This window comes from Ursus arctos, unplaced genomic scaffold (assembly GCF_023065955.2).
Source record: "Ursus arctos isolate Adak ecotype North America unplaced genomic scaffold, UrsArc2.0 scaffold_18, whole genome shotgun sequence".
Classification (NCBI taxonomy): Eukaryota; Metazoa; Chordata; class Mammalia; order Carnivora; family Ursidae; genus Ursus; species Ursus arctos.
Window position 1 is genome coordinate 8,497,077 of NW_026622852.1, and position 144,179 is coordinate 8,641,255.

The window sequence follows — 144,179 nt, forward strand, 5'->3', positions numbered from 1 at the left end:
TAAGCAAAACTCCTATGATTTTTTTCCCTGGGCCAAGGCTGTATCCACATACACCTGGATAAAAGTGGGAAAAAATATGCCAATCACCCAGATGGCTCTAAGTGTTTGATATCTGTCATCATGCGGGCCAAACACCTGGATGATTGCATGTATTTTCACTTTTTAGCCAGATGTTCTGAAATTATTGAGGTATGGCTTAGATAAAAAGTAGATGCTTTTACTCCAAAAGGCAGAATTGGGTACAGTAAGAGGTAGAAAAAGAAGATGAGAAATTTTTGAGTTGCCTATTCCTTTGTCAAACACTTTCCCTCATATTTTTTTATATTTAATCTTCATAAAAAGACCATTAGGCATTATCCCCAAATTACAGATTAGGAAACTGAAGCAAAGAAATTTAAATGATTTGCCAATGTCACATTTCTAAGAAATAATAAAACTGGGACTTGAAGTTTTATTATGGGGAGAACTATTAGAAATGAATGCAATTAAGTTGTAGGTAATGAAATTAAAAGCTAAAAAAAAGAGTTGCTGCATAAATAAGATAATATAAACATCCATCTAGATACCGAAATAGAAGCATTTCTGTATTTGTTCATCTTTAGGACTTTTTAACCCAAGCCTGTAATAGGTGTCCATGGAAAGAGTAAGAAAAACCAGACCAGGAGAATGGCACAGTGTTGCAGAGGTATCTTGGTTATGCCACACTTTCTCTGGCTCTGACCAGACAGTGAAATTGAACACAACTGTCTCATTAATTGTTTCACCTCCCTGGGGTTAGGAAATTTGGATGATTTCGTAGAAATAATATAGTTCATCATATAAATGTATGTGAAATAGCATGCAAATATATGAATGATGATGATTTACTGGGGGAAGATTCTGAAGATTGGATTTTATAACTCCTTATAAATAACCCGGGGGTAAACTTCCCTCTGTACACAGCAAAAGCAAGTTGGCCCATCCCAAGGTTCTCAACAATGTCTTGATCTTTGGGGAAACAATGAATCAGATTCTTTCCCCTTTATATGCCAAGGAACATAAATTCCCGAGCCCACATGGAAAGGAAATCATATGCACCTCTTACAAGACTCTGTTCTTCTATAAGGTAGAAATGATGACTCATAGCCAAAGGCTACTAGTTCTGATCAGAGAGACACTGCAAAGAGCAGAGCTGATTAACCTTTTAGAGAATTGTCAAGGGCAAAGCAATTCCCCATTTTCCCAGACAGTAAGCATAGGAGAGGAGAATACTGTAAGCATTGAAGAAAAGAATATTTTGGGTCTTGAAGATAATCATGCAAATACATGAAGAAAGATTTAGTCACAAGTTTACAATACCCCAGTTGCTGACCTGCTGGTTAGAGCACTGGGAAAAACATTCATTTTCTAAATAAATATAGGGATGAGAATTTACAGGGTAAGGAAATGGGGGTGAAGGAGGACAGATGAGTGTATAAATATTAGTTCCAAAATATGAGTGAATGGGTTAGAGATAATGCACCCTCTGGAAATAGCAAATGTTGTAAGTTTTCAGAGAAAGAAATAAATCATAAGAGAATTTGGAATGCTTTTTATGGGCTGAAGTAGAAGGAAATGAAATATCTTCAATAAGATTCTTGAGAGAAATTTTGTATAACTGTATTATTTAAATATTAGGGAAAAAATCAAGATCAGCCAAAATTCAACAGGGAATAATCTCTTTGGAAAACTTAACATATACATATCTACAAATATGTAAAAGACAATGAAAGACTATGGAGACAAATTATGTGTCTATACACTCAGACCCTTTCTGACCTAGCCCCACCCAGGGGTAGATGCTAAAAATGTTCAACACTTAAACTCAGCCCTGCCTTGAGTTCAATCCAAGTCTGAGCATTATTTTAGAGATCCCGTCCTCCTTAATCAGTAGTGTCTGGAATTTTTCTTGCTGCCAATATGAGTATCTGATATGCCTGCCTGGGGTTGTCCGAAGCTAGAAATAAAAATGGCTAAAATGTACTAAGCATGGAGCTTCTGCCAGTTTTCTTTCTAAATACTTTTTATATAGTATCATCTTTAAATTTCAAATAACCCTCTAAGATAGGTATTGCAATCTCTTTTTCTGTCAAGTGAGGATAGTTTCCAAGAGGTTAAGTGATGTGCTCCAGGACGATCAACTAGTAAGTCATGGAACTAGGGAACAAAGGGTATGATAGTCAGCACTTCAGAGGACCACCATACCATTCCACATGTTTCCCACCCAGCATACACCCATAGTTTTAAAAGTATAAACTCAACTAATACCCCCAAAGGGTTTGAAACTCAACCTTTCCTGGATCTCCTTCCAACAGCATCTGTATATTTGTCGTTCTATCTTTTAAGACATAAGGGGTTACAAAAATCAGCCCAATCCACACACTTACCATCTATCTGAACATACCTGTCCTGCTCCAGTCTCAAGCATGGTCCCCTCAGAGGTAGAGCCAATTGGATCATCCCAGAGTTCCCTAAACCCCTTGGCACTGTTAATTGGAATTTTGTCATCATGCACCAAGCCCAACCATATAAAGGTATTTCTTCTTCCTCCCATGAGCCCTACCACATCTTGATAAGTAATTCTTCATCCTCCAATGAACACAATTTATAGCCAAGTTGGTCTCGGGCTGAGAACACAAAGTTTCTGTCATGTTCATATGACAGCTAAAATAGCAAAGTGCTTATTTCATTCCTCATATCCATGACATGACGCACCCCCATCAACTAAAGAAAACACTCAGCCATCAGGATGGTCTTGTTTCTTTCTAGATCGAGACCCTCAAACCCCACATTCCCCTCTCTGTGAAGTTTCCAGGTTTCAGAGCAAAACCATTAGAAGCAAAGAAGATGATATACTTTAGAAGATTGTGTTGCAGAAAACAGAGGCAGCTCAACCTTTTTTACTTCAAAAAACCTAAAGCTAAAATCAAAAAAATTTCACTGATATCAAGGAAGACTGGCTACAGAATGGACAAAAAGGTCCTAGGAGAGCTGAATTATAAATGCAATCCAAACTTTTCTAAACTTTTGGTTGTTTACACATGAACCACGTTAGCCTTGCTGATTATTTATCTATCTAGTTATTTTTTTTCAAAAACTTTATTAAAAAATAACATTCATACAGAAAAGTACACATCCATAAATTTATCACTTAATAAATTTTTACAAAGTGAATATCCTTGTATAACTAGCACCTAGATCAAGAAACAGACCACTCCAGACCCACAGAAGGCTCTTCATGTAATTTTTGTCACTTACCTCCACTCTGCCCAAGGGTAACATCTCTCCTGTGACTTCTTAAACGGAGATTTGTTTTGCCTGTCCTAAACTTTACATATACAGAATCATGCAGTATGAACTACTTGGAGAGTAGTTTTTTTTAATCACTCAACATTACATTTTTGAGAATCATCCATGCTGTTATAGATCATTGTACTTCCATAATCCATATGAATGTCATCATCTATTTATGCATTCTATTATACATGGATGTTTGAGTTGATTTTTCCTTATTATGAGTATACTTGATGCCCAATTTATGTACGTGCCTTTTGATGGACATACGTATTATATTGTTCTGTGTTCCCCAGTAAAATATGCTCACATTAGTAGTTATCAAATTTCTTCACATTGGTTTGGATTATGTGTCCAATGTGATAAGATGATTTTGTTTTGCATCTCAGTTCTGAACTCCATAGTGCTGGCAACCCTTTTCAGTTTCCATTATCTGCAAATTTTAAAATAAATTTCTTCATTCTTCTGACAAATCATTTTGGAACATTAAATATTTTTAAGTCTGGTATAATATATTATATTAGGCTGTTCATCTCCAGCCCTAGGAAGAATGTGGGAAGTACTAAAATTTGTTATTGTTGCTAAGAGGCCAGAGACTTTTTTAACAACTCTCCCAAAATTTAGTTCTCTGCTTTAACCTTGCCATTTCCACCTCATATTTATAGTATTTTTCAGTTAACTTAGACTGTTTCTTCTAGAAAAAAAGTAATTACAGTATTTTATAGTGAATTTATTTTATGTATTACCCCTCCTGGTTAATTTTACATTTGAGAAAATTTCTGTACACGGAACTCTCCACAGGAGTACATCAGTAGAAGTTTCAGACACTATAATTTGAGTTAAGTAGATATTGTGGTATAGCAGAAACTTCCCAGACACCTCAAATACGTGAAGCTGGCATGCATGTTACATTTATAATTGAACTGGTCTGGTCCATTCAGTACTAGTTTTAAAAAAAAACTTAATTGAGCATTATTTCATCTTTATGATAAATAATTTTTAAATTTGAAAAGTTTTCATAATTCTTTTAGCCAGGGCTGGATGGGGCCAGAGGCTGGAGGAACAGAAAAGAAAACAGATTTTTTTGATCCTATGTCTTCCCCACACTCTGAAGGTTAACTCCTTGCTCTGAGTATCAGATTCCTCTCTACCATATTTCCATTCCCCATTTTAGTTTGGATGGGAAAGTCTAACACAAACTAGAACTTCACTCCTAATGGAGAAGTCTTCCTGTCTTCTTCAATTACTATCTTCATATATGTAATGATAATTAGGTCAAGTTTCTTCCACAGACAAATATGTTGCTAAGTTATGCAATGGAAGATGGTTACTAGATTTGTCCCCATGATATAAAAAGATAAACTGATGGAATGAAGTAATCAAGTCAGCCATTAATAAGTCTTTAAAAAAATTTGGTTAGCTTGTGGTCTATTTAATGAGGTCTTAATACCTGATGGTATAAAGGTCTTATCTAGAGGTAGCTTTCCACATTTTCTCTCTCCTGTGCCCATAGTTTATCAGTCTTATAATTCCTTTCCTATGAGCCCAGTTCCTTGGAATCTTCCATATAGCTCTTTAGGTAGCTCCTGATAATTCACTGAAGTAGATACATGAAATGAAATCTCTTTGCTATTCTTAATCCAGGAACTCTAAACCCAAGTGATAAAATTAGTCTTGGCACCCAAAATGGCATAACTGAATATTTTTATTCTCTTTATGTTTTTGGGTCTGAGAGAAGAACATAATAGAATCAGGTAGTAGGAGTGTGAGGCTATAGAAAACAAAGGAGATATTATAGGTAGGGAGGAAGTGGGGGAGCTGGGGACCTATTAGTGATCAGAGTAAGGAGCCATGGTGTGTTAAAGAAGTCATTAACATCCGCATTCTAAACAGCAGCTGAGTATACACTGGAACAGATAAGATTAGATACCTTGGAAATGACCTAGGACAACCATAGTTGAGAGAAAATAATTAAGCCAGTATTTGAAAACAGAATTAAAATGATTAAATTGATTTAATTGATTGTACTCCAGGATTTTTTTCTCCCTTTAGTGCCTTTTTTAATTACTGTATTTCAAATTTCTAGGTTGAAAAATACCTAATTAAGTCCATTTTTTAAATGAAAAAAAAAATCGTATTTTTAAAAAATAAGATATGTAGCCCAGTTCAATAAATTTAGGTGACAAAATAGAACATTAGAGAAATAAGAAACTTTCTAGAGGACCTATCCTAAAAAAAAGCATTCCAAATAATTTATATATACAATCCACTCCCAGAGAGGTGGAATATAGTACTCCACACTAAGTGTGGGCCATGCTTAGGGACTTCTTCCAAAGAGAACAGTGTAAGGGTCGGGTCGAGGGGCAAAACTTACCGTGGAGAATCCCGACCAACACTACCTCAGTCAGGTGATGAAGGTCAGCCTCAACAGTAATAAGTCATATTGATAGCAGATACCCTTGATAGAATGTGATGAGAATAGCACTTTACCGCAATGGTCTGCCTCCCTAAAACCCATAACCCAGCTAGCTGTAATCATGAGAAAAACTCAGATACATTCTAATTGAGGGACATTTCACAAAATACCTGATCAGTACTCTTCAAAACCTCAACTCGAGGTCATCAAAAACAAAGAGAGCCTGAGAAACTGTCCCAGACAGGAAGAGCGTAAGATGACATAACAGGTAAACACAACCTAGTCTCCTGGATGGGGTCTTGGGGCAGAAAAAGAACATTAGGTAAAAACTAAGGAAATCTGAATAAAGTATGAACTTTAGTTAAAAATAATATATCAATATCAGTTCAACTGGAAGCATACTACACTATTGTAAGATGTTAATAATACTGGAAACTGGGTACAGAGTATATGGGGACTTTCCGTACTATCTTCAAAAAGTTTATGTAAATCTAAAGCTATTTTGAAATAAATGTTTGCTGGCGTGCCTGGGTGGCTCAGTCAGTTAAGCGTCCGACTCTTGATTTCAGCTCAGGTCATGATCTCAGGGTTGTGAGATCGAGTCCTGCTTCAGGCTCGGCACTCAGCACAGAGTCTGCTTGAGATTCTCTCTCCCTCTCCCCCTGCACAAACCACCTCCTGCTTGTGCACCCATTCTCTCTCAAATAAATAAAGTCTTTAAAAAATAAAATAAAATAATTAAATAAGTGTTTGCTTTAAAAAACAAACAAACAGCAGCCCCCTTTTTTGGAGATGGAAACATCAGAGCAGTATATGGGGATTGTGGTACTGGAGGTACGAATCCCGGGAGCAGCTCACCACAGACTCTTGTGGGCCTTCTTCTCTGGAACTCTTTAAAGATGGGTGGAGCCATCTTGTCTCCAGGAATTGTGGAGGTCTACTACAGTGTAGTAGATGGGTAGATTGGAATCAATAAATTCTGGTCCCCTCTGGCTCCCATGTTTTATGAGTCTATTATTTATTTATAACATTGGATATCAGGTACCTATGGGTAAACCTAATTTCCATTTTTATTAACATTTTCACAGAGGCTGAATTTCTTTCAGACTTGGGCTGAATCTTATGTTTGCATGACAGTAGTATAAAAAAAACATTATTCCTATTTAAGTATAACAAATACTTTACTTTCTCTAATAATACGAGGAGACAGGCTTGTCTGGCATGAGTTTCTTTCCAAATAATTTCATAATGACTGCTTGTAGCCCTTAGTTATCTTCCAGATGCTGGCAAATTCATACTAAAACTTACACAAAGTTCTCAAGGCTCTTCTCTGACATACACAGAGGTGCCAATATGATGGTAGAATCCTACACGTTTGCTGTTATATAAATATGCCCCCTCAATATTATCTGAGGCCTAGTGTTTATCTACACTTACCTCTGGTATAACATTTCTTTGTTTAAGTTTCTAAACAACATTAGAAAAGTGGAAGGGAAATCACATATCTCTTTTGGAACCATAAATAAAAGACTAAAACTAGGCTATAAAAACACCAAGATGGACTCTTTTTTTTAAAGTATCTGGGACTGCATACATTTTCTTCTCCAGCGCAACCTCTATACTTATTCATGACTCAAAAACGTGTGTGTGTGTGTGTGTGTGTGTGTGTGTGTGTGTGTGTGTCTTTAAACAAAATCATAATTAGCTTGCATTATCTATACTTCATTCAAGCAAAAGCCCTAAGTCCTTTCAGGCACACTGCTCCTGGGGAAGGTCATGTTTCAAGCCTTCATTCTAGTGGAGAACACGCCTTGAGTGCTTAACAGCTTCAGTTAGTCAGATCAGTATAATTTGCACAAGGAGTGAGTAGATGAACCATGTAAGGATTTGGCTGAGGTGGACGGGAGGTCCCCATGGTCACCATATTTCTTCTTCTGTTTTCTCTGCCCACTGTTAAATTTTCTTTCTTAGTGGACTAGCCAGGCTGCGTTGCAACGCTGTAAAGGAATCCCTTCCTTGCCCTTGAACTTATTAGGCTCTCCAGCTCTCCTACTTTGTCTGGCAGGCGGCTCCACATCCTAATGACTTTCTGCAAGAACCAGAGCCTCCTGATGGAGAACACACCGCCCTGTCGTCTTCTGTTAAGCAAGTGACTTCCGAGCTAATGACTTGAGGCTTCTTCTGCTATTTCTCTTGTGATAAAGTTTTCATCCCATAATAAGTAACAAAGGAGAAGATAAGCGGAACAAGGAAAGTGAGGGGAAGAGGGAGAGGAGAAATGCTATAAATATGGGCCAATACCTAATTATAATTCAAGACACCGGCAATTTAATAAAAACAACTCCTCCAGAATGCAGCCATAAGGAAAGAGTTTCCACAATCTGTTCATCTGCATAATTAGTGATTGAGGACCTGGGAACAGTTGGAACATTGCTGAAGAAGGCCCAGGTCACATTATTGATAACATAAATAACAAAGATACAGATTTCCCCAAACTACAAACATCAGAATGTAACTAACAACAACCTAATAGGAGCACAGAAAACAAACAGAAAGCAGATAAACTCTGGAGCTGGGCAGGCAGAAGCCCCGAGTCAGGCACAGCATTCATCAGTCTGAATACCCTCAGGTTTCTTAGAGTCACCTAAAAATACGAAAACAGGAAATCCTCCTCCGTGGTGCTATCTGCATGGATGTGTGACTACGGCTGTGAGTTTGCACGTTCCACGAGTCAGACACATAGTCTTTATGCTTTTACACATGGGAACATAATTCATTTTGAAAAAAAAAAAAATTTGCATTGCTAAACTTAGTTATTTAATGACACAGTGGAGACCTGGCAAGTGAGTGCTGGAGACATGGTCTGCGTTTCAGAACCCTGCTGAATTCTGTATAAGGGACTGATAAGTATATTTAATCCCTTTAAAAATGAGTTAATTTCTCATCTCCATTATAAAACTCTGTTTATTCTTATTGCCAATTTGAGAAGGGTTACACAACCATGAGGACCCGAGTGTCTTTTTACCTTCTCTTTTTGCAGCTTTCAACCACAGGGCAGAGAAGATAGTACACCGAGTAGGTATTACAGACAGGCTGACAGAGTTAAAAAGCCCTTAAAATTCTACTACCCAAGTAGTATCAATGTTTTGCAAATCTTGGGCAAGATACAGTTTCCAAATAATTATTTTCAGACTCAGCTTTGGCTACATCGAAGTCGTGGACATGCAGACTGGGCAAGACCTAAGAGTTTTAGGTAAGCCAGTCCACGGTGTATGTACACGTAAACTATGCACCCCAGCAAATTCGAACCCTTTGTGTCTTCAGACAGGGTGAGCCCTTCTTCGCTGTGTGAACAAAGAACTGTACTTGGGCCCAAACAGTGTGGGTGACAGCATCAGGGACAAGGAAAGAATTTCCACTGCACATACCCTCCATCATGCACGACTGTCCTGAGGGTCAACACGTGAATGGTTCCAACTTTTAACAATAGAAAGGAAAAGAGTAATATTTTTAAAAAGTATATGTGGCTTTGTGCTTCAAGGCTTTAAAAACCACACACATACCTGCGGTTTTGAAATATCCTTAAGACGGCAGAGGGGACTATCCTGTCTGACTGGGTGAATGAGATGAAAGGAAAACCAGTCCCGAAAGTAGGAAATTAACCTGTTCAGGTAGCGTTGTCATAATTGTACACTTGGTTATCGGATCGACGGCCTCAAGAGCCTAAACCATGTTACTCAACAATTGGAAAAGCAGTAAGGGGAATTCGCACTTTCAAAATTGAGTGTATCATTCACACATGAAATATATAGATTTTATTATTCAGCAAATATTTACTGAACTCCTCTTATGTGCCAGATACTTCTCGAAGCCCTGAAGTTACCAGTAAACAATGGAGAGGAAAGTGTCTTTCCCCTCATCAAACTAAAGCCCCTGTGAGTAAACACATAGGCAGTTACTTCCTACATCTTGCAGCCTAGAGAAGCCTTTTCTGTCTCCAATATGGCTCCTGTGATTTGAAAATCATGCTGTCCCGGGGAAGATGCCTTAAGCTACCACCTGGTTTAGCAAGATTGGCAAAACCCATTGAAGGAACTGCTGCAGGTGATAAGAAGTGAAATGTAGGAAGCCTCAAAAGAATAGACATCAAACCCTGAGCCTTTGTATAACCGTGGACAGTGGGATAAGGCTAGATGTCCTGTGTACCTACCAATTACATCTATTATAGAAGGATTTGAATCTAATGGACCACCTTAGAAAACTTGGGAATGTCTTTGCACTGCTTTACTGGGCCATGGAAGATGGCTTAAAGCAGTGGTTTCCAGACTTTGGGATTTCATATATTGGTGAAGGTAAAATACAGCAATGACAGCAACAACAGAGAAAGGAAACTACCACAGAAGTGCCAGCGTTTCATTTCAAAGAAGGATTTTAAAAGACATTTAAATATTTTTTCGAGTAGAAAAAAATACCAAAATAAATTAGAGTCATTTCTAAGAAAGCACAGCTGACATTTATAGCAACACCCATTAGCTGTTATATAGGGATCGATAGACTAAATTGCGCTGTAGTAACAAATAGGTCCCTCCCCCCTAATCTCAGCGGCTGGAAACCACACGCTACATATTTTTCATGGGGTGGCAGGAGTGGTCATCCCTTAGAGATCTAGACTGACAAGGCGGGGGCACCTGGGTGGCTCTATCAGTTAAGCATCTGCCTTCTGCTCAGGTCATGATCCCAGGGTCCTGGGATCCAGTCCCATGTGGGGTTTCCTGCTCAACAGAGAGTCTGCTTCTCTCTCTCCCTCTGCCCCTCCACCCTGCTTGTCTGCTCTCTCTCATATAAATGAATAAAATTAAAAAAAAAAAAAAAAGACTGACAAAGCAGCCATCTTCAACATGGCCTACTACCGTGCCAGAAAAAAAAATGAGAGCTCTGGGCACCTTTGCATGGGGCAACTAATGCTCCAGAAAAAACACATAGCACTTCTCTTACAATTCATTGGCCAGAACTAGTCATGTGGCCCCAACAAACCACAGAAGGTCAGGAAGTGCTGCGTGCCAGGTGAGCTGGCACTGTCTAACAAGCAGGGTATGCTTAAATGAGGAATGCCACAGCTCTATAGGACATTGATCTTATTTTCTCATTTCAGTATGGACCAGTGAAAACTTGGTGACGTTCCTACCCAGATCTAAGTCAGCATTTGAGAACAACCAATAGGGGCTGGAGGGAGGGAGAAGGGAAGGGGTTGGGGAGGGAAAATGAGGGCAGAGGAGGAGAGGGAAGGGAAAGAAAGAGAAGCATTTAGAGGCCAAATAAAATTATTGTGGGAAGTTAGCACTTTCTTGGCAGTACACGCAAATTATTACTAGATTCCCAACCATAAAGAGATGGCTAGTGAGTGTGGCCCCTGTGAGCAAAGGTGAACAACGCAGAGAACCAGGATGCCAGGAGCGACAGTGTGCAGGAAGGGCACTGAAACTCAAAGCCTGTCCCAGTAGCAAAGGCTTTTGTTCTTGAACTGAAAGACAATTTGCTTTAGCTGTCAACAACGTCATGCTTTATAACTCATTCTTAATCCACCCCCTCAAGGATGATTATTTCAATGTTAACTCTGCACCCAAACATCTGAACAGGCCTGAGTCAGCCCAGCAAAATTAACAACACCATGTTGACCCTAAAGGTTGCATAAGAAATAAAAAGAAGCTTAGTTTCCCGTGCCATGTGCTCGCTCGTTCAGTCACAGTTTTTTGCTCTGGTTTGTTGCTTTTATCGTTGTTAATACATGTGGCAAAACCAACCCTCAGAATGAAGTTAAATCTCTTTGCTCAGCCACTCTATTGAGCTATGAGGCAGGGAAGTCTGATGCTGTTTTATGGAAATTCTGATTTTCAAAGTAATAAACAAATCTCAAAGGAACCAGAAAGGAACGATTGGACCCATGCCACACACTCTGTGTGGGCTCAAGAAACTGTATTTGATGATGGCAAATTTCCTTTTCAAAAACACCCTCAAACAAAGCTTAAGTTCCAGAAATGTTTTCTGGGCCAGACTTGTAGTAAATTTTCCTTGGAGGCCCTAATGCCATATGAAGGACAAATGGAACTAAGATAGACTTGGTACTCAACTGAGGGAACGAGGGAATTCAAACAAATAAGGACTGCAACTAGATTTAAGCCTTTGATTCTATAATGCCAATAAATAGTAGTCAATTTAGTTGGGGGGTGGGGAGCCAGTACTACCATTTAATAAAATATATATTGAGTAAGAGAAATCAATTTTTTAAAAATTCATGATAAAATTCTGTCAGAATGATATAAAATGAAATGGAAATCTCTCTCTTTCCTTACTTATCCCCACAAATCCTAAATTCTTCTTCCTAAATGTAAAGCAAATGGTCTCTAATGTATTCTTCAGAAAAACTGTAATGCCTCTATTAGTGTGTATGCTTATGTATATTTTCCATCTCCCCAAATGGAATCTACTATATATAGTCCTTTTCATTTCAATTGTCCAGGCAGTTACCATCATACAGACACAGCTCTGGTAGACTTCTCTTCCCTGTTGGAACTTCAAAAATATCAATTGCCTTTCCCTTTGAACTCATTGAGAAAGTGCTCATTTAGACATCCAAACATTTTGTATAGTACTTTGCACTAGAAAAGGAACAAACAAACAAACGAAAAACCCAAAAAATCCCCTTGCATTGAAATATTTCAGGATGAAATATTAGCTACTAATGAATGGGGCTGTCATCTGCTCCTAAAATAAATTACTAACAAGCTAAATAAGTGCTTTTGAACAATAAACTCGGCTTTGTGACTGGTCCAAAGGGCTATCTGTCGGATGACCCACTCTTAACAGAACAGAAATTCCAAAGCATGTTTCTGCCATTCAACGCTTCCTTAGATAGTTGGGGGGGAAATTGAATTGAAAGCTTGGAAATTGGAAGATGCCTCTTCATCAGATCATTCTGAACTTTGCTCACAATCAGAAAGAGTAGGGAAGAGCCCCCTTGCAGAGGTCCTTGCAGCAGACCTGACAGTCTTGGCACAGCACCTATTGGGTCGATCTAAGGACATAGGGATGTTGCCGAGAGCTTAATACTCAGCTGTTTACAGATAAATGTATTTAGTGCCAAGACAGATGACAAGAACGCATACAGCCGAAGAGGAACGATTACAATGAGAACGACTTAATGAGAAATAGCTATTTATTGAGCACCTACTCAACAGATACAATAGCTTCTTAAACTTCTCTGCTAATAAATGTCCCTAGGAAATAGTCTTCCCTCCAAGATGATAGATAGATGATAGATAGATAGATAGATAGATGATAGATAGATAGATAATAGATAGATCAGATAGTTAGATCTCCATTTCACAGAAAAGTCAGTCATCCAACTCACACAGTCAGCAATAGGTTGGGCAGAGATTCAAATATAAGTCTCTGATTACAAAGACAATCCTCTTCCCACTGTACCACAAACCCCTTTTCAAAAATTATCTATTCACTAAAATATGTGTCAGGCCCAGATGGCTTTCCAGCTGAATTCTATCTAACTTTCAGTGAACAGATAATCCTTATGTTATTCAAAAAATTTCTGACCATAGCAAAAGATGGAAAGCTTCCCAATTCAATTTACAAAGCAAGCATAACCTTACTTCCCAGTCCTGATGAAGAGAGAATGAAAAGAAAACTATAAAAGATTTCACTCATAAACATGGAGCAATGCAGTAACTAAATTGTATGTACAAATCGTCGAATGAAATCTAGGTGCATATTAAAAAATAGCATCCCATGACCAAGCAGACAAGATTGCAGGAATGCAGGGATAGTTCAACATTTAAAAATATGACAACATAACTGGCCAAATGTACCGGATAAATTAAAAGCATAAATACATTAATTAATTATAAGAAACAAACACTGCTCAAAGCAGCCGACATTTTAAATTTAGAAATAGAAATTCCAGCTTAAAGCCAAGAGCATAACAGAACTGTAAAGACTATTCATTCAACACCATAGCAAACATCATAGTAAAATAATGTCATTTGAGGGATTCTAAGATAATAAAATAAGTGGTATAAATAGTGGAAAGAAAGAGACAAGGGGATTATATGCATATGCTATGATTGCATACCTGGTAACTCAAAAGGCCGAGAAAAGCTAATAACATTAAGAAGAGATTTGATAATGTGATTGGGTACAAAGTGAATAAATTGAAGGGCATGTTGTATCTCAGTATCCCCAAAGCACTTCATAATAAACCTATTCCTTTCATACCAACATAGAAATTTAATGAATTCCAATCAAAAGTTCATTAGGTTATTTTTCTCTGAACTAGACAAAGTGATTTAAAGGTTTGTTGGGAAAAAAAATGTATAACTGCCAAGAAATTTATGAATAACAAGAATAATGAGGGAGGGGAAGCTTTCTATACAGGACTCTAAAACTTTTTAGAATGTAAGATTCCAGAGGGAAGGTTTTCTGTCTGTGTTTCTCCCTGCAAGACCCACATAATGCCAGGAACACTGTGTACACTCAATAATTATCAATTGAATATATAAATAAAGTAAGATAATGTGATCAGAAAATGAGATTCTGGCCCAGGAGCAGGCAGGTAAATCAATGAGAGGGAAGAGAGTCAAAAGGTAATTGAAGTATACTTTATTACATGATAAAGTGGCTTTTCCATTTGTGGGGGAAAGACTCAGTCTATCATCAATGGCTTTAAGAAGATTGGCTCTCCTTCTAGAAGAAAATAAAGTTAGATCCCTACATCACCCCAAAACAAAAAAATAAATACCCCTAAATAAAACATTTAAAACATAATGTAAATGTATTAGCCATGCATTATCTACAACTTTACTTATATTGGACATCTCTGACCATCACCTGCCTGGACCTCTCAGTCCCCAGCTTCCATGAGCCCAGTGGGACTTCCTTGTCCACATTATACTTGGCTCGCTTCACCCTCTCTTTACCACCCAACACCTGCTCTTTCTTTCTGATGTATGTGACTATTCTCCAGATCCTCGCTCCAATGGGATGAAATGTTCTTAGAAGGAATTTGCTTTCCAGATGTGTCTTCATGGCTGTTATTATTTGTGTGCTGATTTGGTAAGTGAAATTTGACAGAATAATAAATGCAAACAAATTAGTGGGATTGTAACATTAAGCTTCCATTGTATAACTGTGCTCTGAAATCATCTGTGCCAAGCAAATGATTATTAGAAGAGGCAAAAAAGCACAAAATTTCCATTTACAAGATACTGCAAACAGCGCAGTAAGGTAAGCTTAGAGGGACCAGGGAGTTAGCTGATTAATCATGAAGAAAGAACAGAAAATAAGATAAATGGATTTGTCACGTGATTCTAAAAACAAAAATCAAGATCAATGTCAAAGATCAATATCAAAAGGCCCCGTGGCCTTGCAGGAATATTCTGGTGATTTTAGATACGACTGAGAACCATCCCCTTCTTTTCCTTCTCTGGGGCTAGGGAGTGTGAAACTAACCTAGGGTCTGGAAGACTCCTTTTTTGTCCCTTTATTGCTTCCTAGAGCAAAGGGACTCACAAAGGTGTGAGAAAAATCTTAACCAGAAGACTGAGTGAATGTTTGACCACTCTCCACTTCCTCTCCCCACGATGAAATGGCTTACATGTTAAGAACCTCACATAAACAGAATGAGGAACTCAGATATCCTAGTGCCTTCATCAGATCCCAGGCTACGCTCACCCTTCCTGAGCGGTAACTTAATATAGTAGATGGAGCGTGGACTTGGATGCCATTTGGTCCTGAGTCCAAACACTTGTTTCACCTTTTGCAGAAATTTGTTAATTACTCAGAGCTTTAGGTTTTTGTTTGTTTGTTTTTTATCTTTCAAACAGGTCTACAAAATAACCATCTCACTTGCAAGGGAAGTGCTCAGGACAAAACTGCTCATTTCTGCTCCCTCCCTGTTCCTTCCCAACAGAATTTTTGAAGGAGGAGGGGACATTTTCAAGAATTCCATCTCTAATAGAGAGAAAATGCATATCCAATTTGCTATTAGTTAAGGCTCATTCAAAATAAATGTCCAAGGCATTTTTAAAGCACCAATTTCATCAAAAGACTTGAATTCCAACAATAGCATATTGATTTTATTCTGCATAGGCTCTCTGCAGACTCAAACATTTGTTTTAGTGTGGGACAAGATTTTTGGCACCACTTTAGTAAAATGTTGGGTTCTTAGTTTGCATAACTGTTGTGCCTGTCATGAGCAGACACAAAGCCTTGGCTCATTTTGCTGTCCTCCCCTCACTTCAGAGGACTGTTTCTCTCACCCATCTGCAGCCTAGGGCAGGCTTCGTAAGGCCCACTAAGGCCCAGAGATCTGGGCTGCACACTGCGCAAGAATCCACAGTTAAATGGTCCTCCTCCACCTGAGAATTTGAGAATTAATTTGAGAATTAAAGAATGTCCAAAGTTGTTACAAAAAAAGTATTCACCACTTCCATTACTGCAGCTCTTTCCAGATGGAATCAGTGTAGAAATTCTGGGGCCCCTCCTGGGTGTCCCCAGAGATGACTTCTAGATGTGGTATTAATGGTGATTACACACCTACTTTTCTTTTTTAACACCAGCTTCTACTTTGTTCGGTAGACAAAGCTATTTTTCGGATGGAACTCCACTGAGTGAAGTCCTGGTATGAGATAACATCATGCAGCCTTTTACTTAGCAAAGGGTTAAATAGCTTTTCCTTTGCTAGTAGCATTGGACAAGGAAGAATTACTGGGAAGAGTGTATGTGACAATCGTTACTGCATTTTTCAGTAATACCCAAGAAATACAACGACCTTCCTAACTTAAAAATATAACATTTTTACACATATCATCTCGTCATTTGAATTTGTTCTCCAAGTGGATATTTGCTGTAGAGACCCTGTGTTTCGAACACTGTGGTAGGTGCTGGGGATAAAGAGAGAAAACAGAGCCCCTGTTTTCAAGGGACTAGCAGCGTGGCCAGTCACTGCGATGGCAGTCACAGCAAGGTGTGATGGGGATGCCCAAAACGGACACTTAACCCAGTTCTGGGAGGGAAGGGGCCAATTCTTTCCTATTTACTCCTCAAAGATGAAGTGAATGGAGTGAATTCTTTCTTGAAGACAGCTTCTAAGCAGAAGCCACAAAAGTAAATGAGAAGCAGCATTCTATGCAGAAGGCATTTTTTTTTCCATTTTCAAGAAGAGAACAGCACACTAGATCAATAAAACCAGTTAATGGCTGATGAGTTTTTGAGTATTCAGCACAGGCAAGGTATTATGGTTAGCACCGTATATGGAATACCTCACGCAGTTTTCACAGGAACCTGTGAGGTCGGTTCTACTGCCTTTATTTATACATGAGGAAACTGAGGCTTAGGTTTTGTAACTTGCCCACCAACACACAGCCAGAAATAGTGAGGCTGGGTGTCCAACTCAGCCTGTGCTCTGATCCATTGAGCTATTTCCAAATACTGCTTGCAATATCCATTTAGCCTGAGTAGGCTTTGTTTTTAGACACTCTATCCAAAGCTTTCACACTAGTCCACCTTACTTTATTGTTTTTAAAAAAATCTTATCTGACCCAATCTTGAAAGAATGAGAAGCAATATTTTAAAAGGCAAGCCATATATATATATATATATATATATATATATATATATATATATATAAAGAGAGAGAGTTCGACCCCAAATCAATAATTGTTCATTGTTACCAAAACCAGAAGAACAGCCATCTTGTTCCAACCCAACGGCAGAGGTAGAAAACCAGGCTTTCTGAAGCCCATGTTCAGGTTTCATTGACTCCCATCTCCCCCTCCGCACCTCACCACAGCAGAGGGGAGAGGATGGAGGAGCGATTTGGTGGAATACCTCCATATCCCACGGACGTGTTCACACAATCCTCTCTCTGCAGCCCTGGTTGGTCATTATGTGATAAAAAGCACTATCTTTTATAGCAAATCTGGTACCATCAGCCTGATAGGCAAGATTTTGAGCTTTGGAGCGGGAGAAACAGGGGATTAAATCTTTGTTCTGCCCCCTCCTCAATTTATGGCCATGGTAGCTTACAAGACCTCTCTGCATCTTGTCTCTCTTGCCTGCAGAGGGAAGCTGAAAAGGTGCACCCACAGGTGCTGTAGGACGTCACATGGCACATTTGTGTGATGTGCCGAGTGTGGCCCTGGTGAGTACTGGGTAAGATAAGAATTGTTATAATTATTAAGTTTACTGTTCTAACCGTTGGTAAAAAGTTACAATCAAGACACTTTTCAACTATCCATTTCAAAAACTACTAGCCTTGTGCCCTCTCTGTAATATTCCTGTTTGTATTATTTTCCAATGAAAACTTGTGAGGGCCTTCTCTTAACTTTATTCTTTGAATTGAATCAACTTCTGTGCGCTGTTCAAAAAGGGCTCTGGATGAATGGGTGATGTTAATATAGGAATCTAGACTCGGGCTCAGGGCATTTAAAGCTACATGAGTTAAGGGCCCAGAAAAGCTCCAAAATGGTTCGTGTAATGGAGGAACAGCTAGTCCTCCTTGTCCGCCGCATTCAGGGGATGAATTGCTCCTTCTCTTCCTCTTTATCCCCCACATCCTAAACAGATTTCCTGAAAGACCTTCTGGTTAAGTTCTCATCCCCTTGGCAAGGCAACTTGTCTGCTGAGCCAGTCAGCTGTCTCATTGAGATTCACTGCCAGGTGGACAGCTTTGATGGCAAGGAGGTGGCGTTCCGCCCAGTTAAGCAGCTTTCAAGCCTCAAGCCATAAAGATGAGCTCCTGGCCCTCCTTCCGCCAGGAGGATACTGCAGACATATTGCCTGCCCTTGGAAGTATGGCTTTCCTGCGGTGCAAATTATTGAGCTGTGCAGAGCACCTTACTTACTGCTCTCTCCTCAGAGCACTTGAGACACAGACTCTGTCCAGTTTCTGTGTCAGCTTTTCTGCGTGAAAGGTGCTGTTCGAGTAATTAGCTAGAGTTTGAAGCAAGCAGTAAGTTAGAGGGATAGGTGGTTTTCTCAGTCCACGCTGAGCTTTCTGTTCACCGGTGGGGGGGAGGGGGAATAATTCTGTGCTGTAGGAAATATAGAAAATAACAGGCCCTGTGTTTCTGAATGAAACTCCCTCTGTTCAGGAGGTCTTGCATAACTTTCAAGCTAAATAAGCTCACAGCGATGATACCTGGAACCACAATGCGATGTTTTCTAGCCCATTTTCTAGGGGTGAACACAGGAAAAAGAAAAAAAAAAAAGATGGTCAAAGACTCAAAGAACAGGACATTTTAAAACTGAAACAGAATCTTTTAAATATGTTTTCTTCGCATTTATGTAGTGTGTGTCCGTTATGAAAATACAGATAAGAGCCAACACCCATTAGACCGTCAATCAGGGAGAACCACAAAGGAGGGAACCTGTTTACGTGACTTACCACAAAGAACGCGCAGTTGGAGATTCTCAAGGAGGACTCATTTGCAGCGGACTCTGTGGCTGTTCTCACCGTCCCCCTGTTTTTCACAAAGGGAGGTGGAGGGCCTCTCACCATTTGTCAGCGAGGAAGGTTTTCAAGGAAACTTCAGGCCTTGCTGTGTTTATGCAGGAGTTTGGTGAGTGAAGTGTACCGAAGTCTGACACCCACCTGGAAAATCTAAAAGGCAGAGATGAGTCATCCAGCTGTTCAGCTAGCGAAGCAAAAAGAATCGTTGCCACATTGGGGTCAGCTGCACGTCCAGAGTGTGTCAAGCTGAAATGTACATGAATATTTTCCCTGGGACACATGGGCATTCAGCTAAACTGGAAACATTTTAAATCCTGCCCAAGAGGACAACCTAGAAAAGGCATGGGACCCCAAAAAAGAACATGTATGTGGAGGACCTTGGGCAAAGCCAGCGATGTGGAAGCGGGAGGAAAAGAGGGGGGCTGTATCGTGAATCCCACCTGGGCTCTGGAAAGAAACAAGACACAGGAGTGCCCAACAGTCAGTGAGTCTGCCCCTCCCAGAGAAGGTGAGGCCATCTGATAAAAGCAACAGTCAAGTAAGAATGTTTCTGTGCTTCTTTTCCATCCTCCCTGAGCTCTGTACCCTTTGGCAAACTTCCTCAGGGTTAACAAGGTAGGGAAGAAAGGGTGGAAGCCAACAGTGAGGAAAGAAGACAGAAAGGCTACTCCTCCCGGTGTCAACTGTAGGCTGCCTGTAGGTAGCTTTACTACAGTGAGGGGATAGAAAGTGAGGCCGCCTGTAGGTTGCCAGCTGAGTGAGGGGATAGAAAGAAGTCTTATGTCTAAGACCAAAGTATTGATTAATGTATGCCATGGGGTCTTGGCTTTTGAGTAAACAATCGAAAGTCACCGTAAGACTTTGTTCCAATAGCGACCAAAAATATTGTGACACTCCAAGGGCAAGGAAAGAACGTGAATGAATATTAAAAACACAGTAAGAGATATAAAAAAAAAACAGTCATAATAGCTCTGTCACAACTATTCAACTCTACCCCTGTGGCTCAAAAAGCAACCATCAACAAAACATTAATGAACAGGCCTGGCTGTGTTCCCAACAAGCTTTATGTACAAATACAGGCAATAGGTTAATTTGGCCCGTAGACTGTGGTTTGCCAACCCTTGTTCTGCATCATCATTTTTAATGGCTGCATAGAGTTCCATTCCACAACCCTAACCAAATCTTGTTGAAGCGTTCAACTGTTGTTGGACATTTAGGTTGTTTCTCAATCCTGCTATTAAACATGGTGCTTGGATGCACATATTTGTACATAAAACTTTATGCCCATTTTAATTACTTATATGGTCTGCTCCTAAAGTACAATTCTGGGGTCAGATTTCATGTGAAAGGCTGTTGGAAAAGACTGCCAAATTGACCTCAAGAAGAGTGGTACCAGTTTCCACACTTCTCAGTGGGTGTGAGAGTGCCCGTTTCCCTACAACAGAGATGGCAAATGTAAACCCCCTTGTGTATACACCCCACAAATTTAAAAATAAAAAAATGAAAGTGGGGGAGATTATACACTTGAAGGGGTTTATGAGTTCCTGCCTTTGGTTTGGAAGACAGCAAGGCCCACCTCTCTCAATTACAAGATGTTATTCCTTGGTGTGTGTGTGTGTGTGTGTGTGTGTGTGTGTTTTAACATTTATTTATATATTTGAGAGTGTGAGAAAGTGAGAGAGAGAAAGAAAGAGCACAAGCAGAGGGTGGGGCAGAGGCAGAGGGAGAAGCAGACTCCCCAGCTGAGCAGGGAGCCCGATGTGAGGCTCAATCCCAGGACCCTGGGATCATGACCTGAGCTGAAGGCAGATGCTTAACTGACTGAGACACCCAGGCGCCCTTGTGGTTGTTTTTTTAAAACATGATGCTACTTCTAAGACACACACCAAGAAGGGATTATTAGTAAATTCTCTGGCTACTGTCTGGCATCATATTTTTTGGATTTTGTTTCCACGGGCCACCATCATGACAAGCAGAGTGAACCAGTGAACCAAACCGAGAGTGAGCACACACGGTCAATGCTACCCCTGCTCCACTCTCGTCGTCCAGCATGACCCTGCATGGCAGCTGTGCCATAGCTTCTCTGCAGAATAACATGACAGTGCCCTCCAGGAAGGAAGCCGACACTACATGATTACGCTCTCCCTACAAATATCCAGTGTTAGAAGAGTTTTCTGACTCCATGGCAGGGAAAGGTGGGCACCAACTCTTCCTTTAGAGATGACTGGCTACCAATTTATTTGAAAGAATTAATACAATGGAATCTATATGACGCAAACTGTCAACACAGTTGCTCAATCTGGCCATGAACTAAGCAAACCTCCCCCTATCTTGCCAGCCAATCACTATCATGGAGCCATCATTCTTTCCCTTTTAAGGCTCCAGGAAATCACACACCGGAAGCACATAGAAGAGCTGCCACAGACATCGACGCCCTGTCCCCAGATTATCATCCTGTCTCCCTTCATTTTGCTTGCTGCTTCTTGACCTTCCTTTGCTCTCTGATAGCCACTTGGCTCCTTGCCTGGCTTCTCAAGGGCCCCTCTTGCTCCTCTTGTTCTAGTATTTCAATACGGCTTTATGCCTTGACTCCCCTTTCCTAATTTTGATAGTCTCACTTAGGTCCCACCCACTGTGACCCCCCAAGCGCACCAGGATGAGGTCACCTCCCTCACTCCACCTCCCCACTGAGAAGCCATCCCCGGCTGTGTGCATCAGCAGACAATCTTCTCCAAAGGTGACACCACAGCTCAGGGCTATCCCCTTTAAGAGCTTCTTTAAAGGAAATTTTTATAATGTTCGGCATAAACCCAGGTAGGTTGACTGCACAGTAGTTTAACCACTAATCTACAGCCACCTGACGTAATTATTTCTCTATTTCCCTGGGAAGTCTCCAGAGGCATGTCTCTAGTTTACAGCCTAGTTCTGTCCCAACCCTAATTCTGGAAGACCACAGGCATGGACTATTTCAATAACCTCTTACCTAAAGTGATTTCATCCAATTTTGCCATGTCCCAATCATATCTATATCTACATGTATACACATTTAATCTTTATATATGATATATCAAATTTATCTTTCTAAAGAATGTACTGTTATCTCATTCCCTTTCTGTAAAACCCTCAGTGGCTCCCCTTCACTTATGCTTACAAAGCAAATTCCATCCCCGGAGCATAATGTGCAAAACCCCCACACGTACAGCCCCCAAAATCTGACCCCAACACTCACACACATGAAATTCACAACTAGCTAATAAGCACATGGAAACTTGTTCAGCATCTTTAGCCATCAGGCTACGCAAATGAAAACCACGGTGAGACACTATCTATACAACCAATAGAGTGCCTAAAATGAAAAAGGCCGAAAGCAATGTGACCGCAGGCTACCTTTCTCTGTCATCTAATAATTCCCTTCACAAATTCTCAGCTCCAAACCGGACCACTCCCACTTCTCTGAAGACCCTCACCGTCCTGCTTCTCTATGTTGCCTGCATCCCCCCTGAAATGCCCTGGTGGTGGACAGGCCAGTCTGCCTGTCACCTCATGTTGTCCACATCCTAACCCTCTGAACCTGTGTGTTACATTAAATGACAAAGGGGCATGAGGGGGAAGCTTAAAATGGGGAGATTATGCCAGATTATCCAGAGGGGCCTTTAAATGTGGAAGAGAGAAGCAGAAGAGGAGGTCAGAGTGATGTGATAAGAACTCCATCCACTATTGCTGCTTTGAAGATGGAAGAAGAGGTCAACAAGTCAAGAAAATGGGCAGCCTCTAGAAGCTGGAGAGCACAAGGAAACCCATGTTCTCCTAGAGACCCCAGAAAGGAATTGCTGTCCTGCTCACACCTTGATTATAGCCTGTGAACCTCTCGAGGGACTTCTGACACTCAGAACTGCTAGAAAATATATTTGTTATTTTAAGCTACAAAGTTTGTGGTAATTCATTACAGCAACAACAGAACACTAATGCAGCCCTCCTTGTAAGTTGCTGCTCATTGAAACACTTTTAAGGAAGGTCAATCCAACCAGATTTGACCCCTCTGTTCTCTGACCTCCATGGTGATTATTTATCTCTCTCTCATGGCACATAACATATTTTGCTTTGCAGTCCTTTTCCCTCCCATTTAATCAATCACTTTATACTGTCCATTTTTACTAGACATATTTGTGGTACCTGCCCTGCTATAGTCCTTCTGTCACAGTATCCATGCTCTGCACCATCTGACTACCTCCCTTCCCCCAATCAGCTAGAAGCGACATCTCACAGGGAGAGTCGAACCAAAGCTGGCTGGGGCTGGCCTAGTGTGAAAGGATGAAGCGAACTCATCAGTCAGCTCTCCTTGGGAAATGTGATGGTCAGCATCTGTTGGAGAGTCTCAACTGGTCTTACAGGACTAGGGTTAGGACAGTCATTCTGTATAATGAGGGAAGTGGCCAGATAGGAGAGGAGACTGAGGTAGAAATGAAGGGAGATAGTAACTCCATGAGATGAAGGGAAAGGGAAGGGGGGAGCAACGAGCAAGGGAGTTTTCAGTTTTCCAGTTTTGTGAGGAATAAAGTATTCTCTCTCTTCTCTTCCTCTCTCTCTCTCCTCTCTTCATGCCAGCAAGCATGTCAAAGAGCACCCACGCCATGCTTCTCTCAGGCTGGAGAGATTGCCAGTCTCTCATATGGGTCAAACATGGCCCCTCCAGCTCCAACTTTTTCCCCTAATCGTCTCTTGCTTGAGCTTTTTTTAACAATCTCCCATCTCATTTTTATGGTCTTGCCTTCTTCCAATTTATAGCCACTTCAACCAGCCTCTTTTTCTAAAACATGAATCAGAATATCTCCCTTTCCTGCCTACAACCTTTCAATGGCTGCCTACGGTCTTCAGGGGTAAGTCCACATTGCTATCTGACCTTGACCTCACCTATCTCCTCATTCATCTTGCTCCTCCTCTTTCTTCCATTCTCTGCATCCCCAAAACCCACAGCTCCCACATTCTAGATTTTAGCCAAGAGTGTTGAATTCACACTGTGTATCAAAACCATTTGTGGAGTGTTTTAAAAATGTGTAATGTTCAGGGGTGAGAGAGTATATGGAAATTCTCTGTACTATCTGCTCAGTTTTACTGTAAACCTAAAACTGCTCAGAAAAATAAAGTGTATTAAATGTAGCCAGGTGCCACCATGGATATTTGGGGTGGGATGGCTGGTGAATCTGTTGCACGTTCAGAAGTAAGACCACAGTTCGGTCCATGCTGACCACTCACCATTCCCTCTGAGACACAGTTTCTACATTGTTATTTCTGGACTGGTATTTCTGGAGAGCCATTATTCAGCCCTCAAGGTCTAGTTCATAGGTCACTCCACTGTGAAACTCTCCCCAACTTTCCAGATGGAACAAATCATTTTTTCCACACTGGTCCCATATTTCTTTGGGCATACCTCTACAGTGGCATTTATTACAGAAGAGCTTTTCCCTTTGCATCTGTCTCTTCTGCTAGAATATATACCCTGTGCTTTCCACATATTTGCATCCTCCACTGTACAAGTTAAATGCCAGACACATTGTGGACCTTGTAATGTTTAATAGAGGAATATACACGATTTATTTTATGAATAAATAAGCAGTTAAATGGCTTATAGCTAATATTTATTGAGCATTTACTATGTGTTGACCCTGTTCCAAGAGCTCTAAGGGCACTCTCTAGGTCGACACATACAAGTTGAAATAGGCACTTTTATTTGTCATTTTGCACAAGAGTTAAGTAACTTGTGTGCCACACAAATGGGTTCTAACCGGGGCAGCCCTGGTCCCAGCGACCACTATTTTTTGCTGTTTCCAATGTACTAAAGGAATACCAAAGATTCAGGCTCTCTGCTGTGAGGATATCCGCCTTTATTCACTCAGTACTTTTCCTAGTTTAACTTCTGGGATTCAAAACTGTCACCCGTTGTCATGTCTGTATGCGAGGTTGGTTTTATCAAGGAATGTAATAAATAACATGCTAAAATTCACCCATAAGTGCAAGATGGTTGTGGAAACCAGATGAGTTACGCTCAAGTCCTTGTTCTATGATTTACTAACTATGCAACCCTGAGCAAGTCGTTTAACCTCTCTTTGTCTCAGTTCTTCTCCGTAGAGCAAAGACATTAATAATACCTACCTGCTATCATATGAATGTCTGCGTCTCCCCAAAATTCATGTATTGGAATCCTAACACCCAACGTGATGGTATTTGGAGGCAGAGCCTTGGAGGGTAATTTGGTCATGAGTGTGGAGCCCTCATCTATGAGATCCGTGCTATCATACAAGAGATTCCACAGAGCTCCCTAGCCCCTTCCACTGCAGACACAGCAGGAAGGGGCTGACTATTAGCCAGGAAGAGGGCCTGCACCTCAACCTGACCATGTTGGCACTTTGATCTTGAACTTCCCAGTCTCCACAACTGCGACAAATAAATTTTTATTGTCTGCGTGCTACTCGGTCTCCAGTATTTTGTTATTAGCAACCCGAACAGACTATGACACCACTTCATTATTGGGAAGATTAAATATGTAAAGCAGTCTCTATGCTGGGAGTATCGAGAGTGCTGGGTAATAGCTGTGGGGTTATGTACTTTATATAACCAAATCTAATCGCAGCAGGTTTCAGCCACAGCAAGGAAAGCCCAAATCATTCAGGGAGATGCCTTGGAAACTTTACCCTCTCAAAGTCTTGAGGTTACAAAACTTGCATGAACAGCAAATTACATGTATTCTGTAATTTCTGATGACCCTTGGCCATTTTCTTTTGTTTAATTGAAAATTCATAGCACAAACAATGTAACTTGCTGGTCTGTCTCCTGGGAGTCAACTCTGTGGGGATAGGTCACAAACTTAAGATTTATGGCATGTTTATATAATTGCTATAATTTATAGTCCTTTTGAAGTTAGCTTTGGAGCCAGCAGGAGACAGACCCTATCACAAGGGCAGTTGCAACCAAATCCTCTCCAGGAGACAGGCCAGGTTGCTGCCATACCCACTCCAGAGTGGCTCCCATGCTTCTGGCACTTGGCAAGGATCATAGTAGAACTTTTCCAGAAAACTCTGGTGATTTGTTACCCAAGTTCACATCAAAAGTGCAGGACCGAGCATCCGCCACAAAGACTGGGAGACAAAAGGGCCTCCAGAGACCAGTCAAGAAGCAGAGGACCGACCCTCTTTTATGTGCCAAAATAGATGACTTAATTCAACATAAAACAAGAAAAGAAAGTTGCCAGACATCTCGGAAGGTCCATAAAATGCTAGTCAACAAATATTTATTGAATGCCTATCCTGAGTCCCAAGCTAGCTCCAAGCCTGCCTCTTCATCCTGCACCCTACTACCTGCTAATATAATTTAAATAGCTGGACATTCTCAGTAGGTGGCCCATAGTCACATCTCCCAGAAATGTTTGGTTTGGTTTTTAGAGTGTTTCTTAAAAAAAAAAAAATGTTTCCAAAATTTTAAAAGGGGGGAGATGTCAAATACAATTTATACATCTCTGGTTTTTCTTAAAAAATCAGGGGATCTGGTGACCCTGGGCCTACCATTCTTCATGACAACAATTGGCATCTAGTGGGTGGCAGCTGTCCCCTCCCACAGGACAGAAATGAGCAAGTTTACTCTGTGGCCCACCCCCTCCCCCATCTTCTACTCTGTAGGCATTCGAGATTGCAACGGCAGTTTGTATCTGAAGTTTTAAGGAAGGACTTTACTATGATGTTGGACTAAGTGATGACTCAGTACCTGTAAAAGGGGTTCAGATTTTGAATAGCACAACCGTAGTTTTACACACCTACAATATATATATGGGTTTACCTTTGTCCTCTTTCCATGGACAAGGACACAGATTAATATAGTGGAGAAAGAATGTGCTTTGGGGTCAGCCAAAGTGGATTAAAATGCTGGCATTCCCTCTCTTAGCAGTATAACTGGAGAACTCTCTCTGAGTCTCTGTTTTCTCTTTTATACAATGGAGATCATTAAATCAGCCTCACAGGGACGTTGCGAGGTTTAAATTAATACTTTTGTGCTTTGCTCATACTGCTGCTTTAGCCTGGAAATTTCTCAGCATGTCCACCCTTTGTCAAGCTGACAAACTTCTCTTATGGATCAAGACCCAGAGAAAGACACCGTTTATTCTCCAAAGTTTTCCAACCCTCACCGGCCCCAAGTCCTCCACTGCACTGCCCCGGGAAAAAGGAGCACTCACACTTTTGGGTTCCTATATTTCTCTCTGTAACAACATGTTGCAGTATATGTATTTTTTGCTCTTACATCTTTTCCACCAAACAGGAAGTGTTCTTTGTACAGTACCAATTCTACATGTGTTTAGAAAATAGTGGCCCAGTATTAAATGATAAATACATAATAAAACTGTCTTTATTTTTCTCTTACTATTTGGTTCACACTCAATAATAATAATAATAAATTTTATTAGCTCAGCTACCTTGAACAGAGGCATACACAATTGTACTTATCCAAACTATCTATTAAAAATATCCAGGGGTGGCTGGGTGGCTCAGGGGGGCACCTGGTTGGCTCGGCTGTTAAGTGTCTGCCTTCGGCTCAGGGCGTGATCCCAGCGTTCTGGGATCGAGCCCCACCTCAGGCTCCTCCACTGGGAGCCTGCTTCTCCCTCTCCCACTCCCCCTGCTTGTGTTTCCTTTCTTGCTGGCTCTCTCTCTGTCAAATAAATAAATAAAATTAAAAAAAATATATCCAAAATGAGCTTATATAGAAGGAATTTTCTACCAAAGCAGTTTTATTAAGATAGAAAAAAACAGTCTCAGGAACAAAGGCCACGGGTGTGTTTAACTTCCAGGCTCCCTAAAGAAGCTTATCTGGACAGTAGAGGGAAACACGACATATTCCCTTTCTCTCAGGACTCGTATACAATTTAGACCCAAATTATTTTCAGATTTTAGATTTTCATCAAAATCTGGATTGTAAGCTCCCTGAGGGCAAGGCTATTTACTTATTTTGCTTATTAATGTATATCAATCCTTGGACCAAAGACTGGCACATCGGAGGTATTCAATAGATATTTACTTAATAAACATATGAATATGATATTAAGCACTTGGGAGAAAGTAACAACACTCTGCATGCCAATGTGAGAGTCTCTTGCTGTCCATTGACCTCATTTATTTTCATAACGCCCCTGTGAGGTTAGTATCATCAGCATCATCACCATCTAACTCTGAAGTCTTTGCTTTCTCCACTCCATCACTCATGCCTATTCCTGCATCAATAAAAAAAGACAAACATGCATAAATATACTCTTCTGGTACTGAGGGCAGAGGAGGGTCATGGGTACTTCTCCTCTCCCATGGATCTTCCCTCCCATTGTGCAACTGTCAGTGGCCACAGGCTACTTGCACAAATGCAGGGGCTGTTGTGAACTTCCCGACTAATAGGACAGGCCCTTTTCTTCTAGTCTTAATCTGGCTCTTAGACAAGGTGAACATAATTATGTCTTAACGCTTACAGTTTTTAAGTCATGCCTCAACTTACAAACTTAATTTTCATTGATTCTAAATGTACCTCACTGGAAGCAGTCATTCTGGAAAGAGAGTGCCCTGGTTTGCCTACAAAAGTCCTGGTTTTCATTTCTTGTCCTGATGTTACTGTTATTACAGCTTCCTTCCACTCAAAATCTGCAGGGATCTCAGTAAGAGGATTGGAGACCAATCAGATGGATGGGACAGCACTTAGACCCCTGAACAGTGGGCCAATTGCTTCCTTGCAGAGTATTATTTGCAACGGCTGTAGTAACAAAAACAAAAACAAAAACTGTCTCAACAATTTTATATATAAATAAAATCTGCTCGTACAGAAAATAGTGTGTGTGAGTCTGGGAAAAATTGATCCATGGGGCTTGCAACAGAATTCTGTCTTGGCATCCTCCTCTTCCCAAGCCCCCTTTCATTACCATCTTTGAACTAGGTCATTTGAACCAGGTAGAAGGTGATCGTTTCACTGTCTCTGCTGAACTCAGGCTCTGGCCTTAGCTAGTTCAGAGCAATATTTTATTTGCCCAAATCACAGATGAATTAGATCTAAAACAATATGGTTCTTTCCTGCAATACAGTTGCAAGGTGATAGTCTACACAAGGACCAAGTAACCAGGAAATGGTTCTACTCTTGATGACCGTCGTGCTTTTTGTGTTCTTCTGGTTCTCTTATTAGCAATAATGAAGATTCTTTGCAGGTTTTATTGACCTTTTCCTGCCCTGTGATTCCACAAACAGGAATCAATTTGAACTAGATTGCAGAGATGTGGATTACATTCTTGGCTATGTATTCCTTTGCACGGCATCTGTATTCTAACAATGGCATGAAAATATGACTTCATGCTAACTGTCTCTCACTGGATGAGATTATTTCTGCTGGGATAAACATAGGTATACTCGCCTTCATATCTTTTCAAGTTGTAACTAAACTATTTGAAGTCATTTTGAATGAGTTGAATGCATAATCTATCTATGTAAAGAATGCAAAAAAAGAAAAAATCCTCAGTGTTGCTATCATCTAAGGCTGCATAAAATCTCCTCCAAATCTTAGTGGCATAAAAACCAATCATTTCAGTCATCAATTTTGCATATCAGTAATGCAGGGCACTGCAGGGATGTTTGTCTCTGACCCACATCTCAGGCCTCAACTGGAGGTGATCTAAACATCTAGGGACTGTTACAGCTGGGGCTGGAGAACTCACTTCCAAGACGGCTCCTTCACCCTCCTGTCTGGCATGTCGGGAGTGTGGCTGCATGGCTGAGCTCAGCGAGGACTGTAGGTTCCAGGGCCTATGGGTACCTTCTCCAGCACGGTGGCCCAGGGAACACTTCGTCCATGGCATCTCAGTGTCCCAGCAAAGAACGTAGAAGCTGCAGACTAGGTGGTGTTTGTTTGGGTTCCCCTCAGCAGTTGTCTTCCCTCTGGCCATCTTCTATTGGTGGGAGCAGTCACATGTCTACCAGGGAGAAGGGTAGAAAAGAAAGACTGCGCTTTTCAATAGAAGGAGAATTAAAGAGTTGGCAACATGTTTTAAAACCACCATCTTCATGTATATTGTGGTATTTTTTTAACTTTTTATTTTTATGAACTAGGCGACTATGAGAAAGAAAATTCCGTATCAACTTTTCTAAAATACAACAAGCATTTTGGTAGAAATTCTTACATTTAAGAGTTCATTACTGTCGCTAATATTCTTATGCAACATATTACCACATTCAGATGTATAGGAGTAATTTTAAATTAGGTTTTCGAGATGGCACACTAGAAAAGTCACATGGGTTGAAACTAGACATTCTTTAGGTTGCCTACTGGGACTTTCTTAATGGCCAAGGTGGACAATTAATTATAACTGATTAGATGTTTTCCCAGATTAGTGTAATATACTTACACTGTAACATACCAGCTTCACTTCTAGGGAAAATGGGGGAGTATCAAGGACATAAAGGTTTAGCTAGAAATTAAAAATTAGAAAAAATCTGAATGTACCACAAAAGACTGTTTAACATTTTCACAGTATACCTATATCATAGAATACTGCAAAAACTCACGTTGTAAAGAATATTTACTGACATGAGAAAATATTTGTAAAATGCTTGTTAGTGCTGAAAAGATGATAAAAGGATGGGATACTAAATAATCCTAATTGTATAAAACATATGCTGATCTACACAAAAATAAAAACTTACACCGAAATATTGATAGAGATACCTCATGTCGGGAGTTTTGCATAATCTCATTTATTATGTTGTGCTTTTGTGTATTTTCAAACAATTCTTAAATGATATATTACTTTTTCATTCTATAAAATGCATAAAAATGTAGTACTTTATAAAATACATAAATTAAATAAACAAATAAAATTCATCTACAAGTTTTTCATCCTGAATAATCACATTACTTGTAAAATTGTGTTGTTTTATATTTCAGATTATCCATTTTTTTAATAAAAATGATACATAATGTATAAAATGGTTTGTTACTCAACTTTTTATGTTTATAATTGGGAGATGTTAACCAAATTAGTTTTTTGCCATCCATCCTTCACTGAATTTCTTTAGATAACCAGTGATCCTTCCCCTAAACCTAGACAGATAAACACATGGTCCCTATAGCTTGAAACGTAATTTATAACAATGAGACACCTTAAAAGAGATATCAAATTTTTGACTTTCAAATCTCAAAAAGCTATGCTCTAAATTTAACACTGAAAATTTCAGGAAAATGCCTGCGAAACTAGTTGTCCTTATGTTTTCACCCCACCCACCCTTGTAGATAAAAAATTATTGAGCTAGTAAACCAAGAAGAGTTATAAAGGGGAGAAATGAATAGACAAGCCCAACTCCTCTCCATCACCCACAGAATTAGTTCCAGGGGAAAAGTGATGCAAACTCCAAGTAGTTGGTCGATCTGAGAATAGAGTTCTTATGACTGTCATAGAAGATGACAAGCAGTAAAAGTAGGTCCTTAAGCTACCTTGGGACAAGAGTCATGCTGAAATGACTGAAAGGTGCGCCTAGGTCTAAAGCTGTCCTAGTGAGTGTGTGGCCCCTGCCATCGAATAGAAAAGAGATGAATGTTTTTGCAGGTGTCTGGTACTGGGTGGATGTGACACCAGGAGTCACGGACCTGGAAGGGAATTACAATTATAATGAGGAGACATCATGGTAGAAAGTTATTTGACTCTTGCAGCCCTCTAACTAGAGGGGAACAGAATAGTGCTAGAAGATGCCATCCCTTTGGCATCACCATGCTCCAGGACCATCTAGAATTGTGCCCCACCTCACAGAATGAGGATGACCATGGGCCGGGAGCAAGCCTAACTTCACCATACGGCTACCAAGACATGTCATGAAGCCACATGGAACCTGAGCAGCCTAAATTGAATAGAGGTAAAGAAGCAGGGAAAGAAGTTCCTGAATTGACTATATTTACCCCAAATGACTAACTTTACCTAAATTGGACTGTGACATCAGGCTCAAAATGGGAATGAGTTTATCAAAAAATAAAATTATATATTTTGAGTGTCTTAATACATAGACTGATATCTTCATATCTGCTACCCATCTCATTATGAGCATATTTCCATGTGGAAAAATACTCATGTAAGCAGCATGGCCTCAGTCAGTCTTAGTGTGGGAGCATGTCCAGACCAATATGTTTTTAAAAGCATTAATGAGCAGTTAAACTTTACACCCAAAATATCCATGCATATTATAAAATAATACTATCTGTGATCATGAAAAGCACAAAGTACTTGAATGGATGTTAAATATATATAATTGAAAATTTCAGAGTAGGGAAGTTGCTTATAAATACACCATCCATAAGCAATGAAAGAATGAAAGCTGACTGCAGGGAATTAAAACATTTCTCTATGGAAAAACTACACCACAAAAAAAGAGACAAAAATCAAATGGTAATCAGGGGGAAATATTTTCAAATCTTATCACAGTAAAGAACTAATTTTCTTAAAATATAAAAACTACTGCAAATAAATAAGAAAAAGACCAACAATCCAAGAGAAAAACAAAGGACACAGACACAGAAAAGAATATACAAATCGTTCTTAATCAGGAGAAATACACAAATCTATTCATATTTTAAATGGAAGTTAAAGCTATGATAAAGTAGTTTTCATCTTTCAGATTTGTGAAAATTAAAATGTTTCATAACATACTGTGTTGAAGGAGGTGTGAGGAATCAGGCACTATGATATGTTGCAATGCAATGTAGTGCAAAGTTGATGGAGCACATTCGTAATATTTACGAAAATTTAAAATCCATGTGTTTTCTGATGCAGGAATTATACAGTACAGATATAGAATCTTGTGACTAATTAATTACATATACAGAAAATAGCCACTGAGGCATCGTAATAGAAAAATAATGGAAATAGGGGCACCTGGGTGGCTCAGTTGTTAAGCGTCTGCCTTTGGCTCAGGTCATGATCCCGAAGTCCTGGGATCAAGCCCCGTGTTGGGCTCCCTGCTCAGCGGGTAATCCTGCTTCTCCCTCTCTCACTCCCCTTGCTTGTGTTCCCTCTCTCTCTGTCTCTCTCTCCCTGTCAAATAAATAAATAAATAAAATCTTTTAAAAAACATATTAAAAAGAATGGAAATAGCTGACATATTAATCAATAAAGATCTGGTGAAATGCATTAGAAAACATGTGTACAATGCAATTATTTAAATGAATAAGGCAGGTCCAAATGAAGATGTGGAATGGTTCCATACAGGTATCTTTAAGTGAAAAAGCCAAGTCACACAGTATGTGTAGTGGCTAATGCAGAAGATATGCGATATCCACCCCCATATGCACAGAATAGCTCTTGAAGGAGGGGTATCTGGGTGGCACAGTCGGTTGAGCATCTGACTCTCGATTTCAGCTCAGGTCATGATCAAGGGTGGAGATCAAGTCCTGAGCTGGGCTCTGCACTCAGTGGGGAGTCTACTTGAGATTCTCTCTCTCCCTCTGCTCCTCTCCCTCCACATGCATGCTCTCTCTCTCTCTTTCTCTCTCCCTCAAATAAATAAATCTTTAAAAATACATATATATCTCTTGAAGGATACACAAGAAAGTCGTAACAAGTAGTTGTCTGCAGAGGAAAAGTGAGCAGCCTAGGAATTCTGGGGGAGAAATACTCCCTTTTCATTAGGTTACTTTTTGGGCCTTTGAATTTTATACCAAAACCATGCATTCCCTCTTAATGAACAAAAGAAAAGAATAAGAAAGGAAAGAGAAGGTGAAATTTAAAAAGGGGGAGGCACAGCATAAATGCAAAGAGGCAATTCTTTGCATGGCACACAGCAAAACAACTGCATACAATCTCTCACTAGGGTTCTCTTTGTAACGCCCCGAAAATCTCAGCTCTTCCTACATCCTAGCCTGCTTTGATTTTTTCATACCTCTGCTTGTTGTGGCATGAATCATGCACCCCTTCCCCCCCCCAAAAAAAAGATATTTTTGATTTCTAATTCTCAGTACCATGGAATGTGACCTTATTTGGAAACAGGGGCTTTACAGAGGTAATCAAGTTAAAATGAGGTCATTGGTGTGTGCTCTACTCTTATATGACGGGTGTCCTTATATGAGGAGAAATTCAGACACAGAGGCACGGAGTGAAGTTGATATGGAGAAACATGGAGAAGACAGCCATCCACAAGCCAAGAGAAGAGACCTGGAACTATTCCTTCCCTTTCACCTTTAGAGGGAGCATAGCCTTGCAAACACCTTGACTTTTGGACTGCTGGTCTTGCGACTGTGACACCACAAAAATCTCTTGCTCTAAGCCACCCAGTTTGTGGTGCGTTGGTGCAGAAACTCTAGGAAACTGGCACATGGTCTGCCTCTCCCCAGATTCACAGCTCCATTCCCTTCCCACCTCCTTCCTCCCAGAGCAGTAGCTCTGCTCTCATAAAATGTAAATCACTTTAGCCTTTCTTGCCTTCTTAAATACTTCCCTAGCTTTTCCAGGCAGCACAATGAAAGCCCAAGCCTGGTAGTGTCCCCCCAAAGGATCCTTCTTCCTAAGAAGGGGCCGATCGTGTAGGCAGGCTGAAAACATGTCTACCAATTTATTTGTGTCCTCCCAACACATCTAATCATCTTTTTAATGGCTACGGAGGTTTAGCTGCATAACTGTACCATAAATCATTTCATCATTTTCTGCCATTAAACCTATGTTATCTCCCACTTTTTATGTTATATGTGTTTGGTTCCCACCCTCCACTATTGGGTAAATCCCTCAGAAGAGGACTTGATGAGTCACAAGGCAAGCATGCTTTATGTTATTTGATACATATTATCACATAGCCCTATAGAAAACATGACCACTTTTGACTCTGTTTTACTTTGGCAACCGGAAAAAATGTTAATGGTGTCATAGTCATGCTCTTTTGTTAATGGTACAGGACAGGGGTTGGCAAACTTTCTGTAAAGGGCCAGTTGATAAATATTTTAGGCTTTGTGAATCATGCAGTGTCTTGCAACTCTGCCTTTGTGGTAACAAAAGCAGCCACACACAATACGTAAATAAGCGAACATGGCTGGGTTCCTATAAAACCTCACTGGTGGATACTGAAATTGAATATCAATAATTGTCACACAAAATATTGGGTTTTTAACATGTTTTTCAGCCATATAAAAAAAGTAAAAAATCATAGTTTGCATAAACCATATAAAAACAGGCAGTAGGCTGGATCTGACCCATGGACTATAGGTTCCCAGTTTCTGGTGTAGAATTTAGTACTTGATAACCCATTTTGCAGTCCATTAGGAAATTCTTCCTTGAGGAGAAGCTCGTACTATCCTGCAGGGTCTTCCTCGCTAAGATCCACATGATACGAGGATGACCTTGGGCATCACTGACTATCAGAACAGCCAATGGGTAAGTTAGTGTTACTGCACATTAATTGCTATCAATATTGATTCAAATCATAATTAAGCATGTTACCTAAAGGATTTAGAGAGTATCCATTGGTATGTTTTCTCTCAAAGTTATTCTTAGTTTAATCCAGACCATTAGAACTGTTTGGGACCAATATGGATTGATCACTTCTCTCTGACAACTCAGATGAACACATCGACATACTCCTTACTCCACAGAATTCCTCTAGAATAGTTATGCTTTTGTGAGATTTCATAAGCCTATATTGAGTGATCAAGAAACTCCCATTCATCTATCAGTCTGTTAATGAATATCGTTGAGGACGTTGTTGTTGATGTACAATATATCCTATGTATGAGGAGAACCTTTGTCTCAGAAGGGCGAACAATGAGGTTTCTTTTATTTTTAGGATGCCTTTTATGCCCTAAACTCACCAAGTGTCTTTCTCACCCCTTACTCTTTATCTTCTCTGTGATTAAATTTCTTTGTACACGTTTTAATTTGTTTAATCATGCCATAGTTTATGGAAATTTATAAGCTGTATTTATAAGGAAATTTATCTTTCTCTTCCTCCTCTTTCCTCTTCATCTTTTAACGGAGGCATATTAATTTTTAAAAAATTAAAAATGGAACCTTGTAGCTGTGGAATGAAAAGTTCCGATTTGGACAGGGAATTGGCATGAGGATGGTCTTACCGTCTTACAGTCGTCTTTCTGCTTTCTCATGGAATTACCTTCACGTCTATTTTCTCAGTATAATACAACAGAGACACTTGAAATAAAAGCCCAAATTTGTTTTGCCCTTCTTTTGTCTTTCATCTAACGGTGCCACATCGGAGCCATGATGCCCTGGAAGCTCAGACATGGATCTCCCCAATGGTCTCTGGACCCTCAGCCTGGAAGTTCTCTGTGCCTCAAGGTCAGAGCAGGGGAAGGAACTCAGGCCAGCCAGCCTGCCCTGGGGGTTTATCTGCTGGGTTGTCAGGAGTGACAGCAAAGAGCCAGGCTGCTTGATGAATCCAACGAGCAGAAAAATCTGTCAAAACACGCAGAACGTTCATTGCAGGGATCGTGGAAACATTGCCTATTTGTTTGGAGTGCGTTTAATTATTTTTAAACATATGCAGTCTGTAGTTCAGTGAACATGTCAGGGATAATAGAGGAAGAAAAGCAAATGAGGGGAGCGGCGCTGATCCTGGAGCGACTCCTCTCCGCAGCTGGCTGATGGGGAGAAGCAGTTGATTCCCTCCAAAGTGTGGCTCCCTGTCTGTCATCTAATGAAATGCAGGAGGGGGATTAATGTCATTAGCTCCAGGCCAGCATGCTGTGTAGTAAACAGATATACATCCTTGCTCATTTGGGGGAGTGTTTCTCAGCTCCTGCCCGCTGGCCTGCAAAGGTCACTCCCAGCCTTGTATTAGTTAAATGAGAAGAAATTAGGTTGGTTGAGAGAATCTTGTCTGGTTCGTGAGAGCAGCCCCTGGGGATTCAAGCACCTAACTCTGCTCCTCCCACCCCTTACACCTTCTAATTGGGGCTCATATTTCTTCTTTGGGGGCCATCTGAGGTAACCAGAGAAGATAAAAGCCCTGTGAGTAAATGCTTTACGGAAGAAAGAAAAAATTGTTTTATTTTGATAACCAAATTGACTAAGGAGTATGGGAAAAAATGGGCATAACTGTTTCGATATCATGACCGCCTCTCTTTGTTCTTGAACCACGAGCTTTTCCACATATTAGCGGCCACAGAGCTAAGGGCTGAGAAATACACGTGCTCTCTTTTCCCTAATCCAGAGGCATATGCATGAAAAACAGCTACAAGTGAATAAAAAGTAGATATTTTGCAGTCTTTGGAAACACAGAAATCCTGACTTTAACGTCATGGTGAAAAAAATTAGGGGATGGGGGAAAAAAACAGGAGAAGAATGTCAAGAGGAAGAACGAATACTTCTGGGGGATGGCCACGACCTACACTCAGACACGAACAGACACCTTCCGTCGTGACTAGAAGAATACCCCACACCGTCCAGATATAACCAGGAAGAATCTGGGAAGGAATAGAAACAAAAGAAAACAAAGAAATAGTAACATGGGAAGAAAGAATGTTTGAGGGAAATGTGGCAAGGCAAATGGAGAGTTGACTCAAAATTACACAAATATTCAATAAAGTGAAGACAAACACAAACGCCGCCTCGTAAGAATTTAATTATTTTCTAATCAAAGTCAAATACTCTTTTTTATACTAAAAGAGACACTAGATACATCTGTCTTTGGACTGTGCTCCAATGCTTGTGGGCAGCTTGTATTTCGCAGCAATGAATATTACTATCAAAGAAGCGATACAAACGAAAAGTAAAAGAAAAGGAAATTTAGGATCATTTACATTTGTTCTGTCACAAATTTAATTTTGGGCACCTTCCACATCATCACTACTTCCTGAGGGTCACTGAGAATTATATTCCTCAAAGAACATCATGGCCGAGTCCATTTTCTCTCCTAATGGCAGGCCAACAAGAGAGAAAAGAAGAGATGGCCAGGAGGAGAAAAGAGTATGTCAACAAAAATAAAAGAAAAAGAAAGAAAGAGAGGAAGGAAGGAAGGAAGGAAGGAAGGAAGGAAGAAGGAAAAGAGGGAGGGAGGGATGGAAAAGGAAAGGGGGAAAAAAAGAAAAAAAAGAGAAGAAAAGAAAAGAGAAGAGAAGAAAAGAAACACACACACGCCCCAGAAAGAAACAAGGTCAAATTTAGATAGTTTCATCTTTCTAAGATTAACCTAAATCTCAAGATCTCCCTAGCTTCTAAGGACTCAACACCAGTATTCAGATTGTTGCCTTCCTTGGTCAGTGCAGATTCTCAGACCCCTCTTCTAGGTCCTGACCCACAGATACTCAAAAAGAGGGAGACTACTCCAGTGGTACTGGTGGCTCTGATGGCTCTGGAGAGCCAGACACTTGGGACTGATGCTCCATCCCCCACAGGCCCCACAGTGCCCCAGTGAGCATGGCGACCACAACGCAGAGAGACTGCTGCCCTGGCCAACCAGCTGCTTCCTGATCCTCCCCAGCACGCTGGTCCCCTGCACTCCCCACCAGACAGGAACTGACTCTGTCTTGCACACAAAAGCAGAGGATCCCTACTATCCTCGGTGAGCAGAGTCATGTCCAGAGTCAGAGTGGGAGAGCAAGTACTAGCTGATCTCTCCTCTGCTGGTTGGGGTTTCCTTTAAGATTTGGCAAAGCTCTCATTCCTATAGATGTGTGGGAATAGGAATGGGGCTGAGGGAGACAAGGCGGATCTCCACCATCAGAGGATGGATGGAGACTTGCCTCGTTGGAGTTCAATTGCCAAAACTTATAAGAAAATATTTGCATCTTGGATGACTGGATATATGGAAGTAAAAATCTTCCTTGCAAAGAAGGGAGACTAATGAAACTAGGTATTGGCTTTTCTGTAAATGCAATTGCATCAAATAGAGAAACCATATCCCTCCTGTGTAATTATAGGGAAAACCTGGACTTTCTGCCTCAGTCTAATGGATTGGCTACTGTGACTTCTTCCTTTTTTTTTTTTTTTAATTTTTATCTTTTGTGGAAAAAAAACAAAAAAACCCTAGGATAATTTTGCCTGGCTAAATCTAGCAGTTCTTATGTATGATAAAGTCAAGTCTTCCAGCTACAGAATGCTGAGGCTAGATTTTTTTATCTGTGGTGTCTGGTGATTACATAAACTATAAAAACAAAGCCAGAGTGATTTATATGTGTCATTAGAAATTTAAGATTTTTTAAGTGTTCGTAAATATGTACTGTATGGGACACATTAGATATACCATTTAGATAACAAAAAACATTCATAGCAACCTTGCCTAGCTACAAGTTTGATCCAGGAGCAACTGGGGGTGGGGTGGGTATTTTCCCACCCCCCTTCAGAAAACGACTTGTGGTCACATTATGTCCCCTGACCACAGCGTCACTCTGCCTTCGGTATGAGGAAAGAAGAGACTAGGAGTCTTGGGGCCCTGGTGGGGTTTCATAGTAGGCAATGGGAACTTGTGTTCTCTTATTTGGACCTTACATTTTAGTGTGCATTGGAATCATTTGAAAAATTTGTAAAAAACGAACAAAACTTGTTAGGAAAAAAAAAAAAAGTAAATGCTCAGATTCAACTCCAGGGACTGATTCTGTCAGTCTGTGTTAGGTCCTAAGACTCTTCATTTTAATCAGAATAGCCCCTCCGTGACTATGCAATGTAAGGGTTATATTTTTGAAACACTGATTAGGTCTTATGATTATGGTAACTCTCTAAACACTATTGCATTTTGGGGAGCAGTTTATTAGGAAAGTGTGAAGCCCCACACTTTGGATGAGGCCAGGCCCCATTTGCTAAACGCATCGGGTATTACTTTAGGAAAACTAGTGTCCTCTTGATGATACTGTCTAGTATATATTGGAGATGGCTTCTTTACTCCACCTCCTTTCTAGCAGTCTATCTGTAGTTGGAACGAAGTGACCACAAAATAGCAGATTTGGAAGTTATTCCATCTACTCCTCATCCTGGGACCCGAGGACTAGAGCAAACTGTGTGGGGCTCATGTGGCCATACGGGTATGATTCCCTTCCTGCTTTTAACTGGTAGCGAGAAAGGCCATCTTTCAGAAAGCAACTTAGTGGTGCTTCGTAACCACTTAACACAAAACATAATAAGAGAACTACACACACACACACACACACACACACACACACAATACAAGAGACTCTGTTTGGCACTTAATAGTTTGGATCCATCCCAAAATCTAACCACAGGGGGGAAAAATCCTGCCACTTCGAGGACTGCATAAGGTGACAAAATCTCCTCTATGAAACATAAACTTCACTTTCTCTGCCCAGCTGGCCAATTGTTCCAATCCAGTAAATCACAGATTTCACAAACACGTTTAGGGAAGAGGGGATGAGTAATACCCAACTGTGCTGATCAGAAGGCTGGGACCGGGGCTTTAAATCAGCACACAATGGAAGAAATACCTTCTATCCATTCACCCCACTAAACCAAGCAACACCAGGAAAATCGCTTTCCAATGAGGCAGCAGGTTTTAGCATCGTTACCTTTGAGATCAGATTTGCTACCACTCAAAAATGCATCAGGGACAGTGTAGGAAGAGTTCAGCATCACTCCTGGCAGCTGAGGTCTTGGGAGGAGGTGAAATTAGATTCGCTGCAGGAAAATGGGAGGCTTTACATTACCAGAGGGGCTCTACCTGGCTCCAGGCTTCACAGTGAACAACGCTTTCAGCATATGGCGTTACAATGGATTAGTGATCAAGTACGATTAATCCTAATAGATCGTCTTTTGAACCTCAGTGGCTTGTTAGGTGAGAAAAAAATTGTCTGTCCCCAAAGTGTCAGGTGAAACTCTCATTTGAGGTAAGACTACCATGTGGAGATGGGTCTCCATCTGGTGGCTTCCTTTTGTGAAACTCCACCAGAAGGTGTTTTAATGAGGCTTTTATAGCAGGCACCACCTGCCACTAATCTTCCCCTCTAAAAAGGTGTAATTGAGGGTTGGTTTTACAGTATGGCTCATATCCTAACCTTGGGAATTCATCAAGAAATGCAAATCTGGGTGGGATGGTGTAATCATGAAATGCCATTTTGGCTTTTGGTTTAGACTGAAGTGGTTATAGAAATTTGTGGTTGGCTAATTACAACCAGCTCTATAGTAGCTTCCCCTTTCAGTTAGATTAATACGTGTGTCATCTCGGAATTAAATAACCAAGTTGATGGTGACCATATGTCTTCATTCAATTCTTTGCACATGTAAAGAGTTGCAAGGCTGCTAGTGGTTCACACAATTTAAAGGTTTCATTTACACTATTAAGGTTTAACTGGTCCAGATTTACTGCACATTTGTCCTCTTTGTAGATGTTTCAGTTCTAAGATGCATTTTTTTCAATGAGACGTAAACAAGTGACAGAATCATCGAGACGTTTCTACATATGGGACCTCAGGGATAGCGTTATTTTCCTTTATCTCTTCATTTAAAACACAGATATTTGTCACACTGTTATTCTGGCAGATTGGTTATCGATTACACTGACATTTCTATCCTGAACTTCATTTGAAATACAAAATGCTGCAAAAGGTGGAACACAATAGAACAACTTTGAGGGTTGTTGTTTTTTTTTAATTCAACAACCAGAATTTGAACCCTCGCTGTGTATGGGGATGCTGCTACGGATGAGGAAATAATAGTAGCAGTAACAACAATAACTACATCTCACAGAACTTGCCTGCAAATAGTGCGAGATCATTCTGCTTTTCTCTCTTGTTCTCTTCAATAATTTTGAAAGTCCTTTTCCTTTGCTAGTGTCACCTCAGAATATTATATTGAGTGACATCTTACCAGCATGTGAATCAGATCAGTAAAATAGCATACGTACTTACATAAATCTCAATATTTGGGTTTTATCTATATGCCATTTCAGAAGTAAAAGGAATCCTGGCTGTCTTTCAATTACTATTTTAATGACAGATTATAACAAGAAAGGTAGATGACCCCAAATATCCCATTATCCAAAACTGCTTTGCAGTTTGAGTTTGAAGTGGCATTTATAAATATGAAACGTGATTTTAAAGAAGTCATAAAATGGAGTTCCGGCAGTTGTACCTGACAAGTAAATTCCTATTTGGGATTTAGCTGTTGTTCCTGTTTTTGTCTGTTAGCCTGCACAAGATTTGTGTGTGTGTTTTTTTTTTAATACAAATTTTATCCCATATGGACATGCTATGCTCTCTCATGTTTGCCGGAGCGCCCCTGACTCCTTCATCTCACACCCAACTTCATTGACAAGACCCAATCCCAGTCCTAAAATAATGAGGCTCATTTTCACAGGAGTCTGTGAACATTGGTTCCATAACTCTAGACTCAATCCCTGCATATGTTTCCATGTATGGTGAAAACTTTGGGGATGTGGGGACAGATCGGTGAGGGAGAAGGCAGGCACCCGCCCAGTTAGCAGGATCTCAGGAGCCACGTCTGCCTCTCCGTAGAGCTAAATATTTTAGAGTCATTTTATCCTCACATCTGCAATGTCCTGGGTGTACAATCGTGAATCAGAAGCTCAAGGAACAGAATAGGTGAGAGGAAAAAGGCAAGAAAACATGACTTAGCCTATTTTCCCCTCAGCGAAAGTTTTATGATCAGAGTTTTAAAAGCTGGAACTACAACTTCAGCTTTCAGGATGCTTTTCTCCAGGAAATTCAATTGCCTTGGACATGAATCATTAGAACTCATCCTGCCGGCAGGGGGTGGGGGGGATGGGGGGATGGGGGGGGCAGTGCATGAATTTCGTTTTCCCATTCACAGTTAGGAAAATGAGGTCAATTATTTTTTTTCCTGTAGCCTTAGACAAATTAGAGAAATTGGTCCATCCTTTCTCTAAAGTAATCCATCAGTGTTAGTTGAACTCAGGGAAATTAATAGTTGGCTAAAGGCTAGACAGCCAGCTGACGTATGCTTTGACTCCTGTTGATGATTATGTCCATGCGGTACATGAAAATGTACCCAGGGTCCCCCTGCCACAGCTTCTGCTCCTACTTTATTCATTCCACGAAACCCATAATCAGATCCCACTCAGGGGTTAGCATGAAGCAAGAAAATGTCATCTTTGGTGTTTCCTTCCTCAGTGCTACCTTTTAGCTTCCTTTATGACCTCATGATGTCCCCACGCCCCCACTGGGTGACCCTGGCATCAGCGCCTGCCCTCCTCAAACAACCGCTCATACCTCACACCTCTCTACCCCTCTCCAGTCCAAATTCCCTGGGCCCTGGTGTTTTCTGGTTGACAGCTATCAGCTTTCATTAAGTTGTTTGTTGTAAATGGATTTTTGCGCTCTGTGATTTGGGGCTCTTATGCATAATGGTCAATCCAAAGGAGCTGTTGTTGTGATGAAAATTAACTGTAAATATAACAAAGTAAAAATTATTAAAAAAATAAAAGTTAAAAAATAAAAAATAAAAAAGAAGAAAGGAAGGAAGGAAGGAAGGAAGGAAGGAAGAAAGAAAGAAAGAAAGAAAGAAAGAAAGAAAGAAAGAAAGAAAGAAAGAAGAAAGAAAGAAAGAAAATTAACTGTAAGCCGGAGGGGAATAATCGAAGACAGGGAGAGTTCTCATGGCACCCCCGAATCATATGCTTTGCCGCTACTTAAGGCAAGTTCGGGGTAAAACATTTGGTGCCTTACAGTCACATTTAGTCATGTTTAAATGACTTGTGAAAAGTGGATTTAATTTTGACCTGCACTATGTTAAGGCTCTTTGTGAGAATGAGACCGTTTCCCAGGTGTGTTTCCTGCTACATTTAGAATTTTACTTTTAGGATTTGGAGGTAGTCAGAATGCAGGTATATGGGCTAAAACCTCCTGGGAAGCCGTATTTCTGGATATAAGCAGGTGAATAATCTTGTCTTTGGCTCAGCTAGAAGTCAAAGAAATTTCTTTCCACTTGTCTTCCTCGCACAACATTCTTCCATGTAGTTATACTGGGTCGTATTTTGTGTAGAATTAGCATACTCAGACATCTTGAGTTCACTACCAGTTGCCCTCCCTCACAAATTAAGTCCTTGTTTCCTTCTTCAACATGCAGCTTTCCACCTCGCTGACGCTCTCCCCAAGAGCCTTGCAGTATGCCATCCTTCCCCTGGAGAACCCACCTGCAAATTAACTTCTCCCACTCAGATTTTCTATGTGAATACCAAAAATAAGGTTGGCTCACCTTGACATTTTATTGTTGTCTGGCATTTTCCCCTATATCTTTCTCAGTATGTCACATATGTTTCTAACTGAGGCCAGGAAAGTTTTAAGAGAGAAAAGTTGGGGAGGACGGGGAAGAGGAAGAGGGGAGCAGAAAGGGAACAAAAAAAAATCCTTATTTCTGTTTTCAGTAAATCGTTTAGACAATAATCCATCTCTCTAAAATCAGACAAAAGGTAGGAAGCCAAATATTAGGCGAATTTCTGTAAGTATGATACAAACCCAAGACTCTGAAATAGGTCTAGCATGTGTCCTGAAAACAAGCTGGTGGCATCTGGCAGAGGGCTACAAAAGTGCTTATCAGACTTGTGTGTACCAAAGATTCCAGAACTAGCGCTAGAGATTTTGATTCAGTAGACCTCGGTTGAATTCCAGGAATCACCATTTTTAACAACCACCCGTAGCGACTCTGACACTGTTCTAGAGAAAGAGTATTTCAAAGTTGAAGGCTAGTTCATCAAAATCTCCATTACTCTCCTTGGCCTTTTTGAGAATCCAGAGTGGGGAGTTTTCAGAGATGAATGTGTCTACAGAAAGAAAGTGCTGCATAGAGAAACAATAAATTTTATCGCAGATTTTTTTTTAATTCAAAGGCAAGCTCTCTTGGACCAGTGATGATCCATAAATAAAACACGCTTAAACATCAGACTCAAACGAAAAGATTCCAGCCTCTGGAACAGTCACTGTCCATTCACGAAGGAACTGGAATGATTATAGGCAGCCTCGGCCAGATATGTAATGTGGGTGTGAAGACTCTTCTTACAAAACCAATGTGGGAAGGCATGGAATTTCTAGGCTGAGAGCCATGTGTGTGTACAATTCCTCAATTTGCATTCTAGAGAAAACTAAAGTTTGTTTGCTGCAGGTGCAAGTCTCATGTTGCTGCAAAACTTGTCCATTCCATGAAACCCAAGCTGCTGTGTTACTCTGTCTGCCCTGTACCACCCTCTTTTTCCACTCCAGCCGCTTCCCTGAAGAGCTTCTGGTTCGGATAAACGGTAACCAGTTAAAGCACTACTAAAGTTCCCAGGCTACTTGACAATGCTGCAAAGTCTAAAACCATGAATTAGAATTTAAATATCCTCAAATATTCACAATGTAAGAAATTCGTGGCAAAAGCCAGCTTTTACTTCTAGAACACCCTCTTTCAGTTTTCCAAGGGTGGGAGTGATATGTAGGGCCGTTGAATGGCCTCATGCACAAAGAAATTCAAACTGGCTAAACAAAGAGCATCCAAACCCATTGGGCAATGGTAGTATCCCCACCTTTGGCCAACAGAACTACCTGATTCAGTCATTTGGAGTTGGGTCAACCAATACTTGAAATTCAAGGTTTCCGCCCAACATTTATCTGAATCAGATGAGAAAAGGTTGCAGACAGACAAGAACTACTAGTACATAATATAAGTTCTATTCTTTCTAATCTTTGGATCTATATATGCGTTCATTCCAAGACTTTGTCTTTTATTCCTAAAGCTTGCAGACTTGATGTGATTTTAACGTTCAGCAACCCAACCTGGTGCTTACTTAGGAGAAAGAAGTTCCCTCCTTTACTTTCTCCCATAGGACCTTCTATTCTGACAGTGTTTGACTTCATCCCTGATTGATCTTGAACTGGCACGCATTAAAAGGCTCTCCCAAAATGAGAAGTGCCATGAAAACAGTCACCTTTCATCTTTGGAGGCAAAGGAACCCTGTGCCACATGGTGGGGGTGGCAGTTTCTTTGATCAGCATTTCTTTGTTTGAGCCCAGAAATTGAGTCAGCCTACCAGGCCTGGTGATACGATAGGGCAGCCAGTATCCCAATGGAACCAATGCTAAGTAATGATTGGGAATTTCCATCAGAGCATCTTAATCCACTAGCATGAGTTGTCACCATGAGCTCCACTAGGCCCATTGAAATGACTTCAGGTCACCTCCACTGAGCCTGCCCATTCACTCCAAAACAATTATCCTAATCCCCTTAGCAGACCCAATCCCTTAACACTTGTGAAGTGCCCTCCTATGCAGGGTGCTGACATTTTCCAACAACACTCGCCTCTTTGAAATGCCAATCAAAAGTCCTTCTTGTTAAAATACACGACCCTCTCTGCAAGTATAAACAGACCTTCGTACATCGTCACCACCACCATCATTAAAAAGCACTTACAGAACACCCACCTGTGTGGATGCTGTGCTGCTGGGCCCAGAACGTGCAAACGCTGGGAGTGCTGACCTCAGGAGGGGGTGGTTACGGACCTGTCACTTCAAGCTTCTTCGGCTGCTTATTTAGCCCAGGCTGTGCCTGGGTCTGCAGCAGACCATTGCTGGTGGCTGCGTAATGGCCCCAAGAGGATTAATTAGCTGCTCGGCAGAGCAGATCTCACAACAGTAGTATGTAAGTGACAAAACTCACCGTGAAAGTTCTACCAAAATACTGTTTCCCAAACTTTAGTTACCACTCCCTAGTCCTGGACAACGTGATTCAGCGGCGGCTGATTCAGAAGGAACTTTTATTACAATTGTTGTCCTCCTCCTACATGCTGTCGCCCTCTGACCACCTACCCCCAAGGAAAGGAGAGGCCATGGTGGCCCACCATCATGTGGCTAGCTAGCAAGCTCAGGTCCGAGGACGCATGTCCTTCTCTCCCTCCACCGCTTACCAGCTGGGTAACCTTGGCGAGGTCATGAGATGCTCTAGCCTTCGGTTTCCTCCAGTGTAAAATGGGAACCATACCATATAGCGAGGGATCTCTCGAAGGTTAAATAAAACAATATGTGATGCAAATACAATGCTTAGGACTCTGTGGTTAAATCTTCTACAAGACTATCTGAGGAGGCGGTGGGGGCTCTGAGAGGTGGAGCTTCGGGAAGGGCCCCTGCAGAAATTAACAACCACGGGACAGCTGGGAGCTGGACAAGAAAGGCGTTCCAGCTGGAGGAGGTAACAGGGGGAAAAGAACAGACAAAGCTCACAAAAATAATGCCAGGGTGAAAAAAATAATGAAAGTGCCAGGAGCAGAGATGCTTCATTGAAAAGTAAGAAGGGGAGAGGGTGACAGCACAAGAGTGCCAGAGAAGCCGGCATGGAGGAAACCTGTCCCATCATCCCGTCCTGCACTCATCTCCCTGGTGAGGCTGGGACCTCAGGCACCCACTGCTGACCTGACGTGGTGCTTGACAATGTACACGATTCTTCCCGCAAAAAGCAGGGCGGGAAACTCCAAAGAACAGCAACTGGAGTGTGAGTGTGCACCCTGGCTTCACCTGAAGGATTCTAGATTTCTCTTCCATACCATTTTAACCCCATCTTAGCTGTGTCTTTCCTCAGGGCCCAAGGAACACATATGCTTCACATAATTTTAAAGCCAGACATGTGTAAGGAGACACCGAGATGCTTCAAATCTAGCTCAAACCAAATACGTTCTGACGAAGATTTATATGATTTAATTTCCTTCTCCCCCCTCTGCAGTATTTCTTCCCGCAATACAAGTTTCATTTCTCCCCTTGACTTAAAACCACGGACACATGACACGTAATAAAGGCATTAACAAGACACACGAAAATAACAAATGTGAATATGCAATCTTCTGTCCCGATTTGAAGATGTTTGCCGGAAGTCTTTGCCCTCGACCATCTGAACTTCTTTAATGAGTGTGGCTTTCTGGTGAAGTGGATGGCCCAGCTAAGATGCTAGCAGCGTCTGCAGATGGAACGGGGTGCGGGTGTCATGTAGCGCCGTGGCTATCATGGGTGCGTTTGTACCTTCTTCAGTGTTCAGCGATCACATAACCTAAGTGCCCAAATGGTTAGCGAGGGTAGTTCACTGCTGCCTGGCTCAGTTTGTCAACTGTAAAAATGCAGACTCCAGCAGATAATACCTTACCTAAAGAAGAAAGGTGCAGGAAGGACAACGTGGGTTGGAAACATCCCCTGATTTCAGACATCCCCTTACTGAAGATGAGTGTCCAGCACGGTTCACGCAATTCTGATTGAATACTCGCACTTTTCAGTCTGCCCATCAGAGCGAACCTATGGGACTTTGGTGTCCCTGTTAGTAAATGGAAACAGTAGCACCTACTGCAGGAGTGTCAGAAAAACTGAATGAGAAAAAGCCTGTAAATATCCTGGAACCATTCTACCTAACGAGATTTTTTTCAGTTCCCCATGAAAGCACCCTTTTTAATCGTATGTCTTCCCACAACCTGAAAATGTCATTTAGTGACATGTCTCATTGCCCATTGTTTTTCTTCACCCACTAGAATAGAAGCTCCAAGAGAACAGAGACTTGACTTGTTATGTTTGATACCATGTATTAAGGTGTACCCACTTATAAGAGGTGCCCGATAAAAGTTTGTTGATTGCATAGCAGTGATCGCATAGCAATGACAGGTACACAGATAAACATGCATATGTATGTATGTATATATGTACCTATCGTTTGATTACTCAATAATTTATGTCTACATATATTCATACTAAAACATTTCACATGAGGTATCACAACCCTCATTTTATATAAAGGTGTAGTAAGTGGCAATCTTGGGAATTGAACCCAGAAACTCATGCCCGATTTGTATTTTTTTTCCCCCACTACAGCACAGCACTAATTTTCTCTTCTCCAGAAAGCAGTTCTTCCTCACCATACCGTGGTTTAGAGTCTTTACTTAATAGCTTGTAATATCACCCATTTTTCCCAGGGTCTCCACGGCCCCCCTCCTGGCCCACAGCAGCCCGTTCCATAGGCCCTGACAAGGTGACCGTGCGTGGTTCTCTAACTTTGTTATCTAGCCATCTGGATGCTGTAACTTCCAGGAACTGGTTACTACACATTCTTCGAGTCCTTCATTTAATTGATTTTTTAAAAAAAATCAGATGCTCTTAGCCCTAATCCCCACAGGGTTAAGTCCCCCAAAGGAAGCCCCAGGCTGGCTTATCCTGCATGACAAAGACTTTGGGCCTACGCTTGCGCCAACCGCTGACAAACCCACACCACAGCTGTGCCGCTGGAGGCTGGAGGGTGAGGGGACATGGGCAAACACTTCCAGATCGAGCTGCTGAAATGGGGCCTCGCAAGTCTTTGACAGTGTTAATTACAGAATCCTCCTGGCCTGCCAGCCAGGCTTCTCCACGGAAGGCCCCCGCCGCGTGGAACTTGCTCCCGGTGGCACTCCCTCTGAGCCCACATTTGGCAGCAAGCAGGCGACATTTTAAAAGATGTTTTTATTTGCTTCAGCATTTGGTTCACTTCCCTGCTCCCCCCTTCACTCTGACACTTCGGGCCTGAAATATGTTTTCTGCAATTGTGGCAGAGTTCCACCAGGTTCCAGAATCCCGTGTTTAAAGAGATGGCTGATGGAAGGGAGCTCCCAACCGGAAGCCCTGACCTGGGATTTTTCGTCAGGGTCCCGCATGCGGACCTACCACATGATAGGGTAGGTCCAAGTCAAGGCATGGGGCAGGTCCTTTACTGCCGAAGTCTCTGACTGTAGTCCTGAGGCCCAGTACATAGACACAGTACGTGGGCTCCACATCCATACATAAGATTTCACTGCTCTTTCACAGTTCATACAGGAGGGAGTGGGACAAGAGTGCTTTTGTGAACAGCTTCCTGAAAAAAAAGATTCCACATCACTTTTCTGCCTGATTTAACTCCATCCTTCAGTAACAGGAATTTAGCCAGCCATGCTATGAAACAATTCAAATCACAATCACAAGGCCCATAACATACCATTCATTAAGATGACTCTTTTGGCTTCCACCGTGGGTGTCCTCTTGCTCCACCATAAGACCTAAGGGAATAAAAAAGAGCCAAGCCACTAAAATAGCTACAATAGAAAGATCTGTGGTCATAGGGCCAATGCCAACACCAAAGGCATGTACCAACCCAAATGCAGATGTGCAATTTGGCAATGTGACATGGCATGCGGGCCTTTCAGAGTCAGTGAACCAAATAGGATGATGAGGGTTTTCATCTTCCAGAACTTATGCCCATAAATTCTAATTGCTAGATTGAATTCTCTTTCTTTAGAAGATTAGCTGTAACCAGTTACTATGGGCTCCTGCAGAGAGGACACATTATTCTTTTTCTTCCTTTTGGGACCGTACAGTTTTCAGATGGAGCAAATAGATAGGTACATGTCAGGACACAAACAGAATCCAGGGCTTTTTGCTAATTCATTGGAAATGCGACCGCCGGGGGTGATCCCCCAACGAGCAAGTGGAAAGAAACTCATTCTTCTTGAGGACAGTGACTTAAGTTTCCTGCTTAAAAAAAAGAAATTCCAGCTAACCTACTACTTTTATACTTCATATTTTCTGCACTTCCCTTCCCCCTCCCCTACACAACCCTCCCCCTGAAGTTCAATATTAGGGATCAAGCTGTGTCCACCCAAGATCCATACGGTAAAGTGACTTTATTTGGAAACAGGGTTTTTTAGATGTAATGAAATTGAGGTCACACTGGAGGAGAAGGAGCCCCTAAGCCAACAGGATTAGTGTCCTTATAGAAAGAGGACGTTTGGTCATAGAGGCACTCACAAAGGGAGAACTTCGTGTAAGGATGAAGGAGGAGATCAAGGTGATACTCCAGAAGGCAAGGACTGAGAAAGACTGCCAGCACGCCACCAGACACGGATGGGAAAGTCGTGGAACAGATTCTCTCTCTCAACCCTTGGAAGGAATCAACCCTGCCAACACCTTGATCTTGGACTTCTGGCATCCTGAGGTGAGACAATAAATTTCTGTCATGTAAGCCATTCAGGTTTGGTGCTCTGTTATGCACCCATAGTAAACAAATAAATTCAGCAATTGCTTTTTTTTTTTTTTTTTTGGTGTATGTGTTCTCTGTGACATTAAAATTCATAGGTACAATTCTCTTTGTCAATTTTCTGGGTAAGTTTTAGACAAAGACACCTGCCTTAAAAGTTGAAATGAATGGCAGGAATGAGGAAACCTTATTACATTTTTTCAGGCCAACAGAGTTTTTTTAGGTTTGTCCCTAAGCTCTATTTACCACTTTCTTCATTTTTTTTTGAAGATTTTATTTATTTATTTATTTGAGAGAGAGAGGGAGAGCAAGAGAGAACACAAGCAGGGGAGGGGAAGAGCAGAGGGAGAGGGAGAAGCAGGATCCCTGCTGAGCAGGGAGCCCCACTCAGGGCTCGATCTCAGGACTCTGGAATCATGACCTGAGCCAAAGGCAGATCTCAACTGAACCACCCAGGTGCCCCTACAATACTTTCTTTAATGTCCTTCTAAGGAAGGGAGAGATGGAAATGTTGAAAGGTAGATTCCCTGGGAACAAGGCATTGTAGTGAAGAGGTGTATGGACACTGGGGCTTGCTCTCAGGAACAACACCTGTAAGGAGATGTAGAGCACAGGACCTGGCAGAGTTGTTGAACTGTAATGTGGTTGCAACAAGGAACGAAAGGATAAGTATCAGTTGTAGCTTAAGACCAGATGCGATGGTGGGAACTATAGATTGTTTCACGAATTCCCTATAATTTTTCTCAGGAAATATAACCAACCAACCAAGATTCAGAGAAGGGCTGTTCCAGGGTGGAGTAAAAATTCTATACAGGAAATACATATCCAAGAGGTGCAAGGAATAGGCTGCTGCTGAGTTGTCTGTCATTCAGGCCCCTCTTCAGTAAGAAGCCACTCACTCCCTCAGATGCTGGGAGCAATGGCTAGAGTCCCCAAGCTGAGTCGTCCCTCAACATTGCCCTCAGCAGTAGGACACACCCCATCTAGGGGACAGCCCACACCCAGGGAGAACAAAGTAAGCAGGTTACACTCACAACAAAGTTTAATGACACCTTTGCTGTGCCCTGTGGTGGAAACATTCCCTCTCTGGGGTTCAGGACTTCTAGACCTGCAACACCCACAGTTGCAGAGACAGAAAGCTTAAAATCTCTAAGTGGATCTGTGAGAATAATCAAGGCCAATTCTAGTACTACTTTAGTCTCCTGAGCCCAGGTATTCTGTCTATTGGTACATAAGAGCATATAAGGGTCATTGATGTGAGTATTTCTTGGATCCTAGATTATGGAGCAATGTCCTTGCTGAATTTTTTCCAAGCTGGACCCTCAGCTGCTCTTTGAAAATGCAGTTCCTCTGATCCATCAGGCCAGCAGCTTCTGGGTGCTGCAGGAAGTGCTATGATTAGCGAATCCATGATCACCGTGATCTGTGCCTTGGTCCATACAGGATCCTGTATTGTACACGATCCTGTGTTGATGGTTCAAATGCCCCTCAGTGGAGTAGGAAAATCATATCCATGCTCCCTGTGTGTTGACTCTAGTCAAGGCAAATTGTTGCTTCTTTTAAGGTTGAAAGAGTCCAGTGGAATCAACTGGCCAAGCCCTGGCTGGTTGATCTCCTTAGGGATGTTACCACACTGGGGACTCAGTGTTGGTCCCGATCACAAACAGGTCGGATATTCAGCAGTAGTGGTAGCTACACCAGCTTTGGTAAGTGGGAGCCTATAGTGTTGGTTAAGTCTGTGCTGTACACACACCAAATATACAAGTACCAAGCTGCCTGATGACTCGGACCCAATCCCAGGTACACCGCCTCCATCTTACACGAGACTGCTCTCTGGTTTGTCTGACCTTATAACTTGGCACATCTGACAGAACCCAAACCATGATGGGAAGTTCTGCTCACAAGATCACTTCATATCCAGAGCAGGAGCATGCCAGGAGCTGTGTCTCAAATGGTCTATAATTTTCTGGTGCAGATGGTATATCTTTGTTCCAGAAACATATGGGTCTCCACTGTGGTTCTCCTACAGTGGCTTGCCATAAATGTCATAAAGCATCTGCTTCCACCACAATATCCCTATTGTTGTACCATATACTCTATATAGTAGCATAGAATCTGCCAGGTCTTACAGCCCAAGCAACAGAGTTTCCTGCATTGTCCTGGACCTGAGACAGAGCTTCCTGCTAAAAGCTGTCAGCCTTCCATGTCATTTGTTAAATGGTTTGGAGCAGTTTTCCCTATGTGGAAAACACTGCTTCCCCAATGCAAAAAGGCCTACCAGACACCATCTCCTTCTAGGTGATCAGATATGCAAGAGGCAACAATTCCCCTTTTATTTTCAGGGGAATGCTCTTGCATGCTCCACTGATGTCTAAAACTTTACTGATCTGGCTGGCTCCAGAATCTTTATAGGGTTTGTCTCTTGCTCCTGGAGCAAATGTAGCTTACCAAAATGTCGAACATACTTGCTGCTTTTTGCTCGTCTGATTCAATTAATATCAGGCCTTCGATATAGTGGGCCAGTGAGATGTTCTGCAGAATGTCCAGACAGTCTATGTCCCTTTGGACTAATTATGATGGAAGGTGGGGGGAGATTAACACAGCCCTGGGGCAAGACCACATATGCATACTTTTGCCTGTTCCATGTGAAGCAAACTGCTGCTCACCTTCCTTCCTGATGGGGTTCAAAACAAATGCATTCATCTGCTCAGTGGCTGCAGGCCATGCCCTAAGTCTTTGTTATCCTGTGCTTGCAAAGATACCTCATCTGACAGAGGAGCTACAATTGTTGTTCCCACTTGATCGAGTGTTCGGTATGCCATAATCATTCTCCAGGATACATATGAATTTTTCAGTGACAAGATTGATGAATTAAGTGGGGATATGATGTGGACCACCATTTTGCATACTTTAGTCTTCTATGGGTGTACTACTTTCTGCCATTCCACCTGAGACAATATTATTTTTTATTTCCTATATTTGCTGGAGGGGAGGGGCACTTTCAACTTAGACCCTGTGTCCACAGTACTTGAAATAGCTGGCATTCCCTTTTTCCTAGTGTATGGATTCTCCAAGCATGTGTCTTAAACCCTTTTGGAGAAAGAAATAGGGAGTTTTTACAAACGTTGTGGAGTTGTAAGGTCCTTCTTCTTAGAAACCTGATAGAGGATCTCTTCCAATATATGGGTTCTGAGTTTGAAAGCTAACTCGATTCCGGAGGCTGAGCAAGGGATAATTATTTTCCACTGGGGGGTTGCCCACAACCTCTGATATATTGTTTGCATAGATCTTGAGTGATATCCTTGGCAATTATCCACCTCTCTTACCCTTCAGTTCTATTAAACATCTCCATAGTTTTATACAGCCAAGGCACTCGACATTTCCACGCTGACCATGTTGTCATTATATCAGCACCTGTATTGTGCTGCTACCTAGTTTCTACCATTTTGGGATTTTACTGTCTGCATTGTTCTCAAGGAGTCCTGTAACATCATCTCCTATGGTGATTCCTTGCCTTCAGAGTTTCAGATGCATGCCCCTACTGGTGCACTGCTCATCTTTCAATCACTGGCACATACCCCCACCATCCCAGGGACTCTTCCATAGAAGAGTCAAATGGAATGCTTGCTGTCTTATCCAGCATTTCACCTAGCAAGCCCACATCTGTCAACACTTGGCTCTTTCCTCCCTGGTCTGCCATGGAGTCCTGGTATCCCTACTTTATTTAGTGTGAGCCTTCCTTCCACTGAGCCTTCAGCAGGATCACTGCCAGGATATGAAACACCATGTCACTGAAAGTTGCTGGCATACTGATGCCCTCTCTGTGTCCAAAACTTCATGTCCCCATCCCTTGACCCTGAGGATGCGGTCACTCTCTCAGCTATCTTTTGACTTGGTCCTGCAGTTATTTTGTGATATGGTCTCTTTCCACCACAGCCTCAGCACTGTTGTGCTTGGGTTATGTGGTGACATAAAAGTATTGCTTTGGTGGCCAATGGGAAAGTGGAGTTAGGTCCTGAGAGGAATTTATATTGTCTTGCAAGACGCAGGTCACTGCATCATTTTCACATAAAATTACAGGCAAAATGGACTGCTCTGCAGAGGGTTCGGGTAACCTAGGAATACAGGACTTTTAAATTCGCTGATCCAGATTTCCCTCTCAAATTGTAAAACCCCACTCTGTGAATCAGGGACCTGATCTTGGAGTAGCGATTTGCTGGGGTTGAGCATTCAACCTTCTCTGCATCTCTGATAGCCTTTTAATAAATTTCCATGCCTCAGTCTCAGCTTTTTTTGCTTCTAGTTGAATGAGTGTCTCTTATTATGCTGTCAATGAGGCCCTCTAACTTTCCTACCTTACCTTAACCTGGTGATTAATTACCCTTAAAACTTATTGTTTTCCTCCAAAGTATCAATGGCCCCTAGAAAGAATCATCTGATTTCATAGTCCTTATGATTAGTATTTCCCCAAAACTATTCAAATACTTAAAATATTGCACTGAGCATGCATTTCCTTGTACTGGTATTGCATCTGAATTCACTATTGGTAAAATTTTTAACAATTGTATAGCTACTGCATACTGAACTTATCCATAATCCATTGTCTTAGTCTGCTCAGGCTGCCATAACAAAATACCATTGACTAGATAGCTTAAACAAGTAAAAATTTTTATTTTCTTACGGGTCTGGAGGCTAGAAGCCTGAGATCAGAGTGCTAGCATGATCAGGTTCTAGTGCGAGTTCTCTTTCTGGCTTGCAGATGGCCACTTTCTTCATGTGTCTTTACATGTAAAAAAAAGAGGGAAGGAAGGAAGGAAGGAAGGAAGGAAGGAAGGAAGGAAGGAAGGAAAGAAGGAAGGAAGGAAAGAAGGAAGGAGAAGAAGAAGAAGAGAAGAAGAAGAAAGAGAAAGAAAGAAAGAAAGAAAGAAAGAAAGAAAGAAAGAAAGAAAGAAAGAAAGGAAGGAAGGAAGGAAGGAAGGAAGGAAGGAAGGAAGGAAGGAAGGAAGAAAGAAAGAAAGAAAGAAAGAAAGAAAGAAAGAAAGAAAGAAGGAAAGAAAAGAGAGCTATCTCCCTCTTCCTCTTCTTATAAGGACACCAATCTTATTGGATTAGGACCCCATCCTCATGATTTGATATATCCTTAATTAGCTCCTAAAAGCCCTATCTTCAAATATACTTGCATTAGGGTTATAGCTTCAATACATGAATTTGGGGGAGTAGGGGACACAAACCAGTCCATAGCATCTACCTTCCACCTGGGATGGGATTCTGTTCAAGATGCCATTTTAAGATTGGCTTTCTCAGACTATTAGTAGCACTCATTGTTGTTTTCCCCAGGAACAGACTCAGATGCTGAGTTTTCATCCAGGTGATTTATCTGGGAACACTGTTGGGAGCAACACCTTCGGGAGGATAGGGACCAGAGTTGAAACTCATGTAGCTGCAATGGAACAACAAGTTGATCCCACAGAGCACTTTGGAACTATGACAGTCATTCAGAAAAGTCCCAAATTTAGTCAGGGAGATGAGCTTTGGTGTCTTTCCATGACCAGTCTTTGGGTATGGGCTGTACCGTGAGAAGAGTAGGGTAACCTTGGGTGAGGCAGCTTTTTTCAGACAAAGGTAATTCTCAGAGATGGACTTGGCTGTCAGCGTCAGTAGCCATTGCTTCTAGAACCTGGGGTAATGAGTATGTGGGTTCTGGAAGAGATCTGGGTAGGCGACACACCGCAGCGTCCATGGCCCAAGACAAAAGCAGTTGGTCAAAGATTACATGATATGGGAAGATTTAACTGTGAAAAATAGAGTAAGAAGAAGGGAGCTAATGTTGCTTAATTCAATTACTGAATTTTAAACTGCTTTTTGAAAATATTTTTGCTTGGTGTGTGTATATTACACTCTAAGATATAAATAGATACCACTAAATAGATGTAAAACACTTACAAAACATAAGTCACATTAATTTTATATAATATGTGATAAATAGAACTGTTCTTCATATTATTTTCTAAGAACAGAAGCTGAAAGCATTTGGAGTATTTTGTTATTATTTGATCCTTTGATTTAAAAAAAATAAACTATTAAGTTTACTGCTTTTACACTAATTTCATCTTCTTGGTGAATACAACATTAAAAATTAAAAGTATTAATTGTTTTAAAGTTTCATTCAATTATATCAATTTATTTATAAATATTGTCTGAATTAGCACACATTCCTGACTTGTATAGTCCAAAATAGTGAAATTTACTGAAGTTGTAAGTCATTGATATGGAAGAGAATTTTGCCATGACAACTTAAAAAATATCTTGAATCCTCAAAGAGTGCTTCAGAAATGCTTCTCAGAAACTACAAAATCTTTCTCCTATTTGGGTGTGACAACTTGAAAGTACTGTATTTCATTCCAAGATGTTTAGAAAAACCTCAACCTTAAGCATGACTTTACACTTGGGTGGGAATGTTTATGTATCATAATTCAAACACCTTTCATTACATATACATATCTATTTAGAATTCACTTATAGACCAGTGGAAGAGACAGAAGAATGAACAATTGTAATACAGAAAGTTAATATAAGAAATAAATAGCAATCATTTCTCACTGCGGGAGGAATGAACATTTTCATTCTTGTTTTAAAAATGGGCCGAATTTATGTTTCTTAAATTCCACATATGAGTAACAAACTGACGGGCTGGGGTAACTGGGTGATGGTCATTAAGGAGGGGACTTGACGTAATTAGCGTCATGGTGTTGCATGTAACTGAGGAATCACTAAATTCTACCCTTGAATCTAATAGTACGATATGTATTAACTAAGTTGAATTTAAATAAATATTTTTTTAATGGGCCAAATTTAGAAATGTCACTCTAAAAGGATTTTATCTGTAGTTTCCAGACTATGTAATATGATTTAAAACTTCATTTCTGGGGCGCCTGGGTGGCACAGCGGTTAAGCATCTGCCTTCGGCTCAGGGCGTGATCCCAGTGTTATGGGATCGAGCCCCACATCAGGCTCCTCCGCTATGAGCCTGCTGCTTCCTCTCCCACTCCCCCTGCTTGTGTTCCCTCTCTCGCTGGCTGTTTCTATCTCTGTCAAATACATAAATAAAATCTTTAAAAAAATAAAATAAAAAAAAATAAAACCTCATTTCTAGAGATCTACACTTGTCAGTAAAGAAGAAGTACTTCAACTCTTCTTTTACTTGGTTGTGGCAACTGCAAGATGCTCTTTGAGTAGGGTATTCTGCTCTTGCCCAACACGAGTGTGAGAGTCCTATAGTCTATCATAAATAGACTTACTGTTCACTGCTGACTCATATAAAATGGGACCTTTACCAGTAGCTTGGATTATGCATATTAATCACTCCAACATGCATCTTTGTGGGGTGAACACTTACATTCTGTCTGTAAGAAACCCCTATTATATAAAAGAATTTCACTGAGAACACATTGAAAAAGAATAAGATATTCCATAACAAAAATTATACTGGGAATTCAAACTCCAGTGCCAATATCCACGATAATTCCTTAACCAAACCTAATTTGTCATATGAATCTCTTGCATATTTTCCTAAAGCTGTTTCCATTTATTATCCCATATTCCCACATTATTCTAGTGAAATTAGAAGAACAGGTTCTGGCTTTAGACGTTTTCTCTTTTCATTTCAGAACTTTCTTTTTTCACTCACATTCCCATATCTGAACTTGTAGCTCAAACTTCTTTTGTGAATTCCTGATCTGTCTATCCAGCTACCCACTGAGTATGATGTAGACTCTTCCTCTTATCCTCTCAATCAGACAAACCCCAACACCTATCACCCCTTTTAGGAATAGCTTTTTTTTTTTTTTTTAAGATTTTATTTATTTATTTGACAGAGATAGAGACAGCCAGCGAGAGAGGGAGCACAAGCAGGGGGAGTGGGAGAGGAAGAAGCAGGCTCATAGCAGAGTAGCCCGATGTGGGGCTCGATCCCATAACGCCAGGATCACGCCCTGAGCCAAAGGCAGACGCTTAACCGCTGTGCCACCCAGGCGCCCCAGGAATAGCTTTAACATGCGTTCTCTAATTTCTACCCTCACTGCTTCTGCCTTAGCTTAGCTTCTCAGCATCTCTTGTTTGGATTATTATGATGGTTTCCTAATTATTCTGTCCATCTAAAGTTTTAGACCCTACTCGTCTATTCTGTACATTATTTTGATGTGATGTTACTAAAAAGCAAACCTAATCGGGTCATTCTTTCGGTTGAAAACTTTTCTGTGACTCCATTATCTATACGAACTGGAATAAGGTCCTTAGCACAGCAGAAAAATCTCACCATCCCTGGTGCTGGGTTTGCTTCAATCCATAGCATCTGGCCCCTCTCTGGAGTGGCACTGTCATATATGAACTACTTATCATTCTCCAGCTTCACACGCTGCTCAGGTCATGGGCCTATTGTCCTTGCCCAAAATTACCATCTGTGTCTCATCAAATTGGTAGGGTTCTTCCCATAATTGCGATTGCAATTTTATTTCTTACATCTTCTTATAAAGTTTGCTTGACCTTCCCATTTTAAGTAGGATAACCATGTAATTTTTTTTTTTTTGTCAAAAGTCAAAACTGGGTTACCCTGGAGAGTACAAGACAGTGAAACTGATACTAACCTCCAAAGGAAGTTCAGGACATGAGTCATAGCCAGGACTGTCCTGGGCAAATTGAAATGTAGACTCCCTTTTCTATGAGCAGAGCTGATTGTTCTCTTTTCTTTGCACTTTCTTACCTTGTATCAACCACTACACTCATGCTTATTACACCGTATTGAAATTATTTATTTATATGTCTTTCTCACCCACCAGGCCTGTGGGCTAAACACTAGGTTAAACACTAGGCTTTGTTCATCTTTGTATACATGACAGTTAATACAGAGAATCTGATCAGGTCATCAGGAGAGACATGTAATAGAAGCTCTGCCATTGGATTACACAAATAAAGGCTCCAATTTATTAAAGCTAGTTTGCCAGAGCCATATATCTCCCTTAACATTAGATCCCTGTGAAACCAGTCTGAAGGCAAGACATCCATGTGATCCCCTTGGGATAATTCTTGGAACCCAGATTTCCGAGACAGTGTGAGTAGCCAGGGTCAGGAAGGTGTAGACATGTCTGGCAAACAACATAAAGGGCTAGGTAGTTCCCAGAAACCACAGACCAAATGGAAGCCAGATGCAGATAAATTAGGAGTTGAGGACATCCCAGTATGGAAAGAAGGTTAAAGTAAAATAGAGGGTCAAAAATCAGAAGGAGTCAAAACAGCCAACATGTGGCACTTACAATGAAAACTCCTACAACTGGGGCTGATTTAACCTTGGCCAAGCTTCTAGGAGGAGTTTGGTGTATGGGCCTAGTGATGAGGGAGCACCTGAAATAAGTAGACTTAGCATCAACTAATTTGAAATATAGATATATCTACTTATAGATATTTAAATATGTATATAATCTCACAGGTTCATCCTTTAGGAAGGTCCGTGCATATACATGTGAGCATGTGTACAAATTCTAGTACACATCTGCCTGTGTGTTTATCAAGTTACATGATATATATATATATATATATATATATATATATATATATATATATATATAAGTAACAAGCCATTTTCATTTAATCCATGCTTTTAATTTCTATAGAAGTTTGGTTTTCTTAATTATGCAATTTTAAAATTCCCTTATTATTAGAAATTAGCTAAGCCCAAGACATTGCATGTTCTGATGAAATCAAAGTTTCTTAATAAGGAACAGAATATTATTTTGATTACTCAAAGTTTTATTGCTCAACTTAAATATCCCTTCCTCAGAGAGGCCTTCTCAAACCCTCGCTTAAATCATCCCAGCTGGGCAAAAATATGCCCAATATAAAAATATTCTAGTCTGTAGCATTTACATTTTATTTCAAATTAGATACATTTCAACTCTATTTCCTCACCCATCTGCAGGGAGGCAGGAAATCTGAAGAGAGCGAGGGTGGTGATGCCCTTGATAATACTGACTCTCTTCAATAAATTATTTCCATTGTTTCAGGTCCTTTTTTTTTTTTTTTTTGAAAGTGATTCATTCTCCAAGAAACATGAGTAACTTCTCCCTTGGTGTTTTGCCTCTTTGAAGCGTGGTCTGACTATCTGTTCTCCACCAAAGTTGTTTTCTTTGTTATCAGTAAAGCCACCATCTGCTTGAGAAGGAGGGTCCTTTAATGGGACTTGAAATGCTAACAGTGCTGCCTGAGGCAAAAGTCTGAAGTTAGAATTTGGCCCACAACCATCTTTGCTTTCAGCACCAATGCAACGTCCTCCCCTGGGCACCCAGCATCCTCTTGGGTTCTCCGTTTATAGACCTCCCTGGTAGCGTTCGCTTTCCAGACAGCATCCATCCCCTTCTGTCAAAATCTTTCCCATGTCCCATTCCAACTCAGGCAACTGTCTTCTGGAAATCACCGTGGTGAGCAAATTCATGCTAAAGTGTTGCTAATATATTCCCTGAATTGACAAAATTTCCCAACCAAGGAAAAGGGATGAATCTCCGTGGTGCGATTTCTGGCCAGAAAAGAAGACATTTGGTAATCCAACAATTCTATTGCTCCCCTCTCTCACCCCCCAACCTCATCCCACCCCCACCCCACCCCAAAAAAACATAGCACATTGGTTACTGTCAATTCTGCCTGGGTATGACTTGGGCTGGGGCGAGGTCAATATTTGGTTTTAATTTTCATGAGTTGTTGCTTTGTGAATCTGCCTTAATCCTGCCAGCTCTTTGTTAATAAAACACACTTAAATAGATAGGATGGCTGCAAACCTAACTTCAAAGAGGCAATTTGGGAACCCACGACAGTTCAAAATAGGTGGCGACCACAGAGAAAAGCCTTGAGAGTTAGAGAAGAGAGCTTTCTCTGCCTAGAAGATATATTGCTTTCACCCCAATCCAGGCTGGTCTGTAAAAATCCTCCCCAGGCAGCTGCAGCACACATTGTGCAAATGACATTATATAGGAGGCATTTTGTAGAGGGCATTTTGCAGCGCACATTAGCGACATGTATTTCCGTACTTCCGTGAATTTGTGAATTAGCAGATCGCACTAATGACAGCCATAGCAATAGAACTACAATTAATGAGGAATTCTAAATGGGGGGAAAGAGGCTCTGTACTTTAAGAAATTGCAACTACAATGTAAGAACTTGCTTTAATACAAAGAAATCATCAAACCAACTTGAATAAAGATGGAGCAAAACAGAAAATGACTCAGATCAACACACTGCTGGACCAGCTGGACAAAAGAAAAGTAGTATTATAACAGATTATGATTTCCTAGAGGGGAGAATCTGCAATTTTACTTATATTTAACATATAGTTATGCTTACGTTAACTCATGGTATAAGTTATAGAATTTACTTCCTTGTATCTATTCCCATATTCTTTTCGTTCTTGTATTGTTAGAGCTGCAAGTAAGACATTTTATTCCAATAAATTAAGAATTTTGGATTGGAATTAAGATTTTACTGGATTCCAACGCTTAAAGTATTTTAATGGCTTCCAGTGGCTCTTAGAATAAAATCCCATTTTACTCTATAGTCCACAAAGTCTATAGCATGTGCCTCCGGTCTCCTCCCTAGCCTCAAGGCAATCACTCCTCCCCTGATCAGGGCTCTCCAACCATCCATTCTCTTTCCTTCTTTGTTCTAAAGATTTTACTTATTTGTCAGAGAGAGAGAGAGAGAGAGAGAGAGAAGGGGCACAAGCAGGGGGAGCAGCAGGCAAAGGGAGAAGCAGGCTTCCCACCGAGCAAGGAGCCCGGTGAGGGACTCTATCCCAGCACTCTGGGATCATGACTCCAGCAGAAGGCAGATGCTTAACCGACTGAGGCACCCACACATCCCCACCCTTATCTTTCTTGAATGTCCTAACACCCAGAACTTCTTGCTTTAGAGTCTGGCTGTGGGCTATCTACTCTGGCAGCTGAGAACTCTTTTGTGTGCCGGTAGCAGGGCTGGCTCCTTCTAAAACAATGTAGCAATTTAAATACAACCCCCTTGGAGAGACCTTCCCAAATCTCCATATTTAAACTGACTTCATCTCTGTTTTCCTACAATGCTCCCAGGCCCACTACAACCTATCAGAAGTCAATCCTTTCCTTGATACCACTCAACACAAAATCTGCTTTCCTTTCCTCATTATTTTTTGTTTACTATGTGTTACTACCTGCCTATCCCACTCTGCTGAAAGCTACATGTGTGGGGGCCATGGCTGCCCTGTTCACGGCTCTATGTCCCGTACCACTTGTTTTGGTTGGGGTGGGTTCCAAAGAGATATACTTGAAGTAGATCTTAAGTGCCAATTCTTTATTGGGAGGGCCTGTGCAAGGGCTGAGAAAGAAAGTGAAATAAGAAAAATAGGAGAAACAAATCTAAGACCATGGTCAGTGCTCTCCATTACCAAGCTGGTTGTGTAGCCTCATAAGACACACAGCCATTGCCCGGCCATGAAGGACATTTCTGGATGGGCTAAACACAATCTGTGTCTTGGAATGGTGGACTGGGGGGAAGAAGGGAAAAGCATTTATATCCTGTCTCTTTTCTCTCACTGATCAAGTTCTCCAAGAGGCAGTTAACCACCCAGCTTCTTATACGGCCACCTCTGCACTCCTGGGTAGCCACTAGGATGCTGGCCTGCATGCCCTGTGTTGTGCTGAAGGGTGGGAGGAAGAAGACGAGTCTGTATGGGTCTGGTCGGCTCAAGCCTGGGTTCCAGCTCTGTGTGGCTTCTACTGCATGGGATAGCACAGGTGGTGCCAGAGCTCCATGCTACTGTGACAGAGCTGAGTCACGGCCACCATGCAATACCAGTGGCAGCAAGAGCTTTCCATGACCAAGTGGCCAAGGGCATAAGCGAGAGACACAGAAGGCCAAGAAAACTGGAAGAAGTGCGCAAATCAGAACGGATTTGCTGCTCAATCTGTGTTGAATGAATAACGGGGAAAATTGGATAAATTTAATGCTGGTAGTAGACCACCTTAGTAAGCAGATCCATCTAGAGCCTGAAGAATCTGAACACTCCTTGTTTAGAAAGAAACCATTCTTGAGAATATGTTTTCGAACATGCTGTATTACTTACCACCTCCAGATCTTCAATAGAACAGAGTCTACTCAGCATATCCCAGTTCAGCCCTTTATTTCTCACTCACTGTACCAACACCCTCGTCTTTCTCTCAATACGTGTGTGGTGCTACACTCATTCTCCATCGGTTACATCATCACCTGCTTGGATTTGGTCCATCTTTCTGTATCTCAACAGATCAGCTACCATCTATTTCTTGGGTGTATAGTGTGGACAGGCAGCAGAGAAGGAGCAGTTGACTAGGGGTTAGGGGAGCTGGAGTAGAATCTTAGCTCAGCTCCAATTTAATGCAAGGTGGTGGTAAGGTAGGCTCAGCCAGTGGGCATCCTAGCATCAGATCAGTGGGAAAGGGAAGGAATCTGGGAATGAGTACCTTTGAGGATGGGGTACAAATCTGGCGGATGCTCAAAATGGAGAGCCACCAGCTTGAATTATAAGATCCAGATGACATGAAAGTTTGAAGTTCAAATCGAGTTACCTTTGATATCCAAACATGGTTTATACAGTGGGTGGAGAACGGAAGCTCATGGCAAGGGAGGGCAGTTTTGCAGTTGACGTGTTTGTTATTTGGTTTGGTTTAAAAGAAGATATAAGCCCTGAAGTTTGGAGAATATGAAGCTGATATCAGCTGCCAAATAGAAGAGCCTGGCAGAGAGAAGAGTTTATCAAGCACCTGCTATGTGCTAGGCTACATACATACAACTACTTTAATTAAATTGGTCCTCACTAAAACTTTATCATTTTTTGTCATCATGATAAGTGTACTCTTTAATCCCCATCCCCTATTTCTTCCATTCCCCCCACCCACCTCCCCTCCAGTAACTATCAGTTTGTTCTGTATAGTTAAGAGTCTGTTTCCTGGTTTGTCTCGCTCTTTTTTTTTTTTCCTTTGTTCATTTGTTTTGTTTCTTAAATTCTACATACGAGTGAGATCATAATGGCATTTGTCTTTCTCAGCCTGACTTTTTCACTTAGTATCATACTCTCTAACTCCATCTATGTTGCTGCAAATGGCAAGATTTCATCATTTTCATGGCTGAGAAATATTCCTTGTATATCTCTACCAATTCTTCTTTATCCATTCATCCACTGATGGACACTTGGGTTGCTTCCATATCTTGGCTATTGTAAATAATGCTGCTATAAACATAGGGAGGGGTGCATGCATCCCTTTGAATTAGTGTTCTTGTATTTTTTGGGTAAATAACCAAGAGTGCGATTACTGGATTGTAGAGTAGTTCTATTTTTAAATGTTTGAAGAACCTCTATAATCTTTTCCACAGTGGTTTGCAATCCCATCAACAGTACAAAAGGGTTCCCCTCCTCCACATCTTCACCAAAACTTTCTGTGGACTTTTTATCATTCCTGTTTTGGAGAAGAGTAAATTGAGGCTCAGTAACATCAGGCAACTTCCCCAACGGAAGGCAGTCAGATCTGTCTGACTTGAAAGCTTATGGTCTCCCATCATATCAAGATGATTTATACAGAGGCAAGTCCTGGGGATGCAGACTTTGAGACTCCAAATCATATACTCTTGAGAGCAGATCAGATCTCCAATCCCAATAGAGTTTAAGGGCTGGACTCACTCCAGTGCCCTCACTCTACGCCCTTGGATAAAGCACTCCACCTCCAGTACCTCCACTCCCTCTCTCTAAATGAGGGAAAGTCCCCTTCCAGGTAGACCTGGGATTTATCTTTTTTTAAAGATATTTTCATTTATTTATTTGACAGAGAGAGAGACAGGCAGTGAGAAAGGGAACACAAGCAGGGGGAGTGGGAGAGGAAGAAGCAGGCTCCCAGCAGAGCAGGGAGCCGGAAGCGGGCTCAATCCCAGGACTCTGGGATCACACCCTGAGCTGAAGGCAGCCACTTAACGATTGAGCCACCCAGGTGCCCCCACCTGGGATTTATCTTGATTGTTCAATGTACTAGTAACGCTATGTGAACTAAAAAACCAACAAACAAAATGAAAAGCATTATAGGGTCTCCACCCTCAAAGAAGTTCCAATCTTCTTGGAGAAAAGGAAGAATATTCCTGAAATTGTTATTAGCAATACCACAAAGGATGAAATGACTCTCAGAGTCTGTATATATGTGTGTGTGAGAGAGAGATATGATGGAAGAGTTTCCAGAGGGGTCATCATTTTGGAAGGGGAATACAAAAGCAAGAAGAAGGTCCTGGTATAGAATGAGGGATGTGGAGAAAGTGTGCGTAAACAGAGGGGCAGGTGGGATCTGAGGCAATTGCTGTTTTTCCTCAAGACCACTGGAAAAGCTTCCATGGTCCTGTTCGCACAGACCAAATGTTTGGTTATAAAAACAGCCTCCCTGCCTCCAAACTGATACACACATACCCACACTCAAGAAAATAAACTATAACTTTCCCCTCAAACTCTCTGAAGTCACTTTTAATTTGGCTTTCTGGCTTATTTGTTAGAGTAAAAGAAATGTTACCCACTCCTCCTCATCTCATGATTCTGTGCCCCATCCCCTAATAAAATATAGCTCCTCTATTTGCTTTTCACAGCCTAGGATGTTCGATGGAAAAGGAAGGGGAGAGGAATAACAGAAGACTAAAAATAGAAAATTGATAACGTTGGATTTCTTTTGAAGTTAAGGAATCACTTATTTAGGATTCCATTTTCTGTTCCATTTATTTGAAATAAAAGCAAAGGAAACCAGAAACTCGTGTCGGAGCGATGGCACACACATGCCGAGACAAACAGCTTGGTCTGAACAGAGTAATAGACAGTCGTGTTCCCAGTTGGGCAGACTGTACTTTTACTCACATACACACCCTACAAGCTCATTGCCCATTCATTCAGAGCTTTCTGATGTATTATCATATTGGAGTCTGAACACTTTTATGCTCCGTCTTATCCCAAAGGTAGAGATTGTATCAGTTGAACAGAGCGTCCTTATTACTTTTGAGCCATGCGAGAACAAGAAAAACAATCATTCCTATTTTCACAACAAGTAAAGATAACTTTTTGTGTCTGGATCACTCAAACCCAGCCAAATCGTAGAGCCGACACTCTCCATGTGTTGAACCCTCAAGGGAAGTAGATCCCTGAGATAATTTTACCCCTTTTCCTTAAAGGTAACAAAGTGATGAGTGTCCTCCGAAATCCCCAGGCCTCGCCACCCTATATGTACAAACATTTTGACATTAACCATGAAGCCTGGTATTTTTCTACTTTAAAAGTATTTCACTACAAAACCTTTCAGATACATTAGAAAGAACAGGAAAAAAAGGACTGTTTGTCTAAAAGTAAGAGGAAGTCCAAGTTGTGCCAGATATGCTGCAGAAATGTTTCAGGGGAAAAATGTATAGATAGAGTTGAAGCATAGTACACCCCTTGCCAGGCTCCCCTTTCTCAGACGAACTCTTCTCAGAGTACTAGCATCCCAAAGCAATCTGTATTCCTCTCCCTCCACGCCTGAAAAAATGCTTATCATATATATGTATGTGCATTCATAAAAATACATTCCAGTGTTTCGTGTATTTTAAACATATATGTAAGTGGCGGCATATTGTACTTATCCTTCTGCAATCTGCTTTTTTCACTCAACATTTTGTTTTTGAGAATTATCCATGTTGATGCAGATAGAAAGTTAAACATTATTTCAGGCAGTGAAAACATCCCAGCTCACTGAAGAAATCTTGTAGAGTCCACACGGTATTTTGTAGACAACCCCGGAAGCTGCCTTACCTTTCGGTGCCTTGGCCAGCCATCCTCCAGCTGCTGACTCAAGACTTTTCTGACATTGGGGCTGGGAAAATTGGGACTTGTGGATCCAGTTGTCCTCACTGTTGCCACTCACAGAGTCAACTGAGCAAACATTTGGCCCTCACCAATGGTGCACGGTTCACTCCTATCTCCAGGCGCCACTGTCCCTGATACTTATGGTCCCCAACAATCTGAGAGTTTGTCAAATGAGAAAGAGCTCCTGCACTTTTTCTCAACTAGTAAGAGGTTTGTGCTTGGGTATTTTAAGTGCTCAAAATTTGAGCGAACTCCCTTCATGACATTCCCACCCCCACGTCACGAGGCACACCAGCTCCTGACTGAGTCAGCTTGGGATACAATCTCAAGTTTCAATTGTCGAGATGGTCTCTCATCCTCCAGCCCTTTGGCCACTTTCTTTCTTTCTATCTTTATTTTTTTTTTTTACGATTTTTTAAAATTTATTTATTTGACAGAGAGCGAGAAAGCACAACCAGGAAGAGGAGGAAAGTGAGAAGCAGAGGCCCCACTGTGCAAGGAGCCCAGCGCGGGGCTCGATGACGGGACTCTGGGATCCTGACCTGAGCCAAAGGCAGACGCTTAACTGACTGAGCCACCCAGGCGCCCCATTTGGGCAGGTTTCTGAGTGAGTCTCCTTTCTCTCAAGCACCTGCTTGTAGAGGTCAGATAAGGTGGGAAAGATTACCACTCAATTCCATTCATCAGAAAAAGCTGAACCCCAGATCTGGCTCAGCTGGATCTCAAATACATCAGAATGTACCTGAAATGAGAGACCCATGCTATCCATGATGATGTGATCCTTTAGAACACAATTCCCTTCATGAAAGGGCTCCATGAGATCTGGGTGGCAAGCAGAAACACTGATAGTTAATCTCTCTAAATTGTTACTGAAAAAGTTCTTCTGAAGATAGCAGATTAAATGTATTCAAGTTCCACATCATGCCTTTCACAGACTGTCTTTTTGCTTGGTTACATATGTATTTGTTGACGTATGAGCACTATTTCAGAGTTCATAGTCAAGGGTGTTTTTATACTCACTAACCACATTTTTCATGCATATTCTCTACTCATTAATACCATAAACATTTATAGAATGCTCACTGTGTGCAAAGCTCTGAACTAGGCACTCATTACAGTATTAATCTTGGTCTATCTTGGACTGCAATCATCTGTTAATATATTACTCTCCCAGAAGTTTGGGCTCTCTGAAAGCAGGGTTTACATCTTACTCATCTGCAGATGGAACTTTAGTCAAATTACAGTTTCATCAGTCACTGTCTGTCTTGACTTTGGTGAGTTACTCAATGTCTTAGAAACCTTAGTTACATGAAATTAACATAGCAATATTTACTATAGCAATTCAGAGTGAAGATTTAATTTAATGTATGTAGAATTGCAAGTCGGTACCTAATGAATATCAGTTCTTTTTTAGGTCCACAGCATATTAATTAAGGCTTTAAAAAACAGGAAAGGGATAATAAATATTTTTGGAATGGGCTTTGACAATGAAATGCCAGAAATCTGGTAATAAGTACATGGAAATATATACAACGCTTAGAAAACGCTTTTAAAACTTCATGTCAGCTCCCGGTCAATTTCCTCACTATTGCAACTATGCCTGCTTGTTTCTGAAAGACGGAGGATGCACTGATACCCTCAACCTTTGTCTTTGCTAATCTGTACATTGTAAGTACTTAGCACAGAATTGACTCAGTGTCTGCATGGGGCAGCGCGAGCCAGCATGGGGCTGTGGCTGACTCTAATTTGGAATCCTAAGTGAGCCCCCTCAGCAGGACACCTGAGCTCACATCACCTGCCCTTGTCAGTCATTTTGCCTTTCCCTCCAATTCTATTTCAGATGAGACCCCCAAGGAATGACGGGAAATCACACCATCCACAGAGGGTGGGAAAGTTCAGCCTAATCTGAAACCCAAATTGGCCTAATAGCTTCTTGCTCTAAAAATAATTTTTAGGGCTTTGATAATTTGTCTTTAAAGACACATTTTTACAATGGGATGGCTGTATATAGATACAATTAGCTTGCCATAGAAGGGTCTTATTTGTAACAGAATAGATGTAATTTATCCTGCAGCCAGGAATGTGCAGAAAAGAAAAAGGCATAAAGCAACAGAGAAAACAGAGCATTGACAATGTGCAAAATCAGCATTTCTCTAGTTGAGCTCAGGTGCTCACAATCATTTGTCCGGTCCTTTTGCTCACGACCTTTGAAGACTCTTCTGAGTGTTACGACTCTCCACAGCACACCTAGCAGTAACTATCAAAGTAATGAACCAATAAGAAGACCTGCCCAGGTAGCCAAGTGACATTGGGTGTAGAATCGCCCACTTTGATCTCCTTCCACAGGGTCACTGAGAGCCACAGTTTACTTGCTCTCCATCATTTTCCCCATACTTCGTTGCTTTTCTTCTTTTTCTTGTTCATTTTCCCACATGCTGCCTTGTCTTACTTAAAAACAAAAGCCACCATTTACTAAATGCTCTCAATTTGCTAGGCACTTTGCATGTGCCTCAGATATACCGTCCTATTTCCCTCTTCCATCAACCCCCTGAAGTAGGCGTCGTCATCCCCAGTTTACCGGTGTGGTAACTGAGACATAGAGACATAAAGGATTTGGCCAGTTACAAAGCAAGTTAGCGGTATAAAGATTTCATACCCTGCATTTTAACTTTTCTTCGGAATTTTTAAATGTGTGGTTGATACAGGGAAGACTGCCAGATTCTAGTTTTCCTGAAACAAGATGCTATCTTCTCATTTTGCATAAAATGAATCGTATTTAAAGGCACTGAATCCAGAATCAACAGAATAGTAAGTCTTTAGATCTTCGACATGCAGGGAGACCCACTGAGCCCAGAAATTCCTCCTTAAATGCAGCATCCACCAGGCTCATTGGTGGAGCATGAACAGAGATGCTCAGCCCTCCAATTGCCCAACATGTGCCAAAAGTCCCGTCCTGGGAAATAATATTCAAAAAGAATTTCCTAACAGATACACAATCCATCATTTTATCACAGGCCAATCTAGAGCGCTGCAGATTTGAGCATGTTGGGCCCCCCTAGAATCCTTTTTCCTAAACTTAATTTTATGACCTCAGTCTGATCACCCAGTGTGGCAGCAGGGTACAATCCCCAGGAGGCAACTTCACCTACAACATGGAGTTGTTCAGCAGGTGACACTGGCCATAGACCAGCTCTCTGAGTTTCACCCTAGAATTTGCCAGAAAGATGTTATGAGCCTGCTATCTACTCCTCCATTCTGTGCCTATGCTTAAAAAATTCAAAAAAATGAAACTCTTTCAGGCTTCAATGCCTGGAACAAAATGTTTTTCCTGATTAATGGCACATTTCCAATTCACAATGAATTTTTCTTTGATAGTTTTATAGAGAGAGTTTTCCAGAATCTCAGAGAAAGACTTATGCCTACCTTTAATAATTTCAGGACTTCATGGCATACATTTTTATTCTATGATTCCCCTTCATTATTCTCTTATCCTAATAACCTCATCTTCAACTTTAAAAAAAGTTACAGGATTGCAGACATTTTTAGCCTGCTCAAACCCTCTAGGAAGAAGACAAAAAATAATTCATAAATATATCTATATAAGGTATCTGATAATTTTTTAATTTAAAGCCAGTGTATGCTAAGAGAGTGGACCTTAAAGTTTTCATCACAAGAAAAAAAATTGTGTAACCAGGTATGGTGATGGTGTTAACTAGATTTATTGCGGTGATCATTTCACAATATACACAAATATCAAATCATTACATGGTGCACCTGAAACCAATATTATATATCAATTACATCTCAATAAGAAATAGAGTTTATTTTTTGAAGATTTTATTTATTTGAGAGAGAGTGCACAGGAGCGGGGGGTGGGTGGCGGGGAGAGGCAGAGGAAGAAGCAGACTCCCCAAGGAGCAGGAAGCTGGATGCTGGGGCCAAACCCTGAGATCATGACCTGAGCCGAAGGCAGATGCTTAGCAGACTGAGCCACCCAGGCACTCCCAAAATAGAGTTTACAAATAAATAGAAGTTTATTTTGTTTTTATCATATCACAAAAGCAACACATGATCATTATGGAGGTATTAGGCAATGCACATTATCTAAAGAACATCAAAAGAGAAAACGGACCATCAAAGATGATCAAAACCCATAGAAGCTACCCCTAGGCCCAAGCTCAGCTAGGTACCATTTTGTAGCCTGTTTTTGCTCATGCCAATGTACGAAGCACATTTTCCATGTTCTTCGGGTGTGTATACAGTACATCTGTTGATTATTTTTTGATGTTTATATTCTATTCTGTTGCATGTACATACCAAAGTTAATGGCCCACTAATTTTGGGCCTTTAAAACATTTCACAATTTTCACTGTTATACATAATGTTATATTGAACATTCTGGTAGAAAAGTCATTAAAAACATCCTGAATTTTTTTTTTTACAATAAACTAGATTAATTTTTGAAGTGTTGAGAACTATAATTCTGATGCTTACAAACATGGTCGACTCAACCAAGATAGTGTATCTCTCTCTCCCACATCTTCTCTCTACTTACACTCTTGACCAGTGTTTCCTAAACTTCCTTTCACTTGAAGGCTAGTCATCTTGACACTTCGAAGTTTGTTGTTGTTGTTTTTTTTTAAAGATTTTATTTATTTATTCGACAGAGATAGAGACAGCCAGCGAGAGAGGGAACACAAGCAGGGGGAGTGGGAGAGGAAGAAGCAGGCTCACATCAGAGGAGCCTGATGTGGGGCTCGATCCCAGAACGCCGGGATCACGCCCTGAGCCGAAGGCAGACGCTTAACCGCTCTGCCACCCAGGCGCCCCTGTTGTTTTTTTTTATACTGTTCTTTACATGTTTACAACTATAAGATCCGGAATGAATCCATATCCATACCTATCAATGAGTTATAGCCACAGTCTCTAAAAGGTCCATCTCCTCACAGTTTCCAGAGAAAATAAATGCTCTGTTGAATTTGCTGAGTTTTATAAATGTAGGAGCCTACTCAGGATTATGACGAATGTTCACACGGAGTGTATTAGTTCTCATAGCTTTCTTTAAAAAAAAATTATGAACAAAAAAATATTTTAATTGACTGCCTTCTAAAACTTGCTCCAGGGGCTGCAGTTCCCAGATTCTCCAGTGAGCTGAGCACTTCCAAAATGCCCACCCAAGGCTGCTACCCTTTCCTCAACTAAAGAACCAAAATTGACAAAAGAAGTTGAAAGTATGCCTCTGATTTTGAAAAGGCTGTTGGTATCGTTAAATCACAACAAAAAGTAGTTTGGTTTTCTGCTGTGGACAAGTTAACGTAAGCCCTTGGGAGAATGCGCCAAGAGAGACTGTTGTCATGGTAACGGTTGTGTTGGTGCTGGTTTGTGGCGTGGTTACTTGGATTTGATCTCTTTCCCATGGGTGCATATGGAGCTTCGCGTTTACATCAGTTGTACTGTAATTCAGGCACAAATCACCCGAAGTTTTTTTACGAGGGAAAAATCCTGGCCTGGTTTCTCCTTTGCCTCTTAGCACTCTTCCTCACCTATCCCCCCACCCAAGGCTGGGGGGGGGTGCTGGGGGAAGCACACTCCCCACCTCCCCACCATGAAAGGGGAGCTTCCTCCACTGGGTCTGTCTTGTATATTGTCTCCATATGCCGCTGGGAAACCTCTTCTTGAAGTCAAGTGATAAAGTTGCACTTCTGTTTCCAATGGCACACGTCCAGCCCAGAGTGAGACTGGCAGCTTTGTGAGAACCCTTCTCAACCGGGCCGGCAAGTACAGTAGTACAGCTGGAAAGCGTTTTCTCACTGTTGTGCCCCAAGACTGCGGTTAGTCTCAAATTCCTGTGAATGTGACTAAAAAATGTTTGCGTTTTAGCCACAATCACTAACAAATTATGCTCAGCTATTCAACGCACAGACCAAAAGAGAGCCTGACCCCATTATCAAAACTCAAACCCAGATGGCGAGGAGTCCCAGCCTAATGAGCGCCTCTCCGTCATTTCAAACAAATTTCTTGTCAATCATGCCACATCGCATATGGGGTCTCCTTTCAAAGGCATCAGAGTTTGAGGATTCAGAGGCCTTCCAGAGCAAAGCAATGCCTTCCTCCGAAAATTAGTTACTCATTTTAGAAAGTCTTAAGAACATTTCCTCCTTCTCTTCCTCCCTCCCCTCGCCAAGAAAAAAGATTCTAGGCCTTCGAAGCTGGATGACTGTATCAGACTCAAATCTTGAAATGGAGCAGCCAGCAAGTTTGAACTACATTCTTGGCTCACTACTCAGGGGGAAAAAATGAACTCAGAGGAGACGAATATCAAAAAACCTTATCAAATGGCCTATGCTTCTGAGGTCAAAATAAACTTACTAGAAACCGTAAATCCAGGACCCTAGTCTCATTCTTGTTACAACGAAGAGTCAAAAAGAGAACCACACCATTGTCTGGAACTTGACAAGGTGACAGAGAGCAGTCTTTGTATGCAGAACTCTGCCCTCTGCCCAAAAGGGTTTGGTCACGTAGCCGGGTCTTGACTCTTGTGTTTTCTCCTACCAGATTCGGTTGCTTCTTTACCCTCAGCGAGTCAAAGCCTGTGCTGTCCCCCTTGGCGTTTTCCTCCTCTATCCATACTCCATGCACGCTTCTTTGACTACCAAGTGTCACCCCTGATGTTCTCTCTGGCATCCCTTGCAGGCTGCCACTTTCGGGGGGTGGATTCCCTCCCCCGGAAAGGCAGCCACAGCTGTGTGTCCTATGAAAGGACCGAGCTGCTTGCTGTGCACGAAGCAGAAGAAAACCAGTGTAAATCGCAGTCTTAATTGCCCATATGGGAGATTTGCAAAGAAGGGAGTGAGCAAAATGGAGGAGCGGGGTAAGTTGTGAGCAGAAGGCTGAGACCGGAGTGCTGAGGGAAAAGCAGCCACCAGATCGGCAAGTTTGGAAAACTGTTCTTTCTGTTCCTGCTGCCTGGGATTCCGAGAGGGTTTCAGAGTGAAACAAAAGTCCGATGGTGCGAGGACTGAACTCCATTTTCTGTGTGAGTCTGAGTAAAGAGAAAGATAAACAGAACCTTTCACCGATAGGCATATTTTAGAGTTCAAGTGTGACATGACGGGTCCAAAATAGATTCCACATGATTGGAGCAGATCCAGAATCCCAGTCCCTGAATAGCAATCAGTGTTGGAAGCTAAGAGCCGGCCTCCACTATCATCACATAAAACATGGAAGAAACAGCAAATCCTACACAGCTGTTAGTGAATAAGGACGATCCATACGTGCAGCTTTATGCTATGGACACATTTTCTTAAATTACTCAGATTAGTTTAAATTGAGGCTCTCTTTGACTTTTTACATGTCTTTAATGACTACCCAGAATCTTACAACAACTTTCTTTCATGAATTTTCCTTTCAAAGAAGGAGAGTTATGTTCTCTGCAATACTCAATCCAGGCAGAACTAATAACCCAAGGGCTTCATGCTGGTTTATTTTCATGGAAAGCTCCTCATAATTTGAAACCACAGAGGGTCACAAGCATCTGAGAAGATACAAGCTAAAATGTCCAGGATTCTATGACTTCATCACGAGGGATGTTGGTAAGTGGTGGGGGCTTCTCGTTTAGGCCCAGCATAGGCTGTTCTGTGGCAGAACTGAAACCCTGATGACATGCAGGCAAACAGGAGGAGGGGAAGCAGAAGGCGAGGAACAGAAAGGGGGCTACAGGAGAGATGCAGTCCAGGGGACCCAGACATTTCCTCCACCATTTATAGATAACTATTTTTCTTTGAAACAGTCACCAGAAGGCCTTCCTAATCAGGTCCTCCCCATTTGGCTAATGTTTAGCACACTTAAGAAAGCTTTAAACCTTTTATAATTTTCAGAAGGTCAGCTGTAGGTCATTCTCCAGTGCAAAACCTAATCTAAAGGGCCCCCATTCTAAAAGTGCGTTTGGGAGACACCATCAATCTGTGAGGGTTCCCTTCTGCCATTTTTGGGAGCCATACTGTTGTGAAACAGTATACAGATAAAAAATGGATAATTGAGCACTTATGGAGGAATAGTTGGTACAACGCGTATCACAACTGCATTCAAACTGGCTGGGAAATCAGCATCCTGCCTCAAACCAAACCGAAATGATAGCAAAGAGACAAATGGATGTTTCCCCATGTTGATATTCCCCTCCTTGTTTGGATGGTCTCGTATGTATTTGAAATTCTGTGACTCTTATTTTGACACATCACGAACTGTTTATTTTTCCACTTATTTCTCTTTGATTATATCAACGGGAGTCGGAGGAAGAGATCAAACCACAGAGGAGCAGTACAGAATTCCTACAGGTTATCATTCTAATGGGGTGAAAAACGTATAGAGAAAAATGACAAATTACTTGCTCTCCTAAGATCATGATGACTGCAAATCTTCACAACACAAAGAAATAGTACTTCCAGAAAAATTTCTGGTCACTTTGGAGGTTGGCTTGTTTTCTCTATACTTTGGAGTGTATGAAGTACTTTAGTATATTTGTTTAAATGCAGACCTGTGATGGCCTGCCATAGTTTAATTACTAAGGTTATAAACAAATAAAGCTTTAGTGTGTCACAAAGCATTGATCCATGGTTTTCACAAATACCATGAAATTACATAATCATAAGGCTTAGAGCTTAAAGCAAACGTTATGGACCATCTGGTCTTGCCCCATGCCTTCAGAGAAATCAGGTATTATTATGTATATTCCATAGATAAAGAACCTAACTTTAAAAGGGCAAACTGTCTTTTTCAGTTTCACCCAGCTAGTAAAATGTGTCCTAGTGATTGGAACTCTTGTCTTCTGCTCCTGGAACAGTTCTTTGGGTAGATTGAAAATCCAACCAGTCTTAACTCCATAGAGATAAAAGGTAGACTAGTGGCTTCCAGGGACTGGATGGAGGAGAAATAGTGAGTGACTGCTTAATTGGGACATGGTTTGTTTTGGGGGTAAAAAGTTCTAGAATGAAAGAGTGGTGATGGTTGTACAATATTGTGAATGTACTAAGTGCCATTGAATTTAGCATTTTAGGATGATTTAAATGGTCAATTTACATGACTTTTACCTAAAAACAATCAAAACTAACATACTGCCTTTGGGGTGCCTGGGTGGCACAGTGGTTAAGCGTCTGCCTTCGGCTCAGGGCATGGTCCCGGGGTTATGGGATCGAGCCCCACATCAGGCTCTTCTGCTATGAGCCTGCTTCTTCCTCTCCCACTCCCCCTGCTTGTGTTCCCTCTCTCGCTGGCTGTCTCTATCTCTGTCGAATAAATAAATAAAATCTTTAAAAAAAAAAACTAACATACTGCCTTTGACGGCAAGAAATCAGGACTACAGTATTACCATTAACTATTCACCTCTCTGTTTCCTCTACATCCTGTGATGTTCTTTGAGGCTGGGATGCCGTACATCTCTCAGGCCTCTGCTACTTAGCCTAATAATTCTAATGAAACCTCCCCACAAAAAATTCCAGCCAGCCTTTCAACCATCTCAAATAGCAAATACGTTTAATGGAATGAGTTTGTAACATTACCTCGATTTCTAGTCTTACCTGCCTTACCTTACTATTGAGTCAGATATGATTCTCTTGAGAACTGAATGGAGCTAGTTAACCTCCTAGAGGGAAAAAAACCATATTTTCGTTAATAATGTGCTCCAGTGGCATCTAGCGTAATGCTGTGCCCAAGTAGATTCTCATCAAATATTCATCTGGGGGTAAGAGAGGAAGCTCCTGGAATTCTCCAGGAGCTAGGAAGGGATGTTCCCATACAAGGACAGAATGTTCCACCTGTCTATAAGGCCAGTAACAATTTATGTTTGCAGATCCTAGCCCTGTGAATTCATCAAGACCATGCTCGAGCAGGACCCCTAGGCCTCCCACTAACCCGAGGCAGCTTAACACTTACTCCTTAACCAGAGAAATGGAGTGGCCAACGCTCAGCCTTGTATATTAAAACCCTTTCAGACAGGAGGAAAAAAAGTAAGTCTGCTGTTTTAATATATACCTTCATCTCACTATTGGCCTTTAATCTTCTTATGAAATCCTGTCTCTCAATGGAAAGATATTAACTGAAAAAAAATTACTAATTTTAATGAAAAAAGATATAATAAATTTTACCCGACACAAGCCATTCAATTTCACAGAGAGAATACATTCTTGAAGAATGAAAGCAAGTTTATATAAGTAATCAAAATTTAGAAGTTACATGTAAAATATAATGAAGTGCATTATAGCGATTTTTTCTTTACCACTTGCTTCAATTTTTCAAACTTTTAGAGAATTTCATGTGGTAGCAATAACTAGACATTGTGATGATGATCATTTTGTACTGTTCATAAATGTGGAATCACCATGTGTACACCTGAACTGAAATAATACTGTGTGTCAGCTATACTTCAATCTTTAAAAAGTAAGTAAAATTTTTTAAAATTTCAAAAAAATTTTTGAGGGGTTCATGATTACATTTAACTCAACTGCTTAAAAATAAAAAAGACAGTAAGTGTTACAGCAAAAAGTAACTTTAGGGCAAAGTAAAATCTAAATTAAGAACTTCAGGATAGTTTGAAATAAAGGCATACACGTAACAGTCTTGCAAGATGCTCTCCATCCCTCTTGCTTAACTTATGTATAAAGTACTGTGCTGGTAGATGTTTAACAACTGGCCTCCAGAAAAAAAGTTTACACATACATAAATTTATTACATATTTTACAGATATAAAGCCTGCATAGCACGCAATTTACACATGACAATAAAATACACTACCTTCTTTACTGTAATTTCCATAGAACCAATTGATTCTCAAGGAGGGTATTAATTGAATTTTGCCTAACTCTACTACCAATAGCTGACCTGTGATTGCAATTGATAAGTGAGTATAGGGCCAACATAAATGCTGGTTGATATTTTCACTTAGGTTTATATTAATGAGTAAGACAAAAGTGAAATGATGAAGATGCAGGTCAAAACTTTCCATGACTGCCAATGACACACTTCCTTGCTGAACTGAATAATAGATTTTGAATACTGGAGAAAGATTTCCTCAATGATTCTGTGCCATTCCAGATGTAATAGCAGCTATGCATAGTGTAATGTTTCTACTTTATAGATGGAACAGATGTAAATCACCTCGAGAGCATAAATAGTAACAAGACGTAGTAAAACAATTAGGAAGTGATAACTTTGGGGTATTTATTACTTTGTTTTTGGTATACTTTTTATTTATTTATTTAAGATTTATTTATTTATTTTTAGAGGCGATTGAAAGAGAGAGTGCAAGCAGAGGAAGAGAGAGAGAGAGAGAAGCAGACTCCCGCCAAGCGTGGAGCCCAAGGCAGGGCTGGATCTCACCACCCTGAGATCATGACCTGAGCCAAAATCAAGAGTTGGATGTTTGACTGAGCCACCCAGGTACCCCTGTATATTTTTTTAAATTGTAAGTTTATACAATTTAATTTTTAATAATGGCTGTATTTAATAACTGACTAGTAAAACTCTTGAAAATCAAATCAGTGAAAGGTGTTCCAGGCTGATTACAGCCCACCACTGTGTATATGGAGAGCAAAATATTTTAGGTTCATCTAAACATGGTACACAATTTAAATTTTTCTTAGGATACTTTCTGACTAGACATTACCATCAACAATACTCGAAGAAAATTTATCAGGATTGAGACATTGTTTTTGTCTTTCTGTTACAGCACATTTATGGAGTGTGTTTTGGTTGGGAAGAAAAAGTCACTACAATGACAAAAACTGAGTTGTTCAAACAGCAGAACTTTTCAAAAGACAATGTGGCAAAGAAGTCATTAATAGTCATTTTGTGAGGTAACTCTACATTATAAATCAACGACAATTAAGCCCACTTTAATATCAGATGATACCATAAGATTAAACAAAGAGGAGTTTTCATTTTTAGAAATCCATTCTCTTACATGTTTTTGAACACTATCTCCACTTCAGAGAACTGACCGTGAGTCGATTAAGAGTTGAAAAATGACCATATCAGAGAACCTAAAAAAAAACAGTCTAAAATGTCTCCCTCCCTTGCGGGGGGTGGTGGTGGAAAATATTACTATTGCATTTTACATGGTCTGCTTAGCTGACCAGTTGCAATCCAAGGTTTCTAGCTCTTAAGGTTTTCTTCACTCTCGTTGCTCAGAACTTCTAACTCTGTTATCTTTACCCCTGAGGCCACAGAGTAACGAAGCTGTGTCAACAGGATGCTGGAAATGTTGGCCATCCCATGATAGGAGGGTCAAGCCCTTTAACAAAAGGGAGGGAACCACACTGGTCTGCATAATCTTATTTCCTCATGAGTGTTGATACAACCAAACTCAAAGTAAAACGTCTAGACAGTAAAACTGTTTTAGAGAATTCCATGATTTCTCTCAGTGATGACTTAGGGGTTCTTTCTGGCTGGAACAGAACCACGAAAAAAAGGAACATACAATACATCTTTCTTCTCAGTGCATGTTACAATTCTGTGTCCTGTGGGGTGCTGGTGCTAGGAGGGGTGAGGTTGGAGGCAAAGAGATAGTATTGCATTCCAACTTAGTTTGGCTTTTCCCAAAAGCCAAAATTGAGAACAGAACCTTGGTGCAGGTAATTTGCATGAGGAGTGATCCCAGCAATCAGGATGAGAATAGGAAGAGTCAGATGGGAAGGAAAAAAAGTCCACTAAAGAATGTATTATTGATCTGATTACCACTAAGGACAACTGGAACTGAATTCTGTTGGGGATCCTTTGAAGAACCATATAGAATGTGCTGCAGATTTATCCTCCAAAGGCCATGAGTCTGGGGATTTATCCTCTGCCTCCATTTTCCGTTGGTAGATGTTGGAACATTAACTTTATCATACTTCCAGGCTATGCCGCTCTTGGGCTGAGTGAGCTGTAGCAGCTTGAGAGCTTTGTTCCTGTCATATCAAGATCACTGCACACGGGGCAGCTCCCAGGCATGGCACTAGCCCTACAGCAACCTATCACGTACCACTCCACCAGAGCAACTGGCTGGCAAAAAGCCTGAGGATGAAAAATAAAGAGGATCAGCAGAAACATAAGGTGAGACACTATCAGAATACATAAGCATTTCTACTATAGCTGAACCTGAAATCCCAGTTAGGCTGAGATAATTTAGCACAGGACAAAAAACATCTGCTTCTATACCGAAGATCTTTCCCACTCATTTAACATTTACTGAGCACCGACTACGTAGCACCAACAGTACCTGGGATGTGGACGCAAGCACCAGTCACCACTCAGTTTCTGCTGTTTTGGCACTCATGGTCTAGCCTGGTCTGGCCTTGAAGCTGGTATATCAGAGAAGTCAGAGAAGTCTACACCCTTGCCTTTGCCCAATCTCTGTTGCCCAGAAAGGACTGCCAGGGCCTTCCACACTGGGAGTGGGACTATCTTGTGAATCTCTTCCGTTGTTTGTTAGAGAGTCAAATGCATTGTGACCAACAGGTTTGTCCACTTTGGCATTCATTCAGCAAACGATTTTTGCGTTTCTTATCTGTGCCAGGCATGATGCAAAGAATTAGAATTATGAACATGAATAAGCTACATACCCTGCTCCAGAAGAAATACCTAATACTAACTGCAACACACTCTTCTTAGAGCTTGGTGTGTTACTGGTACATAATTGGTACATTTCTCCCATAACAGTACTATGAGGTAGATGAGCTGAGCCCATTTCATAGACTGAAAGCTGAGATTAAGGAAATAATATTCACAATTGCTTGAAATTAGCAAATGGTAAAGATGTTACTCTCTGATTGGCTGGCTCAAAAGACTATACTTTTTATACAATACTTTCTATTTCATGGATTACACAATAACTTAATAAACCAATGATTTTTGTGAATTTTCTCAACCCTTTAGAAATTTAATAAACATATAAATTATATAAATTCCCATATTGAAAGCCAAAGACCCTTAATGTATGTTATTTAAATTCAATATTATAGGGGCGCCTGGGTGGCACAGCGGTTAAGCGTCTGCCTTCGGCTCAGGGCGTGATCCCGGCGTTATGGGATCGAGCCCCACGTCAGGCTCTTCCGCTATGAGCTTGCTTCTTCTCCCACTCCCCCTGCTTGTGTTCCCTCTCTCGCTGGCTGTCTCTATCTCTGTCAAATAAATAAAATCTTTAAAAAAAAAAATTCGATATTATAGATAAAACTCATATCAAAATAACACAGGAAAAGTTAAAAAGATAGCCTGTACAAACACTTGTTAAGCAGAAAACATTAGGAGAGACAAAAAGTAATATATTTATTGAAGATATAGTTCATAATAATATTATCTCTACCACAAATAAACCTTTATAATCAGAGAAAAGCAAGGAATAAAATATTATATAAAACTATTATAAATATAAATACAAGGAGAAATCAGCACAATAAATTGTGAAGAATTTTGAAAGTTTTAATTACTTTGATTGATAAAGTCAATACAAACTAGGTAGCTGAAGAGAATTTAGATACTATAATCAACCAGATTCAACTATATTAAATATAGCATACTACAAACATATATTTTTAAGTGTTCAGTTTTGAAAATCAAAGTTATTAGGTCACAAAGAAAGCCTAAATAAATATCAAAAGGAATAAATATTAAAACATCTTCTAAATTAAACAAATCTATAACATGAACACCAAGATGTTAACCAACCCAAAGCTCTGTTATTTCTTCACTCACCCACCATACCACATTCTACTCACACACACAATTCCAACCAGCAGGACTCTATAAAACATTTCTAATACTATTAGAAGAAAGGAAAATTAAAATCCCATATGATAAAAGAGGACAAAAGTGATATTATTTAACAAAACAAATGAAAAGAGTCAAACTGTGTTCGGGGGTCAGTTCAGATCTATGTGTTCTCCAGTTTTTAAAGAATTAAATAACCCAAATTAATCTCTCCATCCAAGAGGTTTACCAAAAAAATACCAGAAACTAAACCTAAGAAAAATTTTAAAAAGGAAATGTAAAAAGTAGAAACAAGTTAGAAAATAGACAAAAAATAGACCAGATTTTCTCCTTAAAGTAAGAAAACAAAATTTACAAAATAGCAAATCTAGCGAGGAATAAAGGAAAGATGCTTAATTTATAAAACTAGGAAGACAAGAGTGGCACCTGGGTGGCACAGCGGTTAAGCGCCTGCCTTCGGCTCAGGGCGTGATCCTGGCGTTATGGGATCGAGCCCCACATCAGGCTCCTCTGCCATGAGCCTGCTTCTTCCTCTCCCACTCCCCCTGCTTGTGTTCCCTTTCTCGCTGGCTGTCTCTATCTCTGTCAAATAAATAAATAAAATCTTTAAAAAAAAATTAGAAAGACAATAAGAATGAGAGAAGGTTCAGAGGTGTTTAAAAATATTGAAAATCATGATGACATGGTCAATTACATGGAAGTGTAAGGTTATCTCAAATTAAGTCTAAGTAAGTATAGTGTGAACAGAAAAACCACCTAGAATAAAATGAAAATATTACAAAGAATTACCTCTCAAATGTCTCTAAACCAGATGTGTCTTCCAATGAGACTTTTCACATTTTCAAGAAACAGGTAATTTCCATACTGAATAAACTCTACCTTAGCTCATAGAAACAGATGGTAAATTTTTAAATTAATTCTGAAAATCTAGTATAATCTTGAAGTTAAAATCTTATGAGAAATAAAAACAAGTGAAACAACAAGAACAGTCTCGCTTTTGATTATGAAAGGAAAATCCTAAATAAATAAAATTGAGTGTGATAATAAACTTTTAAAAACTATTATAATTATAGACAATATCAGCAATGAAGCTGGTTTCACAATACGAAGTGTATTAACAGAAATGTCATATAAATGGATCAGAAAAAATAAAAAGATAAATCATCTCATAAGAAAAGCAATAGGCAATGATGAACCCCAACATCAATTTCAAATTAACAGGAACACCAATAAAAAATTTACTGGCCAAGTAGAAATGTGATAATTTTTTAACACATTTCAAAATACCCATATCAAACAAAGTCTTATCCTGCTATTGCCTAAAAGAATACTGATGTGGGTCTCCAGATATGGTTCCCAGACCAGCAGCATTAGCATCACCTGAGAACGTGTTAGAAATGAAAGTTCTCAGACCTCTTCCCAGTCCTACTGAATCGGAAATTCTAGGGATGGGGATTTTTCTAGCTGAAGCCAATTATTAAAACGTCAAGAATTCTGTAGCCAGTTATTGAATGGAGTCACGATTAAAAATAAAATATATAAATAGATTGCAATTAAAGTATATTAAACTAAAAGACATGAAATATTTAAAATGTAGTGATTCCTAAATATTTTAACTGCAAGTTACCGTTATCTGTTTTTGAGGCTGTTACAGCTATTGTATGGTGGAAATACTATAGCCTGGTGTGTTGCTGCACATCTCTTCCCAATTCCACCTTCAGTGACTCCACACCAGTAGCTTGTAATTGGTCATGATGAGAGTATGTCCGATGCTGAAGTTGGCAAATACTAAAAATCAGGATTTGATTTATTGCTTGTCTAGATCAAGGGCTGGCAGACTTTCCCTGCAAAGGGCCAAAGAGTAAATATTTTAGTCTTCGGGGGCCATATGGTTACCATTGTACCTGCCATTGCAGTATGAAAACTGTTACAGATGATACATAACCAAATGGGTGTGGCTGTGTTCCAATAAAACTTTATTTATAAAAGTAAGGATTGGATTGGATTTTGCCTGTTTGTCACAGTTTTCTGATACCTGACCTAGACTTTAAAAAGTGATAGAGAGGAGCCAAGAATAGCCAGTGGGGAAAGAATAGTCTCTTCAGTAAATGGTGCTGGGAAAACTGGAGAAACACACACAGAACAAGAAAATTATACTCCTAAACTCATACCACTCACAAAAATTAACTTGAATCAAAGACTTAAATATAAGATCTAATCCATCAAACTCCTAGATGAAAACATAAGGAAGAAATGTAAGGAAGAAACTCCTCAATGTTGGTCTTGGCAATGACAATTTAAACATGACACCAAAAGCACAAACAACAAAAGTGAAAATTAACAAATGAAAGTGCATCAAACTCCAAAGATTCTGCATAACAAAAGAGACAGTTAACAAGATGAAAAGACAACTACAGAATGGGAGAAATTGTTTTGTAAACCACATACAGGGTAAGGGGTTAATATTCAAAATATATAAAGATCTCATACAACTTAATAACAAAAAAATTTTTTTTAATTAAAAAATGGGCAGTCTTCTGAACTAAACAGACATTTTTTCCCAGGAAGACAACAAAATGGCCAACGGACACATGAGAAGATGTTCAACGCCACTTATTATCAGAAAAATACAGGGGCTCCTGGGTGGCTCTGTTGGTTAGGCATCTGCCTTCAGCTCAGGTCATGATCTCAGGGTCCTGGGATCGAGCCCCACATTGGGCTTTCTGGTCAGCGGCAAGTGTGCTTCTCTCCCTTCCTCTCCCTCTGTGATCTTTCTCGCTCACATTGTTTCTCACATAAAAAAATAAATAAAATCTTTAAAAAAAAGAAAAATGCAAATCAAAACCACAATAAGCTATCACTTGCACATCTAGAATGGCTACCATCAAAAAGACAAGAGACAAGTGCTGGTGAGAAAGTAGTGAAAAGGGAACATTTACACACTGTTAGTGGAAATGTAAGCTGGTGCAACCACTATGGAAAAGAGTATGGCGTTTCCTCAAAAAATTAAAAATAGATCTATCATATGATCCAGCAATTTCACTACTGTGCTTATTGCAGCATTGTTCACAATAGCCAAGATATGGAAACAGCCTAAGTGCCTGTCAACAGACAGTTGATAAAAAAGATGTGGTACATATTACACAATGGAATATTATTCAGCTATGGGAAAGGAGGATATCCTGCCATTTGCAACAACATGGATAAACCTTGAGCACATTATCCTAAGTGAGGTAAGTCAGACAGAGAAAGAAAAATATTGTATGCTATCACATATATGTGAAATCTAAAAAAATCAAACTCATAAAAAAAAATAGTAAAATGATGGTTACCTGGGGTTGGAGGAAGGGGATGGGGGAAGAGATTGATGTTGTTTAAAGGTGCAAACTTGCAATTACTAGTAAATAAGCCATAAAGACTAATACACAGTATAATATAGACAACCATATGGTAGTATAAAGATTACTATAATGGTAGGAAATAATTACTATATATTATAGTAATATAAATATTACTATATATGACAATCATATTACAATATATGTATATCAAATATAAGTGTATCAAAGTAATACATTGAACACCTAAATTCACATAATGTCATATGTCAAATTTATTCAATAAAAAATGATGGAGAAAATGTTAATAATACAGATTAAATGTGTATCATGAAAGTAGTCATTACACTGTGAAAAACACAAAAACTTGAGAGAAATTCTTCCAGAATTAGAAAACTTTATCTAATTCAGCAAGAAAGTCCCTCATGTTGTTGAAAACCAAGTGAAATTTCAAGTATGTCTTCATTTTAAACTTTCATCTTTCACATTAACATATACAAACAAAAAATGCCAACCAACATTCACATGATAATGTTCATTCATCACTTGCAACCACAGGTTGACAAAGACACAAGAGTTTTGCAAAAGTCAACAGAAACATTCTGTAAAAATCAATTGACTTTGTGGAATTTGCAAAGAAGAATTTTTAGAACCACTGTTTTAGACAATGTAGGAGAACAGAAATATGGCTATTGGTAAGAAAAGTTTTAAAAGAAATTGTTACTTGTAGATGCTTATATTGTCTGCACAGAAAATACAATAGAGTCAACTGAAAACTGTAAGAACTAATTAGAAAGTTCAACAAGGTGATTAGATTCAAAATAAATAATGATAAAAGCAATAGGTTCCCCCTCTTAATAAAAAGCCTGGTAGAAAGATACAATGGGAAAAAAAAAGATAATAGTCACAAAATCAAAAACTAATATCAAATACTTCTACATAGACATCAAGAAATGGGTAGGGTTTACATTAAAAAGTTTACCGAGTCATGAAGGGGAGTTAATTAATATTTTAGATACAGTTCTTTCCAAAGTTTACTCCTCTTTGAATCAATGTATCAACAGAATTCCTGGGAAACTTGACAGTGACTTTTACAAACTAAAATGTTAGAAGAGCAAAACTTTGAGAGATTAATGAGAATGAGTGAAGAGTATAAACATTACCCTAATATATTTTTAAATGTACTGAAAACTAGTTTAAACAGCATAAAATCTGGGGAAGAAGCTAAATGTGAAATTAAATTCTAACAATTAGAATTCTAACAGGAAGTTAGTACTCTTTGCTTATCCAATTAGCAAAGAATGATTTTAAGCTTTTATAGTGAGAATAATAGCTCTCTGAAGGAAAAGTATACAGAATTCTAGGGAGTAAAAAAGAGATATTCCCCACCACACACCTCATCTTCCACCCCACCTGCCTGTCACTGATCCACACTCCCATTCTCCAAGGGTAGTCATGGTAAATGTTCAAAATCAGATGTTATCCACATATTATATGAATATTTGTATATCCATGTGTACATATTTCTTTATATAAATGGATTCATAGTACATATATATTATATATACATATTGCATATATATCTGTCACTTGCTTTTTAAAATTAATGATAAATAATAGATGTTTTTCCATACTAATACAAAGATTTACCTCGTTCCTTTTAATGATATGCAATTTTCAATTGTATGTTTATATCACTATTATTTAATCTCCCTTTGATGAATATTTAGGCAGTTTCTAGAGCACTGCTACTGCATTCTATGGCGCAACCAACAATACATATTTTAAAGAATAATTATGTAGCATAGTCAGTATATTTCTTGAAGTGAAATCACTGGGCCAAATTCTATATGTATTTAAAATTTTTATGTTGTCCAATAGCATCACAGAAGCTTTATGCCAATTTATATTTCTACCACCAAAGTAAGAAAATTCCTTTTCTCCTAAAAAGGAATCACCAATATATTTTGTCAATGCTAATGTGCTGATCAGTGAGAATTGATCTTTTATGGTTATTCTAATTTCCAGTTCTTTAATTTTAGGTTGAGTATCTTGTTTATTAACTTTTTTCTGTGAACTTACTCATATTTCTAATTTTCTCTTGGATTTTTATCGATTTATAACTTTCTCAATGTTAAGGAAATTAGCCTTTTACACAATATATATTGTAAATATGTTTCTTTGTACCTTTATTATGGCAGACGTTATTGTCATACTACAAGCCTTAATTTTGGATAACAAAATATAATTTTTCTTAGGGCTTTCCAACCAAAGAATATGTTTTACTAAGTGCTCCAGATTTCTTCTGTTGTTTTTATAATTGTCATCTCATATGTAACTCTTTATTCCACTTTGAATTTATTTATACACAAAGTGCTTGTTAGATACAGATTCAAAATCCCCCTGTCCATTATTTGTTCAATAATCTGGGAGCTGGTGAAAGTCTTAATGGTGGGGTGCCTGGGTGGCTCAGTCGGTTAAGTGTCTGCCTTTGGCTCAGGTCAGGATCCCAGGGTCCTGGGATGGAGCCCCACATCCAGCTCCCTGCTCCGCAGGGAGCCTGCTTCTCCCTCTCCCACTCCCCCCTGCTTGTGCTCTCTCTCTCTCTCTCTTTGTCAAATAAATAAATAAAATCTTAAAAAAAAAAAAAGACTTAATGGTGACTCCAAAAATACTATACAGGTTCTCGCTTTAATGTATTTACAGTCTAGGTGGGCAATGATCAATTACATATTCCCATTGAAATTGTGATCCAGGCTGGAAATGAAAGGTATACGGTACTAAGTAAAAACTTATGACTTGGGGTCAGGGAAGGCTTCCTGAAAGAAATATGTGAGGAGAAGTGATAAAGAATGAGCCACAGTGGGAAGTTTTTACCTTTTGATCACCTTCCCCCAATTTTCTCATCCTCTACCTCTGGCAACTATAAATCTGATCTGTTTCCCTGAGTTTGTTTTTTTTAAGATTCCAAATATGGGTGAGATTGAACACTATTTTGTCTTTCTCTATTTGACTTATTTCACTTAGCACAATGCCCTCAAGTTCCATCCATGTTGTAGTAAATAGCTGGATATCTTCCTTTTATTGACTGTATAGTATTCCATTGTATGTCTCTACCTCATCTTCCTTATTCATTCATCCATCAGAAGTCACTTACATTGTTACCATGTCTTGGCTATTGTAAATAATTCTGCAATAAACATGAGGGTACAGATATCTCTTTGAGATAGTGATTTCATTTCCTTTAGATATATACGCAGAAGCAGAGTTGTGGGATCACATGGTAGTTCTTACTTTTAATTTTTTGAGAAGCCACCATATTGTTTTCCATGGTGGCTGCACCAAGTCACATTCCCACCAACAGAGCAAAAGGCTTCCCTTTTCCCTATATCCTTGCCAACATTTATTATCTCTTGTCTTTTTGGTACTAGCCATTCTGAAAGATGTGAGGTGGTAGCTCATTGTGGTTTGATTTGCATTTCCCTAATGATTTGTGCACCTTTTCATGTACCTCTTGGCCTTTTGAATATCTTCTATGGGAAAATGTCTATTCAGGTCACCTAACCACTTTTCAATTTATTATTATTATTTTTACTATGGAGTTGTGTGAGTGCCTTATATATTTGGGATATTAACCGTTTATCAGATATGTGGTTTTCAAATCTTTCCATTCTGTAGGATGCCTTTTCATTTTGTTGATCATTTCTTTTGCTGTACAAATGTTTCTTGGTTTGACATAGTCTCACTCATTTACTTTTTATTCTGTTGCTTGTGTTTTAGGTATCATAACCAAAAAATCAGTGCCAAGACCAAATCAATGAGTTTTTCCCTATGTTTTCTTCTAGGAGTTTTATGGTGTCCAATCTTTAAGTCTTCAATCTATTTCACATTAACTTTTGTGAGTGTTGTAAGACAGGGGTCTGATTTCATTCTTGTGCATGTAAATATCCAATTTTCCCAGCAGCATTTGTTGAAGAGACTATCTTTTCTCCATTAAATATTTTTGGCTCCCTTGTCGAATATTAGTTGACCTTATATACATGAGTTTATTTCTGAGCTCCTGATTCTGTTCTGTTGCTCTATGTGTCTGTCTCATGTCAGTACCATACTGTTTTATAAAATACGTAACTTCTGAAGATGTAATATACAATATGATGACTATAGTTAACAATACTGTGCTGTATATTTAGAAGTTGCTAAGAGAATAGATCTTTGAAGTTCTTATCACAAAGAAAAAAATTGTAACTATGTGGGGTGATGATTGTTAACGGAAATTATTATGGTGATTGTTCCACCATATATACATATATTGAATCATTATGTTATACATCTTAAACTTACACATGTTACCTGTCAATTATATCTCAATAAAACTGGGGGGGAAATAAATAAGTTAATGGAAAGTCCTAAAAACAGTAATGAGCTATAGTTAAAGAAGACATTTCGGTGGGCAGTCAGCCTTCCAGACAGAAAGTATGAGTGAGGTTTTTTGGCGAAATCATAGCATATCTATATAACCTCAAGTAACCGACTTCTGGGAAGAAGTATCTAAGGAATAGAGAAGTGAAGGATCTAAGGAAACAGAAAATATGGCTGAAAATGTCAGCAAGGACCAGATTGCAAAGAGTCTTGAAGGTTATGGCAACAATGTCAACTTTTATCACAAAGCAAGAAGCAGCCTTTTAAGGATTCTAAGCTGAAGGGTGACATAAACAGCTTTGTACTTTGCAAAGATTATTCTCACAACAGAAAGAATGAATACAAAATGCTTAGTTATTTGGTTATTGTATTAGTCCTATGACATAAATTTATATATAATTACTTTCATTATTAAAGAAAAACTAGAAATGAACTTAGGAGGATGGCTCCATGAATGAGGATATATTCATTCTACAATCATTGAGAAAATGTTTAAAAGACTATGTAATGATATGGAAATGCTTACATTAAATTCAGGAAACCAAACTATATATATCCAATGACTATTTTACATCTATGGCTATAATATTATACATCAACATATTATTCTGGGTTTATCCTGGGTAGTGAAGTTATAAATGTTTTTATTCTTATTTATTTTTTTTAATTTTATGAACTCTCAATTTTAGTGTGTTATTTACAAAATAAAATTTTGCATAACGATTGTCATATACCATAATTATACCTTCATCACCAAAGAAAACACATTCCACACAAGTTCTTTATTGAAATAAATGTTTTCAGAAGTAGACAAAAAAGGTATAAAATATATCTCCCAGGGAATAGACAAGTCATTCTCTCTACCTTCTAAACACAGTCCTGTGTGTGTACACACACACCCACACACACACACGCACACACACACATATCTGTGTAGTAACTCTGGTGGAAACTTCTTCCCTCTCTTTCTTCCCCTATCTCTAGACTAAGTGGCTGATATTCTCACTCACTTTTGCCCACCCAGCACATGCCCGTGCTTCCTTAACAAGCTCCCGCTTGGTGACAGAGAAGATGGAACCTACACTGGAGGCAGCCACCCTCCCGCCCACCAATCAGATCACTTCATGCCAAAGGGCTGAACCTTTGTCTCAATCAATTGTATTATTGCCCACCTGAATCATAAAACAGACAGAAGCTGCCCTTTATTAAATCCCATTAAATGCCAAGCACTTTACATGAATTATTTTATTTATTATTTTATTTCTTATTTTTTTATTGTTTTATAATAATCATGTGAGTATATTGTATTGTTTACTTTGGGCTAAGTTGCTGAAGTAAGAAAACAGTCACTTCAAGAACGATGCTTCTTTTTCTCTCACAAAACAGTCCAGTGAGTGAGTGCTTCAGCTCATCAGGCAGTGCTGCTCTAAGCAGCGATTTGGGGGCCAGGCTCCTTGCCTCTTGTCCCCCAGGTCCTGTATTGGGTGGCTCTCCTAAGTGTGCTGAAGGCTGCACCACCATGTCCAGGTTGGAGCCAGCGGAATGAAGAGTGTGGACGAAGTAGGACTAGACCAAAACTAGCACGCATTCTATACATTCTATTGGCAAGTCTAACCACAAGGAAGCTCCTCCCTGCAAAGGAAGCTGGGTAATGTAGTTTAGCTGTAAGCCCAGGAAGTAGGGGGAGACAGAGGTGTGCGGAAAGCTAACTGCCTCTGCCCTAGACATTATGATTGCCCTTTGAAGGATGAGGAAAGTACATCTCAGAGAAGTTTGGTGAGTTTCCCAAAGTCACACAGGAGAAAGCAGCCAGACCAAAAATTGACTCAGTCACCTATCGGACTCCAAATCCTTCACTACTATACCACTGAACTTACCATGTGCTGACATTCCTGCCTTCACCTTCTTCTCTCAGCTCTTGAGAAACGAAATCAAAAGTAAAAGAACAGAATTGGTAAGTTGGCTCACTTCCCTTGGACCCTCCACACCGTGGGTTGGCAACCTATGGCCCACCCACCTGCCCAGCTCAAACCCTACCTAATCCGTGAGTGCGGCTTTATTGGAACACAGACAAGCTCGCTCTCTGACCTATTGTCTGTGGCTCCTTCTCCATTGTAATGGCAGCGCTGAGAATTTGCCACAGGACCGCAAAGCCAAAAATATTTGTTATTTGGCCCTTTACAGAAAGAGTTTGCTGTCCCCTGCTTTGTTTAGCAAAACCACTTTCTCCCCCTGGAGAATTTGTTAACCAATCCACTGTAGGTTTCTATAGATGGGTAGAAAATTCTAAGATCTCCACCTGCTCAACAAAGAGACTGAATTGCAACTTACCAAAGAAAGTAAGAGCTCCGCGACGAAGCCCTTTAAGAGGAGAAATAAATGTTAAAATCAGCATTTCAAACAGGACCAAAGAGAAGCAATATCAGTGCCATGAGGAAAGGCAACAGAGTAACTGTAAGAATAACAGAAACACATTCTGGAGCTGTTCCCTTTATACAGTGTTGATAAAATTTGTTAATACCATATGTTAGTCGTATGGAGGGAGGCCTGGGCTGACTATGAATTTTGGAATGTTACCAGCAAACTTGTAAGATCTCAAGTCGCAGATTTGCTGAACTGCTCATCTCCGTGCAGGCGGGGGCTGGAGGTTAAAGGAGAAAGGGAAGGAGGAAAGCTGTTCTGTGTGCGTCTTGGGCTGAGTGAGGCTGGACAGGACATCTTCTTGTCAATCTCAATCGGTTCTCCATGTGGATGTTTAAATGGAGGCAAATGCTCCCGCTTTGTTGGTAAATGGTTTTTGGATTTTGCATTTTGCATTTTAACAGAGCATGCTGATCGCTGTTGGGCTCTCCAGCTGTGAGATTAACCCGGCCACATCCACTAATTGGGACCCGTCAGGTACATCCTCTTTCGTTAAATCAGGAGACCCGTGAGAGGAAGAAAAGAAGCAGGAAGATGTCTCCGAGGACCTCGTTTTGTGCCTCTTTTTTGTGTCTGCTACCAAGTGGGCTCACCCTATTTAAGTCTTTGTGCTGTGGCTTTCATACGGTTTGTCGTTAGTTCTTCAGGTCCAACTGAAGCCTGGAGAATGAAACTCTCTTCACTGCCCTAGCTCTCACCCAAAACCGAACTCCAGTTTCCCGTGGGGTACAACAAGGGAAATGACGTTTTCAAGATGCAGAAGGCTGGGGTCACTGGAGTCCTGTCTCTCACGACTCATGGCTTCCGATTCTTAGGACATTTATTTCCCCAGAATCAGAGGACAGAAGGTGACATTTCAAAAGTTATAAAGAGATGAATTATTTTCCCCGTTGAGTCAAAAAGAACCCACCGCACTTGCTAAATTTCCAAGTGCCCATTCTTCCGTCAAAGCCATTTTTTCAGCACGTCGTGCCAACTCCTAAACTGGAAGTTTGTGGTGTCTTCTCAGAGCTATGAGAACTGATCAGAAGAATCCCAGTGAACGCCATCCTCGGATTCTTGTCACCAGTCTTGCTTTCATGAAAAGATGTACCGTTCTAAACAAAGACCCCATCTCACCCTCCCTTGCTTGCATGAGATCAATTTTTTGTCCTTGGCTTTCTTTTCTCCCTTTCTTCCCACTGCTTTGTTGGAAAACTCTAGGGCTTGAGTTATTGTAGCATAACTCATGCCTAGATGCTAGAGGGGTACTTGGCCTTCAGGTTTGCGCCTAGCTATGCTGAAGGCATGAGTTATTACACAATAATTCATGTCATGTCATGTCTTATTGCTTAATTAACTTTCCTTTCAGACGAACACAGTTTGCATCAGCAAATGTGGTGCCCTCCTATGACTTAAAAGCGCTCCTTTATTTCATACCAGTGGGTCAGGAATACTGTGAAACAATTTATTAAAGGTAAGTTGAATCTCAGAGCTGAAATAAAACCCATCATCTTTTATGTAAATAAAACGTCAAAACTGCACTCTAGATTAGAGGAAACAGAAAAAGTCACGGCTGCTAGTCTTTTGTATCCCAGTAAAAAGAGGAGTTACTTTCTGGCATTTGTACTGATAAAGGAATAGTAGAAAAGTTGTTTCTTTCTCCCCCTGTCCAATCATATAACTGTTCCAGTCTCAAAACATCTGCTATCCCATTGGTGGTTTTGTGTTTTTTTTGAAAAAAAAAAAAAAACCTGGTTTTAGGTCTGCAGGTGTGATCTCAAGGGATAAAACATCTGTGGTTTGCCTTAGAAAAAGAAGAGGAATATATGCAAAACTGGCAGATGATATCAGCTGCCGCTAAGTAACAACCGTCACAGTATTTATTATAAAGCCTCACAAATTCACAAATTGGGAATCTGTAGCTCAGGGCCCAGCACATTTTCCCAGCTGCACATCCCAGCTTATGTTCTGTCCATGGGCCAGGAGCAAACTGCACATTTACTTTAACTTCTCAAGCTCAGCTCACTCTCTGCTTCTCAGATAAATATCAGTCCCTTGCCACAAAGGGAAGTACAAGTTGCATCTTCGATTCTGTGGGGAATGTAGATGTAATAACAATTCTGGTGGCTAAGACAGGTCTGTCCCACTTATTGGCGGCCAGCAGAAAGAGGCTGAGGGCTGAGGTGAGCCAGCTGGTCGGTTAGAATGAGGTCATGCCAGTCTCAAGGGTCCTTACTTTATAATCTGTGTGGAATGTTGTGAACGAGGAACAAAGTTCCCATTAGTCACTAAGATGGCCTTCAACTTTAAAGGGGAGAAAAACATCGAGATTTATTCATCACAGCGCATCATTCCTGGCCAGATTGGTTTAGTGGAAGGAACGTGGAATTAGGCAGCAGGCAGACTTTGAACCCTCAAACAGCCCTTTGCTGGCTAGATGACTTCAAGCAAATTATTTAATATAACCAAATCTCGGTTTCTTCAACTATAATATAGGACAAATACCATCTTAGGGGGTAAAGGTGACAATTAAGTGAGATGTGTGTGAAGTACACAACTAGATATGATGTCCAGGTCTCCAATGAAGGAGTATAAACAACGGTTCCTTAGATACTTTATTTATGGGCTTATGTGAGGAAAAGTGGCCCGTGACAAATGACTCCTGTGAACTCTGATAATTTTCAGCAGTGGCCTTGCTCTATGAACAAATACTGACTGTATGAATCAGGCAGAGCATTTTGGAGAAAATGAGAGTCCATCTTCTCACACTTCCCAACAAGCTAACACAATGATAAGTTAAGGATACCAGAGGGCAGGCTGGTGGGGGAGACGGCATTCTGAGGTTTGGGTCCCAAGGAAAGATACAGCGCCACCCCCCCCCCAATGAAGAGGCCAAGGAATATGGTTACCCAGAGGGTTACCATATCAGAGCTTGGAGGAATAGGTGTTCTGTGGCAGAAGCAAAAGAGCAAAAATGCTGCTGTCAGGGGACCAAATGTGTCAGGACAGATTCCTTAGAAATTGGGAACCTAGAAAAGGCCTTATTCCTCAAACAAATAGGAAGGCAGTCCCCTTCCTCTGAAATACTTCTTTCTGAAAGTAATAAATTGGATTAACCACTAGTAGCCATTCATACTTGAGTATGAATTCTTACGTTAACAAATGGTATCCTCCCAATGTCACATTGAGAGAAGAATTTTAATAGGAGCCTCAGAAGAAGAGGAATAATTTTTCAATCCAAACATTCATTTTTAAGTTCTGTTGCTTACTCCCTGCCTGATAAGGAAATTGCATGGTTGAAGGCTGGGGGCAGATTCACTGGGCTTATGGATTTATCCACAGTGAATGTGGAAATTGAAGTCAGGCCCTTAAAGCTGCTGTTGCTGAGGAAATGGCCAAGGAGGAGAGAGAGATCTAAGACATCTCCAATACTGGCAGCAGAAACAAGGAGGGGGAGAGGGTCAGCTGGAGCCCAGGATAGGATAAAGGAAAGGGTCCTAAGGGGCTCAAAATTTGGGAGATATGTACCAGAGACAAATGAGTGCCCAGAGGCTGGATTTTAATTTCTTATTAAGCCTGGTCTGTCTGCAGTCTCAACATTGCTACTGGTGCTACCTGGCCATGTGGGAAACTACAAGGGGAAGATTATTCTATGTAGAGTAGCTTAACGGAGGCCTACGTATCAGAGAAGCTACAGAGAACATTGGTCATGTAGGAAAGGGAGGAACTAAAACACTGAAAAGCTAGGATGGAGGGACGTGAAAGTGGTAGATACCAACAACTAATTTAGTCTTTTAAAAATAATCTCCGTGAACCTTTGCATTTAAGACTACTAACTGGCGCTTAGGATAGCCGTTGGTGTTTCAATAGCAGGCTGGATTTTGCTGTGGCCTTACTTATAGGCTCCCAAATATCAACGTTCCCCAAAAGTACGGCAGTCCATGGTCCCACGGGCATCCTTTGGCCTGGAATAAGCAATCTTGAGCAAGAAGACAATGTTGGGTGCAGAGCAGAGGAGGGTGTCTGACTAACTGTGGGGTCCTGCTTCTCAGTGACAGTGAGAGCATTAGCTTTCCAGCCAAGGCAGGTCTGTATGTGAGAACCTCAGGCACTTAGCTGACCCCTGTTAACACTCAGCCTTTCCTACTGCTCGGAAATCTCTATAACTATCCCCAAGAGCCGTTGTCTCTATGTGCATGAGTTAACACGAGTGTGTGTGAGAAACTGTGTGCTCTCAGATGTACGATCACACACTGGCCCTCAAATATAAAGAAACTCAATAAACTTTGCCAAATCTGTCTGGCCAAAGGCCTTACCAGTGCAGTGGGAGAGTCAACCATGTCCTGCCATTACGTAGGAGCATTGGAGCAAGGCCCACACTCTGGGGACGGCCTGGAGGCGCCCTCCAGAACGCAGCAGGTGCTGCATATGAAGCGAAGCTCCCCATCTCGTTTTCTCTGCATCAGCAGCACACAGCTGCCTTCAGTCATCTTGCTGGGAAGGGAGCGGAGCTTCCCACCTTCTTCTTGAAGTGGCATCAGCTGCACCCCTTCTCCTGTGGCTCCACCCACATTCCACAGCTATCCTCAATAGCTGTTCACTCGGCCACCTCTAACCCACTCTTGGCAGGGAGTCCTGGCCAAGTTTCTGACCACAGCTGTTCCACCTAGAATATAGCTGATGGGTCAGAGAATGACCCCGAACAGCTGCATGATTCAGGATAGGCTGGAAGGAGAAGAAAAATGTGTACAGTCTCAAGCTTTGATGAAGATGTAAGCATTTGCATACACACATGTCTCTGTGTATGCAGGTACAGATGAGGGAGCAGGGTGTGGTGCCGTGAGGGCAGGTGTGTGCCTATCTGATGGGGAAGGGTATGGGTGCGGCAGTGGCTGAAAGTATACGTAGTTGGTATTGTGGAGTGGGTAATACATGTACATTATTAGAGCTGACTTTTGAAAATGTGGCAAGCCAAATTAAATTTAGGTGTGTCAAGATGATCTTCCAGATACATTTAGAGCACCATACATCTACACTAGTCTCATTGTTTATAGGGTTCAGGCATGTGAAGCGAGCTGTTTAAAGAACATCTAAGCCTTTATTCACATAAATCAGTGCTTTTTAGTTTAGCCAAAGTCTTCAAGTGTTGCTCAGAGGTTCCTGGGCCCTCTTTGAAGCCCTCTGCATAGGGCTACCTTTGAAGATCAAGTTTATTCAAAAACACTGCTTTGTCACAGCTCAGATGCTCAGGTGCCTGATGGCATTGGCCACATGGCTATACAAAGCAGGGTGTGCAACCTGCCAATGGACATCCTTAAGGGCTTCATTCCCGTACCAGGATTTGGCTCTGATTACCCCATTTTCTCCCCTCTCACCACTGCACAGAGGAAACTGGTGATCCTGCAGCCTAATGGGAACCCTGGAACCCAGCATGATGCTAATTTCCGGGGAGCACAGGCCGATTTCTGGGGGATACCCATACTTGATCTTTCAGAGTCCATGTCCCCACATGTTGATTGTGTTTTTTGTCCAAGAACATGATTTTAGTTTGTCCTCCAGATACCGACAAGCACAGTGTCCCCTACCAAACAGTCTTAATTTGTGAGTCAGGTTTCTTATTATAATCTTGGGGTTTGCTTTGGTATATATTTTCTTACCCTAGTGCAATGGGAATATTTTCTTATCAATTGTGAAAAAACAAAAACAAAAACAAAAAAACCCAAAACCGAAACCTTGAGAAACACATGCCTCTTTCCCCAGGACATTAGTAGCTATCAATTGAATTAGAATTTAAGGTCTTTTAAGCCTCCTCCCATAATCTGACTCTACCATGTTCATCTTCTCAGGCTCACTGAGCTGTTGAACATCTGCTATGCTCAAGGAACCTTGCTGGGCTGGTGGTGATCATGTGATGAATAAGGTGTAGGTCCATTTTACAATTTCTTACAATCTCTCGGTGTAATAAGGCAGAACCAGCTAAGTAAACACATGTTTCAAGGGGCACAGAGGGATTAATTCCTATTGAAGGAATGGGTGTAATATGATGGAGAAGATGACATGTGAGGTTGCACTAAAGAATGAATAGAAGTCTTTCCATCAAAATTAAAGAAAGGGCATTGCAGCAGAAGCATGGCATGAACAGCACCATGGAGATGTGATCACATAACATAACAGGACAAGACCTGTTTGATTAATGCCTGTTTTATTTAGGTACCAGTTGAGACTGCAAAGGTAGACGGGGTCAGTTTTTTAAAGACTTTAGAGACCAGTCTGAGGAGATTTGTCTTGACCTTGGGGAGTCATTGATGTTAAAAATACTAAGAGGAATGTATGTGAGAGACAAGAAATCATATCACAGGTACCAATTAAGATTAGTAACATGGAGGTGTGATATGCACTAAGGCCCTTTCTTATTGTGGTTATCAACTGGAGAAAACTTGCAGCTAAAAACAAGGGTGCTAGACAGCCCTGACCATGGACTTGCTAACAAGGGGCCTTTCAGAAGAATCAGTAAAGCAACCCCATGAAGTAGGTACAGAGGAGAAGAGCGTTGAGCTGGTGAGTTTTTTTTTACCCTCCTCATCTTCCCTACAAGTGATGTGGGGGGGCATATTAACTTCTTTCCCCCTGCCCAAGCAAGCCAGGTGTCCCCTATAGAATTACTCAAGAAATCTGGAAAACCTTATGAAAAAGGGAAGACTGTTAGGAATCTTTGCTGTGTGCCTAGATGCCCCCAAACACCTTGGATATTAGATACTAGAACAGAGTAAGGTGATAAGTCAGAAAATATTAAAGTTGTTCCCCACCCTTTGCTAGTTTCACACAGATTGAGACGTATGTAGCAGGGATCCCAAGTTTCATATAGACTTAGCCAAGGTCACCAAATGAGAAGGAGGCAGCAACTAGCCAGCCACACTGAGAAATGATTGGCTAGTGTGAGACTACAGAGAGCCACCCACGAAGACTGGAAGGAAGAAGCTGCACCGGCTCTGGGAGACTGCTGGTGGGCATCTAAGACCACCTACATCACCACACTATATAACTGGTTACCAACACTCAGAGGTTAGACCAAGGAAGGCGTCAGCTGACTGAGAGGTGAGGATGGCCAGCTTGCCACCTCCAATATGCCGGTCGCATGAGCCCATCCCCATTACTTCCCTTTACCTTCCTGACACCCCCCAACAACAGAATAGCTGCCTGAGATGCAAAGGAAAGAGAGAACATGTCACTACTCTGCATTCAGCTTCTGGTAGCCCTGTAATGTCTAACTTAAAGATGAGGTGCTTTGAATAGAAGTAACTCTGAGATTTTAACAACTGCCAAAAATCAATAAACTAAGCCGATGATTCTTAGAAGGGGCAGATATGGATACAGTTTTCGGCTATTCAAAGGGATCAGGGCTCACTTAGTATCGTTGGCAGGAATTTAGAGAAAAAAAATACATCTAGTTATCAGTATTGGGAAGTTGGGGCATCCCAATAAAAAGCTAACATTGCAAGTGGTAAGGATCTCAACTAGGAGACTAGCAATGAGAAAAAGTAAGGGATATAAATATTACTTCATAGATATAACTGAACAACTTGTTATGATTAAATATAAAGAAAAGAGACAGATTCTAACTCACTGATTCTTAGTTTTTCTCTATTTGGGGGAGGCGGGGGAAGGGTCAAGAAACCTCTTGAAAAACTGATGAATATCTATGGCCCACAGCCCCAGGAAAATGCACATACTCACTCACACCCAAAATGTTGCATATAATTATAGGGCAGCTCATGAGTCCCCTGAAGTCAATCCATGGACCCCTTAGAGAAATGTGTTTCTAGCCTGCACAATCAGGTGGAAGTTGATACCATTAAACAAAGTAGGATGACGATAAGGTAAGCAGTTTGTAGAAAACCCAAATCTATTTTATCATTCCTAAAACTCTCTTGTCACTTCCAGACTCATCTGTTCAACATCTCCACTCAAATATCCCCAGAATTCTGAAGCTCATTATATCCCAAGCGGAATAAGCATCTTTTCCCCAATCTTGCTCTTCAGCTCATATAATTTGATTAGAACACCATCACCCCCACCTCTTGCTTCAGTGATATTCTTCAGCATTACCTTTGACCATTCTTCTTTTCTTCTCCCAAAACCAACAAACACGAATTCACGTTGTTCTGCACTTCACTTCTTTCCATGGCCACCATCATTTGCTATGAGTATGACTTAGCTTAATGTGTCCATTGGCTTCCTGTTTGATCTCTTCCAATGTATTCAAACTACTCTGGCAAAAGGGATATTTTAAAATAATAATATGATCATGTTGCTTTAATGCTCAAGTCAATCAATGGCTGTTAGTCCTTAAGATAAAGTCCATCCTCCTCTGCTCAGGCACTTGGCAGTTCCCAATCTAGCCTCTGTTTTCCATCCATCCTCCATCTCTTTATCTTCCACATGCAACAGTCACACTGCACCAATTCATCTTTCCTCAAGGCACTGTGCTTTTCTTTATCTCTGGAAGTTTTTCCTCAAATCCTCCTTCACCAAGCCAGGTAACCGTACTTCTAACCATACTCTAGGTCTCAAATTAGAGATCATCTCCTCAAGAAGCCTTTTTCTGACCTTCCCCCCACGTCTGGATCAGATGCTTCTCCTTTGTTCCTTCAGAGCACCCTGCACTTACTCACAGAGTACTGGGAACAACCCTCAAGGATTGCCTACTTACCAGTCGATACCTATCTGGAGACTGTCAGTTTCCTGAAAGCATGATCATATCCCTAAGACATACTACAGTTGGGGAACTCAAAAAGAGTTTGGTGAGTGAATAACCAGACAAGTGAGCAGGAAGTGAAAAACAGAAAGTGGGATCATAGTACAAAGAGAAAGGAAACTCAGGGGAAACTTATTTTCTAATTTTCTTTATCCTGTCAACCACTGGCATCCTCATTACTGTCTCCACACCTTTGTTCTTACCACTTCTACTTGGGACGGCCTCTTTCTCCCTGCCCCTCCCCCACACACACATTCTGTTGAGAAGACTTGCCTAACTCTTAAATGCCCATATTGGTTTCTTAGTTCTCTAAACTCCTTTGGAACTCACTACCCATAAAATACATTTTAGTAGGTGACTACATACTGTCTTGTAACTTCTCTAATTGTTTCGTTTGAATAAGTTTTGTCTCCACATTGAGATAACAAGACTTATTTCACTTCTAAGATAAAAGGTACTTTTCCCCCCTTCAAACCTACCACAGACCTGGATATTTAGTGACATGAGGAAAAAATTGGTGCTTACTAACCCATGTGGATGACTTAATATCATTATTAATGATCATCAGTTTCTTTCTGTACAGCAACAAAGCCTTATGAAATTTTCCTAGTTATGTCATTTCCAGTCCAGGAGTAAATCAGTGAGCCTGGCCCTGCTTGAGAAATACATCTCTGGTGATACTTGTACCACTTTTGATCCAAGCATCAAGTCTGGAAAATCCACTTATTTAGTAAACAAAAGCCTGAGACAGGGATTTTTGTGTTAGTGTTCTCAGGGACGTAGGAGTGAGGGAAGCAGAATAAGGCAGGAGAAGAAAGCTAAGCATGGATGTGGTCCCAGCTGGAGTCTGACTTCAGCCTAGTTCCATGAGGAGCACAGAAGTATGGATTTCACCTCAGAATTAGACCTACCTTGAGACAGGGGGCTGACTTTCTACTCCCTTATTCACTGGCTGCCGGCTGGGGATGGAGTATATCTCCAGGGTGCAGAGGCTCCCATTCAGCCAAGGGTGATTCTACAGAGAAGGGACAGCTGTAAGCTAACAGTCAACATTCTTAGAAGCTGGAGTATGCAGGCCCTGGTCTGGCAGAATGGGTCTGGATGAGACAGCAAGAGTATCCATAACAAATGAAGACAAAACTATTCTTATCAAGATGACGCTCTGCTCTACTTGGTAAATCTAGAAAAGAATCAAGAACAATCTTTAAAAGAAACACAGTGATGGCCTGGTTTTAGCAAAAGAGAGTTGGGGTCACGTGAGATGATCAACAATACAATGAGAAAGTTCACACGGTGCTAAGGAACCAGTGCTCCCTGGTTAGAGAACAACTGTAGATAAAACAACCTTCGAGCAATCTACTCTGCCTTTAATCAAAAAAGAAAAATGTGGCGACTTGGGGAGATGATTTAAGATGTGATCAATGCCGCCAATGAAAACTATTCCAGATTTATAAATGATCTAACTGCATTCTTTATCCTCACCGGGGCTAGCCCAGTCACCTCCGGCCTTCCCTGAGAATCTATATGGAACAATAGTAACATCTGAAGCAAGAGTTCATGTTGGTTTAAGGCTGGATAATTTTCTATCACTTTATCCATCACACACAGTTCCGGTTATCAGCCCAAATAAGCCATAGTCATTAAAAAACAAAACAAACAAACAAAAAACTTTAAATTTTTGCTTTCGGGAATAAGCTATTAATCTCTGATACAGAAAAATCTTCAACTCAAAATGGATACTTTATTAGGCAGAGAACGCTGAACTTGCTATCACGTCTAATTGCTTCAGTCTCTACTCTTGGTGTACAGAGCAAACTCTGACAGAAGGAAAACATGATGTTCATGGCCATTCACATGTTTGTCTTGGGCAGGTGGCTTTCTCCTTCGGCGGAACTGACTGGCGGTGCAGTACCACCTTTCACGATTCCGGCTGACAAGTCTCTCACTTCCCAAGCCCCGCGTGCACACTGGCTTGACATAGCCATTTATCCATTCCAGGGTGTGGCAGGATTATGTTTTCTGGGACCCAGTTTCTGCTAAGCTTCCTCAGGCCCCTGTATGCCAGCCAAACACTTTGCAGTCTCAGAAACAAATGTTCCAAAGCACAAAGAGAGAGACAGCAGTCACTGCCCCTGAATTACAGGAAAGAGCATGCCATTAAAAATGTTTGTAAGGGCTGATGGGTAACGCAGAGCAATTAGCAAGCAATTGGTGTCTTAATGGCACAGGATACAGAAGGAACTCCAAGAGTGAACTTCATTTTCTGGTTTAAAAACACAAGAAAAAAGTTTTCTTATGCTTCTCTCTAAAGCTGAAGTCTTTCACCCTCTCAGGGCTCTATGTGAAAGATCTAACAGGTAACCACCTACATCTGCACCCACCTACTTGGCAATGTAAAGGAAATTGCAAGAATTAAGTAAATGTCAGGGCCCATCGATGAGCAGAGACAGGTCTTATGATCTTTATGACTGTAACGTCTGTGTAGCTCCAAACCGGACGTAATGGAGGCTTGTTAAGTGAAACAATTCTTTAAGGAGGTCCATTTCCCTAATTTTCCAGGGATGTAATGAATTATGTCAGCCCAACTCTGGATTATTAGATCTATAAAAACTGGGGGGAATGCCCAGTTTAATTAAAATTTATAAATGTCCAAATGATTATCTCTATCAACCTTTCTAATCATTGGTGCTTTCTTTAAATATTAGAAACAAGAACTTCTCTCATTTTAGGGGTTGTGAGGGCTTAATAGGAGTCTGTTAGTTGGGCCACCATTACGGTCTGGTTGACTGAGAGACATTGGATGCTGCCAGATTTTTGAGACCTATAAGTACTGATCAACCTTAATTAAAAAAAAAAAAAAGGTACTTTTTCCAATATATTTCTCCCTGATCTGCCTGTAAGTATGCCAAGACTTCTTTTTATAGAGAGAATAAAAATGAAAATAGTTATACAAAAGCCCCTGGAAAGAAGGAAAATTATTTAAATGACTTCCATAATAACACTCAAGGTTATCTAAAAGAAGAAGGTTGTTGACCATGTTATTTTGAAGCTGAAGATATTTTAAAATCTTTGCTCTTGCTTTGCCAGTGATGACTATGAGTACATATAGAAGGGAATGCTCACACTTTTCTTAGAGATTAGCAAAAAAAAATAAGCCTATAAGCTTAATTAATAATTAATAATAACCAACACAAAATTAAAGTGACAATGGCCAAAACTGCACTTGGTAAAATTTGTTGGAGATTTGAAAGCCATAAAATCTGACCTGAAAAACAGACTACATAGGAAAAAAAGGAATAAAATGTAAAACTGAAATTTTACATGGAAAATTGGTATTTGGCTAAAAATTAAATAAATAGAAGAATCAATTTGTTAGTTCAAGGGTTATATTTGAATTGGTAATATATGAATATGCATGTGCATAAAACTGAGAAGACAAAAAAATATATATATAGGAGAAAAAAAAACAATTTATCTCGCTCTCTTGACCCTAGCCATCCATATTTCTTTATTGGAAATAACAACTGTACACAAGTTCTTGTAATACCTCCCAAAGATACAATTCTACTATGATTCCAGAAATAGAATTGCTATGTAAAGGGTGTGTTCGTCTTAAATTTTGATCATTTTGGATAAGTTGCCCATAGAAGTTGGACCAATTTACATTTCTACCACTGTATTGGGGTGTTTTTATCTCTGCTAGGTTTATAGGTGAAAAATGATATTTTATTATAGGTTTAATATGTATTTCTCTTATTATAAGTGAGGTTAGTCATTTTTTCTTATGTTTAAGAGCCATATGGATTTCCCTTTATGTGAATTGGCTACCATTTTGCCTCAGCACCATTTGACAGTTACCCCACTAATTTATTTATTTATTTATTTATTTTTAAGATTTTATTTTTGAGTAATTTCTACACCCAACATAGGGCTTGAACTTACAACCCCGAGATCAATAATTGCATGCTCTACCAACTGAGCCAGCCAGGTGCCCCAGTTTTAGCTTGCCATTTTAAATGTTACTTTTAATATATACTAAATTATTTTATGTATTTGGGTTTATGAGTTTTCTGTTTCCTGTTGATTAATCTGTACTCATTTTCCAGGACTATGTTATTTTAATTCTTGTAGATTCATAATAGGTTTTGACATCTAATAGGGCTGGTACTTTCTTGTCCTTTTCAGCATTTTTTGACTACTATTGTTCATTTTTTCCAGAAACTTTAGAATCAATTTGTCAAGTTTAAAAAAATCCAACCTTTTTGTATATTTATGGGGACAAAAGAAAATTCTTGATGAAATTTAGAACTGCAATATTAAATTAGGTAAAGATAACTGAAAAATAAACCGAAATTCAGAGTGACAGAGCTACCTGAAAAATTTGACATCTGCCCTGTCCTTATACAGTTTACTGGGATATTATCTCAATAAAAGTAGTTTTATTAAAATAAATGCAAAGGTACCATTTGGAAATTGTTTAATGGCACTTCAAGGACAATTGATCAAGATACTTGAGTAGATAAATAATTCTATAATCACAAAAGTTGGTCATTACTAGTATAATTCTTATCAAAATAAATAGCAACCTATCCTTAAGATATAAAAAGATGTGAAAAAATAATTTTTCACCATGTCAAGTGATATAGTTTTAATCTCTTCCCATAAGTTGGGAAATATATTTCGGTAGAAGCTTAGAGACTAAACTAGAATACCACCCTATTAGCAATTATCTGGAGAGTTTAGCTCATTCTTGTTGATGTATAGAGCATTTCTAAAAATCTTAACTTTGGTAAATAGAATAAAAACCTGTCAATACAATTACTAGTGACTTTTAACTTGGGTTTTCTGAATTAAGGATTTTCTTCATCGCTGTCAGCCTGAGAAAGGAGATGATGAGGTGGCTGTGAGAATTATGTGATATCTCAGGGCACCTGGGTGGCTGAGTCTGTTAAGCGTTTGACTCTTGGTTTTGGCTCAAGTCATGATCTCATGGTCATGATATCTCATCTCGTGATATCAAGCCCCAAATGGGGCTCTGCAGCGGGGAGTCTGCTTCAGATTCTCTCCCTCTGTCCCTCCCCCCACTCATGCACACTCTCTCTCTCAAATAAATAAATAAGTCTTTGAGGGGGGGAATTATGTGATATCTTAATAGGAAACCCTACTAAATAATATAACAATATAAATATAATATAAATATAATATATAAACAAAATAAATATAACAATATAAATATAATATAAACAAACTGTTCAATATATGTTTAATAAATAAATCAATGAAAGAATCAACAAAGGAATGATTAAAACCTTTGATTTGCCACCAGCAAGGCATGAATGAGTTTCTTGCACTGGCCCTGACTCATTCTGCATTTTTTCCCTTGCCACGGCTGGTGTATAATTGCAAAAAACCCAGCCAGGTTGGCCACTTCCAGAACTTATATCTAAGATCTTGGATGCAAGAAAAATTAATTGACCCACACAGCTATCAAACCCCTGACTTTTCCTTCATTAACATAATTTTCTCATCAGCTAGGTTAATCTTGACTCAGAAACTTTTTATTGAAGTATAAATAATTCTCAGTGGTAAACTGACATCATTCACCTCTGGTCCTGAACTCAATTGCTTTCAGGCTGACACTGAATTTCACAACTGCGGACTGGCCCTATAAAGTTTGTGAAATATTCATAAGGTGTTTTTTAAAGAAATTAATACAAAGTTTTCATTTTATAGATTTTGGGATAAGGTTTACTTTAACCAATTTTAGAGGTCTTTCTGGATTTCACTTTATAGTACATTAAATACTGCTGTATGCCCCTTGGTTTGGCACTAATAGAGCTTGGACTAGGAAATCACTGCCTTTCTTTGGTAAAATTTAGACCCAAACAGAAGATAACTTTCAACTGCAGCCAATAAATGAATCATGTGTATATACTAGAAGATAGTCCAGAAGCTCAGCTTTGGGCCAGAGGGGAAGAAAGACCAACCAAGAAGGCAAGACTAAGAGTACAAGGTCTAACTCAGGTGTAGAGTTGCTTCTCAAGGACAGCAGCCAGAGGCTGAAAGGCACTGTTGCCCACTGATTTAGGCCTCAGGGTAGGCTGTCTCTAGTATTGAGAGAGGAGATGAGGGGTCAAAGCTGTTACATGCCTCCTAAAGTGGAAATCTCTAAGCACTGTTGTAAAGACTTTAGAGACAGAGATACCTGGGTTTAAAATCCTAGCACCCCACCTACTTGTTGCCTTGAGCACGTTACCTCACCTCCTTGTGCCTCAATTTCCCCAGCTAGAAATTACAATATCTATCTTCCAGCATTGGTGTGAAGGATTAGAAGTCATGTGCATAAAGGATGTGGAGCACTATCTGGCCCATAACTGCTACTGCAGGAATGACCAATGTGGCCATGCTCCCGTCATTAGAGTTAGGTAGGTCCCGACATCTTGATTGCAGGATTAGCTATCTCAAGGAGAGTCAGCCAGAGCCTGGGAAAGGGGAGACAGGAGCCAGGCTGCTAGAGGAGGGGAATATCACGGTTAGTCACGTTGTCAAGACTGATCGTATTTGAGGCAGTTTCTTCTCAGAAGGCAAATGGAGCTCAAACCATGATCCACAAGAGCAGTTACAGATACATTAGAGTCTCCTGGAATTGACTGTGGGAAGAGGAATGCATCTCTGGAACACGGAGATATCTCATTGCACACACAGCACCCTGTCCTAATGTGTGTGGGGCCCAGAGCAAATGTAAAAATTGAGGTCCTCATACAATAGAATTAAAACTTGAAATTCAAGTGAAGAGCTAAGCATTTCATAAAATATATTCTATCCTTCGACCTTGAGAATTTGTATTCAGAAGGACCTAGAAGTTCAGGCTTGAATAAGGATTTCTTAGCTCCTCAGGATTTCTCACTGGGACAAGGTGGCATATCTGCTGGCTTCTGGTTCCCAGCCCATCTCTTTTCACCCCAGCTCTGTCTGGCACAGCAGAGGGTTTTCTGTGAAAAACCCATCACATGGTCACATGTAGACACCCACACCATACATCCAAGCGCCAGTCAGACCTCCTGCAGTGTGACCTATGCTTTGGCCACCTCTCCATCCAAACCTAGCAGTGGGGTACATCCTCAGGAAGGTACACCCAAGAAAGAGAAACACATGATCCCAGGCAGAGTCCTGAAGCTACTTGGGCTGAAAATGCCAGGGTATGGTCTGAGACTTCAGCTAGGCATGGAGACATGGCCTTGATCTCACAGACATGACCAGAGAAGGGCCAAGAGGAGCTTGAAGTGTGGGCCAAAGGCAGGGAAATCTTGCTAGAGTCTAAGGTTGGCACTACCCACATGTATCAGGATTGGAATAACCCAAGTCATTCCTGACCCTAGCACCTGGAGGGGATGAAGCATGTGGGACACTTCCAGACCTTCCCAGGTCTGGACTAAGAACTCATGGGGCTACAGAACCTACAAATGAGCTTTATCTGAAAAGGCAGGGACAGATATTGAGGATTTTTTCCATCCAAACACTTCACCCCTGGAGCTTTACTAATCTAGTAGCTACCTTCTCTCACATTACTCCCTATAGGACACCTATTTTTAAAACAAGGATTTAAAAACCAATGATTATATACCTCTCAATTTGCTTCATCTGAACCCCCCTAAACTTCACTAAAGGGATTTTTAAAAAGACAAACCTTCAAGGACAGGGAGGACAAGAAAACAAAGGTAGCAACCCAGTTTTGGAACTGGAAATCAGGTGTTCCAGTGGTCTCTGACTTAGCTGACATGAACAAGCCAAGTCCTGAGCTGCCAGTTCAAAGCTGAGAACCAATGCAACTTGTACCAAACTGTCTTCAAAAGGCAAAGGAACTAAGAACACCAGGGGTCTCTGAATCCAGAAGTGAGCAGTGGAGGGTTTCAAATAAGGACAAACTTGCTGGGAACTCTGGACAAAGAAGGTGCTAGCAGAACTAGATCAGCAAGAACTTAGCCTTCAGGGAAATTCTTTCAAAGACACCTCCTTCAGGCAGATAAACTGCTGGAAAAAATGAATTTTTTCAGGGGGGAATTAGAAAAGCAAACACATACACTGGGTGAGGTAATTACAAAGAGTCACCCCGCTCAGGGTCTACTTATTGGGGAAGAGCGCATGGGCTTAATTTCAGCCCCATTTGTCAACCTCCATCTGGCTACCATCCTACCAGGCAGCTTTGCACAGTACAAAACCACATAGCCTATGAGACTGGAGTCCCCGCAACCTGTTCCCAACCCAAACCCCACCTCCCCAAGCCAGGTAACTGCCCCCTCCATCCTGGTCTAGCACCCATTACTGCATTGACTTCCCCAGAATAGGGTCTGGTAAATGCTCAGAGAAGAGATGCCAGTGAATAACGGTTCAACTTCATCTTATGGAAGCAATTTGCACTTAGCTTTATCTTACATGGTTTGCACCTTGTGCTCCATATATTTCATTTTGTTACCTATAAATACCCAAGTGCATGTTTCCTAAAAGCAAAACTTTTCTATTACTTAATCACAGTGCACTTAATAAAATGAGAAAACTGAACATTGTTGATATGATACTATTATCTAATACCAATGCCAAATACAGAAGTTGCTTGTGGTCACAAAAATGTTCTTTATAAGCTTCTTTTTTTCTGGATAAGGATCCAGTATGGGATTAGGCATTGCACAGGGTTCTAAAAATAAATAGTGTCTTGTTTAGGATATCTCCACTGGTGGTAAAACCATAAAGAAGTTAAAGAGACTATTTAGCACGAAAGTCTATATAGTGGCTGCTCCTGGAAGGCACTGGGGGACTGGGGAGGAAGGGGCATTCAGGAATCTTCTAAATTACCAAGAATAATTTACTTCATAATCTGTGTGGTGATTTCTCAAAATTTTGTTTCTATTCTTTAAAAAGTACATATTCATTTCATACACTTTCTGAATGAACAATATATTTCCCATTTTGTTTTATGAGTCTGCTTTAGGTACAGAATAGCTAAGTCATTTGGTTACATCAGCTCCTATTGTCAATTCGATCTCCTTAGAAAATATTTCTACCTTAAGAGTTACTTGGCGTTAGGAAAGAAGCATGGTCTTTCTGTGAAACAGACCAGGGGTAAGGTAACTCTGGCTCCACAACTTACTAGTCTGGGACTCTGAGCCTCCTTTCCCTAATCTGAAAAATTGAGATAATATCTACTTCAGAGTTTATGATTTAAAAAGATAAATGCATATAATGCTGGAATACCTGTTTCATAGTACATTATCCAAAAAGATACATTTCCTCTTCCCACTAGCTATCCTGTCTCAATGCATTGGTAAAGTGTGTAGGAAGATCTTTTAGACTAAATTTTATTGCCAGTTGTTACTCATTTTTCAAGTCAAGAACTGACACACGCACCCCCTTTTGGTTGCTTAGGAAATAAGATCTTTTGATACGGAGGTATAATTCTAATTTCTTTTACCTTATCTTTTCCTGTATTTTCTATTTCATCCACATTCAGAGGATGGAAATTTGTTTCCATCCAAACCCTGATCAGATGAATGAAAGAAACTCCTGGTCTGTATGCAATAGATATTAATATTGGTTCCAGAGTCGCCTTCAAGATTTTAAGTCATACTAGACTTAAATATAAAGTGACTTGGGAAGATTTGCCGGTTTTTCTACTTTTGGAAATATTTGTAGAAGATTGTAATTATCTGTTCCTTGAAAATCCTGTGGAACTCACTCCTAAACGATGGGATTTCTATATATTTGCGTATGTGTCAATGTGTCTATTTGAGGTTTATAGATTTTTAATTGATTCAATTATGTCAATGATTATGTGTGCATTCAGGTGTTTCTTCACTATTCTGTTTACTGTAAGAATTTCCATTTCATCTAAATTTTCAGAATATTAGCATAAAAATTTTAAGCATATAGGGGCGCCTGGGTGGCTCAGTCCTTAAGCGTCTGCCTTCGGCTCAGGGCGTGATCCCGGCGTTCCGGGATCGAGTCACACATTGGGCTCCTCCGCCGGGGGCCTGCTTCTTCCTCTCCCACTCCCCCTGCTTGTGTTCCCTCTCTCACTGGCTGTCTCTCTCTCTGTCGAATAAATAAAATCTTTAAAAAAAAATTTAAGCATATTATTATTTATTTTAAATCCCTGCTCTGTGGTAATTTCCCCTTTTTGTCTTTTCATTCAATCTTGCCAGATTTCTTTGTAGATTTTTCAGACAGATGACTCTTTGTTGATTTATTGATTTTAACTATTGCATCTTTTTAAATTTAATCTCTACATTTAATATTTCATTCATGCTTCTTCGTGCAAAAATATTCTACTATTCCTTAGCCAACTTATTAAGTTTTATTCAGAGATCATTATTTTCTGGCATTTACCTTTTCCTAAGTGGACTGTTTGATTCCTTCACTGTAATAATTTAGAGGTACCCCCCAAAATGGATATGTATTTTTTTTCATTGTCATTCCATTCTAGGCATATTCCAATTTTCATGTCCATTTGTTCTTTTCTCCCACAAGTTTTCTTTTTTGAGGTGGGCTTTTAAATTTCTAAATATATAGGGCTTTTTGAGTAGTCTTCTAGCTACTGATTTTTAACTTAATATTGTCAGAAAATACAACCTGTATGATAACAATTTTCTGAAATTTGTTGAGACTTGCTTTATGGCCCAGTGCATGGTGAATTTTCATAAATATTCCCCATGTGATTGAGAAAAATGTTTATTCTTCAATTGTTACATGTTTATTAAATCAAACTTAATTATATTTTTTTCCTATGTTCTATATTTTTGCCAAGTTTTTCTCTGTTTTACCTACCAGTTGTTAAGATACATGTCACAAATTCTCTCAATATGATTATGGAATTATAATTATATTGTGTAATTCTCCAATTTGTTTTAGATATTTTGAGGATACATTATTCATGCAGTTTTTATGTACCATAAAAATCTGTCTCATTACATTGGCTATGATTAGGACATTTGGATTTAATTTTCCCATCTTATTTTGTAGTTTCTATTCAACCTGTTTGGATACACTTTTTTCTTATTTTCAATTGATTGACATTTTTTAATACATATTTCCCTCCAGTACTTTATAAGTCTTATCAAGTATTTCTATTATTTTAGGGTTTACCTTAAATCCTTGTGCTCTTATATAACACAATGCAAAATTAATCAATATGTCTTCCTTTTCCTAATCAAAAGAACTCAGAACACTTTCACTCAGATGTCTCCCTCTTATCATACATTTATATCCAGATTTTTAGTTATAACTTTTTTAAACATCACATTAGTACTGACATTTAGTCATTAGCATGGCCAGTATGAGAGCAGTTGTTGGGTTTTTTTTCCAGTCAATGTTTGATTACATTTTCTCATATGATTTACCAATTTATTTGTTCATTATTTCATTTTGCATCTCTGTCCTTCCTTATGGACTTCAGTTTTCTTCTCCCTGTCATTTGCTATGTAACCTACAAATGTTTCCCTGGTGAATGTCTGTTGATAGCACTCATTTGTCTCTTGTCCCAAAATGTCTTTATTTCAACTTGTTCGTGAGTGATAGTTAAGATTGAACTAAATTTTATTTGACAAATCTTTGAAAATATATTTTTTTCTGATTTCTATTTTTGTTACTCAAAAGTCCATTTTCAGTCTAATCATTATTACTTCACATGTGGTTTATTCTTTTCCTCTAAATTCTTTCAAGTATTTCTATGCTTCTGGTGTGGCACAGTTGTATTTATCCTGCTTGGAGTTCATTCACCTTCCTGAATTTGAGGATTTGTGTCTTTCATCAATTCTAAACTACTTCAACCATATTCCTTGAATATTATTCTTCCTGCATTCTCTCTTTCATTCTAAATTTTGATTGGATATGTATATGAGATCTCATTCTTTTCTCCATTTCTTAACCCGGCTGTCATTTTCCTATCCCTTTGTTTCTCTGTGAGCATCATTATGGGCAATTTATTCAGAACCAATCTCAACTTCACTAATTCTCTCTTTAACCAATTCACTGTTTGAATTTTCCATTGAATTCCTTACTTTGATTATATTTTCCCTTACTTTTGTATGTTTTTTTCTTCCAAATATGCCTATTATTATCTGATTGCTTATCATTTTTATAACACTTTCTTTTCCATGTTATTAATTCTAGTTCCTATTTCTGTTAACATTTTGTGTATACTTATGTATATATAACATTCCTTAATAATTCTAGTATCTGAAATCTTAGATGTGTATTACTGATATTTTTTGATGTTGCTGACTCTTTTTCATGATTGTTTGTTTCCATTTGTGTTTTTTTAGTTTCTGTTTGTCAGTTTTGTTGAAAGGGCTTTATCTGGGTTAGTCTTTGACGTCCTAAGTTAACGGTTCATATCTCCAGAAAGGATTTCTGTTCGCTTTCCCCAGATGCCTAAGGGCTACCAAAACTGAGGACTTCTCTATATTTATGCCTTGGCTTGACTTTTCCCAGACAATGCAGGTGAATAAGGAATTTTTCTACTATTCAGATCCATGACCGAGACAGACTAATTTCTTTGTCACCCACCTTTGCCAGCAGCACAGATTTTTAAGCCTACCCTTCCCCTGAGAGAGAATGAGCTCTTTAGGGATCTCTATGTTACACAAGAGGGTCTTGATTCCAACTCATCATTACTTAGCCTAAGTCCTATTCTATCCCTGAAAGGTTCTTAAAAGATAATACTCTTCATTCCCAGGATGTGCTAATGCTCTTTAAGCAGCCATAGATTCAGTGCTTACTCACTAATCTAGTTTCATATTCTTTGTGTGTGATTTTTGGTCACCAAGAATTTTTATTTATTTATTATTATTATTTTTTTTTACTTTGTAAGCTTAGCTATGCATTTGAGAAAATGTTTCTCTTATTTTGTCATTTATTTCCAGGTACTTTCAGATGACCTTATTTGCCAAACTGCAGAAAATAGAAACATTTACTGATTTTTTTACCTTTCCATTCTAGACCCATTTTCTGGTTGTCTTTTCCCTTTTCTTGCCTTACCAACCATCCCAGCTATAGAAGTAGCCACCACAGCAGTAACCTCTTTCATCCTCTAATCAAGGTCAATTCCTTTTAGGGTCAATTTATCTAGGCCCTTGTCTAAAAGGCTTTCTTAACTCAGACAACAATAGTCTTGACAATAGCACAGCTAAAACTCATCTGCATTTCATTTATTGTCCATGATTCTTGTCAGCCTAAGGTTGTTCTCAAATTCACAGATGGATATGGGAGAGGAAGGGGGGGCAGTGGTGTCAACAAGTTTTAGGACAGAATTTAATAACAGGTTTGCCTTTTTAACTCAGCTAAGTTACATGGGGTTGAAAAAATGTAATAAATGCCCCAAATTTGGCTGAAATAGATGCAATATGTAATCAAACATGTAGTTCAAGAAAAAAGTGTTTGAGTTATAATATAACCAGATAGCGCATAAAGTGATATTTTTAAATAAACAGATATGTATTCTGAAACTTTATTTGAGTTATAAGAGTTATAAGAAACCTTATAAGAGCTCTTGAAGGGAAAAAAAGTCTAACTGGGGTGTGGGGGGGGGGATTAACATTAACATATGGTTTTCCTGACAGCTTGTCTCAAAATTCACATTTAGTAGTCAATCAATATCCTCTCAAAGTCTTTATTTTGAAAAGTTGGGAAAGATCTGATGAATTTCCAGTATATCATTAGTTTTAAAATTTACACAACCATACATGAAAGTATCCTTCCTGATGCACACAAACACATATGAATGTCACCAACGTAGAATAGATGTTCATGGAGGTACTTAGTTACTCAATGAATAAAATTAATATGCATCCTTTCAGACACACTGTAGTCACATCTGGACTCTTTCAGACAAATTTATGCCAAATTATCAAATCTATGCCATAAATTTGCAATGAATGACTAGCTAATGAATTTTCAACAAAAGGACTAAAAAGTATTCGTATCTGTTATTTCAAACATGTGAAAAGTAAACCCTCACACCTGTCAAGAAGCACAGGTCTTGACAGAAGTAGCAAGATACTCATTTCTGTACCTCCCCCACCCAAAAAAGCCCTGTTTTCTACTCAAATACGAGTAAAGGAGTATTTTATCTCAAAGTTTCTAGAAAGTTACCTATGTTTGCTCTGTTTCCTTAATTCTCACTCAGTCCTCAAACCATATCTGCAGTCTGTGTGGCAATATCCCACATATTCTACCCTGACTAAGGCCAACAACCTCTGTTTTGCTGAATCCAGTGAATATTTTATTAGGCCATCCATGTTTGTGACTGCTTCTTCTATCTGATTTCCATTATACTCTTTTCTCCTTCTCCTTCCATCCAGGTCCCCTTTCTGTCTCTTAAATGCTGCTGCATTCCTGGGCCCTGACTTATTTTATTCTCAAACTACATGCTCTAACTAATACATACCTAGAGGAGTTTTTTTAAATGTTTTTTTAATGTTTTTTTATTATATTATGTTAGTCACCATACAGTACATCCCTGGTTTCTGATGTAAAGTTCGATGATTCATTAGTTGCGTATAACACCCAGTGCACCATGCAATACGTGCCCTCCTTACTACCCATCACCAATCTATCCCATTCCCCCACCCCCTTCCCTCTGAAGCCCTCAGTTTGCTTCTCATAGTCCATAGTCTCTCATGCTTCATTCCCCCTTCTGATACCTAGAGTTTTAACTGAAACTTTCATATTGACACTTTCTAAATCTCTGCCACCAACTGAGATTTTTCTCTTGAGCTCAAGACTTGGATAATTCTGGATAATTCTCTATACATGTCCTGTATCTCAGACTACACAAGACCCAAAGTGACATCATTTTTCCTGAACTCCATGCCTGCAAGTAAACAATAACATTATCCTTTACCCATCAAGACAGATATTTAATGAAGAATCATCCTCTCTTACTCTCTGGAGGCAATTATTCATTGAAGCCTATCCACCCCAGCTCCTTAACCTCCTTTCTGCTCAATCACTGTTGCTGCTGTTCTGGTGTAGGAACTGATTATAGCTTTCATGGACTCTTGCAGTACCCATCTGATTCATCTTTCTGACTCTAATTTTGTGCATCTACTTTGCACCCCTCTAACCTTAACCCAGCTGCCAGTGTGGTCTTTCTAACATGCAAATCTGATCACGTCACTCCTTTGCTTAAAATTCTTCAGTAGCTCCCATAATCATGTTTCCCAAACTCACCTCTCCCCTAGAGATTCTGAGTCATTAGATCAGAGATAGGACTTGAGGTTCTGTATTTTAATGAGAGACCTAGGTTATTCTTAATAATTAAGCAAGGTAACAATGATCCACAAAATTAAATCTCAACTTTTTGCATAGCATAATTACAGCCTCATCTCTCTTTTATCCTCCCCCAGTCTCCTTCATTGAATACACATACACACACACACACACACACACACACAGTATAGTTAGCCTTTAACTGAACTAACATATAATTCTTCCACAGTGCCATAATGCCTTGGCCCTGACACCTCAACACCTTTGCACATGCTGCACCTGCTGCCTACCAGGCGGTCTCTGGCTTATCCCCCTAGTCCCACAAATCTTGGTTCAAACCTCACTTCATCTATGACAACTTCTCTGATTTCCTCAGGCAATTTAGGGACACCTCCTCCTATATCCCCATGAGCTTTGTCTATGCCCGCATTATAGCATCTTAGCATCATTATGATTGTATTTAGTTTAAATGTACATTGACTCACTAGACGGGGGTTAAGAAAACCCTTTATCTTTTTATCCATCACACCTTCACAGAGCCTACTATTATATTCATATTTAAGGAATTACCAAGTAAATGACTGAAAGCCCCAGTGAGTAGAAAGGATTGGTTTGGGTCCTAGCCCCATTCTGCCAATCACTAGTTGTCTCATCATGGAACAAGTAACACACCCTCTCAGAACATTAGTCTCCTCATATAGAAAAGGAAGAAGTTTAAAAAAAAAAATCAAACATACAAAAATAGAAAGAATGGTATAATGAACCCCCTAGCACCTATACCTAGCTTCAATCATTATTGACTTATAGCCAATATTTTGCCTCTATACCTCAACCCACTTCTCCCTTTGAAGATAATAAGCAAATTCAAGATATCATATAATTTAATTCATAAATATTTCAGCATATATCTCCAAAGTAAAGCCTCTTTGAAAATCCTTAACACCATACCATAATTGTATGATTCACCTTGGTAGATTGAACTTAGGGTCATACTTCTTCAGATACATCTCTTTATTAGAATTATTCATTCATACCCTTGCCTTGACCTCATGTATTTCCCCCCTCCTTGGATTCAGATTTGGCTATGTGAATTGCTTTTATCAAAGAGATGTTAGTGGGCATGACCCATGCAAATCTTGAAATGTAATTGTATGTTTGGACTTACCCTCATGTGTTCTTACTTTTTGGATAAGAAGAACATGCCTCCAGTAACCACTGGTTCAAGGAGGATAAGAAAAATGTGGAGAAATTCTGGACCTAACCTGAAGCTGGAAGGCCCAACAAATTCGTAAATCTACAGCCTGAAGCTGATCTTCCCCAGACAACTCATAGACAAGTGAGCAGTAAGTAAATGCCTACTGCTGGGTGTCACTGACATTTTGTGGTTGCTTGTTGCTCAGCAAAAGCAGAGACAACAGAAAGATTAATCGTAATTCCTTAATATCATCAAATACACAGTATGCTAACCAAATAATTTTTTTGTTTACAGTTCTTTGTATCTTTAGAGGTAAAATTTACATACAACAAAAAGCATAAATCTTAAGTATATTCTCTGATGAACTTTGACACACAGTATACAACTGTGCAGTCCAAAATCCTATCAAAATAGAGAACATCCCATCTCTGCAGAAAGTTCTCTTATGTCCCGTCCCAATCTATTCCCACTCATCCCTTCAGGCAATCACTGTTCTGGTTTTCTTTTCCACCATAAGTTAGTTTTGACTGTTCTAGAGCTGCATTATAAGTGCAATCCTATAATATGTACTATTTTGTATGATGGACTAAACATTCCAATTATTGTAGCAAGTTTCTTTGTTTCTTTTTTTGAAGATTTTATTTATTTATTTATTTGACAGAGAGATAGAGAGAGAGCACAAGTAGGCAGAGCACCAGGCAAAGGCAGAGAGAGAACAGGTTCCCTGCTGAGCAGGAAGCCTGATGTGGGGCTCAATTCCAGGACGCCGAGCTGAAGGCAGCCGCTTAACAGACTGAGGCACCCAGGTGCCCCTATTCTAGCAAGTTTCTTAGAAGAAACTGAGAAGCTGATTCTAAACTATATATGGAAAGACAAAAGACCTAGAATGGGCAAACAAATTTTTAAAAGAACAAAGTTGTTGTCATACACTATCTGATTCTAGGACTTACAATAAAGCTATAGTAATGAAGGCAATATATTATTGGCCTACAGATAAATCTATAGGTCAATAGAACAGAATTCAAAAGTAAACTTAGACTTATGTAATCAACTGATTTTGAATTAAAACTACCAAGGTATTTCAGTGGGGAAGGGATGTTTTTCAAAAAAAGGTGTTTTTTCCCATGAAAAAATAAAATGAAACCGAATACCCTCTGCCTTTTTTGTGCAACATATATGAAAAGCAACTTAAAATGAATCACAGACTTAAACATAAGAGTTAAAACCATAGTTTCTAATAGGAAAAAAAAAAAGAAAATCTTTGGATGATGTTGGGTGAGATAAATATTTCTTACACAGATCACAAAGAGTACAAATTATTTAAAAAATTGATTAAATGAACTGAATCCAAATTAAAAACATGTGCTCTTTGAAAAACAAGATTAAGAAAGCAGAAGATAAGACAGGCACTGGTATTTGCAAAATATAGAGGACAAAAAGTTTATATATAGATTATACAGAGCACCCTTGCAACTCAAGAATAAGACAATCCTAAGAATTTTTCATGGGCCAAAGATTTGAACAGACATTTCACAAAAAAAGATAAACAAATAGCCATTAAGTACATGAGAAGATACCTAACATCATGAGAAATCAGAGAAACAGAAATTCAAACCACAATGAATTACCACTCCACACTCACTAGAAAAACAAAGTCTGAAAAGACAGCTCCAAGTGTCAGTTGAGGATACAGAGCAACTAATACTCTCATACCTTGCGGGTTCCATATTCACAGTGATACAGTCACTTTAGAAAACAATTTGACAGCATCTTATAACATTAAATCTTTACTTACATTATGACCCAGCACCTCCCATCACAGACATTTATTCAAGACAAATAAGCATATGTCAAAATAATCCATGTACATGAATGTTTCATAGCAGCATTACTGATAACCCAAAACTAGAAACACCACAAATGTCATTCAATTGGCACACAGAAAAAGAAATTGGGGCATATCCATACTATGGAATGTATTCAGCCATAAAATGGAACAAACTACAAATACATGCACCAACATGGATGAATCACAAGAGCATTATACTAAGTGAAAGAAGCCAGACATGAAGGTGATAAGTGCAGATCAGTGGCTGCCCACAGCCAAGGGTTGAGGGGGATAATTGACTGCAAAGGTGGCAAAAGAGAACATTGGAAGTAATGGAAGATACTTCACTATGACGTTGGTTGCACAACTGTATACAATTGCCAATATCATCAAACTGTACATTTAAAGAGGGGCAGTTTATTATACATAAATTATACCTCAGGAAAACCCAAGAAAGTACATATGGGGAAAATGTGTTAAATCAGACAATATCAACACTAAAATCCTCTAATTCAGAAACTATTTTGTTTTTGTGTTGTAAGAGGAAAAACATAATGAATGCATGAATGAATACGAGCCCCACCCATTCCTCTTTTACTAGAAATAAATGAATCAGTCTGGATGAGGTATTCATCAAAAATGATTCCATGGTAAAATGGAGCCTAAGTGGAGAACAAATTGAAGTTATTTATGTCTCAAAGTTCCTTTCAAAGTTTCAAATGATTCAGAGAGAAAGAGAAAGTTGACATAATCATGTGAAATTCAATAGGTTTTTAGTCTTGGTTTCTCCAATTTGATTCCCTTTATTTTGAAGCTCTGTGAAGCAGTTCATCAAATCCTCAGCCACCTTCAAACACACCACACACTCCTTTCCTTGAGTACCACCTTGACCTGCATTAAAAAGGAAAGTCATCAATGACAAACATCAATATAACTCTTGTCCTTTCTTTCTTTTTCTCTTTAAGATTTTATTTATTTGAGAGAGACAGAGAGAGCACAAGTGGGGGAAAGGGACAGAGGGAGAAGCAGGCTCCCCGCTGAGCAGAGAGCCCGATGCAGGCTCTATCCCAGGACCCTGGGATCATGACCTGAGCCAAAGGCAGACGCTCAATGAACTGAGTCATCCAGGCATCCCAGCCCTTTCATCATTATGTCTTTGCTTCATTATGTAGAGTGCTTGAGTGTCAGAGGAATGAGGCTGCTGGGAACTACCCTGTGAGCAGACAAATGTGAATTTATGTTGGGCGGCGTGGTTATGTACACTTATTATATAAAATATTAACCATATTTGTATCTTTGTTGAACACTAGCTGTGGGACACCATTACCTCTGCTTCATAGAAATCTCACTTAATGCTCTCAACAACCCTATAACATAGATTTATATCATTATCCCCTTTTTACAGGTGAGCAAATGAAGGTTCAAAGAAAGCAAGAAACTTACCTAAGCCATGCATAAATTCCAAAGCCTTCTGCTATGCCATGTGTTGGCTATTCTGTATATTATAGAAAGAGCAAAAATAAATAAATGAGTAAACAATTAAAATAAGAGGTATTGTTCCTGCCTTTAAGCATCTCCCACTCTCACAGTCAAAGAACACAAACCAGACACTAGGACAGGCTTGGAGAATAAATACCATGCTGGGTATATGTATATGAGCGTATGCATGTATGGGTAACAAGCAGATGCACTGACACACTTGTCTGGAGAGGCAGGAACAGCACCATTTAAAATACAATGGTCACAACTCAAAACCCAGAGGTTCAAATGAAAGCTGTTTCTCCTTCTCTAGGAATCTTTCCGAGTTGCCAAGTATACAGCAAAATTCTGATTAGAAGGAGCTTTACTTTATTTACAATTTTTTTTCATATTCTATCTTCTATTAGAAACCCCTTAAGGATAAGTGCAGGGCCATGTACGCACTCTGAAGTCCCCACAACGTCTCATTAAAGCTAACGTGGAAATATTGGTTAAATGCTAATTGAGTACATGGACACATTTTTAAGAAACAAAAATATGTGAACATTTGGGTTCTGATCTTAGTAACCTATGTTTATTTTACTCTAATTTTGGTGTCCCCTGTTCCCTAACACCTATATTCTAATTACATTCATGCTCAAGTTTCGAATTCATAAGATGGAGTATACGAAACATATGGTGTGCTTGTTACCCAAGTGGCTTCAGGGAGAATCATTGCAACCTAAACACCAAGAGATTGGTCTGGGGCCCAGAAGGAAAAAAAAATGTATTCCATTTTTCCAGATTCTGCTGTTTTTAGGGCTGTACCTTGAACCAGAGGTTTGTTTCTCATGCATCCATCACTTCTGTACTTTGTCTTGACCGTGAACTCTCCAGTCAAGTCATTAACCTGTCCCAGTCAAGTCATTAACCCCTCAACTGCAAATTGTAGATAATTGCAATAATCCTAATTTTTCCGGGCTGTTGCAAGGCTTATCTGTGACAAATGTGTGAAAGCAATTGGAAACCTCTAAAACATCTTACAGATACTCACCTAGCATGAGAACATGTGTTTCAATAGCATTGCTACCCTTGAGTTCCTAGGGAATAAAAGTAGAATTTTATCTTATGTGAAACTTACCTTTCCCTAATCTCCCTCCTAAGAAGCCTGAAAGTCGGGTGATCCAGCAGGAAAGGAAAGTGACCCTCAGAATGAGGATGAAATGAGATGGCAGCGGTGGGAGGAGAGTGGAAACAGGGAGAGCCGGGAGAGAGACTGTTTAATGTTTGAAACCAGTGCCAAGCTAAATTAGAAACATGAGTCTGCGTACCTGTACCTTACCTCATCGGTATATAATCTGTAACCTGAGATCCCCTCACAGAGAAGTAAAAATAGCAAGGCGCTTCCGGCAGCCTGGGGTTCTGCTGAGTGGGGGAGAACCAACCTGGGGAAGGATAAAGGGACCAGGCAAGAATACCAATCACGTGGTCTGGGCAAGCACTCCTCTCCCCACGCCATCCCCAGGGTGACAGCGGGGGGGATGTAGCCAAGAAAGGTGGCATCAAGGGCATAACAAGAAAACCTACTCGAGGAAGGAGGACGGGCTGCCCTAGAGTCACTGGATTTTGTCATAGACACTATGACATTGCCTCACACGGAAGCATCATTGCAGTTCTGAGCCTGTGTGTTCACGCCATGATCAAGGCACGGAAACTAGTCTATGAGCTGCAAGGGCTCCCTCAGGTACAGGGCAGATGAGACTGCTTTTCCAGGCAGGTAGCTGGCTCCTCGCAGGGTGGAAGCAGTGATTTGCTAACTGGCTGCCCCACTCTTGGGGAAAACATATTCCCTGAAGGAGTAAGTTAGTGAATCCCTAAAATGGTGTGCTCCCTTCCTTCAGCTTAGATTCTAGTCCCTCTGACATAACTCTGTGCTTGTCATGGGTTTGTCGTCGGGTATGCCATTGGTGGATAGACTTGTCCCTGGTTAGCTCCTATTATAGGGAGACAGTGACCAAGCAGAAAGGGGATGAAGCTGATTCTTAATTAATAACATCAAAAATTAGTGCCTGGGAATGCCTTTTCACATTCTTTGGTGTGATCATATGTCGGATGCTATTAATAAAAGGAACACAATTTTGGAAATTCCTAATGTTGGGTCAACCCTTTGTTTGTTAAATAAATCTTACTTGCATTAAAAAATTATAAAAAATTCATATCAAAGAGGATGTTAGATTTCAGAATGGATCCCAAATTTTTAATCCTCTTAAAGAATAAAATTAAACAAATAACCCAGGCCCTCTGGCTAAGCAAATTTTGCTCTGATATTTTACATAGGTTTTACACTTCCTTTGCAAGACTCCATTTGTACATGCACAAGGACTTTGTTCATTCACTTTGCAAGAACTCAAATATTTTTCCCGTTGCCATGTGAAAAGAAGGTAGAATTTTTGTTTCAATTTGCCTCATGTCCACAAATAGGGTTATCAATGTCTTATTTACTATGAATAAGCAAGAGGGAAAGGCCGTGAGCTCTCCCTGGCTTCCCTGGATGACATCACAGAAAGAGCTCAACAGAGTGGAAACAGGAAAAGATGGAGCTACGCAGACCTGGACTAGAATCCTGGCTCTCCTTCATGAGCTCTGTAACCCCCGGGAGATTTAAATCACATCTCAGCTTCGTTCAACCAACTTACCTGGAAAAATTGGAAGAGTAGTGCCTACCTCATTGGGCGAATGTAACGATTTAGTAAAATGGCATATGAAGAAGCCCCTAGAGTCACACTATCTAATCGAAATATAATCACAAGGTGAATATAATCACCGATGTGATTTTAAACTTTCTAGTAGCCTCATTAACAAAAAGGAAACTGTTTATTACAACAACATATTTCATTTAATCCAATATGTTAAAAATATTATTTCAAGACCTAATCAGTAGAAAAACTTATGCCAAGATACTTTACATTCTATTTTTTCTAGTAAGTCTTCAAGAGCCAATTTGTATTTTACACTTCTGACATGTCTCAATTCAGACACTAAATTCTCATAGAAAATGCTAGATCTATATTTAGATTTCTTAAAATTTACATTTGAAAAATAGATTCACATACCCAAGTTGTCCCAAAAGTATCTAAAAGTTTTCCAAAAACTGAATCAAGTAGCAGTGTTTTAAATTTAAAATGAATACAATTACAAAGCCAATTCCTCAGTCATACTAGCTCCCCCTTCCAGGGTTCAGCAGCCACATGTGACTAGTAGCTTCCATCTTGGACCATGCAGAGCAATGCTAGGCAGGTAGTAGGCACTCAATAAATGAAATATTTTCTTCTGTCACTAGTATTTATCTAAATCTCAAGGCTCTTTTGAACACTGAAGTTCCAACTTTGAGAAGTGTAAATAACATCTATAATGTGTTTATCCTAGGTTGAGAAACAAGGATTAAGGTGACATACTTTGTTAAAAAAAAAAAAAAGATTTGGGAGGTTGGGTAGGGGCAGAGGGAAAGAGAGAATCTTCAAGCAGACTCCCCTCTGAGCATGGAGCCTGACATGGGTGGGGCTTAATCCCACCACCCTGAGATCATGAGCTGAGCTGAAATCAAGAGTCTGGTGCTCAATGGATGAAACCACCCAGGCACCCCGAGGCAGCATAATTTCTATTTGCCATTCCACATATGACTTAAAATTGTCTTCTGGAACTGTAGCCAGCAAGCTGCTCTAGTTTCGGAATACATTTCAGTTAGCCTTACTGCTCATACTACAGCCTCCTGGCTTTCCCCGTCTCAAGTGGTAAATTATAACACTAATGTCTCTCTCGCATGAACAATATGAACTTACAAGGGAGAAAATCAGCTTCACCAATCAAATATCACTACTTGGGAGATTCATGAACTCTAGGATAAACACAAATATCCATGTGCTGCCTAAATCCATAACTCATCTTATAAAACACATCCCACCTTAGAACTTCACAAAGAACTTTCAAATGCCACAGCTGCTAGTCTGAATCTATCTATCCCACGAATATATGACCTGCTTTTAAGAATGCAGAGTACTAACAGGACTTAAGTCCATCTGTTTTTTTAATTCCTCAAAGACTTAGAAATCTGAGAAACAGAAGATTCAACAATTTGGCCAGATCACTAACTCATTCTATAATCAGAGTCTGTGGTCCTTGCAAGTGTTTTGCATCTCAAATCTTGAGGACCATGGCATTTTTCCTAGATCTCATGAAAAGACAGATGTTGCAAAATGTGTGGTACCATGGTTAAAATGTTCTTAGATATAATGAATATCTATTGATGTCTGCCCAGTATCCTTCCCCACACCTCTGGTAACATCTTCCTGACAGTCCCTTGGAAGAGTGAATCTACATGAGATGTAGCCTTGTGGGACTCTCAATTAAAATGTTTTGTTCTCTCTGCCAACAAATACATCTTTGACCCAAACTAAACCAATCAGTTTCTTTCTCCTTGAAATTTGAATCTTGAACAAAGTGTTACAAGGATTCAAAATGAGGGGAGCTCTCTCATTCTGATAACTTGACATCCTGACTTCGAAGAGACTGTCTGTAAGTTCTGCCATCAGACCTCAAGAGCTTCCTTGTTTCTTTTCCTTTCTAAGGACTGGTGTTAGTCTGGGGCTTTTTCTTTAATCTCATGGTTCCATAGCCTTCAATAAATTCCTTTCCTTTATTAATTTTTTTGTTTTTTTCCCTCTGAAATTGCCCTGAGTCTGTCTGTTGCTTGAACCCAATCATTCCTAACTGCAGTAATAGGTAATGCTGTGTTATCAAATATTATGTCTCTCAGGCCCAGGCCTGTTTGGCCAAAATGAACTTGCTGCTCTTTCTCCAATCATGCAGACAAGGATGCCCATTAATGAGCTCATGAAGTTGAGTAACAGTCTCAGACAATTGCTTTTCAGTCTCCCAAGAGCCCTAATTAGAATCCTTTATTTGTCTCCAACTCAGGCAACCTTTGCTGTGGAGGTGAGGATCCTTGAAGGACATAAAGAGAATCTTCAGATTATTTTGGTCTGAGAAAAACCCTTCAGAGTGATTCTACCTGACAACATTGTCAAACACAGCCATCCTGCAAAATCAAGTAAAATTGAGCTAGACCCTGAGCAAATATATTTTCATTTTCAGGGCAGATAGTCCATGTATGGAACATCTTACTCATGTTTCACTTTTTTGCTAATCTTCATTTTTTCATTATCAAGTTGTACGGCCTTTTGTATTTCTACCTTAATATTACTTTGGCAAGTTGGAGAGGTTTAGGCTGTCTCTAGTATCAGAAACAAACAAAAATGTACAATGAAATAGAAATATTGTTGACAGGCAAAATATTGACAAGGACTGGCTTCTACACCTGAAATACAGTGTGACTGTTAATGATGGAAAGATATTTGCGTACTCAGAGAAATACAGGCCTAATTGTTCTGCACAAGCATAGCAGAAAACTACTGTCAGAAGTTATACACAGTACAGGGGACAAGCTAATTTTTTGGCAGTCTACATTACCAAAGATCATTTTTTAAATTAAGTCTCATAATTCTGTAGCTATCTCCTGCCCCCATTCCCATTTCGTGAGGAATGTTTTCTTTTCCTCTGCAGCATTATTACCAGCTCCCATATTTCAAGCACCTATGTTGATCTTGAGATCAAGCCACAGATCCTCCTCTTTCCTCATTAGCAAAAACGTTGCTTGGGAGACACTATATTGTGCCACATTCTCTCAGTATGTTATCTATGACTTGATAGTGAGAAACATACATTTGAAAGTTCCATAAATTCTTTTAGGTTGTTCAGGTCTCATTGGAAATCCTAATGCAACAATTTGCAGAGCTAAAGCCCAGCAGCCTGTAAAAGTGAGTGCAGACTTCCAGAGTCTTCCCTGGGGAATAACAGCCACACAGAGCTTACTTAGGCAAGGGGAACAGTTGTGCCCAATAGGTCTCCCATTACCTTCATGCATCTCAAGCCTTAGTCCCATTTGTGGGGACTAACATGGAATGACATTTTTATGTTAGGGGAAAAAAAAACATTATGGAATAGTCTATCTAAAGCACTTTGTATAAAGGATAAAGTACTTAGGTGCTCACCTTGGGAGAGGAGAAGTTGCTTCAAAAACTGAAGGGTCTGAGATTTTACTCTACTTGCAAACTAACAAATCGGCCTGCCACAGTTTCATGGATGCTGGCAGAAGACACAAGACTCCTGAGTCAGAGGCAAAGGGTTTTATCACTAGTAGCAGACATCAAGCAGCAAGAACAATATATTTGCTACAGTTCTCCTTGCCCCCAGGTATCACAGAAGTGACACAGATGGGCTCAGTAGGCCGTTGTGATAGCAGAGGGACCCTAAGCTTAGGGAAGCCACATCTTTTACAACAGGCAATAGGCATGCCTACCCTCCAGGCATACTCTGGAGGGACCACCATCATTATCATACTCAACTGTAAGGAAACATGCCCTTCATTCAGAAGGGAGATACTTTATCTTCCAGGGCTGTTCACTATACAAACATCATTGAAAAGAGAATTCAGAAGGAAAGCAATCAGTGCTTCTGCACGCAAGACACACAAAACACAAGGTTACACAGAAGAGAACAGTCTCCTAATATGACTGACCTACGCCCAATTTTCTATAACATTTTAGAGATTTTTTTTTAGGTAAAATGTGACTAAAAGTAGGCAATAATTACTTAAGCTTAATTCTTGAAGAGAGAACACTTACTTAGTCTTCCCATTCTGGGCATCATGGTTGAGATGTAATCGTCAGTAGGATCAACGTAGTTCAGGAATTTTCCTTCAGGATAAACGCACAGATTTCACTTTGTTTTTTATTGTTGTTATTGTTCTGTTTTGTTTTTGAGAGAGAGTGTGTGCTCGCTCACACGTGGGGGTGGGGGGGAGGGGCAGAGGCAGAGAGAAAAATCTCAAGCAGGCTCCATGCTCAGCACGGAGCCCGATGCAGGGCCCAATCTCATGACCCTGAGGTCATGACCTGAGTCAAAACCAAGAGTTGGTAGCTTAACCAACTGAGACACCCAGGGACCCCTACTTATATTTTTAATTCAAAACATTAAATATATTCTTGTGAATGACTGAACCTACCCTATTGAATAAACTAGGTAGATGATTTACTAAAAATGTAGGTGACTTGCCATTTATTCTGGGGTTAGCATGGCACTCATTGTGGTAAGTACTTTGTATGCCTTATTTTATTAAATCTTTATGAAAACCTCTCAGTGTTATTATCGCCATTGTTGATATGTTAAAAAGTTTCAATGAATAAATTATCCAGTGTAACTAGTAAAAGGCAAGGTTGGGATTCGAACAGAGATCTAGCCAACTCCAAATTCAGGTGCTTTTCTGCTATGCTACCTTCCTCTCCAAATAGCTATTTCATGCTTAAATGTATGTGGACACATAAAAATAAAAAATCATAAAGACATCAATACAGTGATGGTCCGCTATTAACTGTCAATCCCATCTTTCTAAGGCATCGGTAAAACCGTTAATTGGAACCAGTCAGTGTCCTATCTTAGGTCTGCAACTCAGAGCTAAGCTTTAATTAAAGATCCTCACCTTAACCCCATTTCTATATCCTTAGGGCTACAATGAGATAAAGATTTACCCGATCAAAAGTGCTATACTATATTTTATACCCCAGAGAGTAAGAATAAGATTCCCATAGATCATCGGCCAAAATCAACTTAATGATTTTTCTTAGATAGTACAGATATAATAGTGGTAGAAGTAGATTACCTGGTTCTATGTCATATGTTAATCACCTTTGACCTACAAATCTACATTCGCCCCTTGGAACTAACCAACTTTCTGTCTAAGAGGTTATATATCCAATGCAAAAGTTAATATCATATTGGAAATTGAGGGTAGGGTGGGATCAAACATCACAGGACAATTTTCGTCAAAAGAACTTAATGGAAACTGGTTCCAATGAAAACTTGGTTAACAGGGAGAATAACCATTAAGCTATATCATTATAACACCAGACCACTCAATGTCAATAGGGACAAACACCCCTCCAGGCAAAAAAGAAATTGAAGAATATTGTTTCAAAGAACAAGACCTTTGTGTGGGTAAGAGAAGAAATATTCTTTCACCGACATGGTTAGATGGTCTTGTCTTCAGAAAAATAATTAATAATGTTTACCTTTGAGAAAATATTTAATATCTAACTAGTAAAGGAACCAGCATGTCACTGTTGGAAAGTTTGAAAAGAAACTTGAATTTGTATCCATGTTTACCCTCACTCATGGGACTGAAGTCCATCCATCTTCGCTGTCTTGCTCCCACTTTGGGGGCAGCAAAAAGTAATGCCTTCTTGGCTAAAGCTAAGAGTATTCAGAAAGGGGCAAGACTTTGTGCAAAGGAAGAGGTGGTGATGTGTCTAGGGAATTGTTAGAATTGTTAGAGAGAAAGAAAGACTTGAAAAGGGAACCCATGGAGTTTGAGCATAAACCTCAAGGCAGGAGGGCCTGGTTGGAAATGTAAGGAACTCCTATGGAGGGCCATCTTCTTACAAAAACCTAGGGTTTAGGAAGTCTTTCCTTTGAGATGGAAGAGAAAATGGAATTAGCTAGAGCCATAATCTTTGTTTCTTCTATATCAGAATATTTCTCTGAAATTATCCTATCCCTTTGGTAAATGTGCCTTATGAATTTGGACAGGTAGAATTTTTGAAGATTGAAATAACAGGTCTCTGGCCCATTTCCTCTCAGAATTAAGTAGAAGGGGATTGTACCGCTGAGATGGTGCAGTCAGTCATCAGTGATGACCCCGAATCCTGCAGTTGGATGCTGCAGGGAACGCCCTATGACCCTTCACAAGCCTGGCAAAGGCAGCTTTTGCGAGAGGCCTTCCCTGACCTCTACATTACATTTCCAACACCCACCACCCAGCTTCGAAATTACATAGTGTAAAACTTTCTGTCTCTGTTTGCCATTGCCTTCATCTGTGCCAATAATGGACTTGCGAAGTGGTGAAAACCAGAAATGATAGGGAAATGAATGCCCCTTTTTCCAGGAGAAGATACTTCATAGACCCATTTGCCCTTCACCAGGAAGAAGATGGCTTTCAGAAAGAGTTCTTGGTTCTCTGAGGTATTCAATTATCTCATGTTAACTGTGTGTGTGTGTGTGTGTGTGTGTGTGCGTGTGCACACACGCACGCATGCACAATTTACAAAATTAGTAGGAATGAATAAAGGGAATGATATAGGAAAAAGTGACAAGGAGCTAATATTTAATGTTTCTTGTTGGTTGCCTTATTTATATTAAGTTATTTAATAATCATTCAACCACACACGAGCAGGTCCATTTGAAGCAAGACAACTGAGGCTCAATGTGCTCGAGTCCATGTAACTACCTAGGGCAGATCTAGGATTTAAAGTGAGGCCTGAATCCAAAGCCCCACACTCTTTCCACAACTGCATAAATGTGTTCTGTAAACCATGGGCATAGCGCATCCCATGAAGGTGGGCTCTCGTGAATATATCTTTGGAGAGTTTTTCAGGAAACAGAGGAGAGATTTGGAGCTGGTGGGGTGGGGGGGAGATAAAATGATTTCTGATGGATATATAGCTACCCGGCCCCTCCTGCAGGTGATGGTACTCACTGAAGAGTTCAAGCATGCCCTTAACAAAAACATTGCAGACCATGGCCAGCTTTTCCCTCCAGCAAACCACCCCTTGCTGAAAGAACTCCAGGGGCTTCTCCGGTGACCTGACGTTTCTAATGCAGGATGGATAAGTCAGTAAAAATCTGGGGCCAGAGACAGGTATGAGGGAGTGGAGCAGCACTGTCCCCAGATCTTTCCGCCACACGCTGAAGGTGTCACACAGCCCTACAGTTAACAATATCTAATTACTATCTACCAGGATTCTGTGTATCATTAACACACGAATAATGGTTCGATGCCCGAGTCAACAGCCAAGTGGTGAAAACCAGAAAAGATGGGAAACAAGAAGACAATGAACGAGGTTTCTAAATAAAAGCATTGGGGGGAGGGCGGGATGGAGTGGGTGGGCGGCCAGCAGTCATGGGGAGAAGCCAGGGACGCATGGTTATTTTCTCTTTTTCCCAGTGTGTAACTTAAGATGTCAGTGGAACATTGCCCATTATCCCCAGGACCTCTGCTCTATTCACTGCAGACTTGCCACAGGCTGAACCCCAGATCACGGAAAGCAACGATTGCCAGCCAAGGCTCCATGCCAGCCTGGAAAACAATTCAGGAGAGTTTATTTTCTCCAATGGTCCTAGAGAAAAATTATGGCTCCTTAGCATATAACCTTCTCAAAAACATGAGTGATGAGATCATGAAATGCTTCACCTGATCTCAAGGCTCTTAATTACGGTATTTATTGAGTGGTTACTATGTGCCAGGCATTCTGTAGGGTGATTCTTATGCTGCATAAAAATAGCTTATCTTCACCAAAACCCAACAAGCAAAAATCTCAAGAAGGTGTGACTACTGTTTGTTTGTTTTTAAGATTTTATTTATTTATTTGACAGAAAGACAAGCAGGAGGGTCAGCAGGCAGAGGGAGAGGGAGAAGCAGGCTCCCCACTGAGGAGAAAGCCGAACATGGCGCTCGATCCCAGGACCCTGGGATCATGACCTGAACTGAAGGCAGACACTTAACCAACTGAGCCACCCAGGTGCCCCAGGGGTAACTATTATTATTTTGTACATAAGGAAACTGAGTCTTAGCAAAATTAAACTGTACAAAGAACCAGTTAGTGGTGTGACTAGGTTTCAAACCCAGTTGGTTTCATTCAAAAGCCAGTGCACTTTCCATTAAACCAATAACTTCCTGCTAGTTGAGGGTAGGGAACGGGGTGGAAGGATGCTGGGATTTTCTCTAAGTTGTAAGTTTTGTATTCAAACTCCTTAAACCACAGAGATTAATAACTGCACCTGTATTTATGCAATCTCAAGCACCAGTGGTTAGATCAGAAAGCATTTTCCAAGAAGAGCTAGGAATCTTCTTAATAACTCCAGGTGTGAAGCCAGCCAGGTCTGGGGGCCGAATCTCTCTGTATGGATTTGCTGCACCCAGAGGGTAAAGAGCTATGGGCCAAGGATTCGCACACAGAGCAAAATATATCTTTCCCTTCAAAAGTCTCTGTCCCAACACTGATCAGAAAATGGACACCAGCTCTCTCGTCAAAGAGGATGGCAAGGATTCACTCCAGGGATCATTAAGCCCTCTCCTCCCTGCTGTTTGGGGCTTCCCTTGTTGGATTGGGGTGGTCTTCCCATCCCACCTGTTTCCTCTCAGGAGTCCATGGAGTTCGTGGTCATGGACTCGGTTTTGGGCTCAAGGCATCCAGCCATTCCACTTCTTATCCTGGATGTAACTGCATTCCAAGCGTGTCCCAGAAGAAGTGTCCTAAGGAGCATTTGTCTTTTCTCCTTTGTGTTGCCGATGTCACGTAAAGAGTCAGAGGTCCCTTCAGAAATGATCTTGGCCTCATCTTCCATTTGTTCCAGTCACAGTAGGCTTATTTCCCAGTCCCAAATGTACCTCAGTTTTAAACTCCTTGGCCTTTGTCTACTGTTTCTTTCCACTGAGTGCCCAGAGTCTCTGTCTCTATTGAGTGAAAGGCAAACACATGCATTTTCTTTTTAAGCATCAAATCCTCAGTCTTATTACTGCAAACATGCTCAATTAGAAAGCTTGGTTTGGAACTCGTGACTCAAGGCTAGCCCTCAGGATCCACCCAAGGGGAGAGTCAGATAAAACTCCAGAAGACTGCAATCAAACTGGGTGAAAAAATGCAAAAAATGACTATCTATCATTATACTCTGTGGTGGGGAAGAATAAGCTGATTTAATTTTGGAATTGAATTTTCTCTGATAACCAAGAACTGGGAATCATTTTTAAGCTGGCTTCATGAGTGTATAACAAACCCAGAAATGTAGCCATTTGAAGGCTACTCATTAATTTATACTTAGGTGTTTACTAGGAAACTTATTACATTGACAATTGCTTTATAGCCTTAAAATTTTTAGGAATAATAGTTGGAAAAATGTATAGGTGTTATTACGGGTAAATATTATACAGAACGCCATACTCAAAAGTTTCAAGTAACAACGCCTAGCATTTATTTAGCACTTGCTACACGCCAGACACCGTTTTACACATTTCAAAGAGAGGAACACATTTATCCCTCCCAACAACCCGGGAGGTTGTTCCCACCATTATCCCCACATTCCACATACCGCGGCCCAGAGCGGCCGAATGTATCATTGTCCGAGGACATGCGCAGCTGGGATCCTAAGCCTGGCATCCAGGCCTGAGAGCTCTTATTCTAAACAATATCACTTAAGTCTTCGTCTTTCACATCTGTCAACACTGAATGATGGTTCATTTCACTTCTGTTCACATGACATGAAAGGCAATGGAGCCCAAGTATTTGTAACCAGAAGGACATATAAGTAAGACTCACTTGTTCGTTCATTCTATAACTCAGCAGCTTCCCACTCTCTACTAAGCGTGGGCAGTTCTGTGCCGGCTACACAAGAGACAAACACGAGTAAAACACAACTCTGGCTTCAAGTGGTGAAGCTGTAAGACATCGGAGGTTTAAAACCAATTGCTTCGCTCCTCTTGCTCGCTTCTTAGAGTTTCCAGCCGCTCACCTTCCTGAACCCCTTCTAACTTTCACATCATTCCCGTAACTTAATATTGTTAACAATGCAGGAAAAACATAATAGAAAAAAGGACCCAATTACTATTATACTATCCACTTTAACATGATGTGTCCTCCAAGTACACACTTGTTCACACACCTGGCTCATTAGTGCTGAATTTGCACTGAGATTCCATCGAGGCAAACCTGTGAGAGAGCAATCACTAGCCACCACTTCTCAGAGAAGGAAACTCAATGAGGCTCAGGTAAGTTAGGTGGGACAGGAGTCCTTACCTGACCGGAAACTCCAAACCCTTTCCACTAGGAAAGAGCACGTATCTTCATCGTCTTCATCTTCTTCATCTTCCTCATCTCCTTCATCTCCTTCTTCTTCTCCTCCTTCTCCTTCTCCTCCTTCTCCTCCTCCTTCTTCTTCTTCTTTTTTTTTAAGATTTTATGTATTGACAGAGAGAGCACAAATAGGCAGAGCGACAGAAGGAGAGGGAGAAGCAGATTCCCTGCTGAGCAGGGAGCCTGACACAGGGCTCGATCCCAGGACCCCAGGATCATGACCTGAGCGGAAGGCAGACACTTAACCGACTGAGCCACCCAGGTGCCCTGAGAGCATGTATCTTCTTCATGCAATCTGTGTGTAACTAGTCTTTTCCCCTGAATATGGCTTTGAATTTCTGTTTCCTTCCCTCCCTTGGTAAGACCAATCCTGTGATCAGTATATGTAATACTGGACTCAATTGATCTGGATGGAAACTGGAAAGTTTCTTCAGCCAGCCTCCGTTTGGAGACTGGAGCCAGCCTGAAGCAACCCACATCTCTGCTTCTCTCATCGGAGGCCCACCCTGGCCCCCTGAGAGATTTCCAGAGCCAAACACACCTCCCAAGCAGCAGGCGGCCTCAGCCAAAACCTGAGTGTGTGTTAGGAGCACGTGTCTGCGTGTATGAGAAGGGGAACAATCCTTCTGCCCCGGGCACAGGGTCTGGTCCCACATCTCTCAAGCCTTGAGTTCAGGACCACGTACACAACACGGGCTTGCATCCTGCCCTCCCTCTTCACGGAATATGCTTGTGGCTACCAGCTCCCTCCTGGAGGAGGCCAGGGCCCACGGAAATGGTGTGGGGCCAACCCACCACACCCACTTCCCCTCTCAGGTACAGTAATACAGTCTGGTTTTCCTTTTCTGGCTGCTCACTACAAATTTCCATGTCATTTCCTATTTCAACAGCTTTTATCCAACCCTGGAAGGCAGTCAGAAAATGTTAGCCTTGTTCAAACTTCCCACTTAAATATGAAAGGATTGGGCTGTAACCTTCTTTGGCCCGAAGTTCTGTCTTTCAGTTACATTCTTAGGAGCATTGAGCCTAATAACAAAGATGAAATCATCAGTCTAGCTCTGGATCTCCAAAATGAATGAGTGCCTCTATGAAGGGAAAAGGGAGAGGTCACTCATTGCAAAGTGAGGAATGACCCCTTACTGCTGTATCTTGAACTTGGTTCCTAAAGACTGAGTTCTGCTTTTCACCATGCGCCAAGTGTCACTCTGTAGAACTCCAAGTTTCAGAGATGTACTGAATTATCATTTGTCTTTGTGAATTTGTGCTTTTCCATACACACATACACACACACACACACACACACACACACACACATACACACTAATTTCTCTCCCGGAGTCAAAGAATGCATGTAATAATTAGTCCTGACTAATTATTTGAAAGAGAGGGAGGGAGGGAGGGCAGGAGTGGCGGGGAGAGGAAGAGGGAGAGGGAGAGAGAGAATCCTAAGCAGACTCCCCGCTGAGCATGGAGCCCAACATGGGACTCAATCCCACCACTCCGAGATCATGACTGGAGGTGAAATCACGAGGCAGACACTCAACCCACTGAGCCACCCCAGTGCCCTGGTAGAGGGTGTTTTTGACCACCTGAGTAGACTGCCAGTCAGGCTACAAAGAGAATTACTTGCTCTGAGTGGAAAGTAGAGTGGAAGACTACAAGGGAGTTGACCTTGTTGAGGACCTACTCTGCACCTGGCAGTCTATCCAACATTTCATATGCTTCAAATAATTTAAGCTTGCAGGATAAGCTGTTACTGTATCCAAGTGGCAGATGCCCATAAGGTTTTGTGGTATGCTAGGAAGGGAAAGATTGAGGTTCAAACCAGGTCTGTCTGATTCCCAAGTCAGTGCCTCATGATGAAAAATGCTGTGACTAATTTCAAAGCTGACTTTAGGATGAGACAGTTTATTAAATGAATGGCTCTATCCCCATATTTCTTCCAAAGTGACCTCTGGGACCCAGTCATAGGAGATGGGCTTTGCCCTGTTATTTCTATGACAAATGACTAAATTATGAATTTGAGAGCATGCATCATCTCATCAACATCCAGTTTATTGTGTGGAACTAAAATGAGCTCAAATGAGTATTAGGTGAATGAATGAATGAATGAATGAACGAACGAACAAATGTGTTTCTCGAGGTATTAACATTTTTAATTCCAGTATCTTTATCGGAAGTTTTCATTAAGTGAGTCTCGTGATTATCTCTATCAAGTTCATGTCACACGCTTGTTAAAATCAATTCATCAGCACATCCCAGACCTCTTGAATCAGAATCTCTTAATTGAATCTGCTGGAGGTCTGCATTTTAAGATGGCGATTCCAAACCATATAAAGTTTGTGACCGATGCTATGGAGCAAATTAGCTAGCTGAGCAAACTCATTTCCTTTAGGCAACAGGAGCCTGGAGTAAGCCTGGGGCCTCCACCCCTTGGGCGGGTCTCAGAAGAGGGTAGAAGAGAGGAATCCTACAGCAACATCTAACTTGTGCCAAACTGATCAGTACGTTGGAAATCCCTGAATTGCCTTGATCTCTTTTTAAATCTTTTTCTTTTTTTTTTTTTAAAGATGTTATGTATTTATTTGACATAGATAGAGACAGCCAGCGAGAGAGGGAACACAAGCAGGGGGAGTGGGAGAAGAAGAAGCAGGCTCATAGTGGAGGAGCCTGATGTGGGGCTCGATCCCATAACGCCGGGATCACGCCCTGAGCTGAAGGCAGACCCTTAGCCACTGTGCCACCCAGGCGCCCCTCTTTTTAAATCTCTTTCAACCCTAATTGATATTTGGTTTTAAAATTGTGATTATTTTTAAGAAAAGAATACATACGATTTAAAAAGTCCAAATGATGTTAATAGGCATGTAAAACAAAATATCCCCTCTACTTCCTTTCTTCCATTTCCTCCTCCTCAGAGGTAACCATTTTTAATTTTAAAAAATTATTTCTTTAAAAATTATCCCAATTTTCCTAGTACCACATGCATTTACTCACATATCTTGCTTCATCACATTCAGACTTTATTACTTGTATTTTAATAAATGAGAATTTTAGTTTTCCTATACTCTCCCCTTCCTGTCCCCCATACAGCTAACCACAGTCTTTTCATTATTAGATATTGTGATTATTGTTCAGTGCTCAATCAAGGAGTAGACTATGAACACACATTTTTTCTTGTACAAGCTCTTTGTTTTTCCTGGGGCTAACAAGTACCTCATTTTCTAAAAACTCTATTTATTTATCCCTCACTAAATCTCCCCTTACCTACCACAATCTTTAGACTATGTCCCTTAATTTTTCACATGATCAAGTCCATTAGGTAATTTACCATTTTTACCATATTTTTTTAATGTAGATAATCCGACTTCGATTCTCCATCTATGTCCTCCAATCTCTTTAGACTGTGACTTCTATTATTTTGCCAATTTCCTTTCCTTCTCATCTATACAGGATGCTAGTTTTGGTATCTTTTTCCTTATTTATTTACTCTTCTTTTAGAGGAAAACACCCTCCAGTAACTAACTGAGAAAGAGTATAACAGAGTGAAACTGTTTGAGGCTTTGCCTGTCTGAAAACACTACTAATCTTCCATTACCTTTGATTTGGAGTTTTTATGGACAGAAAATTATAGACTGTAGATCACTTACTTTAAAATTTTGAAGGCACTATTTTTCTCTGTCTCCCAAAAGAGCTGTTAGGAAGTCTACCAGCATTGTGGTTCCCTGATATCTGATTCATTTTATGTGTGAATCTGTTTTTATTTTCTATTTGGAAATTTTTAGGCGGTTTTTGTTTCAAATACGTATTGACATGTGTAGTCCATGGGCCCTTGCAATTTGAAGATATTTACCCTTTGGTTTTGTTTTCCTGCTTTGATCATTTTCCTCTTTTGTATTTCTTTGCTCTTTTTTTCATATTTTCTATTATTCTATAATTTCATTACTCTCTTTTCTTGCTGCCCATCTATTTGTTTTGCTTTATTTTTTGGATAACAGCATCCAAATATTCTAGTGAATTTTTTAAATTGAAGCTATTATATGTTTATTTTATTTTAATTCCAATATAGTTAACATACTATTTTATTTTTAATTCCCAAGAGCTTTTAAAACACCCTGTTCCAGATTGCAGACACTGCTTGTCTAGTTTTGTCTAAAATAGACTATGTGTTTCTTTCCCTCATTGTGTGTGTGTGTGTGTGTGTGTGTGTGTGTGTGTGTGTGTTAGGAAATTTTTAAGAGAAGGAGCAGTTAGAAATATCTTTAAAATTTTGAAATAATCTCTTAATTCTATAGGTACAAGAGGAGTTAAAAAGTTACATTTTCACATGACCAATATTTTACATCTATGATACATAGAATGAGCTTTACAAAATGCCCTACAAGGAAAAGAACCCATTTTGTTATTACCATGGAAAGCTGAATTAATTCTAATTGGGTAAATCTGGCAGTAGACACCAGGTGTCCTGAGTCCCAGTTTAAGAGACTTCACCTTAATTAGAAAATTGGTTCTCAAAGATTATTTATTATTACAGACAGCTAAACAGCTTAATGAAATCATGGGCCCCATATCAGATCCATCAAATCAAGAGTCCCTTAGTGTGAGACCGAGAAATTACATACATACCTGTATCAACTTTTTAAAGAAGTTTCCCAGATGACTACAAGGCCAAGTTGGGAAACTATTGCATGGATATATTTTTGTGCCCTTAACCCTTCTCAGGTGATGGTGACTAAACCTTTTTATCTGTTTCTCATAAAAATATTCCCTCAAGACTAGGTCATCTGCCATTTGGAACAGAAGGGCGAGATTGCAGCTGTGTCGAAAGTCTGTTGCATCATTTCGTTATTGGATGTACCCATGAAACTGCACCAGTCTCCTTTGCCTTACATTGTGTTTGTCACAGGCCAAGAATAAAGGTCTTGATCTGCCACGACTGCATTTCCTTTCTCCTTGTCCAGCCTCATCAGATGCCACTATTTTCCATTTTTTTCCATAAGGGCCCTCGCAACACAAATGGTGAATATCATACGTACCCTGTATGCCAGCACAGTGGCTTTCTCGCCTCTGCCATCTTGCCTTGCTATCACATCTCCTTGTCTCACCACATGTTGCAAGAGTAAATGGTATTAGTGTCCTGTTTCTTGAGCTGTATCTTTCAAAAAAGCATTCAGAATAATATGTGGGGTAGATCAGTATAAGGAGAGCCAACGTAACGGACAATTTTACCTCAAGTACCCCATTTTCTGCTTGTTATATCCCTTCACCTCACACACAAAGCCCCCCAGCTGTTTTTACAGAGGGGTGGCCAACACTCACCAAGAATGTCCCTGCCTCCTTGAACCATATCACAGTCCCTTAGAGTCACAGCCTTAAAACAAACACACTCCAAATTCATATTTGTTGAAGGAGACCAGTACTAACACAACTGCAGAACGCCCATTCCCTTCCCTCAGCCCTGCTGCTGCCAAAAGAAATTAAGACCTTATAGTCACTAGCCTGATCTTGAACTGCCATTGTAAATAAAATGTGACAGCAGATTTAATTGTTGAGAATCAGATCCTTAGTTACTTAGAACAATATTCGACTGGGGAATTGGCTGGAAAAAAAAAAGTGCTTTTATGGAACAGACCTCGCCTGCCTTTCTTCTCATTGCAGAGTCCAGGGGACATGTGACCTAATGTCAGCCCCTCACCAGGCAAAATTCCAAGGATGTGGAGTCAAAGTTGTCATCATATGATACACAACAGAATTACACTTTCCTCTACCACACATAAAAGGGGACAAAGGTAGACAAATAGGCTGGGCTTAGAAATAAAAAGGGACACTATCAAACTGCAGGGAGTTTGAATTAGAATAGGGTCATCATGAAATCACACTTTCAATGAATTTAGAGCCGTAAAAAGACCAGGTAGTATTTGTACCATGGCCTCTCAAAAAGCATTCTTAAAAAATTGCCTACAGAAATTGTCTATATGTGTGCATACTTGTTTATTCTCAGAAATGCAGGCCAATCCTCCCTACACATACTCACATATCACCACGCACAGTAACACGCAGGTTTGGGGGTAGCCAAAAACAAAACACACGGTTCTCTCTGTAGGTCAAAGTCCAAAGCTGAGAGGCTTCAGGAACATGTCAAAATGTTCTTGCCACTGAGAACAGAGGCCTTAGGAGGACATGGACATATTGCCTGGAGATCACATACCGATACCCTCTAGGAGCCTAGAGGAATAACAGACACTTGCCTGTAAAGTGCCTTAAAGATCAAGATCCCCATGAACGAAGGAAGAATTATTCTGGAAGACATCAGAGTGCTAAGAGATGAGTCAACCTTCAGGCCACAAGTGTGAGTAAGGGGATGAAGAATTATCAGGAAGTGAACACCAGACCTGGCTGGTTCTCGTGGTTTCCCCATCTCCGGTACACGCATAATTACTAGAACCTAGTTCGGGCGTGTGTAACTGTTAAGACCTAGTTGAGCATAGGACAGGTGTGAATTCCTGCTGTGCTGAATGCCCACCAGCCCACAACCAGAAGTCACATGGGAATTTGAGTGAGAGCTGTTACTGAGAACCTCAAAAAGGGCAGATGGGGTCCAACCACTATTCAGCATCTGCATATCTAAACCCCCAAATAATAATGGCTTATATTTGCATAGCATTTTATAACAGTGTCCCCTTTGATTCTCACTTCCATGTTAGTTCCGTTTTATTGGTGGGCAAGTTGAGGCCCAGGAAAGCTAGAGGAGTTATCCAAGATCACCCAGCAGACAGCTGAGAGTCCAATTTTAGTTTTCTGACCTCACTATCAAAATGTTTCTTTTCTGATCCATAAAGAAAATTTTGATATGAACCAATTCTGAATTTTTCCATGCCTTTTCTCACTGACATCTTCCTCCAACATCCCTTCGCATAATGCTTCACATAACTAGTTAATGATCTCAACATTTAAGGCTGGAGGGGGCCATCCACTCACCTGAATACCAGCAACTGTAACACTGCATTAGAATTGTCTGCAAAAACGGCCAGCCCTGTGGACTGGCTGAGGCCTCCCCTCTCCTGTGTGGGTGTGAAACTGCAGGCGAGGGCACCTCTACAATTCTGCCATCGTGAGTTCCAAACCCCACCCTCCGACTCCATTATACAAAAAGCAAACACAAGGGTTGACCTCCTTTAATGTGAAATCCCCGCTCCAACCATCTCGGACAGAAAGTGGCCTTTGGGTGCCCTGTCTGCCATAAATGGGATTGGATCAACGCACTGGCCTTTTCTGGCACCCCAGAAACCAGAGACTTTCCTCCCCCAGCAATTCGTGTGCAGCACGGAGAGCATGAATCTTGGATGCCGTTTCAGAAGGAACCACGAGTCATTTATTCTTAGTCTAAAATTGGCAGCCTTTACGTTTTGGGGAATTTTTAATAGGACTAGCAGAGGAACCAACATTCGGGATTATTTTCTCAGTGTGGGGTTAGATGTTTAATGCGTATGTTTGCCCTGAGGACCCTACACCACATACTATAAACCTTTGTTAAAATGCCTTTCTCCTCCCCAACTATTAGCATTTTCCTGTGCATATTGTTCATTTGTAACAGTCCCAGCCAAAAGGTTATAAAGCTACGTTCCCCCACAGACCATTATTTTTGTGCTAATTAATTAGCGAAACCAATATCTCAGATATGAAATTCCAAGCTCCAGTTACTCCATTTGGCTGAAAATCTGTTTTTCTAATTATTGACTACTTTCTGCTACTTTAAGTCCACCACCTAAGTTCTTGGACAGAGCAACTCCTGGGAGCTGGGGAGGTCTCCAATGGCAACACAGTTCCACGTCCAAGGGGGGAGTGGGAGGAAGGGATTGCAGCTGTCGGAGTCACTGAGGATTTGGGAGGAAGTAAGAGGAAGAGAAAGAGGAGATTTGCAGGGCCGACTTAAAAAGGAAAAAGGCCTTTTGACAAAATTTCAGGGAGGTGTAATCCTCTAAAATTACCTTTACACTCGTAGAGGCAACACAGTCTTCAAAAGATATGGGCTAAGGGAATAACGATTCAGACTCCTCTGGGACAAAATCTGCACATATACTGTTGTGTTCCTTTGCCCTTGATTGTTTGGTTTCGTTTTATTTCTGAAATCCTGGAGCTGCTTAAATTTTTGTGTCTCATTTGATAGGAATTTAGGCAGATTGTTTTCTCATTACTCTCGGTATTTACCACTTACATTGCATATCTGACTGTTTACATCTGGGGATACATGCAAACACCTATACACACATGTATGCGTACACACACACACGGGAGAGATTTTGGAACCTGCCTAAAATATGATTCAGTAATCTGTCCACAAGATTGGGAGATTGGACAGAACACAAGGAGCAGTGATTTGCAAAAAATAAAATACTGGGGCATATTTTTACTCTGCTGAGCTGGAAGAATTTAATAAACCACTTGGCTATCACCTAAAAATCAGACAAATACAAACAGGTATATCAGTAAAAAATAGAGATCAACATAAAAAATAAACATGGGAAATATACATATTTACCTCCGATGTTTATTATAGGTCTATAGTTACAGCTATGGTGGTGATATCAAATATACATATACATTTTTGTCCTGTATTTCTTTTCTAGTTATAATGGCTTTATAAAGGTAACAGGGAAGGTCACTAATGTTCCTTGAGCAGAAACCATGCTGCAGGCACTGGGAAAGCTGTTCCACGCATGCTGTCTTATTGTAACTTGTAACAACCAAAGGAGCCGCCTTATCCCAAGCTAGCAGGTGAGGACACTGATGCTCAGAGGTTACATAATGTGAGTAAGGTCAACTTCTTAGGACGTGATGGAGAAAGGACTTGATTCAGCTCTGTCTAGAAGAAAACCCAGGCTTTCTCCAAAACACGTTTCTTGGAAAAATGGTTACACAGCACACATCTACATATAGTTTTTTCTTAAAATCACAATTGTGCTTTTAACTCTTCTATGTGTGGACTTCAAACTCCCAAAGACCAGTCTCTGAGTACATACAAAAGTATCATTGCCATAGGCCTTTTTACGCTGGCCGAATGGAAGGTCATTCCTCGGCAGCAGACAGCACTAAGTCGGGGCTTTCAAATCAGACCAGAACTTTGTAGGGGTGTGAGGGGCAACGAAGAGGGGGAGGGAAGGGCAGAAATGACACAGTCTGAACAAGAACAGTCAGAGACGAAAGCCATGGAATTATTTTGCTAAGGGCGATTTTTTCCTCCAGAATCCACGGGACTTGTCAACGTTTGGTGCCCTCCCTGTACACATTCACTCGCCACCTGCCAGACATGGGACTCGTTGATGTTTGGTGCCCTCCCTGTACACATTCACTCGCCACCTGCCAGACAGGGCCCTCAGCTCCAGAAACTTCATAACCTCACACTACGACTTACGACCACCCATTCTCCCATACTCTGATAAATGAATCCATTAATGATCATAACTAGCCATCAGTGAAAGGTGAACTCTTCCTCTCCCTCACTCCCAGATGGTGTCTCTGCTTTCAAGAGAACTTGGGAAGTTTTAGTCAAGGAAAATAACTCAGGTGTCATTTGAGATGTCGTGGGAGAAATTCTCTCATCATTTACATTTTACATATTTCCCCAATTTTTATTATCCTCGTACCACCAGTATGATTTTG